The sequence below is a fragment of the Lithobates pipiens genome, unplaced genomic scaffold, assembly GCF_037356315.1.
Source record: "Lithobates pipiens isolate NorthernLeopardFrog02 unplaced genomic scaffold, aLitPip1_a1.2 Scaffold_18, whole genome shotgun sequence".
Lineage (NCBI taxonomy): Eukaryota > Metazoa > Chordata > Amphibia > Anura > Ranidae > Lithobates > Lithobates pipiens.
The window spans coordinates 309,264,697-309,408,875 of NW_027507758.1; the positions used below are offsets into that span (position 1 = coordinate 309,264,697).

Below are 144,179 nucleotides of genomic sequence, written 5' to 3' on the forward strand. Positions count from 1 at the left end.
TAGGAGTAATCCTGGACTCTGAAATTTCCTTTAGGCCCTACTTTCAATCACTGTCCAAAATTGGCACCTCAACCTCTGCAACAACTCCAAAATGCACCCTTTCCTAATTAATGACGCTACAAAGCTTCTAATTAATTTCCTGCTTATTTCTCGTCTAAAATACTGCAACTCATTTCTAATTGGATAACCTTTACATAGGCTATCCCCCCTTCAGTCCATCATGAATGCAGCTGCCAGATTCCACCTTACTAACCATTCAGTGCCTGCTGCCCCTCTCTGACAATCCCTCCACTGGCTTCTGCTTACCTAACAAATTGAGTTCAAAATACTAACAACAACTTACAAAGCCATTCACAATTTTGCCCCCAGCTACATCACTAACCTTGTCTCAAAATACCAACTAAATATTTCTCGTCATTCTCCCCAAGACCTCCTGCTCTCTAGCTCCCCTGTCACATCCTCCCATGCTCACCCCCAGGACCTTATGTATCACTTGACCCTCCCTTTTAGATTGTAAGAATCTGGGCCCTCTGATTCCTCCTGTATTGGATTGTATTGTAACTGTACTGTCTTCCCTTATGTTGTAAAGCACTGAGCAAACTGCTGGTGCTATATAAATCCTGTATAATAATAACAGCAATAATGATTCTGTGATGGACATCACTGCATGGGTGCAGGAATACTTAAAAAAAATACTGTCTGTACACAGTTTGCTGTGTCATCCAAAAATGTAAGTTAAAGCTCTATCATGCAAAGAAGAATGTCAGATGATTGTTTGCTATGCAGTACAGTACAAAAAAAATCACAGAGATACATTTCTTTAAGAAAGTACAAATAGTATGTTAAAGGTGTGCTATTTCAGTGTTTAAATTATTCAAATGTGTACTCTTTATTATGCTACACTGTTTTCAAATTTGCATAACAATCTCCTTCTGTATATGCAGAGATCCATGCTAATTGTGCATTAATTCCTTGGATGCATAATTGAGATATTGAATGCAGCAACATAAAAACTGATTCTTGTTCAGCACTCAAAGTAACATGTCCTGAGCAATGAGTGAATCATGACAGCCATACATAAGTCTTCATTAATCAGCCATAAGAAACAGCGGGGTTATCAGAAACAGAAAGTGTGCACATTTTGTGCATGGTTCAATTTATTTCCAATTAACATTCTGCTAAGTTAAAGGTATGGAAACATGAATTTGTAAGGTGACAAAAGTGCCAAATTCACTGTGAAGATGAAACGATGACTTAGGAGGAAAATTACCTACTGTATTATACTATATAAAAGTAACCCATTCCTTAGCAAACAGTGGTTCACCCTGTTTAATTATGGCTGAGAGGACTTAAGATATTAGTGTGTCATCCAAACATAGAAGCAAATGACTAGTAGCAGTAGCATTGCCTTGATAGCATGGCAACATGTAGCCATACATCTAGTCCTTACTGACAATAATAAAAGAAAAGAAAAAAAAAAAAACATGATAAACCAACCCCCCCCCACCCCTCCAAAAAAACTAACAAAAAACTGCTGAACAGCAACTGCACAGGCATTAAGTACGGTTGGAAATTAGGCAAAATATTAGGATTTTTGGATTACCTGTAAAATCCTGTTCTTGAAGTGCATCGCAGGATGCACTTATTCATAACTACCTGGGTTATTCAGGTGAATTGACACTGGCCATAAAAAGCAGGATTCCCCACCCAAGCATAACCTTCTCAGCTCAGCTAAACCTCAGTTTTGTAGCAAACAAAGAAGGACACACAAAAAAGAGGGAAGGGAAACCAATGTGTCCTGTTAAAAAAAGGATTTTTACAGGTAAACAAAAAATAATATTTTCCTAATCGCACATTACAGGACACAGGGTAGGTCATATTCATGACTGCTTTGGATGTCCCAAAGCACTGAACATGAGGGGTGGGCAACACAGCAACAAGGCCAACATGCTTCAAACCCAAAACAGAATAGGAGAGAACCCCACTAGAAAGCCACCCGCAAGACCCTTTTTGCCCAAAACTGGTGTCCCTGGAGGTGTGAACATTTACTTGGTAGAACTTTGTGCAACAGACGCTTGATGCTGAATAGCACAGGAAGCACTAACACCGCTGATGGCCTTGAAGTTATAAAATAAGAACGTTGTCCTTGATACCACAGGCCTGAAAAATAAGCTGACAAATCCATAGAAATAGCGAATGAAGGAGTCTGACCCTTGCAAGGACCTTCAGGTAGAAAAAGCAAGGACTCAGACTGTCAAAACAAAGCCATAGGCTTCAGATTTGTTTAAAAAAAACAGCTTGAGCAACATCCAGAGAATGTAAACATTAAAAACACTTACAGGATTAAAATCAATTTATCGCCTTCCACATTAAATGTAGACAACACAGCCTTGGATCCTCTGTCCTGCGTATACCACCGGGATCTGGTCCATGGTGAGTAGATGGGGATGGACCCTATGATGCAAGTCAATAGCAAGCTCAGTGGTTGAAGTAGGAGGGGAGGATTCTTGTCCCAATCAGTCCTTCGGTATAGCGCCATCGTTGGAGATGTTTCATCCAGTTGCAGGCTCCATAGGTGTCCTGTGGCCACCAGGAGATTAAACCAGGGTAGAATGCAGGTGAAAATTATGTCACCAGATGGACAGGAACATACAGGAACAGACTGAGAAAGAATATTGGCTATGCACTCTGAGCTTGCTGCTCCTTCAGAGGCCTGGAGTGGTATTACATTCTGCTTGTATTTATAAGATGATGGGCAGGTTTTGGCAGCATTTGTGGGACTACACCACCCAGCGCATCTTGTTATGGAAAAAAGGGGGGGTCATGAAGGGCAGCAATCATATGGATAAGAATTATCGCATCTTAAATATACTATATACTAGCCATAGCCAGTAGCATGGGGAGGAAGTGTTATCAAAACACTCAATAGAGAAAATATGCTAACACTAATAGGACATAATGACGTTAATCAAGAATAATTGGTAAATGAAAATTAACATGATAATAATAAAAATTAATATAGAAATAAAATAAATAAAAAAATGTATTATGTCTGATTATCTTTCTTGATACGAGAAAAAAGGTTTTTCCTCCTGTCAAGATAATTAGACATAATACATTTTTATTTTTATTATTTTATGTTAATTTTCATTTACAATTTGTTCTTGATTAACATCATTATGTCCTTTTAGTGTTAGCATATTTTCTCTATTGAGTGCTTTGATAACACTTTCTTCCCATGCTACTGCCTAGTATACAGTATATTTAAGATGTGATCATTCTTATCCATATGATTGCTGCTCTTCATGAACAACCCCCTTTTTTTCACCACAAGATGCACTTGGTGGTGTAGTCCCACGAGCGCTACCAAAACCCACCCATCATCCTATACAGTGCCTTGTAAAAGTATTCACCCCCTTGGCTTTTTACCTATTTTGTTACATTACAGCCTTTAGTTCAATATTTTTTTTAATCTGAATTATATGTGATGGCTCAGAACACAATAGTCTAAGTTAGTGAAGTAAAGTTAGAAAAATATATACATAAAACTATTTTTCAGAAATAAAAAACTGATAATTGGCATGTGCGAATGTATTCACCCCCTTTGTTATGAAGCCCATAAAAAGGTCTGGTGCAACCAATTACCATAAGAAGTCACATAATTAGTCAAATGATGTCCACCTGTGTGCAATCTAAGTGTCATGTGATCTGTCATTACATATACACACCTTTTTGAAAGGCTCCAGAGGCTGCAACACCTAAGCAAGAGGCACCACTAACCAAACACTGCTATGAAGACCAAGGAACCCTCCAAACAAGGGACAATGTTGTTGAGAAGTACAAGTCAGGGTTAGGTTATAAAAAAATATCCAAATCCAATCATAACCAAATGGAAAGAACATGGTACAACAGCAAACCCGCCAAAAGACGGCCACACGCCAAAACTTACAGACCGCGCAAGAAGGGCATTAATCAGAAAAGCAGCACAGAGACCTAAGGTAACCCTGGAGGAGCTGCAGAGTTCCACAGCAGAGACTGGAGTATCTGTACATAAGATGACAATAAGCCGTATGCTCCATAGAGTTAGGCTTTATGATTGAGTGGCCAGAAGAAAACCATTACTTTCAGTAAAAAACAAAATGGCATGCTTTGAGTTTGCAAAAAGGCATGCGTGAGACTCCCAAAATGTATGGAGGAAGGTGCTCTGGTCTGATGAGACAAAAATTGAACTTTTTGGCCATCAAAGAAATCGCTAGGTCTGGCGCAAACCCAACACATCACCCAAAGAACACCATCCCCACAGTGAAACATGGTGGTGGCAGCATCATGCCGTGGGGATGTTTTTCAGCAGCCAGGACTGGGAAACTGGTCAGAGTTGAGGGAAAGGTGGATGGTGCTAAAAACAGGGATATTCTTGAGCAAAACCTGTACCACTCTGTATGTGATTTGAGGCTAGGACGGAGGTTCGCCTTCCAGCAGGACAATGACCCCAAACACACTGCTAAAGCAACACTTAAGTGGTTTAAGGGGAAACATGTAAATGTTTTAGAATGGCCTAATCAAAGCCCAGACCTCAATCCAATAGAAAATCTGTGGTCAGACTTAAATATTGCTGTTCACAAGTGCAAGCCATCCAACTTGAAGGAGCTGGAGCAGTTTTGCAAGCAGGAATGGGCAAAAATCCCAGCGGTAAGATGTAGCAAGCTCATAGAGACTTATCCAAAGCTGTGATAGCTGCAAAAGGTGGCTCTACAAAGTATTGACTTTGGGGGGTGAATAGTTATGCACTTTTTTTGTTATATTGTGCTATTTTTTGTTTGCGTCACAATAAAAAAAACATTTTCAAAGTTGTGGGCATGTTCTGTAAATTATGATGCAAATCCTCAAACAATCCATGTTAATTTCAGGTTGTGAAGCAACAAAACACGAAAAATGCCAAGGGGGTGAATACTTTTGCAAAGCACTGTAATTTTATCTAGCGATCCACATTAAAATATTAAAATACTAAAATATTTTTTACACACTTTATACTATTTACATCTGGCTTCTGAGGATGTAAAGATTATGAAACACATATTTCTTATGATAATGATTACAATAAAATATAAACATGGTAATAATCATGATTGAATCCTTTTAGATGATCTTGTATAAATATATGTAATTGAAAAGTGTCTTGATATCTTAACCTTACGATTCGCAAAAGGATCCATGAAATTTGAATTCTTTTGTTTTATTAATTTTGAAATATAGACACTTCCACTCTCATCTGGAGAGAGATTTCAAGTAGTTCATTCTGTTAATTATCCCTTGTGTACCTTTCTGACTTGAAACAATGGGCATTAGCTACATAGACAGGTTTAGGTTTGTTTCTAGTTTGGGTAAATAGAAAGTTATCCTATAAAGTTATAGGATAGATTTCATGGAGAGGGTATTTTCTTATGTTAGTTAAATAGAACCATAGATTTATTTTACTCAGCTTATTGATATTCCTTGCTGCCCAAAACAATGCAAAACTTGCTGGGCCCCAGACTTTGTGTACATTCAGTAATATACAGATGCATCTCAAAAAACTTGAACATCATCAATCAGAAGATCATCAGAGGGAAGCATGCAGAATTTCCTAGTAGAGGGCTGTGCTGCCTTTGGACTTGATAAATAAAATACAGTGGACCAACACCAGCAGATGACATGGCTCCCCAAATAATCACTGACTGTGGAAACTTCACACTGGATCTCATGCAACTTAGATTCTATGGCTTTCCACTCGTCTTCCAGACTCTGGGACCTTGATTTCCAAATAAAATGCAAAATGTACTTTAATCCAAAAAGAGGACTTTGGACCACTGAGTAACAGTCCAGTCCTTAGCCCAGTTAAGATGCTTCTGATGTTGTCTCTGGTTCAGGGGTGGCTTGGCACAAGGAATGCGACAGTTGTAGCCCTGTATCTGTCTGTGTGGGGTGCCTCTTAAAGCACTGACACCAGCTGCTTTGGGGGGCCGCTACCCCAAAGCACCCTCACCATGTTGAAGGCATGTGGCCTGGTACGGTTCAGGAGGGGGGCCACTCTCTCGACCACCTTATCCTGCAGTCTGCCAGGTTGCGTGCTAGGATAAGGGTCTGGTATTGAATTTTGGGGGGACCCTATGCCATTTAAAAAAAAAAAAATTGGCACAGGGTTTCCCTTAATATCCATACCAGACCTGAAGGGCCTTGTATGGAATTTGGGGGGACCCCCCACGCATTTTTGTTTTTTAATTCTGGGGGAATCCTATGTCCTATGTCATTTTTTTCAATGACTTTTATGTGTATTGTCGGGACCCACAATTCATTATAGCCGCAAGTACTTTTAAATTACTTTTTTTCCTTTAGAAATGTAATTTTGCTCTCGGACTGTTCTAAACATGGGAAACATGCACCACTTTACAGGCATACTATAGACACCCCCCAGGTGTCGAAATTTTAAGGAATATTTCACTTTTATTGTTTCACTTTAAGCATTATTAAAATCACTGCTCCCGAAGAAACAGCCGGTTTTAAAACTTATTTTTACATTGATACATGTCCCCTGGGGCAGGACCCAGGTCCTCAAACACTTTTTATGACAATACCATGCATATAAGCCTTTAAAATTAGCACTTTTGATTTCTCCCATAGACTTTTAAAGGGTGTTCCGCGACTTTCAAATTTGCTGCGAACACCCCAGATTGTTCACTATTCGGTGAGCCTGCCTCGTGTCCACTAAAGTATGCTGCTAGAACTGCGGTCGCTGTTGCCCGGTTTCCGTTGTGATGGTAATATGGCCACCATCACAAGGCTTCTGTGCTCAATGACGCCAGAGCTGGACATCACACATGCAACCAGATGCAGCTACTGTGGAAGGTGGAGATCAGTGCCACTTCCACTGACCTCAGTACTGAGCAGCATAGTAGGCTCCTTCCTGGAGCAAACCCCCAATAGTAAGCAGAAAATGCAGCAGCCATACGGGCTAGCAAGCTTTACTCAGCATTGCACTTATCAATGCTCATATATCCAGCCAAAGAGTGGAGAGGGGGTATTGCCATCTAGGGGTACCAGCAGGCTATCAGGGGCACTTAATATTCTCGCCAGAGGACCCACTTTTCCCAACAAGGGTCCCCCAGCTGGGCTTCACTTCCCTGGATCTGTATAGCACTCTACCAGAAAACAGAGTTGGACGGATGACCTTACCATCTCCACCTCAGTCAATCAGAGAAAGCCTTGTATTCATTCATAGGAATGCAAGGCTACCATGGTTAAAGCTCCTTAACTTCCATGACCCCTACCCCATCCATGTTTGCTCCACTGATGAGACCACTACTGACTGCTTATGCTGGTCCTAACACAGACTCCTGTTGCAGCAGACTTCTTCCCTGCTCCCTCCTCTTGGAATGCACGTAGAGTAGAGATGCTTTACTGAAGAGGATCTGCCCATGGGAAGTGCATCACAGTCCTGCCAGAAGTGCATTACTGGAGCAATGCCCCTGGAAGGGTCACTGGGCACTAGCTTGGAACACCTAAACCTACCCTACATGGCCCATAGCCAGGGGAGCCACGGGCATCTTTCCCAGAGTCCCGTACACACTAAACAGTTATAACATGCACAGGCGTATAACACACGCCCCGATTTTAAGAGGGAAATTTAACCACTTCTGGACTAATGCACGCCTTTCTTTGGCAGGCAGTCCGGTTTCCGATAATAGTGGTCTCTGCGGCGGATTCACTGCAAGATCACTTTAATCGGCGGCGGTGAGAGAGGGCCCCCCTCCCGCTGTGCTCTGGTGTCTTCTGCTGCTTACTGGAGCCATCGGTATCGGCGGAGGCGTTCAGATGCTTGTCCTTCCTAGGTATGGAGACGGACCATTGCATACCATACCATTGCAGGGCGGAAGCGACGTCTTTTGACCACAGATCTCATATTTAAGAGGTACTGCCATGCATTTTTTTCTATAACAAGGGATGTTTACATTCCTTGTAATAGGAATAATGTATGATGTCACAGTCCCAGCATCCTCTGGGACTGTGACATCATAATAGGCGGGGACATCATCCGGTGATGTCCCTATATAAGTCGCCCTGCGCCCGGTCCCCATCATTGTGAACGGAGGGAGCGACGAGGCAACATCTGAATAGAAGAAGAGACGAACAGAAGACGGCGGCAGCAGCAGCAGCAGCGGCAACGGCGACAACAACGGCGGCGGCGACAGAAGAACCGAAGAGGGGAACAAGACCCCCGAAGTCGGAAGAAGAGGGCGGCGGCGAGAAAGAAAGCCGGGCTCCTCCGCTAATAAAAGAGCTAGAAGAAGATAGCGGAGGAGTCTGGCGAGAAGACTCCCGAAGACGGAAGACCCCCGGAGCTGTGCAATAAACTATTTTAACCCTTGTGTGTTGTGTTTTTTTTTACTTTTTTTACAGGTGAATGGGTAGGGGTACATTGTACCCCATACTCATTCACATAGGGTGGGGGGGCGGTATCCGTGGGCCCCCTTATTAAAGGACTCGCCCACACACGCGGAGAGGCACACGCCGTGCAGCCCCCCCACCCCAGAGCACCCCCCATGTTGAGGGCACGCGGCCTGGTACGGCTCAGGAGGGGGGCCGCTCGCTCGCCCCCCCTTTCCTGGCCGGCCGGGTAGCGTGCTCGAACAAGGGTCTGATGTGGACCTGGGGGGGACCCCCACACCGATTTTTTTCGGCATTGGGGTTCCCCTTTAAGTCCATACCAGGTAGCGGGGCCAGCGACGTCTCCTTCGCGGGCCCCGCCTACCTGGAGACGCGCTCAAAATGAGCGGATTTTCCTCCGCGTGTGTGGGCGAGTCCGTTCATTTCAAAAGTACGGCGGATAGTACGGCGGACTTAGTCTCCGTGTTAGTCCGCTGAAAAAGTGCCGTGTGTGGGCAAGTAGCCCGTTCCGAAAGTCTGGCGGACAGTCCGACGGATAGTCGGCTACGTGTGCATGCGGCATTAGATGCACATCCAAGAGTCTTTTAAAAATATCCATACTCTGTGCTGCCACCACCAATTGTGGAAGAGAGTTCCACATCCTTATTACCCTGACAGTGAAAACTCCCCAGCACAGTTTAAGGTAAAATAGTTTTTACCATTGAGGTATTTGTAAATTGCTATCATGTCCCCTCTCAAACGTCACTTCTACAGCGAGAATAAATTTAGTGCTTGTAGTCATTCCTCGTAATTGAGGTCCTCTTGTCCCCTTTTTAATTTTTTTGCCCTTCTTTCTACTCTCTCCAGCTCTAGCACATCCCTTCTGAGGACTGGTGACTAGAACTGGATGGAATACTCCAGATGTGGCCTCACCATAGTTTTATAATGTGGCAAGATTATAGTTTTATCTCTGGAGTACATCCCCTTTTTTATGCATGCTAAAATTCTGCCGGCTTTGGTAGCTGCAGCTTGACGTTGCATGCTATTGCTCAGTCTCAACTATTAGGACCCCCAAGATCTTTCTCCATCCTTGATTCCCCCAGAGGTTCACCACCTAGTGAGTAATTTGTGTTTATGTTTTTTGCCCCTAACTGCATTACTTTAAATTTCTCAACATTAAACTTAATTTGCCATGTAGTTGCCCACCCATTATTTGGTTCAGATCATTCTGTAAAATTTCTATAACCTGCTGTTAAATTATTGCCCTGCTTATTTTTGTGTCGTCCGCAAAAACTGAGATTGAGATATGTATTCCATCCTCTATATCATTTATGAATAAATTAAACAGAATTGGTACCAAGACAGAGCCTTGGGGTACCCCACTTACAACTCCACACCAGTCTGAGTACACATTATTTATCACGACTCTTTAACCAGTTTTTTATCCAAGAACAAACCTTATGGTCCATGCCTGCAGACCTCAGCTTGTAGATTAGGCATTTATGGGGAACTCTATGGAATGCTTTTGAAAAATCCAGACACACCACATCCATAGGCCTCCCCCTATCTAGATGGTAGCTCACTTCCTCGTAGAATGTTAACAGATTGGTCTGGCAGGAACGACCCTTTGTAAACCCATGCTGATTACAACTAATGTTGTTAGGCTGACTGGCCTGTAGTTTCCAGGAATTTGTCTATGCTCCTTTTTGAACATTGGTACCACATTGACTTTTCTCCATTCAGCTGGTGCATTTTTAATGAAAAAGAAAGTGAACTTAGCCCCTTTAAGCTTATCTCGTCTTTCCCTGACTCCGGCCTCTGTTAGCCACAAAAGTACATCCTGTGATGTGTCACTAACAATACTGCCGTGGTGAGTATACCCCTCCTTTACCTGTGTAGAAACTGAGGAGAAGAAAGCATTTAGTGCAATTGCCTTCTCTGTGTCATCCGTAACCATCCTCCCATCATCTTCTTATGTGGGCAATGTGCTCTGATCTTGCCTTTTTACTGTTAATATACTCTCCTCTGCTATGTGTCTCTTGTAGTCTTTTATAGCCACTCTGATTTTGTTCTTACACTTCTTATTGCATTCCTGGCAGTGTTGGAATGCTGCCAATGACCCCTACACTTTATATTCTTTAAAGCCCATTTTTTCTCTTTAAAGTGGAGTTCCACCCAAAAGTGGAACTCCTACTTTAAGTACTCCTCGCCCCTTACATGCCACACTTTAGAGAGGGACTTCCTGTCCCACTTCCTCGTTCTGTCTTCAGGCTGCCTAGGTGACTCCTACTCTCCCCCTAGGCAATCTTCTGGGACACATCCCAGTAGATTGCCTGTCCACTCGGAGAGCGCAGCGCAACTCACAAATGTATGCCCGGCTGTGAAGCTGTCACGGCCGGGTGTCCACAGTTCCAATGATGGCACAGAAGAGAGGAGGGGGAGAGGAGCGAGGCTTCGGGCGCCCACATCTTCTGACTGTGGGATAGGTGAGTGGCTGTTTATTAAAAGTCAGCAGCTATACCTTTTTAGCTGCTGACTTTTAATAAACTGAAAAAAGCCTGGAACTCCGCTTTAATGAGACATTTTACATTACTGTTTAGCCACCCAGGTTTAACCTTCGTTCTAGATTTATTGCCCATTGGAATGCACTGTGTAATACCTGTGTTCCTAAAGCATTCCCATTTTTCTTCAATGTTTCTAGGATTAGGTCCCTATTAATGTCATGTAGTATTGACTGCAGTTCAGAAAAAAATGGCTCATTTGAAACATAGTGTTACCCTGGTGCCTCCTTTTCTTAGGATTTACGCTAAATGTGATCTTGTGATCGCTAGATGCCTAGTTGTCCCGTATTGTCACATCTGAGATCAGACTTGGATCATTCATAATTAATAGATCTAGCAACGCATTCTTTCTTGTTGGGGAATCCACCAATTGAGACATGAAATTGTCTTGCAAGACATTCATGAAATGATGGACCTTTAATGAGTGAGCTATCCCCTCTGGTATTCCCACAAAATGTAAGTCCTCCTTGAGTAATAGCAGCTCCAGTTTCTCCATTTTGTATGTTAGGCTCCTGGCATTTGTGTATACGCCTCTCAGTGTTGTGCAACGAGTGTATATTATTTTCTCCTTATGTTTTTTCGGTGTCTGTATTTGATTTACACATATATTCACCCAGGGATTCGATTAGATTACAGCTGTATTATCACAACTGACTCCACTATTACCCTCTGTTCTTTGCTCACTACCGGCTATTGTTTCCTCTGAACCTCTCCAATACTTCGTTAAAAGCCCCTCCAACTTTGTGTCCGTCTTTCATCCCACTAGAGCTACACCCTACCCATTAAGGTGCAGCCCATCCCTACTAAAGAGCTGGTAACCCCCTGAGAAGTCAGCCCAGTTCTTCAGGAACCTGAGCCCCTCCTTCCTACACCAGTTCCTCAACCACTTGTTCAGTTCCCTAAGCTCCTTCTGCCTCTCTGATGTGGCTTAAAGCACATATAGTATTTCTGAGAAAACCACCTTGGAGGTCCTTCTCTTTAATATATTCCCTAAGTCCCTGAAATCATTTTTTAGGACTCTCCACCTTCCTCTCACTTTGTCATTGGTGCCAACGTGTACCATGACAGCTGGGTCCTTCCCAGCCCCACCCAATAATCTGTCCATTCGATCCACGATGTTCCAAACCTGAGCGCCCAGTAAACAACATAATGTTTGGCGACCACAGTCTTTGTGACAGATTGCCCTCTCTGTCCATGATGAAATAGTAGATGTGGTAATGCACGTGGTCAGAATAGCACCAGTTGAACAGCTCCTGATATAAACAGAACGATATCTTTCGGCACACTGACTTATGAAGATCGTGCTCCCTGTGACTGTGCGTGCAGCCTTGTGCTGCCATCTGTTGGCGTGTTACAAAACTAGTCTCAAAACTTTTTGATACCACCTCGTAAATTGTGCATCCCTGCTGTGAATGGGCCGAAAAAAGCCCAGATGCCAGGACACAATAGGCGGGACATAGCCATCTGACTCTGAAGTTCCATGTGTGTCTCTGTTGGAACTTACTGAGATGCTAAAGGACATTCACATAAAAAAAAAAAAAAAATGTAATTCTGACTTAAATCCCTTTAACCCCAAGAGGTGGAAGTGATGTCAGGCGTCGCTTCGGTCCTCCAAGGGCATACTGCCGAGTGGGGTCTATCTTGCCCTCACTCAGCTTCCTTCCCAGGCATCAGAGGGATCGGATCAGCTCTGGGCTTACTAATGGCTCTAGTAAGCTTAGCTGGTATTTTCAATACCGACACTATTATTTTTGTAGATTTAAGTTTGTCTGAAGCTGCAGTTTGGCTCAGACTAATTATGTCAAAGTTCTGATTTCTGTACCAGTTCAGCTGGGTTGTGCTAGTTTCCACTTGGCCGTAGGTGTCACTGTCACCACCGGTAAGTGTTGGAAATGCAACAGGCTGAATGTATTGGGTACCCCTTTTACTCAGAAATAGCCCGGTAGGAGTGGCTCACCCGTTGTGCATTCTGGGTAAGGGTACTTAAGGTACAGGCGCCATATTTTTGGGGTTCGTTATCCTGACCTCATGGCCCTCCTAGCCTGAGGTGTGTGCTGCCATTCTCTATGTCTCTGGGCCGGCTGGCCTGAGGCTTTGCAACTGAAAGGGTGGGCCCAAAAGTCTTGGGGCCTACCGATCCAGGGGCGGTCCTGTGCTGTCTTGCCTGCGGGGAGAAGCTAAGCAACTGGAGGATCCAGGGGAGGACTTTTTCAGGAGAGGACCGAGCAACAAGGCTGGTATCTCTGGAAGAGCCTGGAGACTCAGTTGGAGGACGCATCCCGGGTCACCTATCAAATAGTATCACCGATCAGTTGAAAGAAACTGGTACTGTGTGACAACTCTTTAACTTTGCAAGTTGCTGGTTGTGCATTCCTGTGGAAAAGGATTGCACGTGTTCAAGCATCTCACCGGCTGCTAGGTCAGTGAGAGAGGCCTATCCGGTGGTTGCTAGATCCAGCCTGTGGAAGTTGTATGTCCTCTGGATCAAGGGAATACCTCTAACCCACAACTACAAGGTACCTGAAGCCCCCTTAACCCTCTATTGCAAAACTTCATGTTCTTTCAAAATAAATCTTTGGAAAAAGGACTAAGTGTCGGAGCTAACATTCTTTAATCCACTCTACAATGGGACCCCTAAGACGGACACAGTGAACAGGTGAGGTAACGGTAAGCCCAACAAAAACCAGCAGCTCCTTCGGGGGTTAGTGCTACATGTGGGGGCTTGAGTCTGGGATTTGCTGTTACCTCTCGCAACTCAAGGAAACTATTCACTGGAAACCTATGCAATAGAGGGTGCTGGACTGCGCCATGCTTTTTCCACAAGGAGTTAATTGTGGGTCAATGCTGGTGCGTGAGCTGTGGGCAGAGTCAAGAAAGCCTGGGAGTTACGTGACCAAAGGAGCTAGTGGCAGGAGTTTTTGGTCTACTGGCTGCATGAGATACAGCGCGTGTGTGTCTAAACATTCAGAGTGAAGGATCTGTTTGTTGCCGAATTGTTCCGAATGCCAGGAATGCAGTCTGCTATGGGGCTCAGGATGTTCTCTGGGGGTACCATCACAAGTGTCAAATTGCCTGGAACATTATTGACGGACACTGGAATTCACCTAAAACTGCAAGGGTGTTTTGTACTGTACACGACAGAAGCTGTTGAGGCCTTGGGCATGTTGTGCAACAGGTGTGAGGGACTGGTCACAAACCCCCGTCCATTTGTTCGATGCCTACACTGCGGGGAGTACCTGTTCACAGTAGAGCAACCCACCATGCCACCTCGTGCCTAACGGATGGATTGGGCCACAGGCATCGCCACTGAAGAGACCGCTACGTTCACTCCTATGGTTGGGCCTACGTTCTCAAAGCCTGCTACACCGAGTGTTCCCAAGGGAGGTTGTTGCTGTTACTGCCATCGGAGGAACAACAGTGGACATCGCTGAAGCCGTCTCTTCTACTACTACCAACTTCACTGCACCTGCCCAAAGGAAGATGGGATATGTGAAAGGCCTCGACCACGTCCGCAGGAGGCTATCTCAGAGATTGCCTGAACCGGATACGGAGAAAGAGATCACTCCAGAGGAATCCACGACAGGAACGGTGAGAAATCGGGGGAAAATGTACATAGAGGAAAAATGCTGTGACATATAAAATTGCAATGCCCACCATTTTATTTTCTGGTGCCTCCGCTTAAAAAAAATGATATAATGTTTGGGGGTTCTAAGTATTTTTTTTTAACATATGTGATAAGTATCAGAAGTGTCTGGGTGTTGAACTGGTTAAAACATAACACAGTATGTGAATGCTTGTATAACAAACACATTGCAGTGTAAAGGAACAGCGACACGTTCTCATGTCTTAGGTCCTAATACCTACACCTCACCTCCACCTGTAACCCATGTACCTCACACCTTTTCAGTGGCCCCTATGCTTCCTCCCGTTATACGCCCCTTCAGCCCTCCCATCTATTCCCTCACAGCTCTCCACAGACCCACGCACGCTACTTCCGCCTCCTCTTCTACCAATCCAATGTTTCTACGTATCAAGTCATGTTGTGTTAGCGTCCAGCCCCCGCCCCTTCTATCGCCTTGGCAACACGTCAACAAGCAGAGGTAGGCTTGGGCGCCCCGGCACGACGCATGCGCGATCCTGCTGTACAGGGAGGGGCGATGATGAGGAAGTGAGCGCTCTGTGTTTGCTCTGTTTTGACACCAATTCAGCAACTGCATTGTACTCCATGAGAGCAGACGAGCTGGCTATCAGTGAGGACCAAGCAAGCCCCCTGGGACTCTGGTGAGGATGAACGTGTCATTAATGTGCTCTGATAACTCTACAAATAGATTGAATGTTCATGTTTCTTCTACAGGGCCTTGTCACATTGCTGCACCCCAAACTCAGTGCAGTTTTCTGAGGTGCTTGGATATGTGTTCTAGTACCTTTCAGGTTGTTTTCATGTATGAGCAGCTGCATTTTTCATGCATTTCACTGCCCTATATATTGCTACTCCTTTAACCTTGTCTGCAATAAAAAACAAAAATGTGATTACTAAGTTTCATTTGTGTTAAAGCACATAAGAATGCACGACCGACGTGCTTCTGATTATTATACCACTGACATTGTTTTATTATATGTGTTCCACAAATAGATGGGGAAAAAACAAGCAAGAAATCTAGTAGTGAGCTGATAATTTCCTGTGCTGTCTGCTTGGATTGGTATCAGTTATGCCCTGTACACAAGATCCCAAAATCTGACGAAAAAACGCTTTCAAAGCGATCGTATGATAATCAGATCCTTAGTACAGAGCTTTCGAGAGCAGATCACGAAAATTCATTTGATATTATTAGATTGGACAAACACAAATTTTTTTCTCGTACGATACCAGATCGTACGTTTTTTGTTTAACCGCTTCCAGATCAACCGACGCAGTTATACTGCAGCAGGTTGGCTCCCCTGCGCAGCTATACATCAGCCGCAATGACTGCCGGCCACGAGCGATCGTGAGCAGGAGAGACCGAACACACACTTCCCTGTTCCGTTCTGACAGGAGTGACAGGTTGTGTGTTCCTATTAGCTAGGAACCACGATCTGTCACTTCCTCTAGTCAGTCCCCTCCCCCCTTCAGTTAGAATCACCGCCCAGGAAACAGTTAACCCCTCGATCGCCCCCTATTGTCAACCCCTTCACTGCCAGTGACATTTTTACAGTAATGTATTTTTATAGCGTTGATCACTGTATTCATGCCAGTGGTCCCAAAAATGTGTCAAAATTGTCCGATGTGTCAGTCCATAATGTCTCAGTCATGATAAAAATGGCAGATCGCCGACATTACTAGTAAAAAAAATAATAATAATAATAAAAATGCTATAAATCTATCCCCTATTTTGTAGACGCTATAACTTTTGCGCAAACCAATCAATATGTGCTTATCGCAATTTTATTATTTTTTTTATATCAAAAATATGTAGAATACATATGGGCCTAAACTGAGAAAAAAATTGCTTTTAAAAAAAAATAAAAGGGGATATTTATTATAGAAAAAAGTACAACATTTTGAGTTTTGTTTTCAAAATTGTCACTCTTTTTTTGTTTATAGCGCAAAAAATAACCTCAGAGATGCTCAAATACCACCAAAAGAAAGTTCTATTTGTGGGGGAAAAAAAGGATGTCAATTTTGTTAGGGTGCAATGTCGCATGACCACGCAATTGTCAGTTAAAGTGGCGCAGTGCCGAATCGCAAAATGTGCTCTGGTCAGGAAGAGGGTAAATTCTTCCAGGGCTGAAGTGGTTAATTCGTACTGTTGTGGTCTGAAAATACAATAGAAATACACTACAACACGTGACATCACTTACGATTTTTTTTTCCATTCTGTCTTACGAGAATTTCCATCACTTCAGTAACTTCTCCATTTTTTGATATGCAATTAGCATGCAAAAAAAGAGACGATCTGTCCGATTTTACGATCGTGTGTATGGGCCATAAGGCTGAATTCACACCTGTGCAAATCTTCAAAATGCACAAAGCACTAAAAATGCATAGGTGTGAATCCAGCCTAAAACTGGGTTCACACATATGCGGCAGATCGGTGCGGTTCTGTTCAAATGTTTACCTGAAATCGCACCTGAGCCGGACCCAAACTCACGCAGGAACCTTCTTAAGGCCTGGTTCACACCTATGCAGGTTGCAGTTAGCATATTGCAGGTGCATTTTGCGTTTTTTCAATACATGCTTTGGATCCATTAAAGTCTATGGAACCAAAAATCTGATAAAAGTCTCTGGCCATTTCCATAAAATACACAGATGTGAACTATATCCATAGGAAGCCATGTTAAATGGACTGTAGTGTGTTTCTGCAAAACTGAAAATACGCTAAACAAATAGAGCTTTCTTTTGGTGGTATTTAATTACAGCTGGGAGTTTTATTTTTTGCTAAACAAAGAAAAAAAGTTGCAAAATAAAAAAATAAAAATAAATAAAAAATCATGTTTAATAGTTTGTTATAAAATTTTGCAAACAGGTCATTTTTATCCTTCATTGAAATGCGCTGATGATACGGCACTGGTGGGCACTGATAGGCTGCACTGATAGGCACAGATAAGGCGGCACTGATGAGCAAAGATGGGCACAGATTGGGTGGCACTGATAGGTACCACTGATAGATGGGACTGATGGGTACTGATAGGTGGCACTGATGGGCGTCACTGATGGGCACTGGTAGATGACACTGATGGGCACGGATATGTGGCACTGAGGTGCAGCACTGTTGAGGCAGATTGTGAGCACTGATGGGTGGCACTATGGGCACTGATGGGTGGCACTGATGGGTGTTACTTTTAGCCAATCTTTAGGTGGCACTGGCAGGGGGCAGGTGGGCCCTGATGCGCTGGCCCCAGCTCGCCGTGATCGAGACTGAAGTCCTTCTCACGGCCGGTGATCGGCTCTTTTTTTTTATCCTTGCGCTCTCAGCGCGAGGAGGAAAAATAGCCGATTACCGGCTCTGTTGTGTCACATGATCAGCTGTCATTGGCTGACAGCTGATCACGTGGTAAGGGGTCGGGATCGATCTGTGATCAGGCGAGTCTCATAGACTCAGGGGGCGCGCAGGCCGCTTGTGCACGGGACGACGTCAATAGACGTCGTCCCGGCAAAGCAGGTCCGCGCTGTAGCCTTCATTCGGCTATAGCGTGGATCTCATGTGGTTAAACCATCAGTTATTGGAGATTTTGATGAATTGCTGTTTGGACACAACACCGGGAACCAAATACGGTCCGGTACAGGAAGATTTCGCTGTCCTGACAGCACAGCAGCTAACGAGGATAAAATTGTCGCCACCTCAGAGGCGGCCATTTTGTTGGCTAGTATGGGTGCGGAATAACAATCTGCTCATAATATCATGTACCGGACTGTATTTGGTTGCCGGTGTTGTGTGCAAACAGCAATTCTTCAAAATCTCCAATTACTGATGGTTTAAAGAAACGAAGTAGTTGGAGTTTCCGACGAGTTGGCTATTTTGACAGAACATCGGCTCCATTGAAAGCCAGTCTGATTCACGTGTTATTCAAATTGAATGCAGTTAAAAACGCATTCAATTTGCATATATGTGAACAGAGCCTTGGTGTTTTTCATCCACCACCACCATTTTTGTTTTTGGGTTTTAAAACCGCTTTCACTACCCTGCTGCTCCTTTCACCCTCAGGTACCAAGGAAATAAAGCATCTGTGTAAGCTCAGGAATACTGTAGTCATAGCCTATGCGGTGCTGATCACTGTCTCCCTGCCACCATGTTTAAAAACGAGACAAGCACCAGTGCTGCCATATGCTCCTCTATACATACCTGGAAATACTAGATTTTTTATTTTTTTTTTGTTTTGCTACTGCAGGCAACATTTTTCTTTTACATGGGGTGCAGTATAAACAGGTGGTTGGATGGATGAACCATAGTATTACTGCCCCCCCCCCCCCCTAAAGACTCCTTTATAGTTGGAAGGGGCTGTTCACACTCTGAACCTATCTTTAGACCCCATTCACACTTGGTGAGTACTCGGATTCTTGCTTGCAATTTTGTGTGAGCGATTTTCACGCAAGTCCGCATGTCACGTATAGGGCAGGCCGTTCACTTCAATGGGCTGCCCTGTGAGCGTTTGTTGTCCAAAAGAAGCTCCTGCTCCTTTTTGGTTAAAAAGCTTCACGTGATTTTTTTAAAAGTAGAATTTTGCCACAATTGCAGTACATTTTCTGTCACGCAGCAATTGCACAGTGTTTGGCGTGCCATTTAAAATAATGGCCGCCAAACGCACATTTTGTACTGAATGCCACACAAGTTAGAATCGCGAGCAGAATTGCGGCAATTCTGCCTCACAATTACAAATTGCCACGTGTGAATGGGGCCTGTCTCTGGTTTATACATGTCTGTTGTATCAAATCATTATTTACAACTGTTAGAAATTGATTCAGTATAGGAGATATAAGGCTGGGTTCACATATGAGCCGCATGCAGCTCACAGCAGGGGTCCAGTGCATGCCGGTCGCTGGTCCACCGTTTCAGGTCGATTTCAGCCCGAATTTTTGGCCGAATTCGGACCTGAAATGGATGAAAAGACACACAGCGTTTTTCTGCAAAATGCACTGGACCTGCTGCGGAGATATGTAAACTAGCTTCATAGAGAGCCGGTCAAAATCTCCTGCTATTGCGAATTGTATGCGGCGATCCACATCCTATTCGCATTGGTGTGAACCCAGCCTAATAGATTCACATCTATTTTTGTGGTTTGAAAAATACTGCGCTGTAGACAAAACAGCAAATACAATAGTTGAAATCAAAAAGTGTGGGCTTAAGTTGCAAAAACCTAAGTCACATGAATACCTTAAGTACCAAATTGCTGAGATCCATTTTCCCTGGTACTTAAGGTATTCACGTGATTTAGGTTTTTGCAACTTAAGCGCCGCACTTTTTGGTTTCATCCATTCACAACTATGCATGTTGCTTTTGAGCGTTTCTGCAGTGCTTTCCGCAATTTTGCCACGATTTGTGTCTTGCGCTTTTTATGCTTTTTATTTGTTGGGCAGATTTAAAAATGCAAATCGCTGAAAACAACACGGTAAAAACGCACTACATGCTTTTCTGCAGCTTTTCCATTGAAGTTTATTAAACCAAAAAAAACCAAAAAAACAAAATGCAGAGGCACAAAAATGCATTGATGTAAACGTAGTTCCATAGGAACCCATGTTAAAAAAGATGTCCCGTGTTTCTACAAAAAGCATGAAAAAATGCATTGGTGTGAATGGAACCTCAAAAGGAAGGGCACATATTACTTTTTGTCCAATTGTGCGATTAGTCTCTTCAAGAGTCTTTATCGCGAATTCACCTTTTTTGGAGTGGAGAGTAACCATAGGGCTTTCTTTGTTTCTCACGAAGAAGACCAGTAGGGGACATTAAATAAAACCAAAAGGAAACTACAACATATTCTACTTTGCAAATCCATTTCTATTAAAAAAAATAAAAATAAAATAAGCATTTGAAGGATTAAAACGTGAAAAATAAGTACTGATAAAATATATATTGCTGGACTATGAAAAACATGACCTTTCCATAACATAATTTTTCACTGTAGTGGTTTAAATATGGGAGTTACCTTTTACTAATGTGTTCCTGAAGGTGAAGGTTCTTCGGTTGTTATTTCCTGCAAAGTTATGTGTGTACTGTACATAACCTACAAGCTGCCTACTGGCCCGTACACACGATCTAAAAATCGGACAACAGATCGTCTGACTTTTTTCGTTTAGTAGTGGCAAGTAGAAATTGAATAGGTTACTAAAGTCACGAAAATTCTCGTACGGCAGAAAAAAAAAATGGGAATGATGTCATGTGTTGTAATGTATTTGTATTGTATTTTCGGACAACAACTGTACTGACTAAACAAAAATCAGATGATCTGGTATCATACGAGGAAAATATTCGTGCTTGTCCGATTGACTAATATCGGATGAATTGTCGTGATCGGCTCTCAAAAGCTCTGTCCTAACGATCCGATTATCGTATGATCGCTTCAAAAGAGGTATATTTTTTTTTTTTTGTCCAATTTTCAGATTGTGTGTACGGGCCATTAGTTCCTGTTCACATATAGTGCCAGTGCGTGGCATTTTTCTGCACTGCTATCTATAAATGTGGCAATATTCAGGCAATTTTATCTACTGAAACTGTTGTTTTCCTTCACGCGTTCTGTTGATTTGAAATTGCCAAGTATATGGTCAACATTATGGCTTGTGAATATGACCATCAACTGTAGAGTGTGTAGACACCATGGGGGTTATTTACTAAAGGCAAATCCACTCTGCACTGCAAGTGATCAGCAGCTGCACTTGGTAGTGCAGTCGCTGTAGATCTGATGGGAAGCTCTGCTGATTTTATCATCCAATCAGGTACAAGCATAAATGCTGTTTTTTATTTTCCTCGCATGTCCCCCTCGGATCTACAGCAACTGCACTTCCAAGTGCAGTTGCTGATCACTTGTAGTGCAAAGTGGATTTGCCCTTGGTAAAAAAAAAAAAAACTCCATGTGTGCTTTTATTATTAATAATAATAATAATTTTTATTTTTTAGATCAATAATAATAAAAAAACAAAAGGGTTTTCCAACATTTAAGGATGTCATACAAAGATACAAGAGATGTATTTCTAGAATTGCGTGTGGCTCCCTAAATACAGACTTTCATAGGTTATAACAGACTGACATTCAGCTAACTTGTGAAACGTTACTGCTGTGTCCTGTTTTCTTTTTGTCTTATAGAACCTCCCTATTGTTCATCCTATAGTGCAGCAACTGAATAGCACATTTCTGACCTTTTTTTAAATAATACAGTGCCAAGTGCAATAACCTAAAGTAACCGCTCAGATGTTACCTTTTTAACAGTAAGAACTATAAAAGGTGAATTCTGATCTGCTGCCATGGGTTATTGCTCTTTGCCACAAGTAGGCCAGTTAATACCCCCAAATACGATACATAATGAATACATTTTTAGACAACTCTGTGCACAGTTTAAAACTCTAGACCAGGGGACTTCAAACTATGGCCCTCCAGTTGTTCAGAAACTACAATTCCCATCATGCCTAGTCATGTCTGTGAATGTCAGCATTTTACAATGCCTCATGGGATGTGTCGTTCTGCAACAGCTGGAGGGCCGTAGTTTGAAGATCCCTGCTCTAGACAAATGGCTACATGCACAGATGAAATACATGTAAAGGAGCTCTTTTTCTGTCTAAATTTCTAAGATTTAGATGCCACTCCTCACCACCTCCACCCTGTCACTGGGCAGTAAAAAAAAGCAGCAGACTGATGAGCTTTTTGTGCTGCCTTTTCCTACCCCAGTCTGAGCTCTGTTGTAAAAGGAACGTTAGAGGCCAGTACCAAGTCAAATGAAAGTGGAATATACATGGATATAAGAAAGATGTATATACTTGCCATTTTTCAAGCTGCCTTGGTTTGGTCACATGATCCCGCTCCCCTGTGTTTACCAGTGCTGCTGCATGGAAGAGGAGGGATCACTGATAAGGAACAGGCCTTTGAAGCCTATGGGTGAAGTCACACTCCCAGGAATTGGCAGCCGTTGTCAGAGCACTGTCTCCTTTCCCCTGCAGCCGGTGCTGGCTGACACAGGGGAGATCACGTAACAAGAGTGGCCTGAAGACAGGTATTTACATCCTTATTACATGGTTAGCCAGAATAGATGTGTGTTCTAGTTTTTACTGTGTAAGTTGTATACGTTAGATAATAATCCTATGTTGGCAGAGAATCCATTTATGGACTGTAATGTTTATATCCACAAAGTGGTTACTTGGGCCGTGAATAGTGGAACCTGGAAACTAAACATAAATGGCTAAACCAGCCTATTTTTCTGTTGCTTAATTTCTTTATGTCCTAATACCATTTTTGTCTTTTTTTTTTATTTTTTATTTTTTTTTGCATCCAACATTCAAACATAATGCTTTCTTTAGTTCTTCCCTTTTTTTTTTTTTTTTTTTTTTTTAAGAACTGCAAAAACTGCAGCACTTTTAAAATTTTGCTGGTTATGCTTGCATGCCAACTCATGGATTTATTTCTTTTATTTACGATTTACATTTTTACTAAGGGCCGGTTCACACTGCAGGCGATGCGAGGCGACACCGACTTGCCTCGCCGCGACCTCAGCGGCAACTTGCAGATGACTTCTGTATAGAAGTCAATGCAAGTCGACCCCAGGTCGCCCGAAAGTAGTACAGGAACCTTTTTTCTGAGTCGGAGCGACTCGAGTCGCTCCTCTCAGAACGGTTCCATTGTACAGAATGGGGGCGACTTGTCAGATCGAGGCGAGTCGTGTCGCCTCGCATCGCCCGCAGTGTGAACCGGCCCTAAGAGCTGGGAGTACAACTGTTGCTCTACTCCCAGCAATTGGACAGGAGGAATGTGCTCTGCACAGCAGCCACTCTGTCCACCCCCATCCCCTCCACATTCCTTTCACAGGATACCTTGTATTTAGGGACCAGCCAAATTTCAATGTATGTATGGGAAGGCTGGTTATACACAAATCGATCTATACCTATAGCCGGCAGCACTGATCTTTGTTTTCTGACGGTGAGGACGTTTCACCACTGTCAGAATAGTAGTAGTAGTGCTACCCCCATCTACCTTATATGTGTGGATAGAGGAATCTGATAATTTTTTCGATCAACCCACTGGTTGAATAAAAAATAAAAGATTAATAAATGGCCAGCGTTGCTCACCCATCAACTCCTCCTTCCCACGATTCCCATTTATTCTTCATGCCACCTATCCCAATACCCTACTCCATTCTGTGTAAATTAATTGGTCACTCTTAACGCACCCTTGTGGTCTCTCGCTACCAAATTTCAATACTGTACTAGTTTTCGGGAGTTTGAAATACTTCGTTTTTTAACTGTTTGTTTGTAATGCTCTGTTAAGCCCCACACACACCTGAGTGTTTTGTAGCTCAAAGCTCCAAAATGTTCAAGATCCAAAAATCTTATGGTTTTGTGCCTATTCACACCTGGGTGTAGTTTCACTTGAAGTTTTTAGCCTGAAGAAGTATGTGAGCTTCTTTTGAGATACAATTTTCATTCCACTTCTTTAACTGAGTTTAACTTCAATAGGAGCACATATCACACGTTTTTCCTTAATAATAAGCTGTGCATTGGCTTAAAATAAAGGGCGTCAAGACACCCACAAAAATGCCTGTACAAATGATAAAAACAAAAAAAATAACTTGAAAAACATCCAAAGAGGTTCAGCTCAAGTGTGCATGCAACCTTGCTGCTCGATCCCCCTCGACTATTATGTATGAGAAGTTCTATACCCTGACATGTCATACCTCTCTTGTATTCAATAAACAAAACTCAATAAAAAAAATTAATTATTGAAAAGAAAAAAAAGGTAACTATAGTTCTCGCCTGGAAGATTGCATCTTGGTTTATAACAGACAAATTATCATATTTTATATTCAAAGTTAGAAAAAAATCAATGGGGCTTCGGTTCAAACTTTTTAAACTGTGTATCTTTTGCTCTACTTGCAACCCCAAGCTTATGTTAAATATGCAGGTTTTAAATCTGATAGATTCGACATTGCCTGGGGTCCAGACAAGGATGCCCCTTATCTTCTATTCTTTTTGCATTATCCATAGAGCCCCTTGTGATCCTAATTCATTCTAACCCTATCGTGCCAGGTATAGAGGTGGCTGGCCACCAACATAAAGTATGCCTATTCATTGACTATGTACTCCTTACCAACCCCTTAAAATTGACACCTAACTTAATCCGTATTCGCAATTAATACACCTCCATGTCGGGCCTAGAAGTGAATCACTTAAAGTCACAACCCCACAATATCATAGTCCCCAACTGAGTAGTATCGCAATTACAGTCTGCTTTTACATTTAAGTTGGCCTTACACGATCTAGCATATCTTGTGATTAAACTAACCTCACTACCGGCAATGTTATATTAGACCAACTGTCCTTCAATACTGACTCACTTACCAGTGCTTCTCTGTCGTTGGGCCCCATGCATATATCCTGGATGGACCATATAACCACAGTAAAGATTACCCAAGATACTTTATCTCTTTAGAGTCCTCCCTGTAGCTGTACCCTCCCACTATCACCAAATTCTCCTCCAGCGTAGTTAACACATACATTTGGGGACCCACTAAACCTTGTTTACCCAAAACGGTGATGATGCAATCTAAACTTCAGGGTAAATTGGTTGTATCACATTTTTCCAAGTATTATAAGATAGCCCTGCTTGTACAAATAGCTGAATACAACATCTCTTGGAGAAGCCCTTTTATGGGTCAGCCTTGAAGATGTGGCTGTGATCCACTTGTTATTGATAATCTCATTTGGCCAAGCCCTAAAAAAAAAAGAAAGCGACTCCAACTTGATCACTCAGCGCTTTCTGGCTCTTTGGGATAAGCTAAAATTCAGAATTCAGATTGCAACCCCCACACACTGCACTGCCTTGTTGTCATTCCCTTACACACCCGACATACTCTGCTTGTGCATCTCCCTCCTCCTTCAACCTCTGGAAAAATTATCGCTTCCGTCCTCTGGTCACGGCCGCCTCATTATGCTCTTTTGCAACACTACATGAATAATACAAGTGTCCTAATTCAGAGATATTTCAATACCTCTAAATCTCTCATTTCTAATCCACCTACATAAAAGGCCATACATCCTGGGATTCGCTCATGCCATTTGAGCATATTTGCCAATCCGATCCCCTGATCTCCAAACGGTATGGACACGTGAACTCCTTCCAATGCTGCAGCTTTCCCACTTATATCAACCGCTGGGCCACTGACCTTGACCTGTTGCTTGACCAGGAAGACTAAACTGAAATTAGTCAGTCAATCAAATCTTCTACCATAAATATATTATCCTTAGAGGCCAATTATAAAGTCCTCACTGAATAGTACTTGTTTCCAGCAAGGGTTGCAAACATATGTCTAACCTATTCCCCCAACTGCATTAGAGGTTGTGCGGACTTAAGAATCCACCTCCATATTTGGCGGTCCTGCCCAGCAGTCACTAAATTTTGAGTGGATGTGTTACAGATGCTCTTCAACTTGACACAATATCTGCTTCTATTGGATCCCGGGGTAGCTCTGTTGAACAAGCACCTATCCTATCCAGTTCTCAATTTAAACTCCTCCTCTATGTCACCACATCGTCCAAGCAAACCATAGCTAAAGCTTGGAATAAAAACCCAGCCCCTCCATCCTTGAAATGAAGCGGAGGGTGATGCAAGCTATGATCCACCGCAAGATAGAGGCCACCCTGTTGTCCCTAAGCAGCTAAAAATCTGGTAGTCTTGGGTTGACAAGTCCCTCTCCCCAAATGTTTATCTTTTTTTTTTTTTTTTTCCTTGAGCCATCAGTTGACCCACCCATTTCACACCTAGAATTTCCTTCCCTAATCCTATGCAGACTGGCATGGATAGGAATGACCCCAATCCTCTCCCCACCTACTTTTCCTCTTTCCTTCTCATTTTCCTCTTTTTCACTTTGTTCTTTTAATACAGCATATTGCCAAGCTTTAAACTCTGTGACCCGACTTTGAGCACAGTTGCCAATCTCTCTCAGATGGACTGGGGACCATTCCTCTTGAACGTACTGGTTATGTTTCTTTTAAAATAATGTTTATTTGACACTTACTCTTAGGGTCGGTTCACACTAGGACGACTTGTCAGGCGACTTAGCCGACTGACAAGTAGCATCCCGTTCTGTATAATGGAACCATTGTAATTGCTCCGACTTAGAAAAGGGTTCCTGTACGACTTTGGGGCCGAGTTGAGGCGACTTGCATTGACTTCTATACAGAAGTCGTTTTGCAAGTCGCCGCAGCAGTCGCGTCCAGGTCGCCTGAGGCAGTCGCTCTGTAAGTCATGCTGCCTCAGTGTGAGCCGGACCTTAATAGGTAATTCTCACAAATCCAGAAAATTTAACACACATGTTGTAATACGTGTATATTCCTTTTGTGTGCCTTTTTTTGACAATGCTATTGTATTTGTATGCTGCCTACTTATTCTAATAAAAATATTAAACAAGAAAAGAATGAAGCATGCAATCTTATGATTTAGTATAAATAATATTTAATAGTGTTTGTTATTTGTGTTGTGTTGGAACATTTCCTAATGGAAAATAAACATCTTTGCTGTAGTGTTCTTGAATATTTTGGCCAGTGCACACGAGTGATATAATTACATATTATACATGCTATTCCTGTGTGCCAAAGTATTGATTGTATGCAATTGATTTTGTTCTGGAGATGAGCCACTCCTTACTCCCACTTCCATCCAGAGGTATAAACATGAACATTTGGGTGACCTTGGGTCACTTAGTAATTCATGCTTATTCCTACATCTGCCAGAAAGGCCTTTACCAATGTTTAGCTTTTGTACGTTTTGCCAGCCATCTAATGGTATTTGAGTAAAGTGATCTTTATACACTTAATAGCATGTATGTGAGTTTTAAAGATGTTTTTATATTGCACTTCTTAATTGTTTTCTGTTTGATTTCAGGGATGTGTTTACCAGGTCATCTCTCAGTTACTACCACGCCCAAGTTAGACCACACCATTTGTTTTTCAAGTCTTTTTCAGCTACATGTCGTCTTGGTTTCCTATGCTAACAGTCCTGAGTATGTTTTATTACATTTGCCTCAGACGCCGGGCCCGGCTAGCTAGTAGGGGAGATATGATTAACAGCCGCAGAGCAATTGAAACAAACAGCCGTGCTTTGCCAATGTGTGTTGAAGCTTCGCAGCATGCCAAAGAAGTCCTGGATTTCAGTTCTCACTATGGAAGTGAAAACAGCATGTCGTATACCATGTGGAATTTAGCAGGGGCTCCCAACGTTTATCCAAGTTCAGGGGATTTCACCCAGACTGCTGTGTTTCGCATGTATGGAACATGGTGGGATCATTGTGTTAGCTCCCCACCTCCTTTCAAGAGAACGTCGCCAACCTTTTTCAGTAGGGATTTTGTAGAGCTTGCATTTGAGGAACCGGTTTATCCTACAGCAGTTCACATTTTAGAAACGTATCATCCGGGGTCAGTGGTGAAAATACTTGCTTGTTCTGCAAACCCCTATTCTCAGACTGCGCCTACAGAAGTCAGGTAAACAAAGTCTATCCTCATATCATTTTAGTACCTTTTTTAAAGTGGATGTAAACCCAATTAATGAAATTTGAGTTGGGCACATATATCTGTAGTGTTTTCTGATCTCTCTCCAAAGCACTGAGTCCCGAGTGTTTCCTCTGTCCTGTAGCTCTGTTATCAGTCTGATAACTCCTGACAAGTTCTTCAAAACGGGAGATAAAAGCAGTCTGAAATTTGTGTCATAGGAGGTTGCTATAAATGGATTAGCAGAGTGCTGCTCGATTCAGAGCAGAGCTCTGCACATTACTTCCTTCCTCTGCCTATGTGGAGTGGGGTGTGTGCCTTTTCCTCCAATCAGCTGTCTTGGCTGTATGCCAATAATCCACTCCCAGTGCTGAACAGGAAGAGAAAATCTGTAATGCGGTGTGCACATTCTAAAGAATATATAAATCTGAAGACAGCAGATCTACATGTAAAACTTATGTAGGGAGATTTGTTTCATCCCTGTGTATCATCTGAAGCTGTTCACTTCACTGGGTATGAGTGAGGGTTTACATCCACTTGGTATTTTATGTGTATTGTTCCTTTACTATAATCTGTATAGAAATATTGACTTCATATCTCGAGTACACACGCAAAAAAAAAATCTCGCAATTGCTCATCATAAAGCTTGTGCATTGAAAAATCATTTACTCTTTTGAAAATCTGTATTCTTTTAGTCGGAAGTCACTGCTATGGAGCCAAGAACTATCTTTTGTCCTTATTAGCAGTGAAGTGAGTCGTATTACAAAGATTGACTACCTAGCTGTTGGTATTTGCCCATGCATGATTAAAGGCATATAAAAGTAACTGCAATAATTTTGTGGCTTCATATGGTTTAAAGATCACCACCTACTCTTTTATGCCCTGTACACATTGCTCAAACTTGTCTAGCATACACACGGTCGCACAAAGTTGTCAGAAAATCTGATCGTTCTTAACGCAGTGACGTAGAACGTGTACGACGGGACTATAAACATGCCAGTTGCCAATAGCTTTTGTCTCGTAATTTATTCTGAGCATGCGTGGCACTTTGTCTGTCGGAATTGTCTACACACGATCGGAATTTAAACATTTGGTTTTGGTTGTCAGAAAATTTTAGATCCAGCTCTCAAACTTTGTGTGTCAGAAATTCCGACGGAAAAAGTCAGATGGAGCCCACACACATTCGGATTTTCGGACAACATGATCCGATCGCACATTTTCCATCGGAAAGTCCGACCATGTGTACGGGGCATTACTCTTAGCCCCCATACACACGGTCGGAAATTCCGACCACAAAATGCGTCTGATTTTTTCCGACGGATTTTGTCCGAACCGGTGTTGCATACACACGGTCGTAAAATCCGATCGTTCAGAACGTGATGGTGTTCGTTCGTTACGATGGGACTAGGTTCAGGCTAGTAGCTTTGCTCTCGTACTTTGATCTGAGCATGCGTGGCACTTTGTCCGATCGGAATTCTCTACAAACGATCGGAAAAAGTCTGATCGGATTTTGTTGTCGGAAAATTTGAAATCCTGCTCTCAAATTTTTTTTCTGTCGGAATTACCGATGGAAAAAGTCCGATAGAGCCCACACACGATCAGATTTTTCGACAATATAATCCGATCTGACCTTTTTTTACTTTGGCAATAAGACTGTGTACACCTACTGAAGTAAATGCAGTCAACATTTTTCTTAAGGCAGTCTGTCCCTTCCCAGATGTATGTGCTGTATTTCACCACACAGATTGACCTATTCACTATTAATCATGTGTGTGTGTGGTGGTGTGCCCTGTCCACAATGAATTTTAAGCAACTGGCATCAGATCACCAAAGTGCCCAGAGAGTAGAAAGGAGTTTCTCTTGTTGAAGCCTATCTCTTTTAGCTCCCTCTAGCTGCTAGACTTTTTTACTGAAGGATCTTAAATTTTCACTTATTAGCTCATTCTCGTCCTCGTCCAAAGATTTCCATTGTGCAAGATCAGTGTTTGGCCAGCTATTCGCTCACACACAGGAGCTGATAGGAAGTGAGAGGGGAGAGACTGAGGAATCATGGAGGCACGTAAACCGACCAAGGTATCATCATGGAACAGCAGCCATGATTACCGTATTAAGTTTACATAGAGGGACACAGATCAACTATGTTTTGTTTTTTTTACAGCTTAGAAAGGGGCAAATTAGACAGCACAAGCACTATGCTGTTTAACCTACTTTTTTTAAGGGTTATAACCTCTTTAAGCCATGTCACTGCTGTATAGTGTGATGTGTAACTATTGATTCATTGTCCAGTGAACCAGACAATTGACAGACACAAATAACAAAACTGTCTGAATAAAATTAACAATCCATTGGCCAAAAAAAAAAAATTACAGGTGAATTACAGTATCTCACAAAAGTGAGTATACCCTATATACCCTAAATTATTATTTTTTTATATCTTTTTATGTGACAACACTGAAGAAATTACACTTTGCTACAATGTAAAGTAGTGCGTGTACAGCTTGTATAACAGTGTAAATTTGCTGTCCTCTCAAAATAACTCGACACACAGCAAATTAAAGTCTAAACCTCTTGCAACAAAAGTGTACACCCCTTAGTGAAAATGTCCAAATTGGGCCCAGTTAGCCATTTTCCCTCCCAGGTGTCATGTGACTCATTAGTGTTACAAGGTCTCAGGCGTGAATGGGGAGCAGGTGTGCTAAATTTGGTTTTATCGCTCTCTTTATCATACTGGTCACTGGATGTTCAACATAGCGCCTCATGGCAAAGAACTCTGAAATCTGGATGATCTGAAAAAATGAATTGTTGCTCTACATAAAGATGGCCTAGGCTATAAGAGGATTGCCAAGACCCTGAAACTGAGCTGCAGCACGGTGGCCAAGACCAGACAGTGGTTTAACAGGACAGGTTCCACTCAGAACAGGCCTTGCCATGGTCGACCTAAGAAGTTGAGTGCATGTGCTTAGTGTCATATCCAGAGGTTGTTTTTGGGAAATAGACGTATGAGTGCTGTCAGTACTGCTGCAGAGGTTGAAGGGGTGGGGGGGGAGTCAGCCTGTCAGTGCTCAGACCATACGCCGCATGCTGCATAAAATTGGTCTGCATGGCTTTTGTCCCAGAAGGAAGCCTCTTCTAAATATGATGCACAAGAAAGACTGAAAACAGTTTGCTGAAGACAAGCAGACTAAGGACATGGATTACTAGAACCATATCCTGTGGTCTGATGAGACCAAGATAGACTTATTTGGTTCAGATGGTGTCAAGCATGTGTGGCAGCAACCAGGTGAGGAGTACAAAGATTAATGTATCTTGCTTACAGTCAAGCATGGTGGTGGGAGTGTTTGGGGCTGCATGAGTGCTGTGGGCACTGAGGAGCTACAGTTCATTGAGGTAACCATGAATACCAACATGTACTGTGACATACTGAAGCAGAGCGTGATCCCCTCCCTTTGGTTACTGAGCCGCAGGGCAATATTCCAACATAACGTCCCTAAACACACCTCCAAGACGACCACTGCCTTGCTAAAGAAGCTGAGGGTAAAGGTGATGGACTGGCCAAGCATGTCTCCAGACCTAAACCCTATTGAGCATCGTTGGGGCATCCTCAAGAGGAGAGGAAGAGGACTCCAGTGGCAACCTGAGAAGCTCTGATGAACTACATGCCCAAGAGGGTTAAGGCAGTGCTGGAAAATAATGGTTTAAAGAAATAAACACACACGTTAAAAACTAGTGTGAAACTCTGCACTAAAAAAGCCCATTCTTTAAGGAGAGTGGTGAATGCTGCGCACACATTTTCTGGAGCCTTGTTAATATGATAAAAGCAATATCAAGATAATAGTGATTAATGATTTAGATGTTGTAAAAGTCATATCATATCATATAGGTATATTGTACTGTGGTGTATGAGCCCCTAGAGACAGTCTCTCTAATGCAAATCCTGTGAAAGGTGGCGAGGCTGCTTCAAGCACGGGCTGGGGACCCCAGAAGCTGATGGGGGCACGTGCCTTGCCTCCGAAACACGTTCTGATTGGCCCACTACACTTGTAGGCGGCTTCCCGGTCTTACAGCTCCAAACGCCTCCCAGTTAAATCACCCGTCCGGTGTCCTTTCCAAGTCCCCTCGAGGCTGCAGTTCCCGCTGCTAGACAGTGCCCGTTGATCTCAGTTCTTACATCCCAGGAATTTAAGCGGCAGTACTTCACCCTGTACCATCGTGCTGGACTTTGGAAAGCCTTTACCTACTAAAGCACTATGTAAGTGCACCTTATACTGGATTTCTTATGACATATATATATATATATATATATATATATATATATATATATATATATATATATATATATATATAATATATGATGCTGCACTAGGACCGGCCTAGCGCCTTTCTCTTTCTTTCTTTCTTTTTTTCTCCTTGTCCTGGAAAATAATGGTGGCCACACAAAATCTTGACACTTTGGGCCCAATTTGGACATTTTCACTTAGGGGTGTATCACTTTTGTTGCTAATGGTTTAGACATTAATGTCTGTGTGAGTTATTTTGAGAGGACAGTAAATTTATAGCAGGAATACACGGTTAGAAAATCAACCAATCGCTCGACAGCTGACCAACGAAACAGCGTTTTGATTATGTATATAGCTGTTTTTCTGGATTTCATTTTAAATTGTGGCTTTGCTCTGTAAAGAGAGCATAAGGGGCAATAAAACATCAAACAATTTCAGATTTGACAACCGTAAACTGGTTTTGGGCACGCTGGTCCCCAGTGCTGTTAGAGCACACTATAGGAACCCTTAGTGATTCTGATCAGTAAGTAGCACAAGATATATAAGTGTACCTTTTTTGTTTATTAAAGCGAACCTGAAAAATGCTGCTTCAGGCCTCTGAATATCTTAAGCACAATTCATCTTTCTCTAAGTAACGGGTGGGGCAAAGCTTTTACTTATCTATGCTGCAGAACTTCTGTAGCAACCGGTCTTTTTTTCAGAGTGGTAAGTAAACTAACGGCTACCTTTTTTACATGTCTATGCAAACAAATGAGTCACAGGCTGTGTATCACAGACTGTCTTCCCATGGGAGGACATAGATATTAGTCCCTTCAAAGAAAACCTATAGACCCCTTTCACACCACACCGCTGATAGCGGCGGCGGTAAAACGCCGCTATTTTTAGCGGTGTTTTACTGCCGGATTTGCTGCGCATTTCGGCCGCTAGCGGGGCACTTTTACCCCCGCTAGCGGCCGCGAAAGGGTTAAAACCTGATTTCAATGGGCAGCAGCGGTGGAGGAGCGGTAAACACACCGCTCCAAAGAAGCTGCTGGCAGGACTTTTTTCTGACGTCCTGCCAGCGCACCGCTGTAGTGTGAAAGCCCTCAGGGGTTTCACACTACACACAATGGTGCAGCTTCTTTAGGGCTTTTGCAGGCGCTATTTCTAACGCTATAGCGCCTGCAAAACGCCCTGGTGTGAAAGGGGTCATACTGAGGAAATATGGAGGTTGTCATTTCTGATCATTCCTTCTGAAATTACTAATAACTATGGTGACGGTACATGCTGATTTAATGGCATGATCGCTTTCTCAGTAACTGACCCAAAACAAGCAAAAAAGAAGGTATTCAAATCAAACACCCAGGTACTGTAAGTTGAGACCTTCATTTTTAATTGTATAGCTTTTTTTACAATGATAAGTTATGGCAATTTAAACTTCTCTCTCATTTTTTTTTTTTTTTATTGGCAAGAGGATGATGCATTAAATCAACAGTATGTTTACCGAGAGACAATGAGAGTCAAATATACAGGTACTCCTCACTTAACGACCAAGTTCTGTTCCAACAAATTTGGTTGTTAAATGAGGAGTCGCAATCAATATTTTAAGCATTCTTAACTAATGTACTGTACTGTATTGTGAAAAAAAAAGTCTAAACACAAAACTCCAGCTCATTAACATTGTTTTAATTTGCATAAGTACAGAACACAAAACGAAAATTCAGTACTGTACTGTACAATACAATGATGTATAGCGCGTCATTCAGGTGGGGAGAGCTGGTCGTAAGTCTGAGTGGTCGTTAAACAGGTAAGTCGTTAAACGAGGAGTATCTGTACTCCTAAGTTATATTTAGTATTAAAAACTTTTTATCACTTGTTTTTTTCTTTTTTGTGCTATATATTTTATTTTGGTTATGTAAATGAATAGATGCAGAACAATAATGGATTTCTTGGAACAACAGATAGAAGTACTGATTGTGTCTGTGCCATGTCTAGATGGGAAACTATCTGGTCTGGAGAACCTACGTGTGTGACTTCTCCTCAAGCTCGCCAGTTTACACCATGTATAAAGGAAATAGATTTTCCAACAAACCTTCTTCGCCTGGAAACCAACTGTACTCTTTTGGATTATTACACAGAACTAGATGCAGTGGAATTACATGGAGTGAAAGAGAAACCCATGCTTTCCTTAAAAACAGGCAAAATTGACATGAACGATTTGGATGACAATGAATATGAGGGTAAAGACGGCTGTGGAATAGACTGCCTTAGTAATCAATTTAGTAGCTCCAGCCTCAGGGAATGGACAAATAATGGCTACTTTGACAAGCTGCCTTACGAGGTAAGAAAAAATATTTTTTTAGCAACATGAAAGTGTTAATTAAATCAAATTACATATATTTTATTTGTTAACAAAGACCAAACAGTGGTTGCATTACTATGAAGTGATTGTAAAAGAAAATCTTTATAAAAATAAAATAACAAACGTTATGCTTACCAGCTCTCTGCAGTAGTTTTGCACAGAGCAGCCCCGATCCTTCTCTTCTCAGGTCCCTCACCAGTGCTCTGGGCCCCTCCCCTTTGCCGATTGCCCCCATAGCAAGCTGCTTGCTGTGGGGGGCCTTGTGTGTGTGCTTGCCATCAAGCTGGTTCCCTTTGACAAAGGAGCACGCCCCAAAACATGTAGTTCTGGCACCTGACTCAACTTCTTAGTCTCCCAGCATTCCGATTTTGCATTAGCGGACCTCTGTGTCCTGGTGACATCACATCCAATGACTCAAGTCCCCTGTTGTTCGGCCACCTCCCAACCAAGATTCCCTTCCCATCTGGGTCTCCAGGCACATTCAAGGATCTCTTTTCTTTGCCATCTGGACATATTCCTCCTGCCGCAAAGTCCGGGTCTGGTCAATTGCTGATAATGCTGTCCAACATCCAGTTATGGTTCAAATTACCTTTTGATGTTATTGGGCTTTGGAACTCATTTTGCCATTAGCCATGTATACACCCTTCGTCCATTGACAGGATTCATGTGTTTCTTTCAGGAACGCCCATTTGTGTTTTTGTTTTTAGCACATTATAACATTGAGTTGCAGGGGAAAAAAGGTGTGTGTTTGTTTTTTTTATTTATTTATTTTTTTATTAATTAATTAATTAATTAATGAATTTAATTTTTTGTATATACTTTCCTATACATAGTCTACCTTTACATAGTTACATAGTTAGTCAGGTTGAAAAAAGACACAAGTCCATCCAGTTCAACCAAAAGAACTTCCTCAACCTAGTGACTACTGGAAGCCAGCAACTATTGTAAAATAGGGATGAGCTGAACACCATCCCCCCCCCAGTTTGGTTCGCACCAGAACATGCGAACAGGCAAAAAATTTGTACTAACAAGCAATCGCCATTAAAGTCTATGGGACACGAACATGTAAAATCAAAAGTGCTAATTTTAAAGGCTTATATGCAATTTATTGCCATAAAAAGTGTTTGGGGACCCAGGTCCTGCCCCAGGGGACATGTATCAATGCAAAAAAAAATTATAATGGACTGCCATTTTATTCAATGATTTGTATCTATATTGTCAGGATCTTACAATTCATTACAGCCGTGAGCAGTTTTAAATGAGATTTTTTTTTTCCTTTTAGAAATGTCATTTTGCTATGGTATTGTTCTAAACACAGGAAAGATGCGCTACTTTACAGGCATACTAAGGACACCCCAGGCATGATATTTTAAGGAATATTTAATTGTTATTGTTTCACTTTAAGCATTATTAAAATCGCTGCTCCTGAAAAAACGGACTATTTTTTTGCATTGATACATGTCCCCTGGGGCATGGCCCAGGTCCTCAAACACTTTTTATGACAATAACTTGAATATAAGCCTTTAAAATGATCACTTTTGGTTTTTCATGTTCGTGTCCCATAGACTTTAACTGTGTTTTTGGCGGCTTTCGAATTTGCCGCGAACACTGCATAGGTTTCGCTGTTCGGCGAACACCCAATGTTCGAGTCGAACTTGCGTTCCTTTTGAACATCAGGCTCATCCCTATTGTACATTATAGAGAGTGCAGAGGTTGGAAGAATGAAATACACAGCATAGAGATAGTGCAGAGATAAAGAGTGTGTAATGCACCTCACACAGCACAAGGGTTAGGAGTGTGTAACACGCTGAGGACAACCTCCCATTCTCAGAACTGACGGGCAGCAGGACCAGTACCTGCATGTGCTTCAGGTGCATAGTGGCAATCCTTGATAACTGGGCTCTATGGATGCTCTGCAAGGGGATTGAACCCCCTGATTCCCCTCCCCACCCGGTTGCTGCTGAATGAAGTCCCTTAAGTGAGAAAAGCAGAGATTTTTGTCTGTCGGCCTGTTGCAGCTGTAACAGCGTCATATCTTCCGGGGTAGACGTGAACTGCTTTTTGTCTCAGCATATCTATAGTTAACGTGACCTTGGCAGCTTTTCAAGAAACTGCCACCAGAAAGGTATGTATATGCAGTCTACTTTAAGCTGGTATGTTGTAACTCCGGATGCCCCTGCGCTGACAGGATTATTTTAAGTATGGCAGAGGTAGCATTATGTTGCCAGGCTACTTTTTATCAATAGGGACTGGGCACTGTGGCTGTCTATTATGTAGTCACTGAATTATTAAAACATAACCCTTATTCGGCTCTCAAGTTGATTAGTCATATTGTCATATGTTCTCAGCAAAAATGCAGGCCAACAGTCCATTTATTTATTTGTTTTAACTAATGTTCTTGAACAGCAAGCTATGCCTATGCTAAAATGGCAAAATGGTCCTCTTTTCTTATTCATTTGAAAAGAAAATGCTGCAAGTTATGTTACCATAAAAAAAAAAACATCTGGTCCATTTTAGCCATATTTCTGATTGGCAGGAGTTGTCTTGCTGCCAGTGTCTTCTGGAATGTGGCCACAAAGCAATTACGCCACTGGAATGTAAATAACTTAAATCTGCACAAATGCAGTCTCTAGTATCTATTTTCTGCAGAAAAAGACTAAAGTATTCCAGTATTATCTGTTCAAGAACTTCTATAGGAAACTCTTCCTTGTTTAGAAATATTTAGGCCAATTCCACCTGAAAAGGTTGGTTGCCTGGCTGTAATGCTGTATTTTTTTTTTTTTTTTTCAGTCGTTTCAGAATCACTAGCTTGTAACGGGTAAGCATGTATGCAGTAGATATCCAGGATCTAATAACCAGGATAATTGTTCCAGGGCAGCTTCTCAGAAAGTCTGGAGGTCTTTATGACAGCCATAAAGCTATCATTTTTAGATGTGTTTGTGGCTGCATCAGGTGAAGATCTCGTGTTTTTATCTGGCCCATAAACTCTCATATATAAGTTACCGCGCTGATAGACTAGCAGTAGCTGCTAGCACCACAGTTGACAAAGTTGACATATATTGTGCAATAAACCAGTAGTAAATGATTGCCACTCTTGATTGAAAATGAATACACAAATAGTTTAAATATAAAGTGTACAAATTGAAAAAAAATGATAGGTTCAAGTCCCAAAAGCCTGTTGATCAGATAAAGTGACCAATGGGAGCCATGAGGTGTACCGTTATTAAAAGTCCTCATAGGTGACCATTTGTGATGAAATCGATCCATAAACAGTGACTACCACCAACGTGAAGATGTCCACCACCACAAATACTGGAAATTATGGACCCAAATGCCATACGGTAATGAGTCCCCAGGGCTGAAGTGATTAGACCTCACATAGGGAAAGAATCCTCTGTTTTTCCGTGGATGGATTTCAACAATCCACACGACTCTGGCAAGGGTGGATTCCACTTTGAACATCAGTTCCCTAGTTCACGAGCACATGGGAAAACACACCGAGCAATCGCACATAGTGTAAAACCATCAAAAGCAAATTTATTAAAATGTATAGAACCCTTATAAGACCTTGGTATATACAGAGCTTTTAAAATAAAGTCTCAGATACTATGCAATGAAATCGGCCGCAGCTGGACCCGACACGTTTTGTCAGAATTTACATCCTCTGTTGTATGTCGCTGCTCTGGAGGCTGTCAAGTCTGACAAAAAGCATCAGATACTGTATGGTATTTGGGTCCATACTTTCCGGTAAGCGTACCCGCACTTTTTGTGGTGGTGGATATCTGCGCGTTGGTGGTAGTCACTGATTATCACGGATGGTCACCTATGAGTACTTTCAATAAGTAGGGGTACACTCTAAAAGACTCTGGTCCAGCCGCACCTGGAGTATTCTGTCCAGTTCTGGGCTCCAGTCCTCACGAAGGATGTGCTGGAACTGGAGAGGGTCCAGAGAAGGGCAACAAAACTAATAAAGGGTCTGAGGACATTCGTTTTGAGCAAAGGTTATGAGCACTGAACTTGTTTTTTCTGCAAAAGAGGGTATAATTTCAGTGTACAAATACCATATCAGTGACCCCACAATAGGAATAACACTTTTCCATGTAAGGGAATTTAATAAGACATGCAGTCATTCACTAAAATTAGGTGAAAAGCAGTTTAACCTTAAACTAGGTAGAGGGTTCTTTACTGTAAGAGCAGTTAGAATGTGGAATTCTCTTCCACAAGCAGTGGTTTCAGCGGGGAGCACTGATAATTTAAAAAACTATTAGATAAGCACCTCAACAACCACAACATACAGGCATATACAATGTAGTAATAATGACATATAATCACACACATAGGTTGGACTTGATGGACTTGTGTCTTTTTTACAACCTCTCCTATTATATAACTATGTATGTAACTTCACCTGATCAACAGACTTTTGGAACATGAACCTATCATTACTTTTTTCAATTTGTGCACTTTATATTTATATTTTATTTTAACAGCACTGTATATACCAACTTCTTGCTTGGTGTGTTTTCACATGTGCTCATGAACTGATGTGCTCAGGACTGATGTTCGAAGTTGAGTCCACCCTTGCCAGAGTTGTGTGGATTGTTAAGATCCATCCATGGAAAACACACAGAGGTTTCTTTTCCTATGTGATGTCTAATCACTCCAGCCCTGGTGACTCATTACCGTATGGTATTTGGGTCCATACTTTCCGGTAAGCGTACGTAACACTATCTGTGGGGGTGGATATCTTCACGTTGGTGGTAGTCACTGTTTATGGATCGGTTTTTATCACAAATGGACACCTATGAAGACTTTAAATAAGTAGCAGTGCACCTCAGTGGCTCCTATAGGACACTTTATCTGATCAACTGGCTTTTGGGACTTGACCCTATCATTTCTTTTTCTCAATTTGTGCACTTTATATTTAATCTACTTGTGTATTAATTTTCAATCAAACGCAGCACTTGTTTACTACTGACCCATAAACTACTGCAGCAACTGAGGGAAATAATCAAGGTGAAATCTTTCACAAATTGTATTGCTCCCTATCTGATAAGATGGCACCAGCAGCCCCTCTCTTCATATATGATGGCAAAGCAGAGTTTGCATGGTAAATTGTATATTAGAACACACCAGAAGAAATGTGAAAGAATGTATAGCACCACAAGAGGTCCACATTGTAGAATTGTTTAGTACTGATATGTTACTGAAAAGTTTACTTTAACTACCTATATGTCATTTTGAATAGTATACATCTCTGGAAATGTAGTTGGTTCAGTTTTGTGCCATGTTCAGTTGTTGCCCGAAGTTTCACTTAAACACAGAAGCGGCTGGAACTCTGCTTTAATTAAAAGTCAGTAGCTACAAAAAGTGTAGCTGCTGACTTTTAATAAACACAAACTCACCTGTCCCACGATCCAGCGATGCGGCCACCCGAAGCCTCGGTTCTCTCCCCAGCCTTTCCCCGGCATCACTAGTTTGGGCACCCGGCTGTGACTGCTTGCAGCTTCACAGCAGGGTGCACACTGCGCATGCCCGTGTCGCGTTGCACGTCCTGAATGGCTGCCCAATCTTCAGGGACCTGTGACGTGTCCCAGAAGATTGCAGGAGGGAGGGGTAGAGGAGAACTTCTGCTCGAGCCCCCTAGACAACTAGAATGGAAGTGAGAGCTGGGTACCTGTCATCTAGGGGGTCACGAGTCTTTAAAGCGGAAGTTCCACTTTTGGGTGGATCGCCGCTTTAACAACTAAGAAAGGAAAATGCGTAGCCAGTCAAATGTTTGCTTCTACAGTATATATTAAAGTGACTGTCAGAATAAAAATATAAGAAAGTGCCGCCTGCAATTACCAATATTCCCCATAAACGTTTACTGTACTAAATAAGTTCCGTTGGCATGGACCATAGGGTGAGTACATAGATTGAAAACTGGCTACAAGGGCGAGTTCAGAGGGTGCTGATAAATGGGGAGTACTCAGAATGAGTGGGTGGGGGTGGGTAGTGGGTTCTGTGCTGGGGCCAATCCTATTTAATTTGTTCATAAAGACCTGGAGGATGGGGTAAATGGCTCAATGTCTGTATTTGCAGATGACACTAAGCTAAGCAGGGCAATAACTTCTCCGTAGGATGTGGAAACCTTGCAAGAAGATCTGAACAAATTAATTGGGTGGGCAACTACATGGCAAATGAGGTTTAATTTAGAAAAATGCAAAATTATGAATGCAATCTATACACTGGGGGGAGAAACTCTGGGGGAAATCTAGGATGGAAAAGGACCCCCAGGGGTCCTAGTAGATGATAGCCAAGATGATAAAAAAAAATCCGTAAACAAAAAAACAAACACAGAGGGGGTGTCTGCAAATGTTTTTCAACCACTTTCAGACCGGACCATTTTTCTGGCTTAAGACCAGACTACTTTTTGCGATTCGGCACTGTTTCGCTTTAACTGACAATTACGCGGTCAGGCGACGTGGCTCACAAACAAAATTGATGTCCTTCTTTTCCCACAAATAGAACTTTCTTTTGGTGGTATTTGATCACCTCTGCGTTTTTTTTTTTTTTTTTTTGCGCTATAAACAATAAAGGAGCCACAATTTTGAAAAAAAAAAGCATTCTTTTTTTACATTTTGCTATAATAAATATCCCCAAAAAATGTATAAAAAAAAATTTTTTTTCCTCAGTTTCGGCCGATACGTATTCTTCTACATATTTTTGGTAAAAAAAATCGCAATAAGCGATTATTGATTGGTATGCGCAAAAGTTATAGTGTTTTCAAAATGGGGGATAGTTTTATGGCAATTTTATGAATTTTTTTTTTTTTTTTACTAGTAATGGTCATGATTCCTGTGTAAATGACACTGGCATTGAAGGGAGTAACCACTAGGTGGCAGTGTAGGGGTAAATTGTGTCCTAGGGGCGTGTTGCTAACTGTGGGGGGCGTGGCTGTGTTGTACCACTGATCTCTGCTCCAATCACAGGGAGCAGAGATCAGTGTCACTGTTGCTAGGCAGAACGGGGAGATGCTTGTTTACTTTAGCATCTCCCCATTCTATCCCCGCGGTGATTGAGTCTGTGGGACCCGCAATTGGACTCACGGAGGTCCCGACTGGCGCGCGAACGCCCCAGCATGGTGGCAGATTTAAAAGGACGTACCCGTACATCCATTTGCCTGTCCGTGCCATTCTGCCGATGTAAATGTGTGTGCCAGTCGGGAACTGGTTAGTGCTACACAAATGCATCACCAATGCACAACAAATGTGCAGTTAAAGTGATGGTAAAGGTTCTCTTTTTTTTTTTTTTTTCTAAATATCAAACATGTTATACTTGCCTGTTCTGTGCAAGGGTTTTGCCCCAATCCTCCTCTTCTGGGGTGCCCCGGCGGCGCTTCTGGCCCCTCCTCTTCATCGGGTGCTCCCAAGTAGAGCCGCTTTCCATGGAGGCACTCATGCCAGGGATGCACTCACGAGTCCCTCTGCTGCGTCCATTGGCACAGACAGTAGGAATCGGCCCCGCGTCCGCTGCTCTTGTGTCACTGAATTTAAATGACAGCAGCCGGAGCCAATGGCTCCTGCTGCTTTCAATCTATCCAATGAGGCCAGAGAAAGCGACTGGAGCTTCTGGGCTCGTGCTCATTGCTGGAATCAACGGGTTCAGGTAAGAAAAGGAGGGGGACTCTGGGGGGGCAGCTGCAGCACAGGTTTTTCACCTTGATGCATAGAATATACTAAGGTGAAAAGCACTGAGACTTTACAACCCCTTTTAATGAGCGCTCAAATTTCTTTGCACGTCTAACCTGCTGTGTTGGTTTTCATGCAGTGCCCGCCTCTAGTGTTCACAATTAACCACTTGCCGCTGTAGGTGTACGTCGGTTCCTTTAAGAGCCATAGCAGGGTGTACGCGCGCCTGCTGCACGGTGGGGACCCAATGCATGTGGCTGGCAGCCACAATGCCCGCTGGCCACCCGCGATCGCAGGAACGAGAGCCAGAACGGGATATGTCAATGTAAACAGACAGATCCCCCCTTCTGACAGAGGAGGTGAGAGAGATCTGCAGTTCCTAGTGATCAGGAACAGCGATCTCTCTCCTTCTCCAGTCAGTCTCATCCCCCCACATTTAGAAACACCTCCCAGGGAACATATTTAACCTCTTGATCACCCCCTAGTGGTAGCTCCTTCCCTACCAGTGGCATTTACACAGTGGAAAGTGTCCGATCTGTCCTCCACAGTGTCACAATCCCGCTCAAAATCGCAGATCGTCGTCATTACTAGTAAAAAAAAATAATAATAATAATAATATTAAAAATGCCATAAATCTATCCCTTTTTTTGTAGACGCTTTAACTTTTGCGCAAAGCAATCAATATACGCTTTATTGTGATTTATTTTATTTATTTTTTTAACAAAACTATTTGGGAGAATACATATTGGCCTCAACTGATGAAGAAATCCTTGTTTTTAAAAAAAAATTTATAAATAAAATGTTGGAATATTTATTATAGTAAAAAATATTGTTTTTTTTCAAAATTGTCACTCTTATTTTATGGTTTATAGCGCAAAAAATAAAAACAGAGATCAAATACCACCAAAAGAAAGCTCTATTTGTGAGAAAAGAAGGGCCTCAATTTTGTTTGGGTACAATGTCGCACTGCCGCGCAATTGTCATTTAAAGCAATGCAGTGCCGTATAGCAAAAAATGGCTTGGTCATTAAAAGAGAAGAAGTATGTGTTTTTTTTTTTCTTTGCACCCCAAAAACTCCACAAAAGACACATCATCTCTGTCCCATATATATTTCTCTATGGGGAACTAAATTACTTTAACAGGAAGTCCTGCCAATCTTGGGAACATGAGCTCAATATCCAAATGACACTTGCTGAATGGGAAACCGTTTTTTTTATACGCTCACAAAGGGTCTTTCAATGTAGCAACGCAAGGGTGCGTGTTCAAAATCATTACACGTCGGTACAGAATGCCCACCCTACTAAACAAATTCTGTCCCCAAATCTCAGATAAATGTTGGAGATGCAGAAAGGAAGAGGGCTCCATGGTACACATACGGTGGTCTTGCCCAATGATCCAAACATTCTGGGAAATGGTCCATGACACAAATGGCACAGTCACTTCAGAAAATCTTAAAGCGGGAGTTCGGCCGTTTTTTTTAATTAATTTTTTTAAAGTCAGCGGCTACAAATACTGCAGCTGCTGACTTTTAAAATAAGGACACTTACCCGCCCAGCGCGCCCGCGATGTCGGCACCCGAAGCCGATCTCTCGATCGTCTCGGGTGCTGCCGCCGCCATCTTCGGTATGGGAATCGGGAAGTGGAGCCTTGCGGCTTCACTTCCCAGTTCCCTACTGCGCATGCACGAATCGCGCTGCGCAATAAGGATGGTCCCCGCTGTCCCTGTGAGCCGCGTGTTTCCCAGCAGACAGCGGGGGACCCGCAGGAAGTGGCGTAAATATCCGCAGATTCTGCGGATATTTATGCCAGAAGTGGGTGCAAATACCTGTACTGTACAGGTATCTGCACCCCCCCCCCCCCGAAAGGTGCCAATTGTGGCGCCGGAGGGGGGGAGGGTTCCGATGAGCGAACTTTAGGGTGGAGCCCCGCTTTAACTATAACCCAGCCCAGTACCTACTGCACCATACTAAAATGTCTAAGAAAATATATCTCAAGTCTCTTCCTATGTTTATGATAAATGCCACTGGACATTGTACTCTGTGTCACTGGCGGTCAAAAAACACTCCTTCAAGGAAAGAATGGTTCTCTAGAATCAACCACATTGAGAAAATAGAGGAACTAATCAGCATTTCGCAAGAAAACATCTCAAAGTTCACTTCAACCTGGTATAACTGGATACAGTTTAAATCTATTAATGCCTATAAGGAAGTAATATAATACTGGAAAAGAGGAAATGAAGTAGAGAGAATAAGCAGTCAATAGGAGGGAGAAAGGAAGATTATATATGCGCCCCCCCCCCCCCTTTTTTTTTTTTTTTTTTTTTTTTCTACTGTAATATCAACCTAAGTGTAAAGCCGATCAAGCTCAAGTTGTTAATACTTTTAAAAGAAGAACATTGTATAGTTTGTTACAGATATATCACAAACATATATATCATATCTACACCTTATTAAAAACGACTTATTCGACTACATTATGTACATTATACAACAGTTATGTAACACTTTTATGTTTTTGTTATTGACTCTGTACGGTTATTACTACTTTAAATATTGTAGGCTGTTATGTTGCTACAATAAAAGTTATGGAACAAAAAAAGACCCCCAAACATTATATATAATAGAGAATAAAATGGTGGTTGTTGCGATATTTTATGTCACACTGTATTTGCGCAGCAGTCGTTCAAATGCAATTTTTTGGGGGAAAAAATTACACTTTAATGAATTAGAAGAAAAACTAACCAGTAAAGTTAGCCCATTTTTTTTTTTTTTTGTCTAATGTGAAAAATGTTATGCCGTGAGAATTGTGAGAGAATCGTGATCCTTTTTATTCTAAGCAAAAAAATCGTGATTCTCATTTAGGCCTGAATCATGCAGCTCTACTCTATACTGCTGATAATCACGGTGTTAAAGAGGAAGTAAACCCTTTCAAACCACTTTGACCTACAGGTAAGCCTAGATTAAGGCTTACCTGTAGGTCCAAGCAATATCTCCTAAACCTATATGGTTTAGGAGATATTTGCCCGAAAATGGGCACCGCTGTCTACGGCGCATGCGCCGTAGACAGCGGCGCGCAGGCGCACTAAATGCGGCAAGTCCAAGAATGGATTTGCCTAATTTGTCGACTCCTGTGCGCATGGGCGGGAGTGACGTCATCGCGGCTTCGCCGAATGGCAGCAGCGGAGCTGCGAGACGCAACTCCCGTGCGCATGCGCGGGAGTGACGTCATCGCGGCTTCGCCGCTGTGATTCGTCGGAGCTGCGAGACGCCACCAGCAAGATGGATGCGGCGGACTACAGGGGACAGCGGCGACTTCGCTGGCTCCTGTGTCAGGTAAGTGACACATAATGAGCTACTATGCGATGCATAGTAGTCCATTATGCTTTACCTTTGCAGGGAAAAAAAGATGGGTTTACTTCCTCTTTAACTCATTACACATACACAGAAGGTACTTTAGGATTTTGGCATTCCACCCTTTTGATGGATACACCTTTTTATTAGGTCAATTTATATCCAGTTAGCTGTTAGGTCCTGGAATTACACTGCTGGAAAATATTGACGATTAGACAAAATCTGAAGGTTTGTAGCTATCTGAGCATTACATACATCTTTTATTGTATTTTTGAATTCTTGAGTGCTTTATTTTCTTTTGCATTGAATTTGTTGAGCGTCATGCAATGAAAGGAAATTATGTAGGGGGACTCCTCTATTTTACAGTAGGACATTAACAGTAATAATTTCCCGTTGTGTGGAATTATGTATACATGATAGCTAATTTTTCTAATGTGTTTATACATCTTATCTTTACAGCTAATACAACTGATCATTAGCCACTTATCACTCCCAGACCTGTGTCGCCTGGCGCAGACATGCAAACTTCTTTATCAGCACTGCTGTGATCCTCTTCAATACACTCAGCTAAGTTTACAGCCTTATTGGGCCAGTTTGAATGATGCTTCTTTGGAGTACTTATTGCCACGATGCACACTAGTGCAGTGGCTCAATCTGTCTTGGACTGGAAACAGAGGATTTATTTCTACCTCAGGTTTTAGCAGGTAATTTTTCTTTTTCTTTTTTTTTTCTTTTAATCTGGTCTAGTGGTTTGTTTTTCTTGGATAGCTATAGAGCTGCATGATTAATCATTAAGAATCGTCATCGCAATTTTTTTTTTTCCCCCTTGCAATCTTGACAAAGATTGAATTCTCTCCGCTCTGCTGAAGCCGACAGCCATCAAAAGAAAGGGGGAAAAAAAAAACGGCAGTCTGCCAAGAATCACAATTTTTTTTTAGCAGTGGAACTTAATATAAACATTGTAGCGATTTGTCCTTTAGATCAAAGGAATACACTTTGGTGTGAAAATGAGGGAAGTTTAACCACCTAAACACTAAACCTTTTTTTGACATTTGTTGATTTCAAGTTAAAATCTTTTTTTTTTTTTTTTTGCTAGAAAATTACTTGGCCCAAATTTTTTTGTATAATGTGAAAGATTTTACGCCGCGAGAATCGTGATCTTTTTATTCTAAGCAAAAAAAATCATGATTCTCATTTTGGCCAGAATTGTGCACGTCGAGGCAAAATTTTATTATAGTGTTAATTATATTTTATTTTCCAGAACTGATTGTATCCTTTGCAATACGTGGTTAGTTTAAAGGTGTGTGTGTGTGTGTGTGTGTGTGTGTTAAATCACCATGTAGGCTTGAGAGAGATTACAAAGTGTGCACAAAAGACACTTCATCAAAACGTCCACTATATCAGAGAATGCTTGTGCCGTAATGGTGTGTCACTAGTCCAACGTACAACCTAAAACATCACAATGCATTTATTGGGTTTAGATGTGCAATCTGTTGTCTTTACAGGTGCAAAGGCCAATGGCCACACAGGATATTTCTTATGAAAGTAACTGAATAAATAAGTTGATTGTTTTGGCTGATGGGTCCCAGTTCCAAGACTTGGGGTGGCACAAAACTCAGACACATGATCTGTACAGGGGTGCTTTGGCTCATCAACCTTCAACACTTCTTTCTTGCACTAATATCTGCTTAGGAGGCTTTAACATCAAGATATTACAAGATTGCTGTGGATGCCTCGATGGTCTGTCAGTTGTTATAAAGGCCAAAGGCTACTCAAGTAGTACTAAAAAGGAGGCTTTTTTTTTCTTGCCAATGAATAATATTTATTGTGGATAACAATGATTCTACCCTTTCTTGTTAAAATACAGTTGTATATACCAAAATGCTGTGCCTGTTATAACTGTTAAGGTAGGTAGCCCAAGATAGTGCTCAATGTGGACTTTTATTTTTGTGAACACAGAATATTTTTTTTGTCATTGCAACAAGGATACTTCCATTTCTTTGTGTTTTTTTTTTTTTTTTTTTTTTTTTTAAATGCAGTTTTATTGTTTTTAACCTTTTAAGATAAAAATTCTCTGAAAGTGACAGTTACTATGGAACCTTTTTGTTCAGCATATTCCAGATCTATCATCTGATATTATCCAAAATCTCTAATTACTGTAGATAATGGGGTTCATTTATTAAAGACAAATAGGCTGTTCACTTTGCATGGGAATTTTGACTTTGCAATTCTTGGTGAATGTGGTAAAAATTCCCTTGCAACACTGATTTACTAAAAGGCAAAATCAATCCTCATGTGCCAAGATGATGTTCTGCACATAGCTATCGCACACATTTCAAAAACCGAAAGCTGAGCTGGTGCACTTAAGTTTTGATTGGACCATGATAATGATTTCTTAGTAATTTAAAAGGTGTTTTCAATAGGGGACAGGGTCCAGCATCCAAACAACAACTCTTAAGTTCAGTAGCAACCATCAATTTATTATTATTTTTTTTTACTATTCTAGCTGTTTTTCCTATGCAAGTTTAAATCTGGTTTGTCTGGCCTGGCTGGGCTTCTCAGGCATGTTAAATAAACAGTACAGTAAATCCCCTACATGCGAACCTTCGAGTTGCAAACTTTCAAAGATGTGAACATGCATTTGCACAGTTTTTTTTTCCACCCCACGGGCTAAATGGGGGGGGGGGGGGGAGAGAAACACACAGATCACTGTACCAACACAAGCAATGTTGGTGCAGAGATTTCCCCAGTTGTGCTATTGTTTTGACAGGGGGACTTCCCCACCAGAACATAATGATCCGTGCTTGCAGGCTTTGTAAGCACTGATCTTGGACTTACGAACGAGCTCCGGGAAAGGGGACTAGTTCGTAAGTAGGGACTAATGCCGCGTACGCATAACCAGACTTTTCGACGGACTAGGCCCGACGGACTTTCTGAACGAACGGACTTAGCCACACACACGACAGGACTAAGTCCGTTCGAAAGTCCATTAGCTGTAAACGGGACTAAACAAGGACATTCAATAGCCAATAGCTGCCTTTGCGTCGTATCTGGTCCGTTGGACTAGCACACAGACGGACGGTTTTTTCCTGATTTTTAGTCCATCGGATAGATTTGATTTCTAGGTCCGTCTGACTTTTGGGGAAAAAAAGTCCTCTGGAGCCCACACACAATCGAATTGTCAGACGGATTCCGGTCTGCCGGAAATTCCGATCGCGTGTACACGGCATTACTGTACATAAAGCCATCATGTCACAATTCTCTGTGTTTCTAAATGCATTTTAGGCTACAAGTACAGAGGGTCAAGAATGTCCTGTTCCTATCTTCTGTGTCTTTGGTAAACGTTCATTCTTGGCAGCATTGCAGTGGCATTTAGTGCTGTATATTTCATGTGTTAGAGCGATTCCTAGCCTTTGTCAGCAATTAATCAACTTTTTTGAATGTGGTAATGAGAGGAACATGCACATCACTTTAGTTATTATTGTTGAATCATATAATGGAATTTTAGATCTCTGCTTGGCTTTAAATCTGTTAGATTGTGCAGAAACACAGGTACCAAGTAACTGCTGGCAGGCTGTTGGGAACCACATCAAAGGTAACCAAAACCTCTGCTTCAATGGATAACTAAACCCAAGAACAAAATGTAATAAACTAGAGCTTAAAGTCTGTAGATGTAGTGACTGCGTTTATTTTTCTTTTTTCAGGCTAGAAACAAGTACAGAAAATGCCTGTTTATCTTGCCAGAAATGCAGTGGCCTTGTCACATCCTGTGAGCAAAACAAAAAGCACAAACATCCTTATCTTTCTTTTGTAATAGTCTCATCCGTTTCCATGTAATGGGGGTGTACAAAGACAGTGAGTGACAGGGCTTCTTCATTAGATACAGTGGAGGAGTGAGTGTAGCCACGAGGGGACCAGAAATGTGTTATTCACAAGATTAGCAGATGAAAATAAAGAGAGAAAAACCAGGAAATAAACAAATGCACCCACAAGGTTTAACCGCTTCCCAACCAGATGCCGCAGTTATACTGTGGCAGGTTGGCTCCCCTGCGTGAGCCATCGTTGCTGTACGTCGGCTCTTTAAGACACTGTAGCAGGCGTGCGTGCAGCACCGAAGGCACCCGTGGCATGTCCCTGGGGTCCATGTGCGTGCTCGGCAGGCGTGATGACCGCTGGGCACCAGCAATTCATTGTGACAGATCGAGTTCTGTCAGGGGAGGGGAGACAGATTGTGTGTTTCTACTAAGTAGGAACAACAATCTCTCTTCTCTAGTCAGCCACATTCTCCCCACAGTTAGAACACACATAGGGAACACAGTTAACCCCTTGATCGCCCCCTAGCGTTAACCCCTTCCCTGACGGTGACATTTACACAGTAATAGTGGCTATTTATAGCACTGATCGCTGTATTAATGTCAGTGGCCCCCAAAAGTGTCTGATTTGTCCACCGCAATGTCTCAGTCCCATTATAACTTTTGTGCAAACCAATCAATATACACTTATTGTGATTTTATTTTTTTTTCCAAAAACATGTATAAGAATATATATCAGCCTAAACTGATGAAGAAATTTGTGGTTTTTTTTCCATTTTTTTTTGGGGGGGGGGGGGGGGATATTTATTATAGCAAAAAGTACAAAATATTGTGTTTTTTTATTTTCCAAAATTGACGCTCTTTTTTTGTTTTATAGCGCAAAAAATATCAAATACCACCAAAATAAAGCTCTATTTGTGGGGAAAAAAGGACATACATTTTGTTTGGGTACAACGTTGCAATTGTCAGTTAAAGCGACGCAGTGCCGTATCGCAAAAAATGGCCCGGTCATTAAGGGGGAAAATCTTCCGGGGCTGAAGTGGTTAAGAACTGCTAAGATTTAATGTATTACATTTTTATTTTTGGATATACTTTAACGTGTATGTAAACCTAAAATGTCTAAAAAGCGCATATATATATATTATAATATAATAATTTTATTTTATTTCAAACTTTGTGATCATGGTCATTGTAAATAGCTATTAAATATCTGGTGATCCTGCCAGTATCTTCTTAGCCGCACTTTCCATGTAAAGGTTCAGTCCTCGTGCACACTGAACATTTTTACAGCTGCTGTGTTATCTTATCTTATCTTTAGTTTTCAGGTCCATGCACACATAGGCTGTTTGTGAAAGAAGAAAAAAGGCGCATGACCTTACACACGAACCAAAATAAAAAAAAGTTTATTCTAAACAAATTAGTATATACAAAGAAAAATACTACATGTTCATGAATAAATAAATTTACAATATTCTTCTATGATAAAATTGTAAACATTTATGCCCATATAAGGGTAAAACTGGATGAATGGCTAATGCGTTTCCTCTTCATAAGAGCCTTGGAAAACGAAAAATGGTCTGTATACTGTGGTAGGTCTATATAGAGAGAAACGACTGGATGGGTCTTCTATAGGCGGAATTCTCCTTTATTCTAGTAGATACATAGTAAGGTTGAATAAAGACACCAGTCCATCCAGTTCAACCTGAGTGAGTGTGGGTTTGTGTCTACAATTGTCCCTATCCCTGTACATTGTGTCTCATTAAGATGCTCATCTATCATTATTTTTTATTTGAGGTACCCATATAGCGCTGTCAATTTACGCAGTGCTCATCACATACATCGCACACTTACATCAGTCCCTACCCTCAAGGAGCCTACAATCCAAGGTCCCCAACTCCCATTCATATAATAGGGACAATTTTTTGGGATAAAATCCAATTAACCTACCAGCATGTCTACAAGTATTTCTTTCCATATTGCAGAGCTCTATATAAGACAGATACCAAATAGATATAGGTAGAATTGCAGGTGCTACTCAGAATGTTATGAGTGGATGCTATATGAAAAAGTTATATTACAGAATGGAAAAAAAAATTATATATAATATATATCATGCGTTATTGCAGACATGAGTAAGTTGACAGAAAAATGCAAATATAAAAATATATATAATAATAAAAATCACATTACATAAACGCACACTTTTTTATATATACGCACATGTATATGCATATGCAGAATGAACATAACTTTTATGAACCTACAGACTCATGCAATGAGAGAAGATGAATGGTTTAAATTAGTAGTACAGGTGGAAGTGATGGTGTAGAGAACAGAACAAGGTTGGCAGGCTGCAGGATGCCATATTGGCAAAAAAATTGTGACAGAGTTTATTGGTTTACTAAGAGAAGTGTGCCGATTTCAAATGAGCATGTTGTCAAGGAGATTGGTAATATGGAAGAGGTAAATGCCCGGTAGGACTTACCTCAGCACCATAAAGTATATACAAATATTGTCTTTTATTGATAATTACTGTTGTTCATCAGGACCTACAAAAATGGCAATGACATAAATGAATGTAACCTGTTGAAAGTATCCAGGTATAGTGGCCAGATGTAATGATACATTGCAGTTTCAATAATGTTAGTGGACATAAATGGGAATGGAATTAACCATTAATATTACCAACCTGCACGCTGGCTGATTACGATGCTATAGCTTGTGGCCCGTGCCTAAGTCGATCCTTGGTTGACCCTGGGATCCTCCTGTCAGGATGCTGTGTTGTGCTGTGTAAAGTCATGTATTGGATTGCAACTGCTGGTGTTTGAAGGGGCAGAGGTGGGCAGCTCCATAGAGCGGCTGCGTGATGTGTACATCGGAACCAGGAAGTGATTTCGCTGGTTGTTGGAACACACGTCGTCATGCGTGTGGGCGGGCCTTGCATTCCATACACCGCACCAGCATCCAATAGCTAACCCGATCTCCGGAACCCAGTTTAGGAGTGGGCCTGTATACATGGAGACGTGTAGGAGATTAAGCTATTGGTAGCTATAATAAAGAGTGCATTAAAAGGAAAACAGGGGTGGGGGGTGGAAAGAGGGTGGTATTAGTCAAACTACAGTAGGTGTAATCACAATATATTAGAGCTGCCACGACAAGTCGACGTAATCGATTACGTTGACTACAAAAATACGTTGACGTGCGTGCAGGGCGTTGATGCGTCACAGTGCTTAGTATCTACCTCCGTGCTGCCGTCCCCCTCTCTTCTCCCCCTCCGTGCCACCGTCCCTAGATCCGAATGGGTCACCCCGCTCGGATCGGCACATGCCGCGATCCGCGGAGCGCTCCGTGGTCTCTGCCTTAGGAGAGGCCGCGGCTTCGGCCTAGCTCCGACGCGGCGGCCATCTTTCTACACCCAGGCGTTTACAATGTGATCGCTCTGATGGAGCGATCACTTGTAAACAAACCGGCGTCATGACATGGCGCCGGTTTCTCTCTCCCCTCTCTGTACTGATCTGTGCAGTGGAGGGGAGAGGTCGGATGGAAGCAGCTATCCCTCCATACCCAGCCAATACTCTGCCAGCCAATACAATACTCTGCAATACAATACTCTGCCAGCCAATACAATACAATACGCTGAAATACAATACTCTGCAATACAATACTCTCAATGTTATCCAAAGGATTAATTAGCTAATCAAAAAATAAAAAACACTAGATTCATTAAAAAATAATCGGATAGTCGTTGACTAATCGAAAAAATAATCGATAGATTAGTCGACAGACAAATTAATCGTTAGTTGCAGGTCTACAATATATGTTATAAATTGGTTTTGTTGTATACGATGGTATGTACTGGACATATGGTACTTCTGGTATTCGCATTAATAATAGTATATACAGAACCACCACTAGTGCTAATGATAATGATCGTTGCTACCACTGACACTAGATATGAAAGAGACACATGGGATATGCCAGGCCAACCGGGCAAGTGGTTATGGAGGAGCAAAGGAATAAATACTATAGATATGTGGAGCAGACAGAGCTAGGCTTATGACAAACTGGGTGGTGGGGGTTATGGGAAGAGAATATATGCATGGTATCCATTTAGATTACCCCATGGATCTCGAGATCTTCATTCGTTCCATCAGGAACCAAGGAACCGAGGGTGAAGTTCCTTGGTATCTATCTCCTACATAGTCTCTGAAATTTTCTTCCCCCATCGGAGTATTTCTTGATGGTTTCTATGCCAAACACTTTCAAGCCTTGGATTGTTCACATCACCATTGATAATGTTGCATTTATGTTCACTGAATCTTACTCTTAGCCCTTGTACACACGGTCGGAGATTCCGACGGAATGTGTCCTATCGGACCGTTTTGTCGGATATTCCGACTGTGTGTGGTCTGCATCGGACTGTTTCCATCGAAATATCCGACGGACCAAGTTTTCCAACTTGCCGGTAAAATTTTCCGACAAAATGCTCCTATCGGACATACTCCGATCATGTGTAGCCTACTGTGACAGACAAAGTGCCACGCATGCTCAGATCAAATTTCTAGACCAAAGCTATTGGCTACTAGCCTGAACGTAGTCCCGTTGTAACGAAATAACGTCATCACGTTATGTACAATCTGATTTTCCGACAATTTAGTCTGACCGTGTGTATGCAACATCACTTCCGGACCTCTTCCGGAATTAATCCGTCTGAATTACTCCAACGGATTTGGTTGTCGGAATCTCCGACCGTGTGTACAAGGGCTTAGTGGGAGTATTGTGCATCCAACATAGAGGAGACCAAAGGGGCAAATGATACCATAGACCAAGTATGAGGTGCCACAGTTAATGAATTGACCAATTCTATGACTGGGGCCATCGGTCTCCACCACCTCTTTTTTTGTGGTGTGACATGTACGCACAGGCCCCACAGTTTTTGACCCCACATTTATAGTTCAATTTTTGATCAAATATTGATGTCCAAGGACCGGTGGGGACCTTAGTTTTGCATAGGCTGTTATCGGAATTTTTCGGCAGTGGCCTTTTCTGACTGGAACCCCGCCCCCCCACCAGAACTGGTGGGTTTGAAGAGAAGTTTTTTATTTATTTTTTTTTTTTTTATTATTGAAAAATATTTATACAGTTTTTACAACACTAAAACAAACCTCCCCACCAAACAAAAAATTGTGTTAAAAAATTCAGATAGATTATGCGACTTACAGGTACAGAGGAGTTTTACAGCTGTAAAAAAGCTCTAACTGATAAAAGTTTTTAAAGAAGCTGAAAAACGCTATTCTGTGTTTTTTGAGACAAGCTTTTTGTGGGAGTTTAGTTTTGCTAAAAAAAACGCTAATGCAAAAATGCTGCAAAACTCATTCTAGAGCTTTCTACAGCTAACCCTGCTGGTGTTTTTTTTATCACGCCCTATGCGCATAAGGCCTCAGAGTTGCAATACCCCTGGTAGCATGGTCATTCCCACACTGGGAACAAGAGGATGCTGTGCCAGTGCAATCTTTTTGTATGGCCTGTGGCATCATAGGCTAATATGCCCCCTGTTCTGCCCTGCCCTGCTTGAACGTACCTGCTGACGTATCACTGTTAACCATTTACAATACAGCCATTAGCCTCTTCTGGCTAAACTAGGTTTGCAGTGGGCAAAGGATCATCAGCCAACGACTATTGTATATCACCAGCAATGGCTGGGTACTACGGTTTTGACCATGCCTCCTACACTTAGCAGCACTGAGCCTGTAGCTATTGCAGTCACATGATGTGGTCATTTGTGTACATATTTGTATTGTTTGAATGTGGCTATGAGCTGTAATTGTGGATATCAATGTTTACAGAAGACTTTTTTTTTTTTTTACTTTAATTGACATTTCTTCTGTTCATTTCCAAAGACCACATTATACTTTTTCACATACAAGCAAGTGTTTAATTGGTCACCTAAGAACGGATTAACCATTTCAGGACATGTTGTTTTGCTTTAATTAATCCCCTTGGGCTGCTTTTTAGAAAACATAATGGCCTGGTTGCTGATTTCTGAATAGTTTTGTGCTGATACCAAAATTGCTTGAGTAACTGTTTTGGGATGCAGTGTCTCTCCAAGCTTATAACCTTGGCAAGGCTCCTGGACTCAGCCAGAGGCAATGACATAATAATTAAAAATCACATCAGTCTTTTAACAAAATGTGAAATGGTGATTATAATTTAATAGACGTACTAGAAGATTTTGTAAAAAGTTTAACCACCTTGCTATTTTAAAACCATCATATCCTCTAGCAAAGTAGTTTTACATACTTTATATTTTGAACGTTAGTATTGCAGTATGCAGACACAGTACAGTGCTCCAGGCATGTAAATATCCAGAGGCTAGACTGAAGGATATTTAACTTATTGATGATTTTATTTATTGATGAGATAGATATCTAATTTGGCATAAATAGATTTCCAGCCGTATCAGCTCACCCAGCAACTTAAAATAAAAACTCTCCTCCAGCTTAGCTGAAGCCTAGCTGATGTCAGCGTGTTGTATATAGGTAGTATGGTTTTAGATAAAAATTTTAAGCATTAGGAGGAAAACCGTAAATCTCCGATTAAGTACCGAATAAACAAGTGAAAATGTCGAACTACAATAACTAGGGTATATAAATATATATTTTTTTGTATGTTTTACATATAATTATTTATCTGGTGAGTTGCAATTTAATTTTTATTTCCAATGCTTTTATACCTGTAAACCAGCTATTATTTGGATTTTAAGGAGATACTGCTTAATATCCCTTCATTCACAAAATATAAAACTGATAATCTGTCAGGCCTGGGCTCAGCCCTTCCTTCTCAGAGCAGGCCGCTCAGCTGTCGGTTAATTGCCAGCTCCAATCTTTTCCACAGTGACTAACCTAATAATGATATCCTGTTTGTCAGTCCTGCTGATTACTTAAGTTCAGTTCAATTCCTCTCTGCCTTCGCCTTGGTCAATACATCCAGAGACTCTCTCCTGTGTACCTGTTGAAGACTTGCTTTGCTGACGTCTCTTCTGGTTCCTGATCCTGCTTGCTGTCCCACTACACTGATTCTCCGGTTTCCTGATTTCCTGGCCTGTCCTGAAGTATGCTGATCTCTGGCTCCCTAACGCCCTGCTTGTCTGACTATCCGTTCGGGTTACCGAACTCTGGCTATGATTCGACTACGTTGCTCTGCTTAACTTTTACTATTATTATTAAACAAGTGTGATTTTTAACTGCGCTCTGTCTCGGTCTGATTCATGGTTTCTGGCAGTAGGCGAAAGCCATGAATTCAGGAGATGCAGTCAATCCACCTGTTGGTAATATTTTTTCCAGGTTGAATGGGCAGGATCACCATATGACTCAGTTTGCCTTAGCATTACAGACGCTCCTGAATCGCATAGCTCACCTGGAATCTCCCACTGTGGCTGCTCTGGCACAGCCTGTGTTGCAGGCCGTCCCTGCTGCTGCTCCAGTCTCTGCAGGCACCCACCTCAAGTATTACCTCTATAGGAGGTATGTCTGGTTCCGCTCCGCTTCCCCAGCGATTTGGGGCAATCCAGTTCACTGCAGAGGATTTCTCAATTGGGTTGAGATATACTTTGAGATGCTGCCCCAAGTGTTTCCCACAGACAGAAGCAAAGAAGGTTTTGTGCTATCTTTACTTTCTGAGAGAGCCTTGGCCTGGGCAAACCTTCTATGGTAGATGCAAACACCTGTTGTCCTGAGTTACCCAGAGTTTGCGGCTTCCTTTAAAAGGGCATTTGACATTCCCGCACACTCCACTTCTGCTGCCAAGTGCCTCATGTCCATCAGAGTACAAGAACTGTTGTCGATTAAGCCATTCATTTCCATACTCTGGCAGCAGAGGTTTCATGGAACAATGAGGCCCTCGTGGCTGCTTTTTCTCATAGTCTCTTGGAAACCACCAAAGATGAGATGGCAGCCCGAGATATACCCACTGAGCTGGAGAGCTTGTTTACCATCCTCATTTACTCCAGACTCAGAGAGAGACTCTCTTTTAAGGAGCACTTGTGGAAGCCTCTTGTACATTTTGTCTACCTCCCTCACCTCCCATTCCTCCTGGTACTGAGTCGGTCAATGAAGATGAACCCATGCACTTGGGCTTCAAACGTCTCTCTGTGGATGAGAGAACCTTTAGGAGGAGGGAGAGATTGTGCCTTTGGCCAGGCAGGTCACTTTTTGAAGTCTTGTCCTACCTGTTCAGGGAGCGCTCAAACCTTGAGGTCCTGTAGTGGACAGACCTTAGGCGGCATTGTTTCGTACCCAGTTATCCAGAAGGATAAGCCTCTGGTCCCAGTTATATTTTCTTGGTCTGAGTCGTCCATCGAGATACAGGCTCTAATCGACTCTGGGGCTGCAGGCCTGTTCATTGATGCTACATCAGGTACTAAGCTGACACTTTGGCGCAACAATTTTCCTCCTCTTCCAAGATGGAATCGGTTCCTGTTCCTGTAATTCCTCCTGATCGTATTCTGGCTACGGTTCGCACCGGTCTCACTTCTCCTTTGTGTGCCAAAATTCTTGCACTCAAGTCCATGCTCCTCCTGAGAAACCTTGCGACCGCTGCTTTGTCCCTGAGAGTCTCTATACTGCCATGCTCCAGACTTGCCATTCTCTCAAGTCTGCTGGCCACCCTGGGAAGAATCAACTTTTTTGGGCCATTTCCCAACAATTCTGGTGGCCTAGTCTACATGCTAATGTAGCCACCTTCATAGCTGCTTATTCTGTGTGTGCTCAGAGTAAGACACCACGACACCTTCCAGTGGGCCTCCTATGACCCATACCCAATGGAGAGAGGCCTTGGACCCACCTGTTAATGGATTTCATTATGAAGTTACCCAACTCCTAGGGCAACACAGTTATCCTGATGGTGGTTTATCGGTTCTCGAAGATGTCTCATTGTATTTCACTTAAGAAGTTGCCTACATCTAAGGAACTGGCTTCCATTTTTACTCTGGAGATCTTTCGCTTAGATGGGCTACCCAAGGTGATTGTCTCGGACAGGGGTAGTCAGTTTGTGTCCTTGTTCTGTCAAGCCTTTTGTGCACAGTTGGGAATTCAGCTTTCTTTCTCCTTTGTGTGTCACCCACAGTCTAATGGGGCTGCAGAACGAGCCAACCAGTCCTTGGAGCAGTTTCTACAGTGCTTTATTTCTGACCATCATAACAACTTGGGTGAAATTTGCTCACAATAAGGCCTTGAATTCTGCTTCCCGATTGTCCCTGTTTATGGCAAACTATGGTTTCCAACCTTCCATGTTGCCTGACTCATTTGTTCCGCAGAGCATCCCTGCATTAGAGGAGCATCTCCATGGTCTTCGTTCCACTTGGGTACAAGCCCATGTTGCACAAGGCTTTGCAACATGCCAATGATAGGTACAGACTCCGTGCTGACCACAGACACCTGCCTGCACCTTCCTACCAGGTTGGGGACGGGGTCTGGCTGTCATCTCGCCACCTCTGACTCTGTGTTCCCTCACTGAAGTGGGCACCTTGATTTATTGGGCCTTTCCGTATTTTCTGCAGGATTAACCCAATGGCTTACGCTTTAGACCTTCCTTCTAATATGCTTAACTCAAATATATTCCATGTCTCCTTAATAAAACCACTTTACCACCTCCTGTGCCACGTCCTCACTCAGTACAGGTTGAGAACCATGAGGAGTATGAAGTACAGTCCATTGTTGACTCCCATAGGTTCCGTGGGCGCATACAGTACATGGTACATTAGAAAGGGTATGGCCCGGAGGAACGCTGTAGGGGCTCATCCTTGGACATACATGCCCCTGTCCTCCTCCATGCTTTCCATAGACGTTTTCCCCTCAAACCTGGTGGCCCTCTGAGGGGGAGTGATCGTTGTGGAGGGGTACTGTCATGGCTGGGCTCAGCCCTTCCTTCTCAGAGCCAGCTGCTCAGCTGTCGGTTAATTGGCAGCTCCAATCTTTTGCACGGTGACTCACCTGATGATGATATACTGTTCGTCAGTCCTGCTGGTTACTTAAGCTGTTCAGTTCAGTTCCTCTCTGCCTTCGCCCTGGTCAACACATCCAGAGATTCTCTCCTGTGTACCTGTTGAAGACTTGCTTGGCTGACGTCCCTTCTGGTTCCTGATCCTGCTTGTTGTTCCACTAAGCTGGTTCTCCAGTTTCCTGATTTCTTGGCCTGTCCTGAAGTACACCGATCTCTGGCTTCCTGACGTCCTGGCTTGTCTTACTATCCATTCTGGTTAACAAACTCTGACTATGATTTGGACCGATGTTTCTCTGTTTACCTTTTTACTATTATTAAACAAGTGTGTGTGTGTGTGTGTGTGTGTTTGGTTTTCTTTGTTTTGTTTTTTAACTGCACTTCTGTCTCGGTCTGATTCATTCTGACATAATCACACTGTATTATGTTGTTATTTTGTTAGCTTATGCTCCATCAAAATTACATATGTTTTGAGAATTGTATATGCTTCTAACTGTGGCCCCAAGATTATCCCTGTACTTACAGTTGAGTAGGGGGGGAAAGACAGAAAGTTATCAATCCATCAAATCCCCCCCAAAAAAATAAACACACACAAAACTAAAGTCAGAATTTTTTTATTTTTTTTTATTACTGTGACAGTTGGCATTGGACTTTATTTAACAAGACAGTCTATGTGGCAACATTGTAACCAAGCAGTAGATATTGGAAATTTGGTATTAAATCTGACTGGTTACTGGAAGAATTGCAAGCTGCATAGGGGCAGATTGTCTCAATCACTGATGTTGATTTACAGGTACCTAAACAAACAAAACCAGAGCAAAGCTGGAGTAGCAATCCATCAGATTTCTTACATTTTAAAAGATGAAATCCCTTCAGCTGCTGTGGGCATCTATCTGCTTCCTATTGGCTTTACTTTTCTTTCTCCAATATTTCAAAATGATCCCCCTTATTGATAAATAAGATCCATTACACAGTTTTTTCTGGACCATTGAAGCCACGTACACACGGGCGGACTGTCTGGCCAACTTAGTCCGTCAGACAATCCGACGGACAGTCCGTCCTACTTTTGAATGAACGGACTTGACCACACACGATGAACAGACAGTCCGTTGAAAGCTTGCGCGATGACGTGTACAGCACGTACAACGGGACTAGAAATACGACGTCCAATACACTGCAATGCAACCTTTGGCCGTGTAAATCCTTTCTGAGCATGCGCCATACTTAGTCCGTCCAACTTGCCTACTCACGAGCGGACTGTCCGCTGAAACCAAAGTTGGACGGACAATATTACGGAAATTCCGAAAGACTTAGTCCGCCAGACTGTCCGCTGAAAAAGTCAGCTGAAGCCCACACACGAGCGGACTGTCCGCTGAAATGTGTTTCTGCGGACTAAGTTGGACAGACAGTCCGCCCGTGTGTACGCGGCTTGAGCATTATTATTTTGTGCTGTTTATCTGCAACATACCGGTTTTTGACATGTCTACTCTAAGTCAACATTTTTGTGTTTAGTAATTCTTACATTACTGTATATATTATTATGCAAAGTATACATTCACACTAAACCGCTAGCAAAACCACAATCAGTTCTTTATGTCTGACATGCTAAACATGTTTAAAATAATAGCTGGCTAAGCAAACAGATGTAAATGAAAATCTGTTTTTACCTTCCAATACTTCTTCTGTCAGCCGGTAATATTATGAAGTGTTTACAGTGCAGGTTTCCCCAGGGCAGCATATTACTTGAAGGCTTTACCCATTTCTCTTATTGTTGAGGAAAAAACTATCATTTGAATTTACAAGCACAGTTATGAGACCCACCAGAGCTGTCATTTTCAAGACCAAGCTGAGTGGTGCTTTGTAAAAAACACATTTAGGAAGCTCAGTGAAAATGTGCAATTGGCAGTCTTACATAAAGAACAAGCAGGTGTAGAAGGTGTGATCACACCATGAGTGTCTTCATGTCAGGAGATAGGAAGGTAAGCATTACACCTTTTGGTAATTAATTCTTTGACAAGTTTCTATGTTGCACAAGGGATTCATTTAAAAAAATAAATAAAAAATCCTAGTCCATATATTAGCATGTTTACCTACTGACCCCCACACTAAATTGATGCTCCGTTCTCAGAGTCGGCATGCTGTTTACCTGGACTTCCATCCTTGCTTTACACAATGGTGTCTTCACACTCTCTTTTATCCATTAATGTATAGGAACAGCTTTGATGAGAAAAGAAATAGACTGCATGTCTCTGTTTTACCATTCAAATGAAAAATCTTAATGTCTTTTTATATTTACCATAAAAAATGATTATCCAGCTACCTAGTTGACTATATTAATATACAGGATTTATATGGCACCAACATTTTGTACAGCGCTTTGCTAAGTAAAGGGAGACAGTACAGCTACAATACACTTCAATTAGGAGTTTTAGGAGTGCCCTGCCCATGAGAGCTTGCAATCTAAAAGGGATGGGCAACTAATACAAAAACTGTAAGGGACGAGCTGATGGAGGAAACAGAATTACTGTTTTTAGGGCTCTGGAGAAGTGATGGAGGAGAGCATTGGAGAATGTGATGAGGGAACTAGGGCAGCAGGAAATAAGGTTGGTAAAGTAGCTGAGGTAAGGATGGCTTTGTATATTGTTATTTTATGTTTAGATTTTATGTTATGCTAGTGGAAGCCATTAAAAAAGGGTTGGCAGAGAGGGTTGGGGGACAGTTAATGGTTGGGAAGGTGAATAAATCTAGCAGGAATATTCAAGATGGACTGGAGGGGAGAAAGCCTGTGCAAAATTAGACCCATGATCAGCAAGTTGCAATATTTGAGAAAGTTGAACAAAAATAGATGGTCATCTAGTTTAATTGGATATGGTAAATATTGCCTGCCCTGCCAGTCAGTTTGCTAGAGGCAGACAATTTTTTTTTTAAAGCCATAACAGGATTGCCATTGAACAGCCTGTAGGTATAGGTGAACCCTTGTAAGATAAATGCTTTTTGGTGCATTAAATGGATAGACAGCAGACAATTCTTAAAGTGGTAGTAAACTTTTACAAAACAAAAAAATCCTCCTGCAAGGCAAAGCCATAATGTGCTAGTAGGCATTGCATACTAGCGCACTATGAAAGACCTACCTTAGAATGAAGTCCTCCAATGGTGCGCTGTCACCAATGACAGGGCTTCCATCTTCACCCGGTCTCCCTTCCAGGTTCATGGGCTGTGATCGTTTGAATGGCTGGGCCACTGCATGGAGCTCTGAAGGGATGTAATGAGTATGCTGTCCCTTCAGAGTGCTTGCCTCTGCAATGTCTCCAGCTGCACGAACAGAGAATAGATCCTAAATGGTGCATGTCTATTTTAAGCTTACCTGTAAATACAAGTGTACCAACGGTGTTTCCTACCGCTTTAAAAATCTGAGCCATAAATAAAAAAAAATGTAAACCTTCTAAAAATGGTGTCCCTCTTCCTGTATTAAAGGGAACCCAGCCATGCAGACAGCTACATCACTTCCTGTACAGGGGCTAAGCAGCCATGTATAGCACACACTTCTGAAGTCTCTTCTCAGCTGTACTCATGCAAATTGTCACCATTTAAGGTGAAAGTTAATATCTCTCATTATCAACAGCCAAGATTATAAGGAGACACAGAGCAGAAAAAGATTGACTTTAATACTGTGGTGGTACATTGGCTAAAACCCTCTAGGTTCATATACACCTTAAAGGGGTTGTTAAGGCTCGTGTTTTTTCACCTTAATGCATCCTATGCATTAAGGCGAAAAAACACCTGGCAGTCACAACCCCCTAGGCCCCTCCGTTTTACTGTTTACCCCGTTTTTTCCAGTATCACTTTAATATCTTCCAATGCCCAGCAAGACTTAATTAATATACCACCATAAATTTTGAGCAGGATATATTGCTACCCCTTGTGCCACTGATTTTTTTTTTTTTTTTTTTTTTTTTTTTTAAAGGGTTGCTTACCTGTTCATCTTGCAAATAAAACAATGCTCCCATTCAGCTTTGTTTTATTTTTGTTTAAAAAATAAAATAAAAAAAACTCTCTGTAAGCCAAATTAGGATGCCCAAACCTGCCCATATGTTCATTCTAACATGTGGGATTGGATCAATCTTGTAGAGCTTTATAATATTACTGGAAGATTCCTTTGCTCTGATTAATTGTTTTCATCAATTTGTGTGAAACATCGCAAAATTCCTTGATATGGTTCCCGTGAATGGGGTAATAAATCATAACATGGAAACTGGCAAAGTCTCCATTAATCGTATTTTTCTGTATTTTGATTAATTCCTATAAGTTTCACATGGCAAAACTAAAAGCTTGTAAAATGAAGAAATGCAGCCTTGGACAAGTTTTAATAATGAGACCGGATGCAGGACATATATTAGAACTCAAATATGAACTAGTTTCACCATGGCAGGAGTAGAAAGTAAATAGAACACCTGCTACTATTGGTACAACAGTAGTATGTACATTATGTGCAATATGGTATCCACAACTTTTTTCTGCACTGGTATTCTTGATGGGCACAAACAAATCTGGACATAGCAATGCATTGACAAACTTTATCTAGTAATACGTTTAGAGATTGCCAACTTCCATTAAAATAATCAGTAACAGACTTTAGCTTTTTGAAGATAACAAGGATATCATTCATATTTCATCATGATTTTTTCTATATTGTGTATATGGTTGTTCATGCTTTATGATGTTAGAAGCTTCTTGTTTTGGCATTCTTCCTTCCAGTTTAGAAGCCATTAGGTGTTTTCTTAATTAAAAACAAGCAATACTGCTATTTTCTTCCTGTACCTGTCAAGATGTCTTTAATACAGTACAGTATTTTGAAAGAATTGAATTACTCTGTTTCAAACTGGCAGCAAGAATTATGACAAAGAAATTATATAACACTCCAGATTCTTTTTCTTTTACAAATTATTGTATGAATTGTGTGTTTTTTCTTTCTGTTATGAAAATAGGATTAGGAGATCAACTATAAAATTGTTATTAGTGACATATACACAACACGATACCAATAAAACATCTTATAGTTATCACATTATACAACAAATTCTTACTAAATATTTAGTCTTCTCTTGTAAGGTTCACTTATTTCATAAAATGCTAATTTTGGGTGTCCGGGTAAATTTTATTCCAGAATGCTAACATGATTATTTCCAGCTATTTTAAATGTCTGGTGTCCGGGCAAAGAGCAATATCAGGAACAGTTGGCTTCTGCACGGTTTCCCCTCCCACTTGTCCCTGATTTTGAGGGACTGTCCCTGATTTCGAGCAGTGTCCCTCTGTCCTTCTTCCCCCCCCTGATTTTGTCCCTCATTAGTGGGAATTCCCACTATTATTTGTTTTTTTATTAATCATCTTTTTAATTTTATTATTCCGTATGTTTTTTGGCTCTGCGTAACTTCTGCATACTTTCAGCTATTAAAGCCATTCAACTTTTAAAATGTTCAGCTCTTTTAGCTGATGATGGGACTATCTACTATTTATACTTTTTAAAATATTAAGCTTTTTAACACTTTTTTTTTAACATTGAAGTCAATGAGAGCATGCTTCAAATCCTTAAAATCTTCTTCCGCTACCAAAAGTTTCAGCTCCTTCATACTTTCACCTAAAGACGCCAAGCAAACTTTAAAATGTTAAAAAAATATTCAGCTATCTGTCTATATCTTTTCAGTTTGATATCTTTTACAGTTTTGTGAAAAAGCTGTTTAAGTTTAGTGATCATTTCATTAAATTGAGGGCATCCAGGCTTTTGTTGTCTGTTTTTGTTTCCATGGTTACCAAAGCTTCTTATACACAGTGATGGGCGGTGGGGGAGAGCACAAACACACCATGTACTGATTTATAATAGAGGAATATGATGGGCAGTTTTGATGGGGCAATTCTCATGGGGCAGTTTTGATGCTGTTCAGCATTCCCACGCATTTTCTCCAGGAAATGCATTTTCTAGTTTTAGTCTGATCTGTATAGTTGTATATAAAATGTTTTTTTTTTTTAGCTATCAAAAAGTGTTTTCTAGCTCTAAATCTTTCATCTGATTTCTAAATGACTGCACCTGTAAATTCCAAAAGCCAATATAAAGGAATAGTAGTGGTAAAAAGGCACTTGTGGGTTTAACCAATCTTGTTGTGTTTTTTTTGTACAATTCTCCTTTAATGGGGCGTGGTAAGGGGTGTGTCCTATACATGCATACTTTTGCCGATAGGTGTCCCTCATTCCCATCTCAAAAAGTTGGGAGGTATGGTTAAATCTGATCTCCGGGTTTTAGTGAAGTTTCAATAGTTTGTTTGGACCACCTATTTACTTCAATAAGATATGCAGCGTCTCTCAGCGCTGTATGGACTGTATGTAGCCCCAGAATACAGTGCTGTGTTCTGGCAGTGGTCTGGGAAATTCCCCTCCCACTTCAGGCTGAGGGGCACTTGGCCTTTCACAGGGAGGTTTGTATTCTATGTGGCTGAGTTGGAGAGGAGGGTGGATGATGTCACAATTTCTGATGCAGCGAATTAGAGGAAGCTTTGTATTTATTCATAGGATTCAAAGCTCCCCTTTGAAAGGCTGAATGCAACCCAGCTTGACTCCGTTTTGTTCCAGGAGGGGTAAGGAAAGTTCCCATCTGACTGCTGGGACACAGTGTTTTTTCCTTCACTGAAGAGGCTGCACTGATTAGGTGGCACTGCAGGGCGCTGATGGGCAGCACTGGTGGGCACTGTTGGGACTGCACTGATAATCGGGAAAAAAAAGATGATCAGTATACAAAAATGTTTCCCTTGTAGGTTGCAATTGTTTTTCATACCTTTGTCTTGTTCATTCACTGTGCAGTCCATGATTTGAAGCCTACTGTCTTGTAACATCATCTTGTTTCATCTGGATGGGAAGGGTTATTTACAGGCAGCACCCACCACCCTCAACCTGTGCTAACAGTATATGATATGTAGTTGCCTAGCTCTCGGTGTGAATGCACTGTTGAGTCTTATTACACCAGAATTGCAGTGTTTGTTATCGTATTAAGCGATCATGTGGCTCTGGTATGAAAATATGCTGGGTGCAGAGAAGTATCAAATTTACGAGTATTCGGCCACTTGCAGCTATTTATTCACATGGATTGCTGTACACAGCACCTGAATTTTCCTGGGCTGAAGAAAAAGCCTGAAATTTTACCCTAACATATTTCCAGCCATTCGCAGTCTATGTGCAGGAGGCCTTAAAGTTATTACATTTGGTACAAATGTGCTCCTTTCTGAATGCATGAATAAAAACTGTGTCTGATTGATTGTTTGTTTTTTTTTTTTTTTTTTTTTTTTGGTTTACACACTGCCTTTCTTTGCCCTATTTCACTTTAAAAATAAAATTTAAAAAAAGGTAAAAAAATTATGCATTTATTTATTAATTTTTTTAAATTTCTCAAACTGGCGGCCCTCCGGCTATTGAGAAATTTCAAGGGGCATTGCATGGCTGACAGTTACAAGCATGACTCCCACAGTCAGAAGTATGATAAAACTTGTCGTTTTTTTAACAGCTGGAGGGTTGCCGGTTTGGGAACCCTGCTCTAACACATTGCACCAGTGATCGTGTAGTTCTCCTGAAGACCTGTCTTTGCATCTGTATGCCCATAAATCTGGGCAAACGGATACACTGATGGGAAGAATCAATGATCTACCATGGCACTTCATCGAGAACTACAACCTGACAAAGGATGTCAGTACTTGTAGTTTATTCATAGACAGCTCTGTGAATAAATGACTTGACTGTGTGGGTGGAGCCCCGCACGGCTATGCTGATTTAAAAAACTGACAGCTAGTACGTGGAACCTCTCCCTGTACTGCTATGGGGGGGGGGGGGGGGGTAGGGCTGATCGGGGAGTGGTTGTTGCAGCATTGGGAACATGTTACATGTTTCCACCCTAAAAATGGGTGAAACATGTAATGTTCCCAAAGGTGAACTTGACCTTTAACTGCTTCAATACTGGGCACCTTTACCCCCCTTCCTTTCCAGGCCAATTTTCAGCTTTCAGCGCGGTCACACTTTGAATGACAATTGCACGGTCATGCAACGCTGTACCCAAATTACACTTTTATCTTTTTTTTTTTTTTTTTTTTTTACACAACCAGAACTTTCTTTTGATGCTATTTAATCACTGCTGGGTTTTTTATTTTTTGCTAAAAACCCGAAAAGTTTGGAAAAAAAAATGTTTTTAGTTTGTCAGAAGATTTTGTAAATAAGTCATTTTTCTCCACTGATGTGAGCTGGTAAGGCGGCACTGAGGGGCACTCATAGGCAACACTGATGAGGCACTAATATGCTGCACTGATAGGGTGCACTGATGGGCACAACTTTACAACACTGTTGGGCACAGATTAGTGTCACTGCTGGTTACTGACTGTCATCATTGCTGGGGCTGCGCTGATAATCAGGGCACTAATGATCAGTGTCCTGATTATCTGTACAGGTCACCCCTGCGAGCAGATGCCGCTGGTCGGCTCTCCTCTCCTCGTACTTTGTCAGTGAGAGGTGAGGAGAGCCGATAAACGGCACTTCTGTGTTTACATGTGATCGGCAGTGATTGGACACAGCCAATCACTTGGGTGAAGAGCCAGTGAAATCGGGGTCCCAGGGATGTGGGGTGCCCGCATTCACCACTCTGAGTGCAAGAGCGGTGACACCGGGGTGACATCATATGAAGTCATCCCAGAACGAGGTGGTTAAAGAGGATCTCCTGTCTCTCTCAAAAAAAAGAAGTCAGCAGCTACAAACATTGTAGCTGCTGGCTTTTAATATAAGGACACTTACATGTCTATATCAGAAGTGGAGGATCTGGTACCTGTCAAAACCAGGTACCAGCTCCCCTCCTAAAAAAATAAAGTGCCAAATGTGAAGGAGGAGAAGGAAGAACAGAACTTAGTGATGTTCCACTTTAATCTAACTTGGGCGATCAGCTGCTAATCTCAAAACTGTTCTTTTGGGTGGGAAAGGGGAAGGATATATCTATATTTTTTTTACCTGTACCATCCCAGTGACCAATGCACTCCTTTATTGTTCTGGTGTTCTTTTGGAAATAAAAAAATAAAGGAAATCTACTGGTAAGTTCCAACTATTTCTCACTCCATTTAAATTAAAAAGTTCAACTATAGCTGAAGCTTTAATTTCAACAAGGTGTTACCATGGGGTTTAAGAAAAAAAGGGGCTCTATATTCAGTATAGCATCTCTTCTCTGCAGTATTTGTATTCAGACGTTCCAACTGCTTTTCATCTACTTGCCAAGGCCCAAGTAAAAAACATGCTTTAAATAAAGACATTTTTATTTTTTTAACTTTTTTGTTGTTGTTGTACTTAAGCTTGTTTTTGATTGAAAACAGATTTAGGGTTCATATAGAATTGAGGTTTTGGTGGGGATGGCAAAAGGGGGGTGTTCACTTTCTGCTCTTGAGATCCTTTTCTGCACGCCCATAGCAAAATATTATTGCTTTTGATGTGTTCAGCAGGCAGTAACATGGTTTTGATGCATTGGTGTGGCATTCATAGGGTTAAAACAGGTGCGAAATATTGCTTCCTCACTGTCAAACACCTCTGAAAAGTAAACAGAATGTAGATCCTGCCACACATCTAAACATACCCTTACTTTCAAGGATCACAACAGAGACTTTAAAGTTGGGTTACCATCGGTTTCTGTTGTTTATGTTGGAAGGTTTGCAGACTGATAATTGACTTGTTGCATTGTACCCATCACCTGTCTTCGGCAAGATGAGAGTGAGCAGGGCTGGACGCTGCACGCCACATTCGCCATGCGGTGCACAGTAAACACAAAAAAAATCCACCAGGTGTCGGGAAAAGATTTTTTGGGGGCAAAAAAAAGGCATGTAAATACTGGGCAGATAGCATTGTCAAGTACTATAAAAGACAGCAATGGTAACTTACTTGTTTTTGCCACTACCGGTTTACTTAATAAAAAACGGAGACTTTAAAATTATGTTTTCAAGCACCAGCATATGTGCTATCCCTCAGATCTAAGGTTCTGTGAATGATATGTGTTTTACTGATCCCAGGATTTGTGTCGCAATGCTGTCCTGATAAACTTCATAATGCCAGATCATTTGAGAACTGCTCGTATTTCATATTTATTAGCAAAATGAATAAAAATTCACTACCACCTTTCTAGGTAGCTATCTAGCTATTGTAAAATTTACCTTCAATTTTCCCACCTTCTGTTCTTTCCTAGACTGTTAAAAGTGTGTGGCTTGGAACTTGTGCGCCTGGAGCTGGCCTGTGGCCACTTTTTAAATGAAGCATGCCTGGAAGTCATTGCAGAGATGTGTCCAAATCTTCAGGAATTAAATCTCTCCTCTTGTGATAAGCTGCCACCTCAGGCTTTCAGCCATATCTCTAAACTCTGTGGATTAAAACGCCTTGTTCTCTACCGGACAAAAATAGAGGTAAAGACAGTCTACTCTTGGTATTAATTTTAACAAGTTGAAAGCATTTATCACATTTCATTTGTGTGTAGAGCAAAAGAAAAATGTATGTGTCTGTCGGCCTATGACATAACCAATCTCTGTAAATGAAAATTTAATTAGCAACTGGCAACCCTTTTTGTTTTTCTCATTGTATGATGCCATTAGTTGAATTGTGTGTTGTTTGCAGACTTGTAATCAGCTTGAGGCCATTCTTCTTCTTTTTTTTTTTTTTCCTTTTTTCCATCTTTCTGTTTTATAAACTGGTTACCACTGTATTTGAAAAAAAAATATGTTTTTTTTTAAATTAATTTATTTATTTTTAAGAAAAACTTCTCATTTACAACTGTCACTATCAGTAAATAAATATAGAGTAAGGGGTATATGCAGAAACTGGAGAGTACAAAATGTGGTGCAGCTCTGCATAGAAACCAATCGGTTTTTCAGATTTTATAGTCAAAGCTTAACCATTTTTTTTTTTTTTTTTTTTTAACTAGTAATTGCGGTGATCAGCGATTTATTGTGACTGCAACATTATGGCGGACACGGACAATTTTCACACATTTTTGGGACCATTGGCATTAATACAGTGATCAGTGCGATTAAAAATGCATTGATTACTGTAAAAATGTCACTGGCAGTGTAGGGGTTAAGTGTGACCTAATGTGTGTTTATTACTGTAGAATCCTGGCTTGGCGTGACACATCACTGCTCGTCCTTCCCTATGACAGGGAACAGATGATTAGTGACAAGCTCAGTAGGAAGCACGGGGAGAGGTTTGTTTACACTTACCTCTTCCCATTCTTCAGCTCTGTGACCCGATCGCCGCCGGTGTCCCGCGGCCACGGTCACGGAGCTCAGGACCGGGTTGCGAGTGCGCCGGCGACCCACGGCTGGGCTCTTAAATGGCAACGTGGCCCAGCCGTGCCATTCTACTGCCGTATATCGGCGTGAGGCGGTCCTTAAGTGGTTAATTGAACAAGCTGAAGTTAGTACATTTCCCCCCATAATGTCTTGTACTTTGATACCATGACACTTCACTCTTCTGCTGTGCTAACTTTTATGTAATGCAGTGGTGTTTCAGCTACAATTTATTAGTGTAACCTTTCAAAACACAGTGATCTGCCTTCGTATTCAGATACTATCCATGAGGAATGGAGAAATAGTTCCCATAGATGAAAGTGGGGAGAATGGTAAGAATAGGATTTTCATGAAAATGAAAAGAATCTGGTTTTGTAGACATAGGTGCTCTCCTTGCCTCCATATGCGCTTGCCTTTTTTTACCTTCGTGAATAGAGTGAATAAATGTACTCTAAATATGGCTCTAAATATGGCTGATCACATCCTAAACAATTTGTACACAAGCATTTGTCTGAATTTTTTATTGCAATTGGACATAACCTATTTTGTATCAATGGTATATTGGCCCATAACATTTGAGTTGTAAGCGGCAGATAAATTGGATTTTGTGAACTGTAGATGACTTTGAGTGCCATTTGAGTAGAACTAGGGAAAGCTTAAGCAATGATTCCTGGAAAATATTAAATATTTCTTTCTAGAAGAGAAGAACCCAAAAGGGCAAATGCATGCGTCAGACCCTGGGGCCTATATATGAAAAGTGACCAAAGAACCAAGAAATCTGTTCTTGTCAATGGCAACCAGTCCCAATGCTTGTTTCACTTTCAGATCTGCACTGTAAAAATGTTGCTTGGATGCTGACTAATTGCTATGGGCGGTACGCTTCTCATAAATATGCCCCTGTGTGTTTCAAGCATAACACAGCTTTTGTGTAAATAAGCAAAGCTTACAAGTGATTGCAAAGGTAGAAGGCATTTCACGTTGATGCATCCTATCCCCTACATTTTATATGCATTTCCGTTAGATGATGTTACTGTTTAGTGAACTGACCTCAAACACTAGCCAGCCACAAAATTTGGGTTAATTTTTTTTAGTGTTTTTTTTTTAAACTTCATGGATACGGTTGTATATGAGCATTCTCCCATTCACAGGGGAGCCAGTAATGAAAATTGTGTATGATCATGGCCCTCAACTGATTGCATTACAGTACCTGATGGTGGCTTCACACGTGAACCTGCAATAAAGTAGTGCATCTTCCTTGCAAACAGCAGATCACCCATCCCTCTTCTCTCTCTGTGGTACCTAAGAGGGGAACTTCTGATTCCTTGCTTTAAGATCTCTAGGTTGGACGATTTACTCCCAGTGTTTCTAGGTCCTGTCTCTTTTCCTGTGGTCCTGACCATCTCTGCACTTCTGACTTCCCTGTGGCCTTAGTCAACCTTCTTCTTAATGCAACAAAAAATAGAAAAAATGCTGGCGCACTAGGGACAAGAAAATATAAAATATATGTGTTTGCTGCAACCTAATATAGAGATATCACTATGTGAGTCAATCTAATTAATATGTGCGTGTGATGAGGGTTGTGCTAACTTTATTTGCTATAATAGTGTCTTACTTTCAGAGACAAATTCCATAGAATACATTGATATCGCCACCAACTAAACCACCACTTTTACAAATTATAAAGCCAAAAAAAGAGAGGAACAAAAAAAATATATATATTGTGTGTGTGTGTGTGTGTGTGTGTATATGTATGTATGTATGTATGTATGTATGTGTGTATGTGTGTGTGTGTGTATATGTATATATATATATATATATATATATATATATATATATATATATATATATATATACAATTTGTGTGTGATGACACCACCGCAGTTTGTGTCTGTTAACCAGACCCCTAACTCCTGCACTGGTGTCAACAAATACAATTTATCTTACTCAGACCACAAACAACTAAAGTGCTTCAGCCCCCAAAATTATATAAAAATACTGTGATAAAAATCATCCTTAAATATCTCCTGTAAGAAAAAGTGCTTAAATATCTCCTGAAAACACTGCAGAGACTGTTTAGACTTATGTACTGGATTTATGCACATAGCACTTTTTCTTACAGGAGATATTTAAGCATTTGTAATATTGATGGTATATTGGAGCATAGTGTGCTCTATACTGTTTGAGGTATATAGTAAGCAGCAAACAGTTTTTTTTCACACATTTTTCACATTGTTGAAATTATTTATTGTGGATGATTTTTTTTCAAAAAAGTTTTGTAAAAGTGGTGGTTTAGTTGGTGGTGATATCAATGTATTCTATGGAATTTGTCTCTGGAAGTAAGACACTATTATAGCAAATAAAGTTGGCACAACCTTGTTCTTAAAGTGGTTGTAAACCCAAATGGCTAAAATTGATCTAGCCTCAACGTGTTTGTTCATTAAGCAGTGCAGTATGGTTTGTTTTTGTGTTTTCTCAATCCTAAATACCTTTTTTTTCTTTGTGCTCATTTGTGGTCACCTCCTCTCTGCTCTGTATCCTGATCTAAGAGAGCCAAGTGTAGTCAGTGAATGAAGGCTGGAGGAGAGGAGAGGAGAGGGGAGGGTCCGTGAGATTATGTTCTCACTACACACTACGGAGCTGACAGGGAGTGAGGAGGGGGAGCTGCAGAGACACCCAGATGCACAGGAGAGAAGCTAGATGACGGAGGCATGTATCCGGACCACGATCTCATGGTTCAACAGCCGTGATTAATGTGGTCAGCTCACAGAGGGGAAGTCGGGACCAGGCAGAATCAACCAAGTACTGCAGAAGATACAAAGGGGCAATTGACTAGGCAAAAAGCACTATGCTATAGCTCGTGCCTTAAAGGGACAGGAGTACTATTTGTTTGGGGTAACAGCCACTTTACCTTCAGACCAGATGTTCTTTCATGGTTGCTATGAAATGAGGATTGTATAGATTGGAGTTAGTATCTGAACTTTAGTGGAATGTTATTCTATACTGCGCCAAATGAAATACAGCAGCTCTTTATTTCTAAGATCAAGTCTCAGTCTCACATGAAAACACAATAGTACAGCAGCAAATATAACAGCAATTGCAAAACTAAACATGACTGTGAGGAACAAGAGGCCTAGCTATATGACCTATATATAAACAAGAACCCTTGGTCAGTGGGTTTATATATGTACTATATGTATGTATGTATGTATGTATGTATGTGCGTAAAATAAATATATATATTTTAGTTTGCTGGCACGGCTCTGCCCTGTATTGTTCTGCAAGAGCAAAAGCTCCCAACAAGCCAATGTCTCTAGTCCTCACCTTGTATCTCTCCACTGCTCCTAGCACAACAAAGTTATCGTAATTATCAGTACAACAACCTGTCCGCAGTCCCTTTTTCAGGAAGTGGTGTAAAACCTGCTCTCTGGGTCACAGCTCAGCTTGTCCCACTGCAGCTGAGTCCACAACACAGGGCTGCAACTCTGTCTGCCCTGTCTCTAGCTTGCAATTTCAGTTTACGTCCCAGCATGGCTCACTCCGCAGTTCAGCCATCCTGTTTCTCTCTACTCTAGGCTCCTGGCACACTGTTTTTTCAGTGGAAGCTGTCTTGCCCCCTCCTTCGTGTACTAGTGGGATGAGTTTTTAGTTTGGCCAAGGCTTCGGCCATTCAGATTCCTTTTTTCCTTTTTTGCTGTCTCCCACAGCAGGATATGAAACAGCCAGGAACAAGAAGCAAAACAGACTGCAGTACCTCTGGAGCTCCCTTGCTCACATTTTCGTTAAGCTTTTATTATATCTTTTCATGTGACAACACTGAAGAAGTAATACTTTGCTACAATGTAAAGTGGTGAGTGTACAGCTTGTATAACAGTGTAAATTTGCTGTCCCCTCAAAATAACTCAACACACAGCCATTAATGTTTAAAGCGCTGGCAACAAAAGTGAGTACACTCCTAAGTGAAAATGTCCAAATTGGGCCCAATTAGCCATTTTCCCTCCCCGGTGTCATGTGACTCATTAGTGTTACAAGGTCTCAGGTGTGAATGGGGAGAAGGTGTGTTTAATTTGATGTTATCGCTCTCATGCTCTCATACTGGTCACTGGAAGTTCAACATGGCAGCTCATGGCAAAGAACTCTCTGAGGATCAGATAAAAAAAGAATTGTTGCTCTACATAAAGATGGCCTAGGCTATAAGAAGATTGCCAAGACCATGAAACTGAGCTTCAGCATGGTGGCCAAGACCATACAGTGGTTTAACAGGAGAGGTTCCACTCAGAACAGGCCTCCCCATGGTCGACCAAAGAAGTTGAGTGCACATGCTCAGCGTCATATTCAGAGGTTGTCTTTGGGAAATAGATGTATGAGTGCTGCCAGCATTGCTGCAGAGGTTGAAGGGGTGGGGGGGTCAGCCTGTCAGTGCTCAGACCATACGTCGTGCACACTGCATCAAATTGGTCTGCATGGCTGTCGTCCCAGAAGGAAGCCTCTTCTAAAGATGATGCACAAGAAAGCCCGCAAATAGTTTGCTGAAGACAAGCAAACTAAGGACATGGGTTACTGGAACCATGTCCTGTGGTCTGAGACCAAGATAACCTTATTTGGTTCAGATGGTGTCAAGCATGTGGGACGGCAACCAGGTGAGGAGTACAAAGACAAGTGTGTCTTCCCTACAGTCAAGCATGGTGGTGGGAGTGTCATGGTCTGGGGCTGCACTGGGGAGCTACAGTTCACTGAGGGAACCATAAATGGCAACATGTTCTGTGACATATTGAAGCAGAGCATGATTCCCTCCCTTCGGAGACTGGACCGCAGGGCAGTATTCCAACATAACGACCCCAAACACACCTCCAAGACATCCACTGCTTTGCTAAAGAAGCTGAGGGTAAAGGCGATGGACTGGTCAAGCATGTCTCCAGACCTAAACCCTATTGAGCATCTGTGGGGCATCCTCAAACGGAAGGTGGAGGAGCACAAGGTCACTAACATCCATCAGCTGTGTCATGTCGTTATGGAGGAGTGGAAGAGGACTCCAGTGGCAACCTGTGAAGCTCTGGTGAACTCCATGCCCAATAGGATTAAGGCAGTGCTAGAAAATAACAGTGGCCACACAAAATATTGCCACTTTGGGCCCAATTTGGACATTTTCACTTAGGGGTGTACTCACTTTTGTTGCCAAAGGTTTAGACATTAATGGCTGTGTGTTGTGTTATTTTGAGGGGACAGCAAATTTACACTTATACAAGCTGTACACTCACCACTTTACATTGTAGCAAAGTGTCATTTCTGCAGTGTTGTCACATGAAAAGATATAATAAAATATTTACAAAAATGTGAGGGGTGTACTCACTTTTGTGAGATACTGTATGTGTGTATATGTGTGTGTCTGTGTGTGTGTGTGTGTGTATGTATATATGTATATAATATTCATCTATATTTTATTTTTTATGCATACTAGCTGTATTGAATTGTCTTCAATCATGCCACAGAACTGCTTCTAGAGCTGCCCAGGCCTACAGATGTTATCTAGTCATTCCAGAGTACATTCAATTTTGGGAATAGTTCATTTGTACTGCAGAAGTCAAATACTTGCCCATACTGTTCAGTAATGAGTTCAGTGGAACAAGCTACCTAAAATATTGAATTGATTTTTTTTATCTGTTTCTTTGTTCAATACTATAGTCTGTGCTGTGTAAATACCAAGCTTTGAAATGTTTCTGATTGCAAACATTGTGTTTGTTCTACAATTTGGTTAGAGGTACTATGTCCTTTTAACTCCCATCGGGTCTTTCAGATTTCAGAACCTTTTTTGTACAATTTTATCTTCTTGAATGAAGAATTGTTTATCTCATGTATCATGATTTTTTTTTTTTTTTTTTATATATGCAGTCATTACATATTACCAGAAACAACTGTATATATGTTTTAGAATGTTGCTTTTGGGCAAAATTTACAATCCAGTTACAGATTGAGATGGGATATTTGCCATTACTAAAGGGTTTGAAGTACAAAGGAAGGCCTTCTGTGTCCCAATAGTCAGATTTCCCTTCGCTTCATGAAAAAGGTTTTGCTGCAGTTATACTTTAATGGCAGATGTGTAGTGGCCTATCCCATCACTTTTTAGCGACCCTTTTTAACACTGCAAGATGGCTACTTTCACATTGAGGCTCTATAGCGCTAGAAATAGTGCCTACAGAGCGCCTGTAAAGTGCGTTTACTGTCACTCCAGTGTGAAAGCCCGAGTGCTTTCACACTGGAGCGGTGCGCTTGCAGGACATTAAAAAAGTCTTGCAAGCAGCAGGAATGGGCAGTGCCACTGTGCTTTGTGGGCACTTTTAACCCTTTTATTCAGCTGCTACCAGGGTTTAAAAGCCCCACACTAGCGGCCGAAAAGCACCTCTAAAGTGACGGTAAAGCGCCTCTAAAACTTGCGGCTCTTTACCGCCGACGTCCCCGCACCTCAATATGAAAGTGCCCGAAAGGTCGGGAGTTTGTTTCTGGTATACCAAAGATCGTGTTTTTAGAGGAACTAAAATCCTGTAGTGAGATGCTGTCTAGAGTATTTTCCACGCCAGCTGTGATTATGGTAAGACAGAGATGATGGAGCATGACACTGTAAACTGTATACCCTGAATGACTCCAAATTCTTGCAAGCTGCAGTAAATAACTGTTGAGTTTTAGTTTTAGGACCCATTCGCAGCTTCACATGCATTGCAGCATTGTGCAATAGGCCCATATAGATTACAATTTAAAAACTCACTAAACTGCAGTGAATAAATATGAACTGGCCACTGGACTGGACTTCTACTTGAAATGTATTTCATGTAAATGCCATGTGCATAACTGCAGGAAAATGGACAAGTGAAAAAATGCCCTCACATCACTCTTGTTAACATGTGCTGGGTTAATACAACCTATTTATTTGAATGGGCTACTAAGGCACCACAACGGACTAGAAAATACTCCTGTGCAATTTTTTTCAATGCAGTGCACCACGGCAGACAGTAATGTATTGATGTGCACTGCAGTACAGGTACATATTAGGGTACCACTGACCTATTATGCTAAAGCCCAACTCCAGCCAAAATGTTTAACTTTGTTTTAGAAGGGGTAGATGCCCTGTCATTTTTTTATGGTCCTTTTGTGTTCCAGCCCCTAATAGGACAATCTCTCCAAGAGCACCCAAAAAAAACTTTTAGCAGAATGAAGAAGAGTTAGAATTTCAGATTTTTATTTTTGTTTGCTGTCTATGCCTTTCTGTCCTGGTGATAACCAGACCTTCTATTACAGGTGAAATCACAGGGACAGGACATGGGGAAAAATCTCCCCGCCTTTGTCTGATGTCACTTGACGTCAGAGGGGGTGGGGTCACCCGTTTAAGTCACCGGATATCCCCACCCGGACAAGATTCTGATAAGCCCCCCCGCCCACAGACCCCCCACAACCACCGGGCAAGGGTTATGGGGACGAGGCCCTTGTCCCCATAAACATGGGGACAAGATGTTTTGAGGGCACACCAAAACATCCTCCCCATGTTGAGGGCATGTGGCTTGGTATGGTTCAGGGGGGGGGGGGGGTGCTCTCTCGTCCTCCCTTCTTTTCCTGTGACCAGCCACTTTACGTGCTCGGTTAAGGGTCTGGTATGGATTTTGGGGGGACCCCTACGCCATTCTTTTTTTTTTATTTTGGCGCGTGGTCTCCCTTAAAATTGTCTGGTATGGATTTTAGGGGGACCCTTACGCTATTTAAAAAAAAAAATTGGTGTGGGATTTCCCCTTAATATCCATACCAGTCCCAAAGGGCCTGGTAATGGGGGGGGGGGGGGGGTCCATGTCGTTTTTTTTTTTTAATGAATTTTTTTCCATCTATCCAGGTCCTCATACGCTTTTTAGCTTTTTTTGGCAATAACTTGCATAAAAGTCTTTAAAATTAACACTTTTGATTTTTCATGTTCGTGTCCCATAGACTTTAACGGTGTTCACTTGTTTGTACAAATTTTTTGCCTGTTCGCATGTTCTGGTGCGAACCAAACTGGGCAGGGGACGGGGGTGTTCGGCTCATCCCTATTAGGGTCAAATACAAAAGTTTTGCGTTTAGAATTTTGCTCTGTGTATAGTGGTAGTTTGCGTAAAACTGATCTCAGGAATTAAATTGTTTTTGGATGTTTACATTTACATTGATGCAAATTGGACCAGACTAACATATTTTATGCTTGATTGGTTGTTGGGGAAGCTGAAGATCACTATTATTCAGCACTGCATAGAGTAATAGCCGTGATCTTCCAGGTCCTGTGCGAGCGGCTCCCCTTCTGCACAGTGACCACAAGGGGTCACTTGATCAGCACTGTGGCCATTCATAATTGTTTTTAAATCGTATGTGATCAGCCTTTTTGTGATGAAATAAACAAAACAAATTGTTCTCTGAAAATGTATAAATAATCATAGTACCAGTTGATAACTTTTAGGTGGGTTATTCTGAATGTGTAAATCCTGGGATTTACAACATATTAGATTGTGATGTCCTGACTCCACCTCCTCCAATCTGAGCGCACCTTGTATTCATTAAAAGATATAGGGCGTACTATGAATGGCATCAGTGACAAGTGAGCAACCCCCCCCCCATTGTGCATTGGGGTGGCCACTCGCACAGGACCCAGAAGATTGTGGCTATCATTGTACGTGGCACCCATCAAGTATAAGATACCTGAGATGCTTGCGCTGTGCCAAGAAAAAAAAAATCAGTTCACTTTTTTCCTTCTCAGCTAGTAAATCATTTATTTATGGTTGATACTGAAGAGAGTAAGCTCAAAATAGCTTTTAATAACTCTTGGACTCTAGACTGTCATTACAGGGAAGGGCAAGAGTGCTGTATTCAGAATTTATTTTATGTTATGGGGAATACAACAGAAATAGTGGGAGCACCCCATAATCTCAAGATGGGCTAGAGCAGTGCTGGGAAATACAGTGGGGGAGATCTTGAATTATAATGAGGTATAAAAAACAGGGAATACCTTTCCAACTTGCCCACACCATTGACAATCAAGATGTATCGAGGGAAACTGCTGCTGCTCTAAGAAAGTTCACAAACTGAGACTTCTAGGAGAGCTATTTTTTATTTTATTTTTGGAACTTGCTCCTACACATTATTACTGTGTCTTGAGTGACACTGGGACGTTTGGGAGGAAACACTCCCAACAGGGGACCAGGAGCCAAACACACTCAAAAGTGTCAGTTTCTGAAGATTCTTTGAGTGGCAGTACCCCTTGATTAAAGCAGAGATCAGCGATGTGGACAGCTGAATGGGTTAATATTGACTATCTTCTATTTCAGGGAGCGCGTGTCTCTTATATTAGTGACAGGGTTGCTTTATCATTTTTGGCCACTAATAGACTTATTCAGTAAAGCAGATGATGGATGATAATGATGTGCTGTCTCAACCCACAGTAATTAACACCCAAATGAACCCTCTTAATTTATTAATGTAAAGCAGTCCGGACACCTATACAGTAATAAATATGCCTCTATTTCTACTTCTTTTTATCTGCTAAGTGCTGCAGCATGGGTTAAAAAAAGGAGTTGTACACTCCAAGAAGCAGCTGAGCTCCTGAATACGGCCTAATCAACAGCACTGTTCTGGAAGCAAAAGCGATGTTGTTTAGACCAGTGTTCAGAGCAGTTTGTTCACAGCAGAGCTTGTGTGAGAGCCATGGAACCCCATGTGCTGGCAACACAGGGTTCTTTAAACCTTTTTGCAACACTTGGTTAACAAAAAAGTTTAAAAAGAGGTAATTTGTATTACTGTATATGCAGTCTGGTTTTATACATTATTAGGAGAGTTTAATTGGGTGTTACATCGAAATTCCATTTTACATAGTCTGGTTGAAAAAAAGATACAAGTCCATCTAGTTCAACTAATATAAAAGGGAAAATAAAATATACAATCCTAAAATACACATTCCTATGCTCACAGTTTATCCAGAGGAAGGCAAAAACAAACAGCAAAGCATGATCCAATTTGCTTCAGCAGGGAAAAAAATTCCTTCCTGATACCCCAAGAAGCAATCAGATATTCCCTGGATCAACTTTACCTATAAACGTTAGTACCCAGGTGAATATGTACATTTAGGAAATAATCCAGGCCTTTTTTTTAAACAATCTACTGAGCTGGCCAGAACCAGCTCTTAAGGGAGTCTATTCTACATTTTCACAGCTCTTACTTTGAAGAAACCTTTCCGTATTTGGAGATGAAATCTCTTTTCCTCCAGACGTAAAAAATGCACCCTTGTCCTCTGTGATAAACTTAAAGTGAATAACTCAACACCAAGTTCACTATATGGACCACATATATATTTATACATGTTGATCATATCCCCCTTAATCTCCTCTTCTCAAGACAGAATAATGCCTCTTATCAGTTTGGTTACCCAAAACTGAACTGGAATTAACTCTCTCTCTCTCTCTTGCACTCTCTCTCTCTCTCTCTCTCTCTCTCTCTCTCTCGCACTCTCTCTCTCTCTCTCTCGCACTCTCTCTCTCTCTCTCGCGCACTCTCTCTCTCAGCAAAATCCTTAATATATAAAAAAGGATTTTGCCTGCTTTGTTATTAAGCTTCTGGTCTACCAGAACACCCAGATTCTTCTCCACCATTGATTCCCCCAGTTGTACTCCCACTAGCATGTATGATGTATGCATATTCTTAGCCCCCGCAACTTTACATTTATCAACATTAAGCCTTATTTGCCACATAGTTGTCCAAATAAACAGTGCATTGAGGTCGGCTTGCAAGTTGGAGGCATCCTGTAAGGATGTTATCCCACTGCATAGCTTGGTGTCATCTGCAAAGACTGAAATGCTACTTTTAATCCCAGACTCAATATAATTTATAAAGATATTAAAAAGTAAGGGTCTCAACACAAAATTGAACCTTTGGGTACACCACTAACAACCTTGGACCATTCAGAGTATGAATTATTAACCACTACTGAATTCTGTAATTTAGCCAGTTTTCTATCCATTTACAAACTGATTTTTCCAGGCCTGTAGACTTTACCTTACATATTAGCTGTGTGTGGGAAAATGCTTTTACAAAATCCAAGTACGCCACATCCACAGCCACTCCTTTGTCTAAAGTTTTACTTGCATCCTCATAAAAAATAAATCAGATTTGTCTGACAATTTCTGTCTTTCATGAATCCATGCTGTCTGTTGCTTCAAATATTTTTTTACAGCAAGTACTCATCTATGTCGTCTTTTACTAAACTCTCCAGTGACTTCCCAACTATAGAAGTTAAACTAACAGGTCTATAATTACTTGGTAAAGACTTTGATCCCTTTTTAAATATAGGCACCACATTGGCCTTATGCCAACCTAGTGGTACTATGCCAGTCATTAACCACTTTCAGACCGGACCAATTTGCTGGTCAAAGACCAGACCACTTTTTGCGATTAGGCACTGCGTCGCTTTAACTGACAATTGCGCGGTCGTGCGACGTGGCTCCCAAACAAAATTGACGTCCTTTTTTTCCCACAAATAGAGCTTTCTTTTGGTGGTATTTGATCACCCCTGCGGTTTTTATTTTTTGCGCTATAAACAAAAATAGAGCGACAATTTTGAAAAAAACGCATTATTTTTAACTTTTTGTTATAATAAATATCCCCCAAAAATATATTAAAAAAACATATTTTTTCCCTCAGTTTAGGCCGATACGTATTCTTCTACATATTTTTGGTAAAAATCGCAATAAGCGATTATTGATTGGTTTGCGCAAAAGTTATAGCGTTTACAAAATAGGGATAGTTTTATAGCATTTTTATTAATAATTTTTTATTATTTTTTTTACTAGTAATGACGGCGATCTGCGATTTTTATTGTGACTGCGACATTGTGGGGGACCCATCGGACATTTTTGACACATTTTTGGGACCATTGTCATTTGTACAATAATCACTGCTATATAAATGCAGTGATTCCTGTGTAAATGACACTGGCAGTGAAAGGGTTAACCAGTGGGTGGCAGTGTAGGGGTTAAGTGTTCCTAGGGGTGTGTTACTAACTGTGGGGGGGTTGGGCTTTCATTTAGTGTACACTGATCTCTGCTCCAATCACATGGAGCAGAGATCAGCGTCACTAGTTGCTAGGCAGAATGGAAAAATGTTGTTTACACAGCATTTCCTTCATTCGGCCGCTCCGTGAGACGATTGCGGGGATGCCCGCGGCGATCGAGTCCGCGGGTCCCGCGACCGGACTCACGGGGGTCCCGACCAGCGCGGGAGCGCGCCGCCGGCGGCACGCTCCCGATGGCAGGGCGGCATCGAATATTGGACGTACCTGTACGCCAATATGCCTGCCCGTGCCATTCTGTCGACGTACATCATCGTGCGCTGGTCGGGAAGTGGTTAAAGATTCCCTAAAAATGAGAAACAATGGCTTTAAGATGAAATGCCTTTTTATGTATATTCTTTTTACTGAAAGTTGATTTCTGATCCATCTATTTACTGTAAGGTACTGCTGTTTGTATATTTTGCTTTATTAATTAAACCTGTATGTATTGGTTAATTGTACATGTGAGCTTTCATTAGTAAAGACCTTTTCTAGTGTACAGGCTATACCCATTTATACTTATTTTTTAAAAATATTTATAAGAATAGAGGTAACACAATCTGCCGTAATCCATACCAACCAAGCAAAATTGATCTCTACTTTCCTGACAGTAGTAAACTGGAATACACTTGGTTTCTATGGGCTACTTCACTTTGCCTAAGGTTATTGCACTATTAAAGGTTTTAATAAATACGTGCAGAATTATTTGGAGATTATGTCACTATTCTATAGTGGTTGTAAGTTACTAGCTTCACAGAACAGTTCTTGTTCTTACCGTCGGTATTGTAGAAGTGGGTAGACCTTCAAGTGGTATCCTTGTCAGCTCATTCAATCCTGAGACACAAAGGTCAGAAGCTTGCTGCTGATTCTCTTCAGCATTATTGGCATTTCTATCAGTCTTTGGATAAAGATGTCAGATATTCCATTGCCTGCTCTTCTGGGATGCTCTTGGGTATCTTCTCTTATGACCTGGCCTCACTATATCTTTGAACTTAACCGTTCTTTTTAAAAGAGATCCTTTGGGAAAAGGCTGCTAAAGTTAAAGGAATATATCTCTTTAGGGGATAAGAAATCACTTACAAAGTGACAGACATTTTGGGCTGTAATGATTTTTAGACTATAAACTAATCAATGTTCAAGATGCCTGGGGACTCATTAAATGACTTGTGTAATTTTTGTAAGGGAAACCTAAAGCTGCATTATAAGCAAGGCAGGTGATGACCTAATTGACCCTTTCTCTTTTTTTTTTTTCTTTTTCACATTTGTTTTTGCACGATTCAATGGCAGCAAACAGCTCTACTTAGCATTCTTAACTTCTGTCTAGAGCTACAGCACCTCAATCTTGGAAGCTGTGTTTTGGTAAGTACTTAAGTAGTAGTTTTTGTCTTTTTGCTTATTTGCTTTTTTATCATATTTCTTAATTCAGTTTAGCTATATCATAGGTGTTGTACAAAGTCATAATGTAGTCTTGGATATCTATTTATAACAGGTAAAAATTGCTAATTTAATTTTTTTTTGAGAAATATAATTTACAACTGTAATGCATGTTAGAAAGGTTTTTATTTTATGTATTTATTAGAAAAATGTTCTGCAATCATTTCACTGAAAATTTTTAGTAGAAAATAATGACATTCTAAACCAAATATATTTACTTTATCGGTGGGCAGCCAGGGTTTTCACCGTTTTTCTTACATTTCCCCCTTTTTTGCTTTTCTTTTAGTCAGTCTATTTAATTTTCACCATTTTTTTTACATTTTTCCTAAACATTGCAATTTCCAATATCAGAGTTTAAAAAAAAAAACTTGAGGAAAACTGGAAAAAGCTTTGCAGCAAAATTAAGTGAACAGAGGTGAAACAAATGATTTACCAGTCTTAAATGATCTACAGGTTTCATTTAACTTTAGGCTTTATGAAGCTGGTCCAAATGAACTATTTACTTAACTAACGGAAGATACGGCTTGAAGTGCTGTATAAACTATATGTAGCCTCAGCTACATACAGTTTACAGCATTGTGTGGGGCTGAGCGCTGTTCGGCCTTTCAGAGGAAGCTTTGTATTCTACGAATAAATACAAAGCTTCCACTGATTGGCTAAGGTGGAGAAGCGGACTGATTAACATAAAAAAACTCCACCTCAGCCAGAGGAAGTTCTGTATTCATTGAATACAAAGCTCCCTTTGAATGGCATAGCATTGCTCAGCCCGACTCAATTTTGTTCAATTGGGACTGGAAGTTCTCTTCCATCGCTGAAACACAGTGCGGTATACTAATATATAGCTGATGCTACATCTAGTTTATACAGTGCTCCCAGCTGCTGCAGCTGGTAGCGCTCGTTCATACATGTGTTGATTATGAAGAATGAATCAGTGTTCATTAACATGCCTATGGCATTTATGATGCATTTTTCACGCGTTGAAAAAGCTTCAAGGATGTGTAATAAATACCCATGAAAGTGTTACTTTTCTCGTGGGAAGTGATTAAAATGGAAGTGATGTAGAGGAAATGATCCACTTTGAAGAGTGGTTAGGTTGTAGTGTGATGGCAGTAATTTTCGTGAATTCTATGCAAGATGGATTTGTATATTTTGATTTCTTTTACACTTGGCTTTGTACAGCTCAACTTTTCTGAAAGCCACTGGCAATAACATTTAGCACCTCTGCTCCTAACTGGAATTGTCTGTATTGCTGGCTGGCTTGATGCTTTTTTCTACACACAGAAACAAATGGTGTAGTTATATGGCTGCTCTGTACAAAGAGGAAGTTGGTGGAGCTGCTCTGTCCTAGTTTTCTATTATTTCCCATGCCATTGTGGGGTGCAAGTACCGCCAATGGCTCCTCTGGCTCTTCCCAAATGCTCATCTAAAGACTAGCACACACAATCAAAAGAATCGGATGAAAAATATCGCTTTTGGAGCAATCGTACGATAATCTGATCATTTGTACCCTGCTTTCAAGAGCCAATTATGACAGTTCATCCGAATTTACCTGAAGGACCAAACATGAACATTTTTATCATAGAATAGCATATTGTACAATTTTAGTTTAATCAGTACAGTATTCATGTGAAAAAAATCGAAAATGCAAGACTGCACATGCTCAGGATTGAAAGAATATATTACAATACAATACACAAAATCACTTCTAAAGTTGTGTTCTGTCGTACGAGAGTTTTTTCGGGAAGTTTAGTAACCTTAATTTTCAGTATGAGATTGGCATGCAAAAAAAACAAACCAAAAAAAAACTTAAGATCATTCTTCCCATAGTCTCATCGTGTTTACACACCTTAACACTTTTAGAATTTCTTCATTAACATGCCATAAATTCTATAGGTGCGGTTACAGAACATTATCATTGCAAATGAAGCATCCGAAGTGTCAATTCTTCATGAAAGCGACATGCCACTAGATTTTTAACACAATGCTATCTCTCTTGTGTGTACAGCACTGTGGTGCCCGTTGTAATATATTTTTAAGCAGAGGCCCTAGAGAAAAAAATGATGGTGCTGCAATTTTTTATGTCATGAGGTATTTGTGCAGCAGTTTTACAAATGCAAATGTTTTGGAAAAAATACACTTTTTAATAAACTTTACTGCACACAAACACAAAATAATACCCATTTCTTTATAAAATATAAAAGATGATGTTACGCTGAGTAAATGGATACCAAACATCTCACACTTTAAAATTGTGTGTGCCCATGGAACGGCGTCAAACTGAGGTACATTAAAATATCCATAGGTGACTCTTTAAAAGCCTTTACAGGTTACCACTCTAGATTTACACAGGAGGTCTGGTGCTAGAATTATTGTTCTTGCTCTGACATTCACAGTTATACCTCACATGTGTGGAACAATTGCTGTTTTAAATATGCGTATGGGACTAACACATGTGTTCACCTTTTACTCGCCTTCATTTTATTATTTATTTTGTTTAAACTGTCCCTTTACATTTTTTAATTAACCATATTGCAACCACAAGGAGTGAACAACATCCCTTGTGATATCATGGGCAGTGACATGTACTCTTTACTGAGAGATCTGGGATCTAGTAGACGCCAGATCTCTCCTCAGCCCTTAAAAGCATCAGATCAAACCAAGATCGGTTTGGTCCGATGCTTTGCCAAGCCAATAATGGATTGTTTACATCCTGGCGAAACTGGAAATTACAAAATACTTGTTTCTATATTTTGAAAACATAGAGATGATTGTGATGTTCCGGTCATCTCTTTGGTCAGTTGGTGGAACTACCTGCTTCAGTCCCAAGCTCCCTTGTGTAAGAGCCCCAGAAAGGCAGTGGGAGGGACCCCCTTCCACCTCCTGTAAAAGCAATTTAGTGGCTAATTAGCCATTAGGATTTTTTTTTCATCAAAGAGCATAGCCGATTGGAAAAAAAAAACATACTAGGATGATGCCTGTAACTTTCTGCTACTGTGTTATTGATGTATTTTTAAAGTTTTAGCTGGGCACTGAGGGAAAGTCGGTGGAGGATCCTATATCCCAGAATGCACTGGGAAATAGAGAACTAGGATAGAACAGCTCCATCCACTTGGTCTTAGCCAGCAGTACAGACAATGTCAGGTAGAAGCAGAGGCATTGGGTAGATCATTTCCTCTTTATTGCTTACCCCCACTTCCAACCTGAAAAGCAACCCATTCATGGGCATTTATCATGGATTCTTCAAGCATCAACACTTTAAAAAAAACGTTAAAAACCCATCAAGATCGCATCATACAAGCTATAGACACAGGAATGAGCATTGAATTCTTCCAAATCAATACGCATGTGAACGGGTCCTTGGATAAGATTGGTAAAAACAAACTATTAAAGGAAAACTCAAACCTGCAGATCAGCTTTAATATATGAATATATGTAAAATAGATCCGCAAAATAATGACATTATGAATTTATTTTTCATAATGTTCTTCTATGCACGTCAAATTCTTTTTGTGAACATATGGTTTGGTCAGCAACTCATTATGGTCACTTGTAAAATTCAGCTGAGATGAAGTTGTATCTATTACAAACATTACACAATGCACAGTTGCAAAATAAAATAATTGCTTACTTTCTCCCTGGAGACTTTGCATTCTGGTGCAGCTATATTTGTGTAACCTCAGACTGCAAATAGAGATGTTCCTTTATGACAGTAGCTTGGATCAGACACTTAATTCCTTGCAAATGAAATCTGAACTTTCTTACAGATGAAGTGTAACTATGGGCAAAATAAAACATGACATACAGTCTGTTACTAGCATTAACACAGCAGTTTTTGTTTTTCTCAGTTGCCACTGTAACATAGTTATATTAACTGTTGATCCTGCCAGCAGATCAGTTATTTTTTCACTTAGTTTAACAAGGTGACAACACTGTTCTGCAGTGAAGTTTTGCAGCAGGGTGGTCGCCATGTAAACGTGGTAGTCTTAAATAGACATGTAGTCCTCACGGGGCTGTGCTTTGATTTCTGAATGATGTCAGGGGGGTTTCTTCCCTTTGTTTAGCACTTCACCTCACAAGAGCAAAGTGTTTATTTTATGAATTCTGTTTTAACGCTAATGCTTCTACCTTTTGGCTGCTTCAAGCTAATAGGTATACAATAAAATAACTTGTTATTTAGTGCAGTGTAATTAACATGTGTAACAATGTTAAAACAGAGGGAATTTGTACAGATGTTACCATCCTTTTTTTGTACAAGGCTCTTCCATTAGTAATTTAACCACTTCCCCCCTGCCTATTGTAAAATGATGGTTGAATGAGAGCACTACCATCCTGGGCAAACACCCTATGATGTCTTCCAGGTTTGCGCCTAATGCGCACCCTAGTGAGCACACAGGCAGATTGTCGTACCACCATAGCGCCAGTACCATGTGATTGCTGTGACCAATCACAGTGATCACATGTCAATGGTACACAATGACTTTCATGCATAGCCATTCATTGTGTACTATTGTGATCTCTGTGACTGGTTACAGTAATCACATAGTACATGGACCAATCACAGCGGACCTGTACCATGTGATGGCTTTAGGCAATCACAACTATCACAGTAGTACACAATAGCATATGAATGGATGTCCTTCACCAAAATGCTTTGCTTATAACAGTGATGAGATCATCACTGTAATAAGAAATCATAGTGGGGGGAAAAAACCCTGACACAACACTACTCTGGTCACAGTATGTAAAAATAATTGTGGAAAACAATTGAAAAATATTATTTTAAAAATGTATTTTTTTTTTACTTTTTTACATGCTGTCACCAGTCGGAGTCCCTGATGACTGCTGCACCAGTCATATGATGACTCTATACTGCCCTAGTGACAGTATATGTTAAAAAGAATTTTATTTTATTTTTTATTTAAAACCTGCCTCTTACTAAACACCTTGGACTGTCTACTTTCTTTTTTACCAAAGAAATGTAGCAGAATACATTTTGGCCTAAATTTATGAAGAAAGATTATTTGCAAAATGTTAATAAGAATGAAGAAATATCTGGGGGTTTTTGAGGGTATTTTTTTTACATGTTTGGTATTTTTTTAAATTTTAAATAGCAAAAAAAAACAAAAAAACAGAGATGATTATATTACCAAAAGAAAGCTCTATCTGTTTAAAAAAAATTATAACAATTTTATTTGGCTACAGTGTTGCATACTGACAACAGAAAAGAGGAATCGGTGCAACAGAATTACCTGGACAATTGTGGATGCCAATTGAGAATGCTGCTGCTCAATCCTATTAAAATACTGGTAGATAATGCAATAAATAAGTTTGCAGTGCAAAGCTCTGGAATATCCACTTTTGTGTTTACAATTTATACCAAATATAAATTCTAGAAAAGATGGACTTTATATGATTGAAAAATCTCAACCCTTCACTGGAACAATCTACCCCTCGTCTCATATGTGGAGTAAATTAATAATATTCATAATATGTGAAATCGAGTCAAACTAAAAAATATCTATATAATAATCTAAATAAAGCACAAGTGCTTATTCACTGAATAAATGTCCATAATAACAAAACATTCAATGTGTTGAAAACAGTACTCTCAAATCCGTGGATAATAGTGTGTGTGAAAAAAATGCAAAAAAATATTAATTATCATATGATAAACAAAGAAAATAAATAAATAAGAAATGACAATGAAAGATAAGTGTAAAAAACTCAAATACTGAATTTATATATACCTAGTCTTTAAACTGTGCAAGACCATATGTGTCATAATTAGGTGTTAATTATATGTGGTTAATCGCTGTCATGTAAGTGGAAGCCCATCCCTCCCACAGTTAGAATCACTCCATAGGACACACGTAACCCCTTGATCGCCCCCTAGTGTTTAACCCCTTCCCTGCCAGTGTCATTTACACAGTAATCAGTGCATTTTTATAGCACTGATCACTGTATAAATGACAATGGTGTCAAAAGTGTCTGATGTGTCTGCCATAATGTCGCAGTTGCGATAAAAATCGCAGATCGCCACCATTACTGACATTTTTTTTATAACAAAAATGCCATACAACTATCCCCTATTTTGTGGACGCTATAACTTTTGTGCAAACCAATCAATCTACGTTTATTGCAACTTTTTTATTTATTTTTTATTATCTTTTTTTAAGAAGAATACATATTGTCCTAATCTGAGGAAAAAAACGTTTTTTTAATATATATTTTTGGGGGATATTTATTTATTTAGCAAAAAGTAAAAAATATTGCTTTTTTTTCAAAATTGTTGCTCTTTTTTGTTTATAGCGCAAAAAATAAAAACCTCAGAAGTGATCAAAAAACGACACCAATTTTGTTTAGGTTACATAGTTAGTCATGTTGAAAAAAGACACGAGTCCATCCAGTTCAACCTTAAAAACCAAATAAATAAAAAATAATCGTACAATCCAAATACCCAATTTCATGCCCACAATTGATCCAGAGGAAGGCGAAAAAAAGATTGCATTGTCGCACGGCCGCGCAATTGTCAGTTAAAACGACGCAGTGCCAAATCGCAAAGAAGTGCTCTGGTCAGGAAGGGGGTAAAATCTTCCAGGGCTGAATCGGTTAACACATAATTATGACACATTCAGTTGTTCTCATAAGTTTACATACCCTGGCAGATTTTATGACTTCTTGTCCATTTTTCAGAGAATATGAAAAACTTTTTTTTCACTCATGGTTAATGTTTGGCTGAAGCCATTTATTATCAATTGACTGTGTTTACTCTTTTTAAATCATAATGGCAACAGAAGCTATGCAAATTACCCTGATCAAAAGGTTTACATATCCCAGTTTTTAATACCGTGTATTGCCTACTTTAACATCAATGCCAGCCTGAAGTCTTTTGTGGTATTTGTGGATAAGGCTCTTTATCTTCTCAGATGGTAAAGCTGACCGTTCCTCTTGGAAAAAAGCTTAAAGTTCCTATAAATTCTTGGGCTGTCTTGCATGAACTACACGTTTGAGATCTCCCCAGAGTGGCTCAATGATATTGAGGTCAGGAGACTGAGATAGCCACTCCAGAACCTTCACTTTATTCTGCTATAGCCAATGACAGATCGACTTTGTCTTGTGTTTTGGATCATTGTCATGTTGAAATGTCCAAGTATGTCCCATGCTCATCTTTCTGGCTGATGAATGCAAATGTTCCTCCAGTATTTTTTTGATAATGCTGCATTCATCTTGCCATCAATTTTGACCAAACTTCCTGTGCCTTTTGTAGCTCACACTTTTCCCAAAACATCAGAGATCCACCTCCTTGTTTCAAAGTAGGAATGGTGTACCTTTCATCATAGGCCTTGTTAACTCCTCTCCGAATGTAGCATTTATGGTTGTTGGCGAAAAGCTCAATTTTGGTCTTATCACTTAACATGACTTCATGTCAGAAAGTTTGAGGCTTGTCTCTGTGCTGTTTGGTGTATTGTAAGAGGGATACCTTGTGGCATTTGCATTGTAAGGGCTTTCTTCTGGCAACTTGACCATGCAGCCCATCTTTCTTCAAGTGCCTCTTTATTGTGCATCTTGAAAAAGCCACACCACATGTTTTCGAGAGTCCTGTATTACATCTGAAGTTATTTGTGGGTTTTTCTTTGCATTCTGAACAATTTTTCTGGCAGTTGTGGCTGACATTTTGGTTGGTCTACCTGACCATGGTTTGGTTTCAACAGAAGCCCTCATTTTCCACTTTTTGATTTAGAGTTTGAACACTGCTGATTGGCATTCTCAATTCCTTGGCTAGCTTTTTATATCCCTTTTCTCTTTTATACAGTGCAACTACCCTTTCCCGCAGATCTTTTGACAATTCTTTTGCTTTCCCCATCACTCAGAATCCAGAAATGTCAGTGCAGCACAGGATGAAAGATGCAAGGGTCTGTCAGGAGACCAGAAACTCATTGACCTTTTATATACACACACTAATTACAAACAAACTGAGCACATGTGAGGATGGTTACCTTTTAATAGCCATTCAAACCCCCTTGTGTCAACTTGTGGGCATCTTATCAGGCCAAAATCACCAGTGTATGTAAACTTTTGATCAGGGTAATTTTGGGTAGTTTCTGCTGTCATTATGATTTAAAAAGAGAAAACACAGTTGATGATAATAAATTGCTTCAGCCAAACAGTAACCATGAGTGAAAGAAAAGGTTTTTGTGTTATTATTCATATTCTCTGAAAAATGGCCAAGAAATCATAAATTCTGCCAGGGTATGTAAACTTATGGGCACAAATGTACATGGTCTTGCACAGTTTAAAGATTAGGTGTATTTAAATTCGGTCTTTGAGTCTTATACACTTATTTTTCATTGTAATTTTTAATTTTTTTAATCATATGGTAATTTAATAGTTTTTTTTGTATTTTTTCACACACACTGTTGTCCACGGATTTGAGAGTATTGTTTGCAACATTGATTGTTTCTTTATTACAGACATTTATTCAGTGAATAAGCACTTGCACTTTATCTAGATTATTATATAGAGATTTTTCAGTTTCACTCGATTTCACATATTATTAATATTATTTAAGTTACTCCACATATAAGAGAAGAGTGGTAGATTGTTGCAGTGAAGGGCTACGATTTTTGAATCATATAAAGTCCATCTTTTCTAGAATTAATATATATTTGGTATAAATTGTAAACACAATTGTGGATATTCCAGAGCTTTGCGCTGCAAACTTATTTTATAACTGACTGCCATTCAAAGTGTGACAGTGCGGAAAGATGAAAATTGGCCTGGGCAGGAAGGGAGTGAAAGTGTCCAGTGTTGAGGTGGTTAAGCAACCCATTGACATGCAGTCTGCATGAAATAAATAATAATGCTGACCTCCACCTGTTTTTGTTTTTGGCAGATTGAAGATTATGACCTAATAGCTTCTGTTATTGGTGCCAAATGCAAAAAGCTACGTTCCCTAGACCTTTGGAGATGTAAAAATATTACTGAAAAGGGGTTAGGAGAGCTGGCTGCTGGTTGTCCCCTTCTTGAAGAGCTTGATCTTGGATGGTGTCCTATGCTGCATAGTGGGACTGGATGTTTTACCAATCTTGCCCGCAAACTTACAGGTCTGCGAAAGCTGTTCCTTACAGCCAATCGGTCTGTTTGTGACTCTGATATAGAAGAACTAGCTGCAAATTGTCAACATCTTAAGTATTTAGATATCCTAGGTAAGTAGCGATAAGGTTACTTTGTCTGTAACGTGATTCAACTATTGGCGTTTGTGCTTGTACCAAGGCTTTTTCTTACCAGTCAAATTCTCAATCCTTGTTACCTCATTTGAAAAAAAAAAAAATACTAATTTCTAGATCATAATTTTGTAATTTTGTGCAAAAAAAATAGAATGTCAGGGGTTACAAATGAAGTCTTAGTTCAGCAGAGGCGTTCTGGTATGCTCAGTGAATTGTGAATGCTATCTTTTAAAACATACCATAAAATGTTTTCTCAAACTCATGTCACTTGTACTATTTTCCTTCTTACTGTTTGAAACATTGATGCCCAGGAAGAGGACTTGCTGGTCAGTTTATTAAAGCTGAACTTCACTCTCTCAATCAACATTGTATTTCTTATTTTGGTTCCAGTGATGTGATCTCTGAAACTCTCTGATTTGCTATGCAATCCAGGCAGATCATGGCTGGTGGGTTGAGCAGAGTTCTAGACAAAGGTTCCTGAAAAAATTCACAGCACCCTGTCGCAATATTACTTTCAAGAACCCTGAGCCCTGATGCAAGCATTGGGCTAGCTATTAGAATAAATGATGCAGTCTGGAGGAGTGGCATTCCTAGGCATACTGCATTTGCATGCACACTGTCCTAAGGTAACGCCTACATATCCATGATTGAAAGAACTGAAATATAATGAATGAAAAAGTGGACCAGGGACAGCCAAGATGGGAAAGAAGGCTGGAGGAAGCTTGACATCCTGTAGCCAGGAAATGAGGCAGGTTCTATCTGACTTGCTGCAACTTCTAAAGCACTTTGTGAGTAAGCAAGTTCAATTTACAAAAGGAGCCTCTACAATTCTGCACATCTGAATATAAGGCTGGCATTCAACTTGAAGGCTAACAAATATATCCAAGCAGAACTTTTCTGTGGAGATTCAGCACAAAGATCCTTTGGTTGGGTAGGTTAATACAGTAACGTTCAATGTGTAAATGGTAAATTAGTATTATACAGAAATTCTCCTCTTCTAGTTGTATAACGCAGATAATCTAGAGTTACATTTCTTTCTCCAGCAGATGCTATCAGCTCTCTATTTATACAGAATTGAGAGCTTTTTTTTTTCTTTTCCCTAAATAGAAATTATTATTATTATTATTTTATGTACTCCTGCCTGATTCAGTCTAACCTTGTTTCAACTGAAAAAAAAATGTCAGGAGATGTCTGTATACTCGTAGACATGAGATCATAGACCCATCTAGCCAAATAATGCTGGTTATACACAGCTCAAAAATCATCAGATTCCTGCTGAATCAGCCACAATTTGAACTGTTATGCCCCATACACACGATCGGACATTTTTTTACGACGGGTTTTGGCCCAAACTTGTCTTGCATACACACGGTTGTACAAAGTTGTCGGAAAATCTGATTGTTCAGAACACGATGACGTAGAACACGTATGACAGGACTATAAAGAGGGCAGTAGCCAATAGCTTTCTTCTCGTAATTTATTCTGAGCATGCATGGCACTTTGTCGGAAATTGTCTACACACGATCGGAATTTAAATTATCGGATTTTGTTGTCTGATGGAGATGAAGTCAGATGGAGCCCACACGATCGGATTTTTCAACAACAAGATCCGATTGCACATTTTCTGTTGAAAGTCCAACCGTGTGTACCGGGCATTAGATATCCCTGTTGGCATTAAAGTGGTTGTAAACCCTTACAACACACTTTGACCTACAGGTAAGCCTAGATTAAGGCTTACCTGTAGGTCCAAGCAATATCTCCTAAACCTCTACGGTTTAGGAGATATTTGCCCGAAGACAGGCACCGCTGTCTACGGCGCATGCGCCGTAGACAGCGGTGCGCAAGCGCACTGAGAGCGGCATCTTCAACGACAGAGCTGCCGCGCGTGTCGGCTCCCGTGCCCATGCGCGGGAGTGACGTCATCGCGGCTTCGCCAAATGACAGTGGCGGAGCTGCAAGGCCCCACCGAGAAGATGGATGCGCCAGACTACAGGGGACAGCGGTGACTTTGCTGGTTCCTGTGTCAGATAAGTGACACATAATGGACTACTATGCAATGCATAGTAGTCCATTATGCTTTGTCTTTGCAGGGAATGAAAGAGGAAGTAAACTCATCAGGGTTTGCTTCCTCTTTAACCCCCCTGATGGTATTCCCGAGTCTGGCTTGGGGTGGAATTTTTATACCAAAAGCGGTATCCCCGAGCCAGACTCGGGACTGCATCGCTGGATCCAGGAGGATGTTTACTTACCTTCTCCCTCGGATCCAGCGTTGTCTCCCCGCTGTACGAGCGAGCCGTGTCTCGCTCGATCTATCACGAAGCCGATCTCCGTTCCCTGCGAGCGTTGCGACGCACGGGGACGGAGATCGGCACCAAATTCAAAAAGTGAAACACCCCGTATACATACAGTATAATGTAATCTTACAGATTACATTGCTGTATGTAAATATTTTACATCCCCTTTGTCCCTAGTGGTCTGCCCAGTGTCCTGCATGCAGTTTTATATAATAAAAACTGTTCTTTCTGCCTGTAAACTGGAGATTGTCAATAGCAACCAAACTGTCACTTTACATCAAAAATGGTTTTAGACCAGCTAGAAAACAGCGATAATAAATTGGAATCACTCGCAGAATTGAGCGATAGCGATTTGTGGGGAGATCCGTCATCAAATACTGAAAAGTAATGACAGTGACAATTCTGCAACCGAGCAAATTTCAGTGTTTTTGATTTGCTTACATTATTGAATAATTTTTATTATTGTTATATTATTATTTGGTACAATTATTTATAGTTATTTATTATATTATAATTTATGATTTCATTTTTCAAACTTTATCATACCCGGGATGTCTGCTAGACTCTGGTTTGGACAGATTTAAGAGAGTTATTCCTAAGAATTACAGAACTACAATATAAAACGCCAAATTTTCATGCAAGATAATGGTACTGCTTTTAGCACCTAAAATCCGAAATAATCGAACCACCATGGAGGTTAATAAGCTTGACAAACGTCAATCTGAAAATTGAAGGAGCCAGTGGAAAAATTCTTGGCCAAACAGTGACTTTATCCAGTTGAGCAGAGAAGAGTCCTCCATCCATACTGTTTAGCATGGGTGGTTTCTAATCTATTGATTTATCTATAATGCTTTAAACATGTATACCAATGTATGGGCATAGATGGTGAGAATTACAGTATAACTGTTATATTATCCTATCATAATGTACGCATTACATGACATTTACATTACATTTTGTTTAAATGTGAAACACTTGTCTGCATTTTAGGCCCAAAGATAATTTTTTTTAAAAAGCTAACTGTTCTTTGCATAATTCTATATCTTGTTTTTTTTTGTTTGTTTTTTCTAGGTACTAGAATGGTGAGTCCCGCAGCCTTGCGAAAATTGCTGGAATGCTGTAAAGAACTTATTCTACTGGATCTGTCCTTCTGTTCACAGATCGACAGCCGAGTAGTACAGGAATTTACCTCACGATTTCCTAATGTGTCCATCAAGAAGAGTTTTACTCAATGAATAGAATGCTGCAGCATTTTTTTTTCTCAATAAGAAACAAAGATCTTTTCTTCCATTTTGTCAACAGTTGCTCTTCCAGTCTCAGTAGTTGTTCTCATTGGGAAATCTACTGATTTAGATTAGTTTAGTACATTTAAAGTAAACATTTGAAAATGGAAGGGTACATCCAAATCTTGTGCCCTAAATCACCCAGTGGCTTATTATATTTCTTGGAGGCCTGTTGATGAAATGTTGCTGGTGCTCCCAAGCTACGCCATTCAAACTGCAACTTTCCCTATACATTAAAAGGATACAATATTCAGCAAGGAGAGTCAAACACTCTGATATGAGTTCAATAAGTAGACTTGCATCAAAACTGAAGTTTGGAGAGCTAACATACAGAAGCCCTGTGAAATATTGGAAAATAGTTGGTGATTAAACATGCTGCTATCTTCCTAAAATTACAAAGTTTTAATGACTACTTTTGACTATAATTTACTGTTTTTAATAAAAAAAAAAAAAACCCTTCATGTTAAAAATAAGACTTCCCATGCCCAAGTGGCCAACACACGCAAGAAGAATTATTTAGCAATAGTTCTCTGTATGCCTTTTATTTATTTATTTATTACTCTGATATAAAGAATTCTTTTTTTTAATTGATAATAATAAGTAATACACAATGTATTTTTAATTTTGCAAGTTGAATTTGCAAAATGACATGAAGTTTTGTGAGCTGGCACTGCACAGGCCAGTTTTGTCAACCACTGAAATATGTGAATAGATTTGTACCTAGCATATGCAGTTCATGCTTCTTGATCTAATGTATTTGCATTGAAAGTTTTTTTATTTTTATTTTTTCCTTTCTTTTTATAGCGCTCACGGACGTCTGTTTATGATGCAGCGGGCAGATATATATTATATATGTATGTATATATATATATATATATATAAAATATAATATATATATATATATATATATATATATATATATATATATATATATATATATATATATATATATATATATATATATATATATATAAATAAAAGGTTGTTTGGGAACGAACAATATAATGCGGCTGTCCATAAATGGAGATTGTGATTTTTGTTCTTGCTGCCTTCCACATCTTGCACCTTTTTAGAGGAACATACAAACTTGCTTATCAAGAAGCCCAGAGTGGATCACACCTTAATGGTGCACTCTGGGTAAAATACAAAACAATATTTACCAAGTCTGCTTTTTGTTATTTGGAAGCAGTATTTACATGATTAAGTAGATACAGTATGCATCATGCATATTCATTACTGTAGTTTGTATTGGGTTTAGTGCATTTATGATATTTTATAGGACCGGGAGAGGAATTCTTCTTCTTTTCAGTTTTACAGGTGAATAATATACAGTAAAAGCAAAGTGCTGTACATGTGAGCCAATGGGTTTAAATATTGAAATTGAAATTCTGATGGCCACTTTATTAGTTATAAACGTTGAGGGTCTAGCAAGCAGTCAATTTCTAGTAAAATTAAAAAATTACTTAAGAGAGCTTGTAAGGACAGAATATGGGAGCTTCCGTTTCTGATTTATTTTTAAAAGGTGCATTATCCAGCACTGTCATACAGATTCTGGCTTCACTACCAAGCAAGCCACTAAACTGCTATAGGCATGCAAAATGAGAGTTTAGACTTCAATGACTACATGTTTATTCCAGTTCGGTGGCTTGCTAGATGGTGAATTTGGGATACGAATCACAGATCTAAGCCTGTAGCTTTTAAAATGAGCCTGCAATGGCTGTTTCCAAGTATCTTTCTTCACAGGTTTCCTTTAAAAGAGATGTAATAATATGCAGCATGTATATGAATGGTGTGGTTCATACTGTATACTGCATTACATTTATTAAAATGTGCATGGATGCATTGCACAGACTAATCTCTGGAGAAAAGTGTACTGTATTTGTGTAACATAAGACACATCTTTAAAGTAAACCTGCCAAGTATATGGCCCACTGTTACTGAACTATTTTTGAAAATTCTGGGTACCTGGCCTGCTCTGGCTTCACTGCTTCTTGATCAGTCCTGGATTAAATATGTAGCAAGATTGAGAGAAAAGTAACATTTATTTTTAAAGTTTATACTTGTTTGGACTTATTGCCTATATGTCTCTTATGGGTAGTTTACTTTAAGACCCGTTGGGCCTAAAATACATTTGTATTGCAATCTGTTGTTATTTTCCTTTTATGCTTTCTTTTCCAATAATTATTTTCTTCTGTGAGCAAGAAGGTGTATGTCTGAAACCTTAAATTAATTAAAATGGTTGTTGTATTAAGATTTCTTCCTTCTCTATCATTGTGATTTGGAGATTCTCGTATCATCATGTAATCATGTATCTTTGTGTGTTCTTCTACCTAATGTAGATGGAGAAGGTAATAGTCAGAAAGTCAGAGTATAAATGTGCTATAAAGCAAATAATTTAAAAAGAGAAGCAAAGATGAACACATATAGAGAAAATGAACATAGAAAAGAAAAAGGCAACAGAAGGTTAAATGGTACAAGTTTAAAACAGAACATATTGTTAAAATCCATACTTAACAGGACACAACAGTTTTACCTATTTTTTTTTTCACATTTACCTCTTTTTGACATGAATACAAAATAATTTCTGCTCTTAACTCTTTCGTGTGGCATAAAGCTTACTCAATTTGGATTGCATGATTTTTTGAATACCAGGCTCATTGTGGTCTTTTCATGCTATTCTGTTTTTAGACGTTCAGTCAGGTACCAGGATCATTAAGGCAAAGTACAGCCAGTCTAAATAATGAGTAAATATGGCTGCCTACACATACATACATACATACATACATACATACATACATACATACATACATACATATATGCACTGTACATTTAAAAAAGGTTTATAGCACTCATACGCAAATCAGTAGGATTGTTAATATTGTCTTTTACAATGCCTTAAAATATCTTAGAATACAATAGATCTCATAAAAAACATTTAGAAATGGATCCCATAGTGTTTGCATATATTTTCTTTCTTTATTATGTATAGCACAAAAGTGTTTTAAATTTTTACATTGTTTGTTTTAGTCATGCAAATATCAAATAATGCAGATAGTTATGTTATTTTTACATTTCCAGGCAGCAGGTAGGGAAAACATTCTTTGTTTACAGGCTTCGATAAAGCAATCTAAATATTATTGAAGCTGAAATTGACTTTTGTTCCATTTCCCTTCCTGCCTGTTTGAATGAAGCATGTGGAGTTCTGGTTAAAGATAGACTGAAGGAGAACATCATATGATAACAAACTCTGGTGTCATGGGTGACCCTTCTAAGTGTAGCTTTAGGATGTGAAATGTCCATAGTTCTGCTCCATAAAGCAGTATCTGGAAGTATTTAAGAAGGTTAGTGTATGACAAAATGTCACAGTGCCTGCATCATTGGATTTGATTCACAACAGTGGGAGCCAATGGCTGTGCTGCTATCAATCTTTCCAATCAAGAACAGGGACCCCTTGGAGAGAGGGACAGGGCGCCCCCACCGAAGAGATGAAGGGGCTCAGGTAAGTAAATCTGGGGGCGGGGGGTATAGGTGGGCCGGTGACTGCCATGTGTTTTTTCACCTTAATGCATAGAGTGCATTAAGGTGAAAAACACGAGGGGTTACAACCCCTTTAAGTAAAAACTGCATGTTTAAAACAGACATGGACAAGTTTGTTAATACCCGTCCACGAAAAAAAACAAAAAAACTTTTTTTTCTGAAATAGCGTGAAACTGACAACAGTAATCAGCATCCATCCTTTTGTAAATTCCAGTTTTTTGGTTTTTTTATTAGTCTTTTTTTCAATAACAGAAAAAAATACAACTATTACAGAGGGCACATTTGTCATAAAGAACAAAGACTTTACATAATACTCGTTTTAAGTTGAAATAAAACAAGGAGAGAAATGTTTTCAATTACAGGGAATTATCTGATGCTCAGATCGTGCACACAAATGTAGGTTATTAAATGCCGAAAATAATCATCACACGGTGAATGACACCATTTGAACAGACCAAAGAATTCCATATATATTGCTAATATGGTGCATTTTTTTGAGAGGTAACGTTATATACTATCTACCATATCAACAAGGCAACCTGAGGCTGCAGTAAAAATGGGGAACTGTGGAGATACCATGCTACCCTAAGAGTGAAGCTTCATTGGGGTATAATGTGCTCTATAGATAATGAATAACTGAGTCAGGCGTTGCAAAGGGATAAAGAGCCCTTCTGAAAATTTACCAATGCCAAAGTCCACTCCTCATCATCCAAAGACTTAACCTGTTGCCATGTTCGGAGGCTTTTCACCTGTGTTCGAGCATGAACAGCCGCTTGAATGGTAAAGTATAAATCCCCTATGAGCTCTCGCTTGTGCTAGAAGTAGAAGTTGCCATCATTTAAAATTATAGCGGGATTGTACTTTTACTGATAGGTAGACACTTGGCTCTGCAAGTCTCAATTGAAGGTATTGGAAGAATAATTTATTAGGCAACTGATAGTGTTCTGGCAATATGTTAAAAGGTAATAATATATCTTTGTCATATGATTAATAAAGTGTTCCAATAGTCGAAAACCTCTACTTTGTTCTGCTTTGGTAGTCTAGGATTATCCTAAATGTACAATACTGTATATTCCACGTTTTAATATAAATCAGACTTTATTTTGATTCAACTGAATATTTTATATAATGGGACAAATGAAAATGTCAAGGACATAAATAGTGGAACCTTTCACCCACTGTTTTGCTGCCCAACATTTAGAGGCTGTCAATGCAAATGAGCCATTTCTGTAGCTCTCAGTAAACACCTGCCAACACCAGCCCACTTTTGAATAAAATTCTCCAACTGTTCAGATTTGACAGGTGTATTGTAGAAGGCCATTTTGTGACATTGACCTCCTAAAGGACCCATGATCTGCAACTGAGACAGAACTTTCTAGACCTGGGCAGTACATCTCACTTCAGAATTCCTTAATAGTCTTGAGATTTTGTTGTGCCTTACACAGATTCAGGTCACCCTGTGCCAAAAGCAGCAGAACAACCTCAACAATTTTTTTCTATGAAAGATGATTTTTGTAAATCCATGAATATAGAGATAATTTGGCTTGCCAAAAACTCCAGTTTTGTCTCATCTGTCCAGAGGAAATTCTCTCAGTAGCATTGTGGCTTGGCAATATGCACTTTAAATGTTTTTTTTTAAAGAGTGGAGTGGTTTTCTTCTTTTGAGCCCCCTTTAAAAAGCGATGAGTTGTGCAAACAGATACTAATGTACCTTGATTTTATTGTTCAGCTTGTATCTCTTTGGAAGTTTTCCTCGCCTCTTTGTCTACCATTCACACTATTCTTGTGTTCGATCTGTGTAGTAGAGGCTTCCTTCTGGGACAACAGCCACTAGACCAATTTGAAGCAGTGCGCGGTATATGGTCTGAGCACTCATACGTCTATTTCCCAAAGACAACCCCTGGATATGACACTTAGCACGTGCACTCAACTTCTTTGGTCGACCATGGGGAGGCCTGTTCTGGGTGGAACCTGTCCTGTTAAACCACTGTATGGTCTTGGCCATCGTGTTGCAGCTCAGTTTCGGGGTCTTGACAATCTTCTTATTGCCTGGGCTATCTTTATGTAGAGCAATAATTATTTTTTTCAGATCCTCAGAGTTCTTTGCCATGAGGGGCCATGTTGAGAGGGTGAGGGGGCGATAACACACCTGCTCTCCATTCACACCTGAGACCTTATAACACTAACGCGTCACATGACACCTGGGAGGGAAAATGGCTAATTGAGCACAGTTTGGACATTTTTACTTACTTTTGTTGCCAGCTGTTTGGACATTAATGGCTATGTGCTATGAGTTATTTTGGAGGCACAGCAAATTTACGCTGTTATACAAGCTATACACTCACTGCTTTGCATTGTAGCAAAGTGTAATTTCTTCAGTGTTGTCGCATGAAAAATATATAATAAAATATTTACAAAAATGTGAGGGGTGTACTCACTTTTGTGAGATACTGTACATGGATGTTTAAATCCTGCTACTTGGCAAATTAATAGCTTGCTTATCAGTCGCTTCATCTGCAAGAATGTGATTGGAGTGAAATAGAAATTAGTTTGTTGTCAGCACTAACTTTATATTCTGGTGACTACTCTCTTTTAATCTATTTTTTTGATAATCCAGTTGTTTTGATATTCAGTTTGTTATATGAAAAATCATTTGAGATCACTTTCAATCATTTTTTGAGTTTGATTCAAAAGCAAGCCATCTGACAGATATTCTATTATGTGTAGTGCAAATTAATTATTTTCCTGCAACCATACATTTTGTGTGCAGAAATCAGCCAAGTGTAATGTATTGGAAAATGAACATTCTATTACCTTAACTATAGTGGGCATTTTATATGCTCACATTGTCCTATTTTTTAATTGCTTGAAATAGAATTTGGATTTATTGTCCAATAGCCTTTTTTTTTTTATTATTATAGTTTGTGTTTTTTTTTGTTTTTTTTATGTGGGGCTGATTTTGCCGTACCTACATAGACTTAATGCTTTCCTCAGTGTGTGACATTTATCTGTATAATCTAGTGTATCAGTCAACCCAATAATTTTATTACACGTGTTTCTGATGAGAAAAAATAGACTTGGCAGAAATGCCTTTAAAGAAAAATGTGCATGTGTTTGCTTTTATAAAGGCCATTCATAAAATATCAGCAATTAATAAACATCATTGTAGCAATGTTTTTCTCTTAGTAGTGCTCATTTACACTGCCTACATATAAATATACTGGCATGCAATCAGTCTTATTTTGTTGCTGTAACAAACGCTAATCTGTTTAATTGAAGTTGGCTAATCATACATTTCTATATTGTATAACTGCTCTCAACTTTGCAGCACTGTTCTTTATCTGCAGTGCCATTCTTCTCAATGATTAGCACATATAAAGATTTAGCTTTATCATTATAAAACTGGTCTTTGCCATTTTGTAACTAAACAAAGATGGCTTTGATGAAAAGTCATACTTCTGATCTGACTTTGCCCTGCGACTTCATGTCCGACTTCCATACGACTTCAATGAGTGGTGTCTGACTTTGATCCAACCATACCAGCCCTTTGAGTCTGGTATGATTTTTGGGGGGGAACCCCATGCCAAAATAAAAAAGCGTTTGTCCCCAAGATTATAACAGACCCTTGGGTCTGGTATGGACTTTGAGGGAAAACCCCACTCCAAACATGGGGACAAGGGTCTCTCTCCAACAACCCTAGGCTGTGTTGCGTGGGTCTACGGGCAGGGGCTTATCATACCTTGGAAGCCCCCAGATTCCGGCCTTCACCTATGTGAATGAGTATGTGGTACATTGTACCCCTACCCATTCACCAAAAAAAGTGTAGGGTTACAAAAAAGACGATTTAAAAAAAAGTAATTTTTATTAAAAATTAAGAATGTCCCCCCTGTCATAGCTATGTGTCTTCTTCCTCTGGTCTTTTGCCTGCAGTTCTTCTTCCTCCGGTCCTTTGCTTCTTATCCCAGTACTTCTCTGTCCTCTTCTTCTCCCTCCACCAATGACTTCTTCCTCTGTCGACCTGGTCCTCCAACGCTGGCTCCCACTGTTGTGCCAGGGGCAGTGTCTGCCAGTTTTTATAGCCATTGGGCATGGCTATCCGGGAATGTTACCCATAGACTCCACCTCTTGTGATGTCACACAAAGATCCCACCCCCTGTCACGAGGCGGCGGACCTATGAACCTATGGTTCTCATGGGGAACCATTGATTTTTACGTGTCATGCGACTTATGCTCTCAAAGTCGGAGCGCATGTTGGACCAGTGTGTAACGGCCCTAAAAGTGTGAATTGAGAAATCTCATTTGTATTTAGGAAGCTTTGCACCAGCTCAGTTGATTTTTAACTACTTTAATACAGGGCAATTTCACCCCCTTCCTGCCCAGGCCAATTTTCAGCTTTTAGTGCTGTTGTATTTTCAATGACAATTATGAAATATATAAAAAAGCTACAAAAAAAGGCTAAACATTATGACAAAAAATGCAGTTTCTTCCATTTTGTTATATAATTTTGCAAATCTTTCTTCATAAAATTAGGCCAAAATGTATTCTACTAAATTTCTTTGGTGAAAATAACCCAAATCAGTGATTATTATTTAGTCTATAGGAAAGTTTTAGAGTTCACAAACTATGGTATATACAGTATATTTGAAAATTTATCAATCCTGATGTACTGACAGCCCTCTCGGGCCTCAAGAAACTCTCATTTCTTGAGGTCCGAAAATGGCAGGATGTGCCAGTAATAGAGGACACCGACTGGCGACAGTATGTTAAAAGAAAAAAAAAAGAAAATGTCAGCACAAATTGTAATTAGTATCTTTTAACACACTGTGACCAGAGCATTATAGTGTTACTATAGTAACACTGTACTACTCTAGGAAAGTGAACAGGATTGTTTCACACATTATGATTGCTCATACCATTTTTACTGAATGAAACTGATTCATTCAGTGTGTTTTGTTGTGATTGCTGGTTTTTGGCCACAGCTAATCATATGGTATAGATGGGCTATAGATAGGCTGTGATTGGCCCTATCTGTACCATGTAATCACTGTGACCAATCACAGCTAGCAACACAATTGTACACAATGAATGGCATGAAAGGAAGGAAGGAATGGCATCCATTGTTTACAGTTGTCATGATCTGCTGTGATTGGTCACAGTGATCACATGGTACCAGCAGCGGGCCGGTACACTGATCAATCATCAGCTGTATCCGGTGGACACAGCCAGTGACGGATCATTCCACAGCGTCCACAGGAACGATGAATGTCCTGCCCAGCCATAATTGGACAATAGGCTGGGTGGGATGTAGTTAAATTGACTTGCTGAGTAGTGCTTACAGGGCCACCCATGCCTTGAATTTCTGCTGATTCAGCAGGAAGTCTCTGAAATTAAAGCTGTCTATGAGGACCTTAAAGGGGTTGTAAAGGTTTAATTAAAAAAAAGAAAAAACATACCTCCACTGTGCAGTTCGTTTTGCACAGAGTGGCCCTGATCCTTGTCTTCTGGGGTCCTTCGGCTGCTGTCTCGGCTACTCCCCGCAAGAGCTAACCTCCCTCTGGGAAGCAATCTCCCAAGGGGGTTAGATTGCGGGCGCACTCCCTCGGTCGCCATAGCCGCCAAGTGTATCACTCGACCCCAACCCCCAATGCGCCGCGTTGTTGATTTGATTGACAGCAGCGGAGCCAATGGCTGCACTGCTATCAATCATCCAATGAAGAGCCCACAAGACCTGGGGAAAAGCAACGCGGGATCGCTCCCATGGAGATTCGGGGCTCAGGTAAGTAAAACTGGGGCTGGGGGGACCGGAGAGTACAAGGTGTTTTTTCACCTTAATGCATCTTATGCATTAAGGTGAAACAACACAAAGCTTTACAACCCCTTTAATGATATAACACACATTTTTAACGGTTTTAGACAATAATACTTAAGATGTTTCCATAAATGTGGTTACTGTATTTTTTTTATTATTAAAATAATGTTATATTAAAATGATATCACTATTGTGTATTTAGAATCAAAGTGACAACTAAAGTATCCTGGGAAAAACATCATGTAGTATAGCAAGAATTCTATAGGTAACAACTAACATACCGTATGAGTGCACTCAATATCAGGAAAAATGTACAGAAGAGGATTAGAAAGGAATATTAGCCTTTTGATATTTAATGTAGTTGGTTTCGATTTGGCCTGTTCAACCTGTACTTTATTCTTGTGGTGTTCTTTTTTGACTTGTATGCTATGCTGAAGGAAGCAATCAAAAATGTATAAATAAGAAAGGAATATTTAGGTAGAGGCTATTGAATATAATGGCAGGCAGCATTTTAAGAGGCATAAAAAAAAAAACACAACAAAAACTTGCCACACAAGTCCAGCAAACACTGCTTTACTTTGTCCTAAATTGAAATTATATATATATATATATATATATATATAATATATATAAAATGAACATTTGTTGTGCAGCTATTAGGCGCATATTAGGATATAGCGCAGTTTTTAGAGCTGGTGGTTGGCTTTCAAGTGATAACTGATACGGCTGCTGCTTGGCTGTTCTCACAAGCAGTAGGAGGATGGACCCCTCCCACTGCCTTCTGCTTCTCCAGCCGGTCTCCTGTTCCACCAGGAGACCCGAGTGTCCAGCCAGCACATCCACCAGCTGGCCGGAGTCCCAGACAAAGCCAGAATTGGCTTTGATCGGGTCTCCAATGTAGTAACCCGGAAGCAACGTCACAATTTCACTTCCAGTTTACTCGGCAGCCAACGGTGGTTAATATGAGGCTGATGGGGGAAAAGAATAAAAGCAAAGAAAATGTGAGCAAAGTGGAGCTGTTACTTTTAGCATCCAATTCCTTTGTCACATCTAAAAGATAGTTACTTGTTTTTTTTGCCACGTGCTGTATAAAATAAAAATTAAAAAAAATAAACGGTTTTGGTCTCAGCAGAACCTTGTTCCATGCTACTGGATCTCCAACATGCCTTTCCGATGTATTTGGGATTTGGTATGGGTGTTTTTCAGCAATGGATTTCTTCTACTTTCTCCTCTATGAAACCCATTATAGCGTCTGGCTTTTATTTGCCATTGCCAATTGTTTCTTTGAATAATGCCCTTATTACCCAGTTACTGAGTTTTTATGGATTACCTTTTCACTACAATACAGTTGTGCCTTTTTTTCCTCATTTGACAATGTATTCAGCCTTATTTTGGAGGTCTTTAACTTTTTTTTTTTTTAATAAAAATTTCTACCCAGTGCTTATTGATGCTTCATCAGAACACTTTTTTCCTTACACTTGTTTTGATAGGTACAGTCAAGAGTTTTCAGTTTATTTGGAAATACTTTGGCAAGTGATTGTTTTTAATGAGCTATTTTGTGTAATTTAGTAATGTAAAATGCCAATTAAATCAATTTTAATTATCAGGTAATATAAAGGCTATGGGTGGGGAGAGGAAACTTATGAAAAGCACTCTAGGTTAAGAGAACTGTTCTGCCTTACATTGCAGAAGGCTTTTTTTCCAACCTAGCTGTGTTGTGGAATGGGAACAGTTCTGTAGGAGGTAACATGGTCGCTTTATTTGATAGAAAGGAGCTCTATTAAAAGGGGACGGTCTTTCAGGTATGACGTTTTTCTTAAAGGGATCTTGTCATGCGATTAATTTTTACTTTCTTTGTGCAGCATACTCCTAGGTGAGTTGCTAGGAAAGCTAGGTAAATGTAGTTCTTTTTGGCTCCACTGTCATCAGTGGAGCAGTTTGCGATAGCTTTAAGCTGTTCTTGGCTCCACTGGTTGCAGATTTGTTTGTTTCCCCCTGCCTTCTGGAAGATTCCAGAATATAGTGGGCTAGAAATGAAAATCAGCACCTGAATATTTATGTTGTCTCAACCAATCCCTGGGGGATTATGCCCAGAAGGTGACCGGGGAGTGCATAAATAATATGGGGTTTGGAGCTACCCTGTTCTTGTCTAGGAGACGTTTCCAGCTCGAAGGGCTACTGCCCTTCCAGGCAGCCCAGCTGAAATCTTACCTATGCTCATCGAGGTCCCAACTATGCTAAAGCTGTGGGGGGGGGGGGTCTGTTTACTGAGAATCCCCAATTTCACTGAGGATCCGATCTGAAGTGCTCACTGAGGCCGCGTACACACGCGGGGACTGTTCGCTCAACTTTGTCCGCTGAACAGTGTTTCGGCGGACAGTCCGCTCGTGTGTGGGCTTTCAGCGGACCGTTTCAGCGGACAGTCTGACGAACAAAGTTTTTCGGAAATTCCGAAAAACTGTCCGCTGAAACTTGGTTTGAGCGGACAGTCCGCCCGTGTGTAGGCTTGTTCGTCAAACTAAGTCTCGCGTATGCTCAGAAAGAATTTACACGCCGAAGGTTGCATTGCAGTGTATAGGACGTCGTTTTCTAGTCCCGTCGTACGTGCCGTTCACGTCATCGCGCACGGTTTCAGCGGACTGTTCGTTCGTCGTGTGTGGGCAAGTCCGTCCATGCTAATTTTGAGCGGACTGTCCGCTGAAACTGTTTGACGGACAAAGTTGAGCGAACAGTCCCCGCGTGTGTACGTGGCCTAAGGAAATGTCTGATATTGGAAGGAGGCATCCAAGTATCCAGGGCCATTGTGAGTACAGATCTGACTGCAGGATCCTGGTGACTGCTGCAGCATCCCTTGTGTCTCAGTACTAGTGCTTGCTTGGGACAGGATATCTCTGACCATGTCTCAGTGCAGTCTAATTTCTGAGATGCTACTGTGCTAAGGAGTAGCGCCAAGATGAAGAGTGATCTCTCTCTCTCAGCTGTTCAGAGTTAATGGAGTGTCCCACAGCTCCCTATGACTTATGTATGTTTATTCAGAAATACATTTCAGAAAAAGCAACCTCTACGCTGTTCATTGAGCCAGGAAGAGTGGCTGTTGCTGTGTGCCAGGTTATGGCTGCACACTAATTTGGGAGAGGAACCTGTGGCAAATCAGTGGCCATTACGTGGGTGAGTGCTACATTTGCACCATTTCAAAATTGAAGTTCAGACCAAAATTTTTTAAAGATTTTATTTTTATTTTTTTGTAATACTGAAATCAAAACTGTTGTCTGAAGTTTTAAAGTTGAAGTAAACCCATTGATGGGGTGAGTTTTCACCATAATTTACAAGTATGCACAGCAGGATGGCAGTTTATGATACACATCTACTCCTTACTATGCTGTCCTCCAGAGATGACAGGCCCAGGATCCTGGTGTTGCTGTATCTCATGCCATCACCATTTCTGCTATCTATTCTTGCCCTGCAACGTTCCTCTTAGGCAAAAGGAGCAGAAGTTATGTTTGTTATGTTTGTTAGGTAAAATAGACTTTGCTGATTCCTTTTGCCCAAAAAATGTGAGTTTAGTTCCACCTTAAGATGTAGCATCAAAGCATTGCAATACAATCTATAGCCTTATGACATATTTTGTTTGTATGTACTGCATCAATTTCAGTAGATGTTATCTGTCTTAAATTTAATTCTGCACTTCTGGTTATTCTTTTATAATGGATCAGTAATAATATGTCCAATATCTTTTTATTTTTTCTGACAGCAAATAAGAACTTGTGGTTGTGTTCTGACAATAATGGGCTGGTAGATCAATCTTTCATTTTCCAGTCCCTGTGTGCTTCTCTTCTGCTGTTGAAATTACAGGAGAGATTTAGACACAGAGGTTAGAGCATTTAATTTCACTCTATTGCTCCATAAACTAATGATAGCTTCTCTTCTGTGTGTCTGTGGTAATGTGAGATGATTACACAGCAGAATGCTGGTAACTTAAAGCTGGACTCTAGGCAAACAGCTAAGTGCACTTGAGATACATGCATGTGAACAGTTTTTAACTGCCAAATTATTTGTAATCCAACTCACCAGTCTTGTGATTCATACCAGTATTCAGAACCTACCTCTTTGCAGCCTCCTATATTGACTACAGTATCGGCCTCAAGTGTGTTTACTGGAGTTTGAACATCCAGCACCCCACTGGAGAGTTAGTTCCTATACTACACCCCATATAGACATCTGGGTTTCAACTTTCTTTGCCTGTTGCAGAATTCCAAAAGTACCACTTGTTTTATGGTGGAATAATATGTGTAAAAACTCATCTTTGTCAGAAGAGTGCCTAAATACGTATATATTTGAGCACTAGCAATTATATCACACTAATACAGTGCAGCAGTACATTCTAATTTAAAGCTGAACTCCAGGCAGATGTAAAAGATACAAATTAATGAAGCTCTGTATTCGTGAGTACATGATGTATTCTTTTTAAGTGTAAGCACCGAAATTTGGCTTGGTATCAATAATTTGCAATCCCCTGCACAGCAAAACCTAGACATGAAGGAGAGCACCAGGTGCCAATAAGCTGAAGTGCTGATGTGCTAACAAGGAACACGTTGATAGGAGGAGATAGCAGGTTGACAGAAAGATGAGCTCATCGATGATTTCAGACTCCAGTCACAGGCTGGGAGAGAGATGAGACCTGTCAGTGTTACTTATAGTGTAATTCATCTTTACATTAAAAATGTTATGGATGAATTTCCATCATCCCCCACAACTCCTCTAATCCTGCACTTATCTGATGAGCCAATAATCTAGCACCTACGTCTGCTTGTATACAAATCTGTATACTTTAAAAGTCCATACACAGTCTTGGAGGTTGTGTCGCAGCATGCTGGCAATGACTAGTGGTCATTGTGCCGGGCAGTCACGTGACAGCACTGTCCAATGAGGATCTCTTATGTCTCGGAAGAAGAGACTTTGGTCAGCGCTGTTATGTGATTGCGCTCACCGATGACTGCTAGCCATTGCCAGCACTATGCTGCTATACAGCCCCTGGGGCTGTGTATAGATTTTAGCAGTGTACAAAATAGTACACTGGCAGATGAATATTGGCACAGCAGAAGTGCGGCATGACTGGAGGACTGTCACTTCTGCTGCCAAACGGTGCTTCACTGTGTCAGAGCTGTGCAAATCTTGCTGTATGTACAAAAATGCAAACCATTTGGCAGGTAACACAACTGCGATATTTGTAATTAATCTGTTTATTTAGTGGTTTGCCTGGAGTTCCACTTTAACAGAGTTTATAATTCAGGTGTGTTGCATGACTGCATCCAGCATCACACACTGTGGTTCCTCCTGCTGCCCCCTGCACCACTATAGAACATCAGAACAAACCCCAAAAAACATGTCAGATCAACAGTCAGATGCCAGTGCATCCATGAACAGTAGAAGTTCTGGCATTGATTGCTAAATAACAGGAGGTGGGGCTTAGCATCAGGAGTGGTAAGGCCTTAAATCAACTTGGACAGAAGTCGATGCCCCATGTATAGCCTGAATCTGGAACAAGAATTCACAGGGAGATGAGAATTTATTTGCAAGCACTATACCAGGGATATGCAATTATCCAGCTGTTGCAGAACTACAAGTCACATGAGGCATAGCAAGACTCTGACAGCCACAAGCATGACACCCATAGGCATGATGGGACTTGTAGTTTTGAAACAGCTGGAGGTACGCTAATTGCATATCCCTGCACTACCCCATACCCACACTCCCATATTTTTCTTATATCTTAAATCATGTCAGGTTCAATTTAGGATATCCTAAATAAATGTGTTTTCCTAATTTTAGAGATGCACTGCTCATCTCTTCAGTTTCCTTTTCATTTGAATGATATTGGCCTCATGACAGATATTGGAAAATACTAAGCAGCGCTTAACTTATACAAACAACTGGTTGTGCAAAAAATTGAAATAAATAGTAAACAAAGTATAGCGACCATATGTAGATTAGTGTATACCTATAAACGTGCATGATATAAAACACACATAAAGAAACTCAAAGCGTAGAGCTTAACCCTTACAATATAGATTTCCGTTATATAAACCTATATCAACATAAAAGCGGATGGGACAAAGACACTCAGTGTTTGAACAGTGAGTCCGTATACATGAACCACAAAACTAAAGTCCAAAAAGGGACTCAAATGCAGGGACATCGAAACCAGTGAGGTGCTGGTGTTAAAACAGGTGTCTGGCGTCTAAGGGACGTTGGGAGGCTGGTGTTTAAAACGGTCAAACCCAGCAGAGGCTGCAGACCACTATAAGGGCAGGGTGGACTCCTCTACGATACCTGCACAGGCAGTTAAAGCAGGCTTTAACACCAGCACCTCACTGGTTTCGATGTCCCTGCTTTTGAGTCCCTTTTTGGACCTTTGAGGAAGACGTCCGGGAGTCAGTCTTCTTCCCAACCCCCACTGGAGTGGTGGAACCAGGAGGACACCGAGGACCCCCCCTTGGCTGGAAGTTGTATCCACTCTTACAAGTCTCGTGTGACCCTCTGTAGTGGGGGGTCATGTCTTTCTGGTAAGCGGCAAATTTTATCACATGTTGGTGGTGGATTGAACATTCTTTTTCCCATTGGACTAAGTGGCGGATTTCTTATGAATATTGTGGCTTATTTTCGGAGGACTTCATTTACAGCCTTGTAACAATTAGTTTTGTGGTTCATGTATACGGACTCACTGTTCAAACACTGGGTGTCTTTGTCCCATCCTCTTTTATGTTGATATAGGTTTATATAACGGAAATCTATATTGTAAGGGTTAAGCTCTACGCTTTGAGTTTCTTTATGTGTGTTTTATATCATGCACGTTATAGGTATACACTAATCTACATATGGTCGCTATACTTTGTTTACTATTTATTTCAATTTTTTGCACAACCAGTTGTTTGTATAAGTTAAGCGCGGCTTAGTATTTTCCATTTTTTGTTTGTTCTGTATTTATGTGACACAGTGAAGCCGCAGCTAAACATTTATCCCTAAAAGTATCACACAAGAGTTTATATATCTTACACCTTTTTTTCCACCTTAGCGCAGTTTTTTTCTCCTTTTTTCTCATGACAGATATGCACTCAGATGTGATCTTCAAAGCATTCCATTTAAAGCCCAGCTCCAGCTGGACACCATTCAATGCCATTCACGAGGACTGATGCTGAATCATGGCAGCAATGTCTGCTGTAACAGCACCAGAGAGAGGGTGAGTATTGCAGGTCTCTCTGTGTGCCTGGTCTCCCACAGTACACAGAGCATGGAAATGAAAATATTTTTGTAAATATAAACTGCTAAATACGTTTTCTTATCAGCAGTATTTAGCAGTCCTGTGATTTCTATCAGTTCCTGTTGAAGCTTGTAGGAGGAGTTTTCATACTGCACTGAACTGTTCTATGAGGCTGCATGACTCCTTACCCTCTGTCTGGACAGAGCCAATTGGCCCTGTGTTGATTACATCCCCTCTCACAAGAAAAGCAATATACATCAAACTGAGCATATGCAGCCTGACTCCAAAGGCTTTGTCTTATCTGGACTTGGCCAGGGGGACAGTGCAGGGAAGGGAGGATCTTTGCATACAGGACCAAGCAGGCTTTTTAAACAATGCAGATGATTAACCCCTTAAGTTCCACAGTGAGTATAACAAGCATGCTTTACTGCATATACAGACTGATTTTACTGTTGTGGGCTTAGTAATGCGTTAACCCCTCCATAACCATTCTTAACCACTTCCCCCCCATTCCTATAGCAGATTGACGGACAGGAAGTTGTTCTGCTATCTTTACTGGGCGTCATATGATGTCCAACAGGATAACATGCTGGCACGCCCTTGCGGAGGTGTGCATCGTGTCAGTCTGACATGCCGCATCTCTGATCATTGTAAGAAGAAGCCTCTGAAGCCTGGTTCATGCGATGATTAGCTATGATTGGTCACAGCTGATCACGTGGTAAGAGGCTTCTTACCACGTGATCAGCTGTGATCAATCACAGCTGATCATCTCATGAACCAGGAAGTGCCGGTAGACGTCATTCCTCGGTTCGCACTGTCAGAGGGGGAGTCTGTGCTGATAATCAGCACATTGATTATCAGCACAGCCCCTTCAGATGTGCCACCACAGCTGCCAAAAATGTGCCCATCAGCTGCCAATCAGTGCCCCCTCAGGATCGCCTGTCAGTACCCAATAAAGTGCCAATTAGTGCCCACCACAGTGCCAGTCAGTGCCCATCACATTGCCAATCAGTGTCCTACAGTAACACCTGTCAAAACCTCATCAGTACTGCCCGTCAGTGCCACCTGTCAGTGCCAATCAGTACTGCCAATCAGTGGCGCCTGTCAGTGCCCATCACTGCCACCTATCAGTGCTGCAGTGCCCATCACATTGCCAATCAGTGTCCTACAGTAACACCTGTCAAAACCTCATCAGTACTGCCCATCAGTGCCACCTGTCAGTGCCAATCAGTACTTCCAATCAGTGGCGCCTGTCAGTGCCCATCACTGCCACCTATCAGTGCTGCATATCAGTGCTGCCTATTGGTGCCTATCAGTGCCCATCAATTTTACATATCAGTGCCCGTCAGTGAAGGAGAACATTTTTTTATAACCAAAACTAAGAAACTTTTTTTATTTAAAAAATGTCGGTATTTTTTAGTTTGTTTAGCAAAAAATAAAAACCCCAGTGGTGCTAAAATCCCTCCAAAAGAAAGCTCTATTTGTGGGGAGAAAATGATAAAAATTGTGTTTGGATACAGTGTTGCATGACCGCGCAATTGTCATTCAAAATGCAACAGCACTGAAAGCTGAAAATAGTCCTGGGCATGAAGGGTTGAAAGTAGCTGGCATTGACGTGGTTAAAAAAAAAAAATGGGCTTTAAGGTGGATGTAAACCTGATTCATGGAATTTGAGCTGGGCACGTATATCTGCAGTATTTTCTTATCTCTCTTCAAAGTACTATGTCCCATGGCTTTCTCCTGCTCCGTTCTTCTGTTATCAGCATGATTACTTCTGACACATGATAAAACCAGCCTGAATTTTGTGTCAGGGTGGGTGCTATAAATAGGTTATCAGAATGCTTCTCTACTCACAGGACAGCTCCGTAAGTATCTGCCTATCTGGAGGGGGAGTGTGTGCCTTTCCCCCAATCAGCTGTCTCCTAGTGTAATCCAAGACTTCTCTCACAGTGCAGAATGAGGAAATTTAAATGATAACACAATCTGCACTTTCACTAGTATATAAAGCTGAAGACAGCAGATATACATGTAAAACGTATGTAGGGAGATTTGTTTCATCCCTTTGTATCATCGGTGGCTGTTCACTTCACTTTCAGTTTTCTTTTCTTTTCATCAGCCATCTCTAACTACTGTCCTATCTTTTTTTATCAATATGTCATACGTAAAGTTTTAATCACATAAATTACAGAAATCTAAAGTGAGAACACATTCAGATGGACCCTTGGAAATGCTTTTTCCGTGACACGGAAAAAAAGGTCGCTCAGTATAAGAATACCTAGTTCCACAATAACTAGATGCAACCAAAAGTCTTTCAGAGTATACAACTTTGATAGTTGTCTAAGGGGATCAAGTAAAATAGGGAATGGCAGAGCTTATGGAGAGATATGACTATATAATAAGACCTGAATGAGGAAAGAATTGCCCCAGAAGGACAGAGGAGGCTGAGGAGGGAGAGAGGGGGAGGGATTGAATTTATTTTTTTTGTTTTTGAGGTGGAGGGGGTAGGATATGGGAAATGTATATGTAATCATGAAATAATGCAAGGATGAAGCTGAAGCTTAAAAATGCTTATTTGCTATGTAACTGATGTTTCCTTGAATTTTATAACAATAAAAAGATAAAATATGTATAAAAAGAAAAATCTAAAGTGACTCCAAGTCTGCCTAATCTGTGGCTCTGCCCCTGTTGGGCACCACCATTTTGGCACATGACTAAATGTGCCCATGGACTCTGTCTGGCCTTCAAGTCCTGACAAAACCCATCAATATATCTGCACACATGCTGGTCATTTTTTGCGCATGCATGACGACACCCAAACTTTTGGGCTTCTCCTGCAGCATTCTTGGCAAGTGCGCAGATTTGCCACAGGGTGGCTGGGAAAAATTGTCAGCTAGGCGAAAATTGTTAAAGTGCTGTTTTGCAGCACAGATAAAGGACTTGAAAATAAATAAATTTCCATTTTAAGGATGGGGTCGAAGGAGGCAGGGCAGCACAACATGCCCTGTAGGGTGAAGCTTGCATAATACTAAGCTAAAACCAATAATGGTCAATAGGTACTAAAGACAGTAAAAATCCTCATCGCAATCACTGGTGTGAAAGTAATAATGCCAAAATGTTGAAAAACAAATATGAATTGAATGTGCAATTGCCTTAAGAACAATGTGTAACTGATTATACACCCTGATACTGTTGTGTACACTCTGTGTTCCCACATGTTACAAGCAAATAGTATATAAAATAGTGCTGCACAGTGTTAGATAAAAAAAATTAACAAACTTATATAATGTCACAAATCATATATCCAAAAAAACAAAAATCAACCGTGCAAGTCCACAATAACTATAAAATAAAAGACCTTCAATTATCAATGTGTGTGTGTGTCCGTTATTATTTTCTTCCACTTGTGCAATAAATACTGTATACTTTCTGCAAACTTTTGTGAATCACTCCAACATGTATTGTGCAAAACCCATCACCAACATTCCAATACTCTCACCTTATGATATGTCAGATGTTTTGTTCCCCTCTGCTGTATATTGATGTCATTCAACCCACCTCCATCCACAACAATCCTTAAGTGGTTATATACGTGAAGCTCAAAAAAGGATATATATAGCTCTCCATATATTTAGGATTATTTTTATTAAAAATAAAGCCCAAAATGAAAATCTTAACTTCAAAAGTGCACATTTGCTGGTGCACATCACATTACATGCAAGTACATTAGAAATGTCTCACGCAAGATGGCCTGCACACTTCCTGTTTGCGTTGCAATGTCATAGGCTCCTCCTAACATGTATTGTCACAGAGTCGCATGACTTCCTCATGGAAACTGAGGAACAGGTGGCTGGGAAGAATTTGAATTATTGAAGTGCTGTGTTTTTGCAGCACAAATAAAGAACTTGAAAATAAATAAATACATTTCCATTTCTAATGGGTTTGGAGGAGGCAGGGCAGCACAACATGCCCTTTAGGGAGAAGGTCCGCTTTAAAGAGGAAGTAAACCCTGATGAGTTTACTTCCTCTTTCATTCCCTGCAAAGGTAAAGCATAATGGACTACTATGCATCGCATAGTAGTCCATTATGTGTCACTTACCTGACACAGTAGCCAGCGAAGTCACCGCTGTCCCATGTAGTCCAGCGCATCCATCTTCTCGGTGGGTCTCGCTGCTCCGTCGTCGCTGATTCAGCGAAGCCACGATGACGTCACTCCCACGCATGCACACGGGAGCCGCCACGCGCGGCATATCGCGGTTGACAGGTGCCGCGCTCAAGTGCGCCTGCACGCTGCTGTCTACGGCGCATGCAACGTAGACAGCGGTGCCTGTCTTTCGGCAAATATCTCCTAAACCGTGTAGGTTTAGGAGATATTTCTTGGACCTACAGGTAAGCCTTAATCTAGGCTTACCTGTAGGTCAAAGTGTGTTGTAAGGGTTTACAACCACTTTAGGCTTGTATAATACTGAGCATAAAAGCCATAATGGCAAATAGGTGAACGAATGCTTAAAAAAGTGTTGTGCTGCTGATTAAGTGACTATTCAAAACATGAATATTCAAAACGGTGTGTTAATCAGTGTATACCCTCAAATAATCAATAATAAATAAATACATCCATGCTCATGTACATAAGATAATAATCATTTTTCCATTCCCTTGGTGAAAACAATAATGGCTCCCCTGATAAAGTCACGAGACCGTGACGTAACGTGTATGGCGGAGCGGACCTATATGTAGATCAGAAGTAACGTGTAAGTAAGTACACATCAGCATTCAGACTTTTATTTGATGTGATTTTAAGTGTTCTTTTTGTAAGTGCATTTCCCAGCTAATAAACTGTGCTTTGGGAGCTTCTCTATATGCTTTCCTCTAACATGGGCAAGGCATTGGGCTGCATGAATACATGCATGATTTAAAGGGACCGCACGTGGTATTCCCTAGAGTCATTGTTTTCACCAAGAGGGACCCTAGGGGTCAGGAGCCCTAGATGTGTCCAATTTAAGAAGTTTGAATATCTTGGATGTGTATATACATGGGATTTACTATCACTTTGGAGGTGAGAGTTCTGTGAGCATGGAGGTGGCACGGATTGTATATACAGGAGCACAGTTTCACTCAGTGTGGGGATTTGTTAACACCGAAGATAAATCGCTGTCATTCAGAGAGACTGTTTATTTTCACATTGTATTATGATTTCTGATTGTAAGAAATGTGGTTATAATGTTATGTATATGTATGTTATGTATTTGTTTATTAATTATTTGAAGGTATACACTGATGAACACTAAGTTTTGTATAGGCACATGTTACATAATCAGCAGTGAAACACTTTTTTTGTATTCATTGGTTGTGATTGTGGGAACAGAATAGTGTTAGTGACAGCTGGGGATCAACAATATCTTCTTTATTGTTGGCCTTTCGATGTATTCACCGCATTCGCTGGTAGCACATTAGTTACAGTTTTATTAAAACTAGGCGAATGACTTCACAATAGTAAAGAGGAAATAATTAGTTTCACTGACTGCTCAAACAATTGAAGAGATTAATAGGTAAAATGGGAGATGGAAGAAAAGATGAGACATAAGCAGAAGGAAATAACTATTCACTGGTTGTAAAACTTTTGTTTACTAAATTAAAGCCCCCATACACACTATCAGATTTTCTGCTGAGTTTTTCCTTCAGATTTACCAAAACTATATAATATGAGGGCAAACCTTAGAAGTTTCAATGTATATGTAATCAGGCAGGCCCTTGCACTACATGGTTTTGGTAAATCTGAAGGAAAAACTCTGAATAGTGTGTATGGGGTTTAAGGGTTACAAATATTAGAGACAAATTTGAGTGAGCCTCAGTGTCTGTAATCCAACTGGGCCAGGTAGAAATAAAGGATTTTGTTTTGCTATTGTTGGATGCTCTCCAGGCAAATTCAGTTGTTGAGGGCTCTGACATATTTGGCAAAAATGGGAGCTTCATTGGCCTTCTATGTCTTAGGATTTAGGATGTGCAGGGAATTTCTGAGCAAGACCTTTTACCTTTTTTTTTAATACAGAGCCCGATAGCATTAACAACTAGGACATTTCAGAAGAACCTGTAATGGAGGAGGAAGTTGTTACAATACAGTAAGAATACTTTTTTCAAAACGATTAAATGTTATGACAGCTCTAAATATGCTCTCTTTACATTGACACCTACAGCCTACATCTGAGGAGAAAGGAAAGAGACACTTTAACTTCAAAAGGATTCTGTATCTTATAGTTCTTCATTTTGAAGGGTATGATATCATTAGTTTGTGAGTAAGGACAGAGGCTTTCTTCCTCGTCTCCTCTGAGAATCCATTAGGGGATCTTTTTTAATACCCAAACAAGGGAAACTTTAATTGTGTGCTGACTTTAATACAGAGTTAGTCAGGGGCAATTAATGCTCTAGTCAAAAAATATATTTAACTTGAAAATTGTCACCGCCAAAATTCCTTATATTATAATTTTATAAAATGTCATACAATAACATCAAAGTCATTAACCATGAGACACAAGTAAAGAATAAAGGAAGAAAGGAAAGGAAAGAAAAGGAAATGCCTCTCAGAGAGAGGGATGCGTGACATTTATCAACAAGACAAAGGATGTCACAGTGTAAAGATATCAATGTTGACACCAAATAATTGAGTTCCAGGATGGTGAGGCCATAGACTGATTACAATTTACTAAAAAATGTATACAAGTGAACCACGCACTCAAAAAATACCAATAAAAATAAATATAATATAGTGAAGTAGACTGCTGCACTTTTAAATGTTCGAATAGAAGAAAAAAAAATAAAAAATTATATATATATATATATATATATATATATATATATATATATATATATATAAACTGCACTGTCTGGTATCTCTACTCCAACATTAAAGTGAAGGTGATTCAATGAAACAATGTTGATACAATTGTATCAAATATATCAAAACAAAAATTATTCAGTGGTACATAGTGGCACATATGCACTGGTTGACACTATGTAACACTAAATACGTTTTGAAGATGTGCTATACCGTTGACGTGTGTTAATGCACACATGTTAACATGTGTTGCTTTAAGGCAGGGGTCTGCAAATTGCAGTCCGAGGGCCAGATGTGGCCCTTTGCTAGCCTTTATTCTGGCCCTTGAGGCACTATTCCTCCCACTGATATGAGGCACTATTCCTCCCGCTGGCACAAACAATGGTGCAATATTTCATACCAATGATGGGATACTATTCCTTCTACTAATAGGGGCACTACTCCTCCTCCTATTGACCACCAACCCTGTGGTCATATTTATTCTCACTGATGCCAGGCCTGGGACAGTTTGTTCCCCCGCTGGCCACAATCCAGCCCTCCTAAAGTCTGAAGGACAATAAACTGGTCCTTTGAAAAAGTTTGGAAAATACTGCTTTAAGGCAGAGGTCCGCAATCACCAGGCCACGGGGCCATGAGTGTGGTCAGCTGAATGGCAGGCCAGTTAGTGGGCCGGTGGGTGAGTGGGCGAGCAGGCTGGTGAGCGAGCTGACTGGTGAATGTGTGGGCAGGCCAGTGAGTGGGCTGGCGGGTGAGCGGGCAGGCAGGCCAGTAAGCCAGCGGGCAGGTGAGTGGGTGGGCGAGTGAGCAGAGAGATGGCCTCATCTCTCACTGCAGTTCCACCCTCGCTGTGCAGCCACGGGCAGCAGAGAGTTTGCATCATCTCTCACTGCCCACCCACTCTGGGACACAGCCACTGTTAAGTGACATCTGGTGGCAGGCGACGGTGGCAAGTGACAAGCTGCATGTGGTGGCACACTCAGGGCTCCCACTGATTCTGCATTATGGTGACTTGAACTATTTAATTTTATATTACAGTCTAATAATAGAAATAATGCGCTTCAATCATCCTGACACCATATCAACCATGTTGCCATGATGATTGAAGCACCAATACCAGCCATTGCCCCAACAAACTGCCTGCAAAATAAGTCACCCCCCCCTCCCCCTTGGGCCTTGGCATAATTTTCTTCCACGCAGCCAGTCCGCGGTGCCAAAAAGGTTGGCGACCGCTGCTTTATGGCATCACATTAATTTAGATTAGGCTACCTTTGCATGGTAATGAAGCGAAAAAAGGACCAACGCCTTTCTTTATTCAGTACAGTTCACCACAACACATGAAGGTGTATGTAATAAAATAATTGCATAGCTGTATATTGAAAATGCATGTAAATTGGGCAAAAGGAAACTTTTTTTAACCACTTGCCAACCGACGCACACAGATGTATGTCGGCAGAATGACATGGCAGGCAAATGGGCATACCTGTACGTCCCTTTAAATTTGCCGTATGCACGCGCACCCGCCACACGCGAGAGTTTGCCCAGGGGTCCCAGGAACTCGATGCTCGCCGGTGGCCCGCGTTTGCAGTGTGGAGAGGCAGAACGGGGAGATGCCTATGTAAACAAGGCATTTCTCCATTCTGCCTTTTGACATGACAGATCACTGCTCCCTGTCATCAGGAGCAGTGATGGCTGTCATGTGAGTGGAATCACTCCCTAGGGCACACAACCACTTGATCGCCCCCTAGTGTCTAACCCTTTCCCTGCCAGTGTCATTTACACAGTAATCAGTGCATTTTTATAGCCAAATGACAATGGTCCCAAAATAGTGTCAAAAGTGTCCTCCATAATGTCGCAGTCACAAGAAAAATCGCAGATTGCCGCCATTACTGATAACAAAAAAAAAATCATAATAAAAATGCCATAAAACTATCCCCTATTTTGTAGGCGCTATAACTTTTGCGCAAACCAATCAATATACGCTTATTGCGTATATGTAGAAGAATATACATCGGCGCTTTTTTGTTTATAGCGCAAGAAATCAAAACCGCAGCGGTGATCAAATACCACCAAAAGAAAGCTATATTTGTCAGGAAAAAAAGGACATCAATTTTGTTTGGGTATAACGTCACATGACCACGCAATTATCAGCTAAATTGACGCAGTGCCGAATTGAAAAAAATGCTCTGATCAGGAAGGATATAAAATCTTTCAGGGCTGAAGTGGTTAAAGTGGAGGGCCACCCTAAAAATAAATTTCACATTATTCGCTTCCTTTTAATGTACTAAGAATAATAAAGTTAAAAAAAAAATTTGACTTGCCTGTAAAACCCTGTTACTAGGCAGACTTCCTAATCTGCCTCCTTCCTATTCCGCTGTGTTTCTGCCTCTCTTCCTACATGCCCGGCATCCTGGAAAATGTATGTCGTCATTTCCCATGATTCTGTGGGCCTGACTGTGCTGAAAAAATGCATTATTTGCTGGCAGGAATATTCTGTAATCTTAGTTGTCATAACAATGGAGCGGAACCTTACTCCCGCCCGTTGTTATGGCAACTATACAAACTAACGCCGCTACGAGCGCCGTTCAACTGCGCATGCACCTCTCTCAGGAAAATAAGGAAGACAAATTGACTAGGCTTCACATGCCCATAGCAAAGATGGAAATGGCCACATGATTAATCCCAGCATATTCTGTAAGTTTTTTAATTGTTAACTGAACAGTTCATGACCTATTGATATCAGTTACAGAATATAGATTATCATAATGTAGAGATTGTAAAAAAAAAAAAAAAACAATATGGCCGGAACACCCTTTTAAGCTACTGCAATAAATGCCTCATTATGGCTGCTAGATGGAGCTAAGGAGCATAATTTCTCCTTCACTGATGGGCACTGATAAGGTAGCATTGATGGGCGCCAATGAGGTGGCACTGATGAGGGGGCACTGATGATGGACACTAATATGCGGTGCTGATAAGGCACTGATGGGCACTGATATGCAGCACTGATGGGTACACATAGGTGGCACTGATGGGCACTGATAGGCGGCACAGATGGGCACTGATAGGCAGTACAGATGGGCAGTGATAGGTGTTACTGATGTACATTAATTGATGGTACAGATGGATGCCAATCAGTGCCAAACAATAATGCCTGCCAATCAGTGATGCCCATTTGGGGCACTGGTATCCATTGTGGGCACTGATTGGCATCCCTGGTGGTCTAGGATGGCATACCTGGTGGTGACATCCCTGGTGGTCCTAGTGGCGTCCCTGGTGGTCCAGTGTGGCCATCCTCAGGGGGGCTGCACTGATAATCAGCACAAACCCCTCCGTCAGAGGAGCAGCCAATCGGCTCTCCTCTACTCGCGTCTGACAGATGCGAGTGAGGAAAAGCCGATCAATGGCTCTTCCTGTTTACACTGTGATCAGCCGTGATTGGACACAGCTGATCACGTGGTAAAGAGTCTCTGTCAGAGACTCTTCACCTAGATCGGTGTTGTGGTGTGTCAGACTGACACACCGCATCAACGATCGCTGTGATGTGCGCCTCCTGGCGGCATGCAGAGGCTTGATATCCTGGCGACATTATATGACGTCTGGTCAGGATATTGAAACCACTTTGCCGCCATCGTTTTACTATATGGCAGGTGGCAAGTAGTTATGATAGTCAGCACTATTCAGTGACCATAATACATATCACACAACAGTCTTGATCTGCAGAGAACATAGACTGAGAACATTTGATTTTGGCCCATTCACACAAAACGGGTTTACATGCAGTTTCAATGGACAAACGGCTGTGCAAATGTTTTTTTTTATAAATACGCTCTATTTAAAAATAGGGAACAAGCCAACATCTTCTTTTAGAAGTTTAGCATAATCTGACTAATTAAAACAGTTTTGTGATTGGCTGCCATGGGGCATTGCACATTGTGGTTTGTGTGCTGTTAGTGAATAGCAAATAATAAGATCCATTTTTTCTTAGCTTTAATGTTTATTTTATAGAATTAGTCTTATGTATTGATTGCCATAATATTTGTGAATTAATGCATATTTCAGAAAGTGTTTAATAACACAGATCATGTAACACTTACGTCTGTGCGATAATAAATCCATCTAACAAAGGTATTAATGCTTCAAAGACAGATGTCACGCTATTAGGGAAGTTCTGTGGCAGCTTATTTTAGTGAAAGCCTGATGCCCCTAGAAAGATGTTCTTATTTCCCGCAAAGAGATTGTCTAATGATCACACAGCAAATGTTGTCCTTCCACCTGCTACATGCTGTTTATGTCCTACTTTAACTAGTACTAGAACTTGTTGAACTCTGCATGCATCCACCCAGATTAAATCTGACAGCCTCTGTCTAATGGTTGGAAAATAAATGGAAACTGCAGTAACAACTGCCCTGAGACTCTTTGCTAATGAAGTCTCAATTAATAATTGAGTTAGGTTGAACTTAATTTATGATTTGTAGAATGTGACTTTATTTAATTTTATTTTATGAAACATCAGGACATTTACTGCTGTCAATACTTACAACCCGCAGCAATGTTATAATTATCTATTTTGAGGATGCTGATAAATTGCGCAGAGCTGGTTTTACTTTGTGTCTGTGGGACTCTACAATGCTCAGGACCTGGCTTGGTTGTTTTACTTAGCACATGCTGTTATTTAATAGAAAAGAAAAAAAAAACATACACTTTTGGAGCAGCGCTTAATTCACCTAACATCAAAAATTTCTTTCATAGGATCACTTAAATGTTTGCATGATTTATAATTCCCAGGAGAAGTTTTCTTTTTCATTTTTGCTTGTGGATGCATAAGCATACTCGTAACACTCACAAACCTGTATTTGCTACTAAGTGGAGGCTAGCATAAAATGAATGTGTTATCTCAGGCACTGTTCAAAATGTTGAAGAAACTGTATGGATTGGATTAATTTTGTTTGTTTTTTTGTAATGTAGCACTGACCCCCGAAGGAGCTGCTAATTTGAGTTGGGCCTGCACTCTTCTGAGAAACCCCCCTTTCTATGTAGCTCTGTGCCCTTGGCACAGCTGTGGTACAATAATAATATAGTACAATATAAACAGTGTAAGGTACCTGTATCGATCCCTCAGGATCCTCTGGCTCCACCTGGTGGGGAAAGACAGTAGACCACACACTTGTACTCTTAAACATAAATACTTTTACTGAAAGTATAGCAAATAGGTGGTTACAGAGATTGTACTGTCATTCCAATGTAGAACGTCAGTACAACATGAATCAACAGTCAGATACAATAAACAAAATGCAAGTATGTCATTATCTAAACCTGGGAGCTCCCCTTTACTTAAAGTCTACATGAGGCCTCACTTAAAGTATTTCCTCCGTTATCTTCTTTCTTCGCTAGCTTAAGCGGTTCCTCAGGTAATTGTAATCCAAAGGGGTAAGTAGAGAAAGTTAACTCAGAATACTCCAGATATAACTCCAAACTTGTAATCACACTTGGTAGTGAACTGGACCTCAAGCCTACTAAATGTCAATCGCTCAGTTACGCTTTCGTGGAACAACAGGTTCCAGCGAGGCCTGTGAAGTCTAACTGCGTGCAATAGTATTAAATGGTTGGCCGTAACCCGCTCACCAACTGGATCAGAGTTCAGGGTGATGGCTTTGGTCCGATAACTGCAGCTTGCTCCCGCTTAGACTGGGCCAGATGTTCCGTGTCGCTCCACTGACTGGATCCGATTCTCCGCTACTCCGACAAGCGTGTCCAATCCTTGTCAATCTGATCACCAGCTCCGGTTTGTACTCCGCGATGACTATCAGCCAATGCATCCGAGAACCTTCCACACAGTTCCACACAGGCAGGCAACGTGGTCCCAAGAGGCCAAATATGGCTGCTGCAGCTCCTTTTATCTACTACCCAGCATGCACTGCGTATGAGAGTGTTCATGGGTAGGTCACACAGACTCCTGGGTAACAAAGTTCAAACCTCTTATCCAAAACAAACATCACTTCCTATCAAAGTCTTTTGGCGTTTTAAGATCACCATATCTGTGCACTACCAGACTGCGTCAGTAGATGGCTCCAACCACTGAGCCATCGCAATGTCCACAGATTTAGCATTGGTATAAACATAATTACATTAATACACAGTTATATCCACGCTACAGTAACAATTTATAAAAAATACACAATTTATTATTGTTAATCTGTTCTCTTCATACATTATATTTTCATCATTGAACCTACTAGCATGTTTTAAACAAAAACATGTTTTTATTATAAAACATATATTCTTTAATATTTATTTAAAGCCTGATTGAACTTTTCACCAAAAAGTATATAAAATACATAAATTCAGTGTGCAGCTAAACAGCAATTATCAGATATCTCAACAGTAATTTCTTTAATTGACAGTAGTTAAAGCCTAATTGAACTTTTCTCCAAAAAGTATATAAAGTACATAAATTTGGTGTGCCACTAAACAGTAATTGTCAGATATCTCAACATTTGTTTTCTTTAAGAATCAGCCCTAGTGCCAGTAAAACAACCTGTCCGCCACCAGTTGTCTGCAATTAGGGACTGCTACTCTCTGTGTGAGAGTAATCTTTCTTCAGCCATCTAACAAGCCTCCTGTTTTGTCACAACTGCAGCACTGCAATGAGTAAAGAGCATGATTGTAACTCAACGCGTTTTGTGAATACTTTTACTTCTTCAGGAGTAGATGCTTCCAACAGAACTCTATACTAAAAAACAGATACATAAATTGTATTAACCACTGGGCACTCAAACCCCCTTCCTAACCAGGCCAATTTTAAGCTTTCGGTGCTCTCACATTTTGAATGGCAATCACTCAGTCATACAACACTGTACCCATATGACATTTTTGTCCTTTTTTTCACACAAGTAGAGCTTTCGTTTGGTGGTATTTAATCACTGCTGGTTTTCTTTTATTTTTTGTGCAATAAAAGAAAAAAGACAGAAAATTCTGTAAAAAAACGTCATATTAGCAGGTTATTTCTCACACACAGCATATGCATACCACAAATTATATCCCAAACACATTCTACTACTCCTGAGTATGGTGATACCACATGTGTGAGAGTTTTACACAGTGTGGCCACATACAAAGGCCCAACATGCAGGGAGCCCCATCAGGTGTTCTAGGAGCATAAATTATAAGCCCCCCAAAAAATGACCCCATTTTGGAAAGAAAACACCCCAAACATAAAATCTATGAGGCATAATGAGTCTTTTGAACATGTCATTTTTTTTCTACAAGTTTTTGGAAAATCTAAAAAGAAAATGAAAACACTTTTTTTTTTTTTTTTTACACAAAGTTGTCCATTTATACAATATTTCTAACACATAGCATGTACATATCAAAAATTACACCCCAAATAGATTTTCCTACTTCTCCTGAGTACAGCGATACCACATGTGGGAAACTTTTCTACAGCCTGGCCACATACAGAGGCCCAACATGCAGGGAGCACCATCAGGTGTTCTAGGGGCATACATTTCAAATCTAATTTGACTACCTATTACACTTTTGTGAGGCATTGTATTGGAATGGACGAGAACTGATGTGGCATGAATGGGGATGGATGAGCCATGGATGGGGATGGTTGAGCCATGAATGTGGATGGCTGAGTATGGTTGGGTATGGCTGAATGTGGCTGGGTATAACTGAATATGGCTGGGTATTGATGGGTATGGCTGAACATGGATGGATGAGTGCTGCAATTGGCACAGAGCAGTGCTGTGGGCACTACAGATCCAGCCCACAGCACTGCTGCACCCAATCTCTCCCCTCTCCGCTCACACTGTACTGATCGATACAGAGAGGGGAGAGAGGAACCGGACATGATGCTGGTTTGTTTACAAGTGATCACTCCGTCATTGGCAGCGGCCATTTACTGTGCTCTGGATGTTCCGGGTCCATGTGCGCGCCCCAGGGGGCACGTGGGAGCGAGATTCTGGGAGAACATCATAGTACGCCCTAAGAGCCACGCTGTAGCCGCCATCAGGCTATGGCGCAGTTGCAAAGTCGTTAAAGCGCTCCCTAGAAAGGTGGAGGGTGCCATCACCCTACATATTTATGTTCTGAAAGGGGACTTACAAACCAGCTTGGAACTTGATAAAACATAGCTTCTCCAAATAGTGACTACTGCTCAGTGGTGTCTGACAGGAGTAATAAGAAAACGGTAACTGTAAGCGCAAAGCTAGTGTAACTGTGAACATATAGGTGGACAATAAACCAATAATCATGTTAGTCCATAAGCCCATGAAGGGTCAATTCTTAAGATAGATGGCGGCAGCTGTCCTCAGAGAAAGCCAGCTCTTTAAACAGGATAAAAGAAGGGGAAAACACAGGAAGCTCCACCTGAGTGTAGTATTAAAGCACAGTTTTAATGGTAAGGTATGCAATACACTCACAGGATAAAGATTAAAATCAGGCTCATCTGCGTGTAAATATGGTATCTCTCCTGGTGTCCGAGACCGGCATCCACATGCATGGGTGGACTGACAACTCATGAGGCCCCCGGGCAATAGAAGATTATGGGGCCCCTAGGCTTACAGGTGGCCGCCATGCCAGGAGTGAGTAACATACAAAACAACATATAGAGTACAGCCGTCAGGATGAGTGCCACGCTCACATCATTCCTACCTTACACCAAAGTCCTAACATTCTCCCTATACATCACAGTCCGCAGAGTCCTACCTTATGGAAGAGGCCCCCCAGTGAGTCACCTTCTATCAGTGTCCCCTCATACACACCTTTGCATTTTAGTGCTTGGTGTGGCAGGCAGCTGCCAGGAAAAGGCCTTTAAATTAGAAAAAAAAATCCACTTGTTGCAGGCTCTGAACTGCGCCAGTGAGTCTTAGAGCCAGTGAAATAGTGAACTGCTGTGGTTGGCCTCAGATCTGGCAGTGGGGCATGTGAATAAAAGCCATGCTTGATGTGTGCCAAATCACGGCAAAGGCACGCACCCAGACCTGCCCTGCTGCCTGATCCAAGGCCAGGCTCAGCAGTTCACCATTCAGCCTCCGAATGGCTGTGGATTTTTCACAGGCATAGGATTGTTAGATCGACTTCTGTTTAGCGGCAGTAGGCACAAATGAAACATACAGTATACATACACGTAGACACATTATACATATATACACATAGACACCAGTGGCCGCTGGTGCTCCACATTTTTGAAGAGGGGGGCAAACAAACTGAAAAAAAAAAAACATCAATTGCAGCCACTGTGCCCATCAAGCGCAGCCACTGTACCCATAAATTGCCGCCACTGTACCCACCAAGCGCAGCCACTGTGCCCATCAAATACAGCCACTGTGCCCATCAATTGTTGCCAGTGTGCCCATCAATTGCTGCTACTGTGCCCCATCAAATGCTGCCAGTGTGTCCATCAAATGCCGCTACTGTGCCCCATCAAATGCTGCCAGTGTGCCCATCAATTGATGCTACTGTGCCCCATCAAATACTGCCAGTGTGCCCAACAATTGCTGTTAATATGCATCGCCCGGCACTTACCTGTCTCAAAGCGGGTCAGTGGTGGTGTCCTGCACGCTCCTCGATGTCTTCTTCCATCCTCTCTGTCAGGCGTCCAATCACAGTGCCTGATGCTTTAGCCAATCAGGTGACAGGTAACAGACCTGAGCACCTGATTGGCTGAGAGGCGGTTCAGTGTTAGCAAAGTGAATTCCTTTGCTTTGCTAACACACAGCTGAGTGAACAGTGAACGCCCAGCATGGCGCCCGCTGTTAAACTTTGTGGGTGCCTTTTAGAGCCTAAGGCTCTAATCAGGTGCTTCCCAAAAACACCCTCGCCTGAAAAGGAATCAGCACCTGAATAGGGGGTGTCAGCGGCGACCATAGATAGATTCATGCATTGCATGAATCTATCTATGGTAATAGAGAGGTACCAGCGCCCATACTTATGGACACACCGCCACTGATAGACACACACTATACATATATATATATATATATATACACACACTATACACACACACACATATATATGTATATATACGAGTGAGTGACAGGAGCTCATCATGTCAGTGGGATTTTTTTCTTTCGGTAGGTCAGCTGGCATTGTTTACTGTGATTTGTGCAGATCTGCTTCGCTGGAGGAAGTGATTTACGATTGTATACTGTGTTACTTTTATGGGATTTTTTTGGTGTCATTTACTGTTTACATTTTTTTGTAAATGAGTAGTGGTATGTTATTCATTCACATGGAGGGTGCTGGTATCCAGGGGCCACCTTATATGTATTGAGATTCAGATGAGCCTCTTGCCCGAAGACCCCCATAACCAATGGGCAATAGTTGTAGGCAAGAGATCCTTGTCCTCAAAAATATGTTAAGGGCATGCAACCTGGTATGGCTTAGGAGGGTGGGGGGTGGGGCTGCAGGCTGCATGCTTGGATCAAGGTATGTTATTGGGGTTCCCTTTCAAAATCCCTTAGGGTCTGGTGTAGAATTTTGGGGAAAACCCTATGCTTTTTATTTTTAAGGTGGGGTTGACATCCATACCAGACCTTCATCAAGGATAAGGGTTTGGTATGTATTTTTAGGGGGACCCCGTACCATTTATTTTATGTGCGTGGGATCCCCAATTAACATCTACAGTATATCAGACCCTCTGGGATAAGGGCCTGTTTACAAACAGTAGTTAAGTAAGCAGCCATTTTTTCTTTCTAAATGTCAGTTTTGTTCTAAAAAAAATAGATTGTATACATTTTACAGGTGTGCCACTTCACATGCAGGTTGTGGGCTTCCCCAAGATATGTTATTTAAATGAATTTTCTATTTTTAATGTTTCCCTTTAATTTTTTATTATGGTTTATTTTGGTTTATTTTTGCTTTAGTACATATTTTCCCAGGGCAGTGCCAAGCCAGTGCCTGCCATGCTGTTTGAAAATCCCTTGCCACCCAAACTTTGGTAAAATTTGCTGCACCCACCTCCAGCTTAACCCAGGTTCAATCAGGTAAAATGTGGACCTAGGAATGGAGTCTTATTACCAACCAAAGCTCTACAAAGTCTCCATGCTCCAGGGCTTAGGACAGAACTTAATAATAATCCGAGAAAACAAAGTTTGTTTTCTCCACATTGGCCAGAAAGAGCAAGAATTAGTAACAAGTAAAATGTGCTCTGTAGGAGAAAGCAGTCAACCTGAGATCTGACTTTTAATATGGATCTTTTAAGTACTGTAAATCAGCAGATATTCGGCACATTCACATGTCCAGGCTAGCAAGTATTTCCATCTCAGAACATTGTACGTATTCTTGTCTGCAGTAGTTTTAGATAATTTTGGGGATTTTAGAACAGGATTTGTCTTGAACAACCCAATATTACAAATGCTTTATAACATATAAAAGTGGATTTATTAGAATGCTTTTAGAACATTTAATTGTGGAGAGAATAAAAAAGATAAGGCTGCATCTTATTAATTTTTGACATTTCATGACTGGTTATGTAGTAGATAGTGTGCATACAATTCTACCATTGCAATGGATTAGCTTTAGCAGCTTTATTAACTGAAGCAGATCTATCATGGCAAATCTGTCATTGGGGAGGAGATGCTTTATGTTATTAAAATACAATAGAATTTATATGTACAACCATCCAGGACACGCAACTATGGTTTTTTGACCGGGCCTCAATTTTGCCTAATGTTTGCATTCATACTCCTAAATATTCTATCTGTAAAACTGATTCACATATATATATATATATATATATATATATATATATATATATATATATATATATATATATATATATATATATATATATATATATATATATATATATATACTGCACTTCACACTTCTTTTTATTTATACTTTGAACATTTTGCCAAAACTGCAACTAGTATACACCACTAATCAGCATAAAATATATATTTCTGTCAGAGTCATGCACATCTTTCCCAGAGCTAAATGGTAGTTTTCATAGGTTTTCTTGTACTCTTTGATAATTTACCCATAATGCTTTGCATATCAATTCTTGCAGCGTTGTTTAATGTTTAATTACATGGTACACAGAAACAAGTTGTGCTCAGCATGCTAATGAACTTGGTACCTGATTTTGTATCAGAAGTAAGGAGCATGATTTTAGAGGTTGCATGCAAAGTAATGTACCTCACTAACCCCATATTGTAGCCCACATATTGATCAAAATTATCTCTAAAAACTATAAAGGTCTTCTTTTTTGTAGTTAGGAAGTAATTTTACATTTAACTTATTTTTTTCTGCCTACAGGTTCAAAGCAGTTTTCCTTGTATTTACCTTAGGGTTAACCGAATGATTTCAGGTTTGATTTCTTGGAGCTTATTTATAAAAGGAGCAGAATGTTCATGAATCCCAGTAAACAGTGTTCAAGTATCCAAACATGTCCATGGGAATGAAAAAAGAAAAAAAATGGACTTGGCTTAAATGGATATTTAAAGTAAACAGAGTAAATAAACACTCGGCTTCATGCTTTTTAGGTTCCCAATACTACCCCTGTATTTTTTTTAAAGCCTATAATACATTGAGGGAAAAAAGTAGTAGATGTGCCCACTGACAAAGAAATGATCAGTCTATAATTTTAATGGTAGGTTTATTTTAACAGAGACAGAATAACAACAAAAAAATCCAGAAAAACATATTTCAAAAAAGTTATAAATGTATTTGCATTGTAATGAGTGAAAGAAGTATTTGACCCCTTTGCAAAAAATGACTTAGTACTTGGTGGCAAAACCCTTTTATGGACCTAGTTGGCCACCAGGTTTGCACACATCTCAGGAGGGTTTTTGTCCCACCTCTTTGCAGATCCACTAAGGTTTTGAGGCTGACGTTTGGTAAGGAGGTTCTCACCCAAGATTTGATGGAACATGGCCCCATCCATTGTCCCTTTGATACGTGAAGTTTTCCTTTCCATCTTAGCAGAAAAAGACCCCCAAGCATAATTTTTACACCTCCACGTTTAATGCTGGGGATGGTGTTCTTGAGGTCATAGGCAGCATTCCTCCTCCAAACTCGGCAAGTTGAGTTGAGGCCAAAAAGCTTGATTTTTGTCTTGTATGACTACAACACTTTCACCCAGTTCTCCTCTGAACCATTCATATGTTCATTAGCAAACTTCAGACGGGCCTGTACATGCACTTTTTTAGGGGGTCCTTGCGGGAACTGCAGGATTTCAGTCCTTCACAATGTAGTGGGTTACCAATTGTTTTCTTGGTGACTATATTCCCAGCTGCTTTGAGATCATTGACAAGATTCTCCCGTATAGTTCTGGGCTGATACCTCACCATTCTCATGATCATTGAAACTACATGAGGTGAGATTTTGCATGGAGTCCCAGACCGATGGAGCTTGACAGTTATTTTTGCTTCTTCCATTTGCGAATAATCTCAGCAACTGTTACCACCCTCTCACCAAGCTGCTTGAAGATGGTCTTGTAGCCCACTCCAGCCTTGCGTATGTCTACAATCTTGTCCCTGACATGCTTGGACAGCTTTTTGGTGTTGGCCATGGAGGAGAGATTGGCGTCTAATTGATAGCTTCTGTATACAGGTGTCTTTTATACAGGTAAAAGGTGAGATGAATAGCACTGTCTTTAAGAGAGTGCTCCTAATCTCAGTTTAGCACCTGTATAGAAGACAACTGGGAGCCAGAAGTTTGTTGATTGATAGGGGACCAAATATTTCACTCATTAAAATGCAAAGCAATTTATCATTTTTTGAAATGTGTTTTTCTGGATATTTTTGTTATTCTGTCTTTCACTGTTAAAATAAACCTACCATTAAATTTATAAACTGATCATTTCTTTGTCAGTGGGCAAACATACAAAATCAGCAGAGGATCAAATACTTTTTCCCCTTGCTGTATAAAACGGAATATCTCTAGGCCAACTGCATAGCTTGTTTGGGGAGCTCACTTATCGCTTCTCAGTCAAGCACCACAATTTGGTCAAAGGTCTCCCCCTGGTGGCTAATTGGACAATTAAGGAGCAGTAGCAAAATGATGAGATCATTTTTTGCACTCTTGTGAACATGTATATACTGTATGTATAAAGAAAAATACAGTGCTTACAGTTGTGCTCATAAGTTTACATAACCTGGCAGAATTTATGATTTCTTTGGCATTTTTCAGAGAATATGAATGATAACACAAAAAAACTTTCATTTCACTCATGGTTAGTGTTTGGCTGAAGCCATTTATTATGAATCAACTGTGTTTACTCTTTTGAATTCATAATGACAGCAGAAACTACCCAAATAACCCTGATCAAAAGTTTACATACCCTGGTGATTTTGGCCTGATAACATGCATACAAGTTGACAAAAGGGGGTTTAAATGGCTATTAAAGGTAACCATCCTCACCTGTGATCTGTTTGGTTGTAATTAGTATGTGTGTATAAAAGATCAATGAGTTTCTAGACTCCTGACAGACCCTAGCATCTTTTATCCAGGACTGCACTGACGTTTCTGGATTTTGAGTCATGGGGAAAGCAAAAGAATTGTCAAAGGATCTGCGGGAAAAGATCATTGAACTGTATAAAACAGGAATGGGATATAAAAAGATATCCAAGGAACTGAGAATGCTAATCAGCAGTGTTCAAACTCTAATCAAGAAGTGGAAAATGAGTGGTTCTGTTGAAACTAAACCATGGTCAGGTAGACCAAATAAAATTTTAGCCACAACTGCCAGGAAAATTGTTCGGGATGCAAAGAAAAACCCACAAATAACTTCAGGTGAAATACAGGACTGTCTGAAAACAAGTGGTGTGGCTGTTTTAAGATGCACAATAAGGAGGCACTTGAAGAAAGATGGGCTGCATGGTCAAGTCGCCACAAGAAAGCCATCACTACGCAAATGCCACAAAGTATCCCCCTTACAATACTCCAAACAGCTCAGAGACAAGCCTCAAACCTTCTGGCACAAAATCATTTCGAGTGATGAGACCAAAATTGAGCTTTTTGACCACAACCATAAACACTACTTTTGAAGAGAAGTCAACAAGGCCTATGATGAAAGGTAAACCATTCCTACTGTGAAACATGGAGGTGGATCACTGATGTTTTGGGGATGTGTGAGCTACAAAGGCACAGGAAATTTGGTCAAAATTGATGGCAAGATGAATGCAGAATAAAGCGAAGGTTCTGGAGTGGCCGTCTCAGGCTCCTGATCTCAATATCATTGAGCCACTCTGCGGAGATCTCAAAAGTGCAGCTCATGCAAGACAGCCCAAGAATTTACAGGAACTGAAGGCTTTTAGCAAAGAGGAATGGGCAACTTTACCATCTGAGAAGAAAAAGAGCCTCATCCACAAAAGACTTCAAGCTGTTAAAGGGGGAAATACACTGCATTGGAGCATGTAAACTTTTGAGCAAGGTCATTTGTGTCGTTTCTGTTGTTTATTATGATTTAAAAAGAGTAAACACAGTTGATTGATAATAAATGGCTTCAGCCAAACACTGACCTTGAGTAAAAGAAAAGTTTTTGTGTTATCATTCATATTCTCTGAAAAATAGCCAAGAAACCATAAATTCGGCCAGGGTATGTAAACTTATGAACACAACTGTATGTTCTGATAAGACCAGAAAGCAGCTAGCACCACAAAATACAAATATGTGTTAAAAAAAAAAACTGTGTAAAAAATGTGCAGCGCTAATCAAGTGAAAATAAAAATAAAGGACCCTAACTAAAGGGTACAGCTGAAGTTATACTGGGTAATATTCAATTCATGTGTTATTCAGGTGTGTTATTCAGATGTTATTATAATAACACATAATACAAAACACAAAATTGGAGATCCGTATGTCAATATTAGAAACACACAATATTAATTAATAGTTGTAACACTCATATGTAACATAATAGCGAATGATTGAACTTGCTTTTACACAAATTTGATTCAAAATAACAATGAACATACAGTTAAAGTGCATATCCCGTAGCAACAATATACTAAGAGAAAGTGCAGTCCAATAACAAAAAAGAGAATTTATGAAAAAAGTCCAAAGCAAGTGAAAGTAGACAAATAATCGGGGATGATGATCCACGATTATTTGATCCCCAAACCTTGATTAAGGGTCACCACTGTAAGGGGTTCCACCACCACTAAGACATGAGGAAGCTTATAGGAACATATGGACCCAGTTGACATATGCCTACTGGGTCTAGACAAGTGGATCGTATAAACACCAGATACGGGGGATTTACACAGCACTCTCCACATCACTCTCCTTCCACAATTCTGAGGGACAATGAAATTCCACCGTCAATTCCACAGCATGATATGACACAGCTATACAGCACCATCAACCTTAGATTCAGGAATGAACAGTTTCTTCACTATGACAATCGGTTGATAGATCCAGAAAAGAAAGACAAAACACCTTGACAACAGGACACACCCTGCTAGTGCAAAGCTGTATAAACATACATTTTGAACTGTCTTTCACACTACACTACTACACTATTAAAGTATATAGGAATCTGCAATGTTGTGTTTGATGTGTACAAGGGCAAGTCAAGTTTTATGTGGGAAGGCTAAAGGACAAAGACATACATTGAGAATTAAAAAAATGTGTTAAATGTAATGAGCTAGTGATTACACAGTGTTATTACTGTGCTAACTGAAATTATGAGTCTTTGCCCCTTCAATTATCTAAAAACACATCTGGATTCATCCAGTTTTACAATGCTCACCACGTCATTGTGTATTGCATATATAGTTTGGTCACCATTTGCAAATTTTTAATTTATCCATTGCAAATCTCTTTTGGTGGTAGCTGCCTGACTAGTGTGTCTAGCATAGCTTGAGAATTGAGATCTGGAGACATCCTGAATGGAATGTTTAAAATGACATTGCTTTATGTCATCTGCAAACTATTAAAAGTCCCTCTTGGGGCTTGACAACCCCACTCACCTCCCTTTAAGGACCCCATCATCTGTATTCATATTTTTCTTGCAGCTGTCTTTAGTCTGGTTGTGTGACATAATGGTCCTTCCTGCTCTTCTCCTTCCTCCAGCAGTGAGTGGGTACTAAATGTTACAGAGAGCAGCACCAATATAATGATGTGGTGTGGCTCTCTGCTGCATTTCCCTGTGAGACTGGGGCAATCTGATGATTTACCCAAGAAGACAGGTCCCTGAAGCCCTGGGTTTCATGGGAAGTGGGTTAAATGATGCGGGTGTCATTCAACATGGAAGAGGAGTGACATCTAGCTGTGGAAATTACTTTCTGTGGTAGACAGCACCAGATATATGGTAGGTATTTTGTTGTGCAAACCTGGAGTTGGACTTTTACACTTAAAAAAGACCCAGTATTTTTAGGTGTATGCTTTCACATCATAATGATCATAAAGTAACCAGACCACTGTTGTTGTAAAGAGGCTGCCTGGAGCCAATTAAAGCAGGCCATTTATGTCCAGCCATTTCATTAATGTAGCATTTTCAGGGAAAAAGTGTGTAAATAAAATTGTCTTTTTGTTTAAAGTGTTACTAAACCCACAACAGTAAAATCTGTCTGTATATACAGAATAGCTTGCTTGTTATACTCACTGTGGAACTTAAGGGGTTAATCCTCTGCATTGTGTAAAAAGGCTGTTTTATCCCATCTGGACAGACCCTACCCCTCCTGCACTATCACTTTGGGAAAGGCAAGATAAGACACAGTCAGAGTAGTAAAGCTACACATGCTTAGTTTGGTCTCTAGTGCAGTAGAGGATATTTCCTTGTTAAGCTGAGCTAGTCAGGTCACACAGTATTGACATCACACATGTGGGTGTGTATACAGATCCCAAATGACAGCCCAGTCCCTCCTTCCTCCTCCATGCCCAGTAACTAAAAAAGAACACAGTGGGTGGGATGTCACATCTTGATTAATGGATAATCCGCCTCCCATAACAGCATGAGGACACAGGCTATAGTGTGAATCTCCTCCTACCTGAACGCTCAGCACTTGAGCAGACCCTGCAGTTTATCATGTGACCATGGTATACAGATCAGCCAAAAAGGTATATGGTGGCAATATTTTAATGTAAAAAGAAGATTTATAAGCCGTGGGCACTGCAGGCGGGGGGCACCAAATTCCATATTACTGGGTTTAGTAACACTTTAACCTTGCTTTCATCTCTGAGAGCACTATTTTGCCCATGGAAAAAACAAACAAACAAAAAAATGACTTTATTTTGTTACAATGAAAGGAAAATAAGCCATGAAAATTGTTACATGATACATTTATAGGGGGGAGCAATACAAATGTAGTTTTTTAATTTTATATTCCAAATTTTGTATTGTAAAATACAAAAAGGATAATAAATAAATGAAATAAAGTGCAAGTGAAATACAAATATAAGTCAAGACTCTGCATAAAAAAGGAAAAAAGGTATAGAGTCCGCACAAGAAAGATTCCAAAGTGTGAGAGGGGGTGATTCCAATGGGGTGATGAACTCCAGGTCACTTCCACCATCGCCAAGGAGATGGGGGTATCTTGAATAGAAAGAACCCACTCAATACGTGGGGACTCTTACCAGAACTGGTGGATCCCCTAAAGAGCAAGGTCATATACGCCAGCAGACTTAGACCTCTGTGGAGTCTATAGGACCTCCTTGTCACTGGATCTGTCCGACAGTGGCTGGAAGTCCTCCTCATTATCTAACTTGAAAATGGAAGTCATGTCTAAAAAGGGGGGGGGGGCGCACTTAATTCCAGTTTCTTCTCATTATTTGTTGTGTTCATATTCTCAGCAACCATGCCCCCAATGATGTCACTGCCCCACGCTGTAGTTCCTTGAGCAACGGCATAATGCAAGAGGGAACAACTGAACCATTTGAATACAGAGGAAGCTCCATTGTCCCCAGAATAAAGGAAGCTGACAAGCTAGAGGGGGAGTAGTGACTCCATGCTTAGATAGGTCACACATGACAACCAGCAACATTTAGATTAGCAGGCAGACCCTGGAGTACACATCAAAGTGCAAAATTGGAGAAAGACAGAAAGAAAGCTAATAAAATACTACTGAGAATATGAACACAATCACCCCCTTTCACACTGTGGAATCTTTCTTGTTTGGACGCAATACGTTTTTTTCTTTTTTATGCAGAGTCTTTACTTATAGACTTATATTTGTATTTCACTTTCACTTTATTTAATTTATTTAATCATCCTTTGTGATCACTCACGTTGTATATGAGTGCAACTTATTTATATAAGTTTTTTTGCACTGTGGAGATATCTGATCATTTTTGTTGCTGTTGTATATCTTTATTGTACGCTCTAGTGCAGTATAACCTCTTATATTTAATTAAAATACAAAAAGAGCTAATTTTGTCTGTTTCTGGTAACAGAGTATATCCCCATTGTTTCTGAAAAAATAATGAGAATCTCATTTAGGTTCACTTAAAAGCTGAAGAAAAAAACGATGTCTAGGATATAAAAGCTGCTCCGGTTGTAAGGAGCGGGTAGGATAAAGACCAAAATGGAACCTTGGAGGATATGTTATCCAGACGCTTCACCATATGAATCGTTGATTGCAACTCTCTGGATGTAGTCTTGAAGTTGATTTTCTATGCATTTACATTTTATATATGCAAATAATAAATACTTTAATTTAAACATTAGTCATATGAGGTTCAATGTCTAGCACTTAGAAATGTCAAAAATATACAACATTCAGAGCCATTGGTCTGTCCATGTTTCTGTTTCCTCATCAAAAAGTAAACTTGGTTGACAATTTAAATTTGAGCTGATTGTCATTTATTACATATTTTAGCACATTTCTAAAGAAGTTCAGTCATTCTGAAAATTTATTTGCCAAAGTTATCATGAATATGCATGCTTACCTATAAAATATGAATATTAGCTCCCCCTTAGGAGGCTTATCTTACCGAGGATGACTCTTGGTCCTGGAGGTTGGAGGTGAGAAGGTCATTTGAAGTCTGATTTTTGCTGCCCTAATAAATGTGTGATCTCATGTAGTTAGCACATGCTGTCTCCTGAGTTTTTGAGCATCATATAACAGAGCCCTGTAGATCAAAGGAACGTATAGAACTGCTGGGCTCTGTGCTTGATAACATTATGTTTACTTAAGCAGCCCATAGATCATGCAATTTTCTTTCCTTCCACCATTGGTAGTAGGAAAAATAACTTGATTTCCCCATCAATGCATTCAGTGTTGATGGGGAAATCCCTCCCGCAGCACTATTGTATTTTGCTGGCACAACACAATGATCAATGCTGCCCAGCTATAGCCGCCGGCAGTGATCACATGAAAAAAATCAGACAGGTTGGTTGTACTGAAGTCGATTGATGGCTTCAGGATCTGGAAGACAGCATTACTACAGACAATTAACAAGGCATCAACTGTCAGACTTCAAAGGATAGCACACTTTTGTAAATATTTTGTTACTATATTATTTTGTATTTTGATTTAGATTTCGTTGAAATATTCACACATCCTCTGAAGAAGCAACCTATTGCGAAACATGTCGGGATTATGTGTGTTTAATGAGAACAACCACTGCATTGCATTGTCCTGTGTTTTTATATTTCAAGCATAATTTGTTAATGATTTTAACTTTGAATTTAATAAATATTTGTATTATAATTCTGTATCCTATTCAATAATGTTTACTATCTAGTCGCTATTTGCACTGTTAAAATCCCTAATTCCCTCTCTTGTTTTTTGATTCATGTTTCAATTCTCAGGGATGTGGTGCCTTATCTATTAGGTGTTGTATGATGTTGAACCACTAAAACTGTTCCAAAGCGATACAATGTTTCTTCTTCAATGGGCTGAACTCCGTGTGTAGAAGTTCTCAGTTTAACCATTTAAAGACTAAATCTTTTCTGACACTTGTTGCTTACAAGTAAAAATCCAGTATTTTGTGCTAGAAAATCACTCAGAAGCCCCAAAAGTTATATATATATTTTTTAGCAGAGACCCTAGGGAATAAAATAGCAGTTGTTGCAATATTTTATGTGACGCGGTATTTGCGCAGAGGTCTTTCAAACGCAAGTTAGCTCTTTTTTTTTCGGTCGACCTCTAGAGAGCACTGACATTAGCAGCGTGACATACAGCAATGACACCTGCACCGTGATAGAGTGATCTGACACCAGCACCGTGATAGAGAGCACTGACATCAGCAGCGTGACATACAGCAATGACACCTGCACCATGATAGAGTGATCTGACACCAGCACTGTGATAGAGAGCACTGACATCAGCAGCGTGACATAAAGCACTGACACCAGCACCGTGATATACAGCACTGACACCAGCACCATGATATACAGCACTGACACCTGCACCGTAAGCAGCCCCAGGAGGAAGTCAGCATAGCACAGGGATGGTGGGAGCCCCTCATGATAAGCAGCCCCAGGAGGAAGTCAGCACAGGGATGGTGAACTTTACAAACCTACAGGTCATATTTGCAGCCACAAAATAATTACTAGCTGTGCACAGATAGTCCCACCACATGGCCAATGACATAACACATGTATGAGGTGAATCTGGGATCGACAACTACAAGCATTCTTTTTTTATATGTGAAATTCTGAAAATTCAGGAATCTTGAGACAATGGAGGCGAGGGAAGGTGAGGGTAGGCAAAGAAGAGGGTGCAGGAGATGATCACCAGCACCGTGATATAGAGCACTGACACCTGCACCGTGATAGAGTGATCTGGCACCAGCACCGTGAGATAACACATGTATAAGGGTGAATCTGGGATCGACAACTACAAGAATTCTTTTTTTATATGTGAAATTCTGAAAATTCAGGAATCTTGAGATAATGGAGGCGAGGGAAGGTCAGGGTAGGCAAAGAAGAGGGTGCAGGAGATGATCACCAGCACCAGCACCAGCACCGTGATATAGAGCACTGACACCTGCACCGTGATAGAGTGATCTGACACCAGTGATCTTAGCACCTTATAAGTCCACACAGTTACATTTTTAATACCTATTTAGGTTTATATATATTTTCGCTGTGACTAACCTGCTCACTGGGCACATGGCTATATGAGTTGGATTTAGTGTTTTACATATGCACTCATGGGTTTGGTATGATATCTATAGTCTGTACCATTTTTAGTATACTATAGACAGTACCGTATATCATAATAACTAGTACTGAATCTATATGATTTACCATTGGGGCAAAATTATATGGTCTGCCTGCCACTTGCTTTGCCTACTCCACTCTCCTGCATTTAATTAGTGGATGTTGGGGGGTCTTATCATCAATAACCATCGGGATTTTCTAGTCGGTGGTGCTGTATGTGTATCTATATATTTATGTCTGTACACATATATGCACACATCTCTTTTTAGCCACTATAGGTAGCGCCTGGCCCCCTTTTCAATACAACTAGTATTCTTTGATATTTGCTATAACTCACGATCCTTTTTAGGACTGCGAGGTATAGGGGTGGCGACACACCGTTTTTAGTGTTCTGTCGTTTTTTGCCGTGTTTTGCTATTACCACTATAGCGCGGTCTGGTTCTGTGTGACCTGTGTTTATCACATATAAAAAAAGAATGCTTGTAGTTGTCGATCCCAGATTCACCTCATACATGTGTTATGTCATTGGCCATGTGGTGGGACTATGTGTGCACAGCTAGTAATTATTTTGTGGCTGCAAATATGACCTGTAGTTTTGTAAAGTTCACCATCCCTGTGCTGTGCTGACTTCCTCCTGGGGCTGCTTATTATGAGGGGCTCCCACCATCCCTGTGCTATGCTGACTTCCTCCTGGGGCTGCTTACGGTGCAGGTGTCAGTGCTGTATATCACGGTGCTGGTGTCAGTGCTTTATGTCACGCTGCTGATGTCAGTGCTCTCTATCACGGTGCTGGTGTCAGATCACTCTATCACGGTGCAGGTGTCAGTGCTGTATATCACGGTGCTGGTGTCAGTGCTGTATATCACGTTGCAGGTGTCATTGCTGTATGTCACACTGCTGATGTCAGTGCTCTCTATCACGGTGCTGGTGTCAGATCACTCTATCACGGTGCAGGTGTCATTGCTGTATGTCACGCTGCTAATGTCAGTGCTCCCTAGAGGTCGACTGGAAAAAAGGGCTAACTTGCGTTTGAAAAACCTCTGCGCAAATACCGCGTCACATAAAATATTGCAACAACCGCTATTTTATTCCCTAGGGTCTCTGCTAAAAAAATATATATAATTGTTGGGGCTTCTGAGTGATTTTCTAGCAGAAAATACTGGATTTTTACTTGTAAGCAACAAGTGTCAGAAAAGATTTAGTCTTTAAATGGTTAAACTGAGAACTTCTACACACGGAGTTCAGCCCATTGAAGAAGAAACATTGTATCACTTTGTTCTTTTCTTGGCAGCCTGCCCAGAGAGCAGGAAAGTCCTTCACTGATGTCTTCAGGAAACTTACATTGACTTCTATCACAGAAGTCTTTTGCAAGTCATAATAAGCATAATGAGCAATGTTTTTGCCTTTAAATTCATCGTAAAGAACGTTCGTACACGTTAACGAAAATTC

The 144,179-nt window shown here is 40.6% G+C and overlaps 1 protein-coding gene across 1 annotated transcript; it reads left to right on the forward strand.

The window, feature by feature from the left end:
* Positions 1 to 15,083: 15,083 nt before the first annotated feature.
* On the forward strand, positions 15,084 to 98,086 carry FBXL4 (F-box and leucine rich repeat protein 4). The gene is made up of 8 exons (XM_077487206.1): positions 15,084 to 15,242; positions 27,515 to 28,110; positions 34,368 to 34,713; positions 46,217 to 46,461; positions 69,809 to 70,022; positions 84,286 to 84,357; positions 93,326 to 93,638; positions 97,025 to 98,086. The coding sequence occupies exons 2-8, from the start codon at positions 27,599 to 27,601 to the stop codon at positions 97,186 to 97,188; spliced, it is 1,866 nt and encodes a 621-aa protein (XP_077343332.1). The 5' UTR covers positions 15,084 to 15,242; positions 27,515 to 27,598; the 3' UTR covers positions 97,189 to 98,086.
* The last annotated feature ends 46,093 nt before the right edge of the window (positions 98,087 to 144,179 follow it).

What these genes read in the sequence shown, in the direction of transcription:
- FBXL4 (XM_077487206.1), top strand. Translation starts at nt 27,599, where the DNA reads ATGTCGTCTTGGTTTCCTATGCTAACAGTCCTGAGTATGTTTTATTAC. An exon ending in TTGACAAGCTGCCTTACGAG is followed by an intron (nt 34,714 to 46,216) that starts GTAAGAAAAAAT and finishes TTATCTTTACAG; the next exon opens with CTAATACAACTGATCATTAG. An exon ending in TCTACCTCAGGTTTTAGCAG is followed by an intron (nt 46,462 to 69,808) that starts GTAATTTTTCTT and finishes GTTCTTTCCTAG; the next exon opens with ACTGTTAAAAGTGTGTGGCT.